Consider the following 121,052-nt stretch of genomic DNA (forward strand, 5'->3'; position numbering starts at 1 on the left):
GTTTGATAGTCAGAGACAGCCACCCTGTTCTCACTCCCAAGTCGTCACATATGGACGCATCGTCAAGTCCCATTGGCTTCAGTTTATAACGGACTGGACGTCAGTTTTGAACGCTAAAGGTAGGTATAGGATATTAAACAGAGAAGTCCGAGTAAGGAGGTGGTTGGACACGGACAGCAGCTTCACTTCAGCTGCTGTCCGTGGTGCTGATGAAAGGCTGCAGGTTTGCAACTGCATGGAGTCATTGTGTGTATGTACGGCAATCACAATTATGTTACGCTGCAGGCATTCTCGGTTGTTTTCGCTACACTACGCCTCCCTCGTGACAACAGTAGGTGTCTAATTTGCAGTATCCAAATCATTTGATTGCATGGGTTCTGCACGACATCAAAAAAGCAAACTATCAAATATGTGTAAATCTAAAATCAGGCAAATTACAGAATGTTACACGGGTGGGTTGACTATTCGTCAAAGATTTATGGTAGGAATACAAGTATATGTATATACTGTATATACTGTATATATATATATATATATATAACTGTGTGTTCAGCTTTAACAAACATGTTCTGTAAAGAGTTTAGCAAGGGCATAGGCCTGTATTTGTCTTAAGATGTTGACTATGACACTCGGGTTGGTTATTTGTCTTCCAAAAGAAGATAAAATAAAGATATTTCTATTGTATACTGAAGCTGTTTCACACTTAAACAGCTGGCTGGATTTATATGTAACAATACAGAATACTGGATTGGACTTTAATTCCAATCCACATTTACACAAATAGAACTTTTATTTTTAATATATAAGGACTTTGTTATTTGTATGATCGTCATCAAGCCACATCTTTAAAAGTATGTAACTGCTTTGTAAACCATTCGAAACACTGAGCAGTGAACTGACCTCTGGCAGAGTAGACTGCTTCTTGTTTTGAGCGGGACACCATGTGCTTTCCACTCCTTCATGATGCCTCTGTTCTGTCTGCAGTGTTTCCTAGTCTCTGAGGACCACCAGTATGCTGACCTCTGCTCTCTCTCTTCTCCAGGTCGCCCCCTCTGTGTTTTGCAATTAGTTTCCAATAAAAACATGACTTCTATTCCATCCTGAATTTGGAAAGCTCCACGTAGGAGAGATTTTAATCAGTCACCCTTTGCTTACTGTTATTGCAGCTGAGGGAGCAACATCAGTCATGCAGAAATAAACTTGAAAAACCACAGGGAGAAAAAATAAAAACCAAACATTATCAGATCACTTTTACCATTTTACCATACTCTGTTGTGCAATTCTACTTCTGTCTCATATTTCTCTCCACAAGAAGGTTAGGACGCTGGATGGACTTATGGTCTCATCACAGAGGATCAAACCCAGAATAGAGACTGCAGGTTGGACGCTGTAAACAATCTGAAGCAGCAACAACAACAGAGTCTGGCAGCCATGTGAGATCAGACGTCTCTGTTTCTGAACGTCCATGTTTGGAGAATTTAAAAAGGTTTACTTCTCCACTTTGGAAACAGCTGAGCTTAGCTTACCGTTCCCATTTCTTCAAACTTGATGTATACACAATATAAAAACATTCTTGGAACCAAACCACTTTATGAAGGAGTCATTTACAGAAGAACATTAAAGGAGACATGAGGTGAAACGAGGAACCCTAAAGGAAATCCAATAAAACTCAATCATCAGTCAGGGTTTTGGTCTGAAAGCTTCTCATACTGCAGTTTCAGCAAAGAGTAGAGAGACTGTGAAGGATGCAAGTTAAATACAAACCTGTCCCTGTTTCTATTCTGCTAAATTCCAACAACAAATACATTCAGAGAGAAATGTTGAAGTGTGAGAAAACACTTTAAATGAACAATCCTGGTGAGTCATCAAAATGTTGATACAGAACATTTCCATGTTTTCAGTTTCCACCAACTCCTAGGGGAAATATCTGGCTCTAACTGATAAATCCTCCATTATGTTCTCCAGCTCGTCTCTTACTGTGGCTCTTTCTCAATACCAAGTTCCGACTTCTGTAAATAGAAGTTCAGACTTGGCAAGTTCAACTCGGGAGTACAAACTTCCAGGGACGCACGCAGTCCATCATTCTGCAATTGGAACAGCAGCAGACTTGATGCTGCCAAGTATACTGGCTGTCCCGTTAGCGGGTGGGACCTCACATCTCTGAAACATAGCAAATTTTCAAATCAGCTCTGTCTTGATATATCGACCACTAGGGATGGGGATCGAGACCTGGTTCCAAAAGGACCCGGTTCCTAAAATCAATAAGGTTTGAGTTATCGATACTGCTATCGAGACTTGCGGGTCCTATGACGAAACGTTATGTCTCAAGCGTCACGTCTGATTTAATTTGAAACGCAATGGATAAGAAAGTCTGCTCTCAGTCGGCTCCTACACACACACACACAGCGGCAGCAGAGCGAGAGGCTGCGCCGTCGCGGTGGAATACGGTGAGCGTTAAGTTCCAAACTACTGTAATGTTAGTTGATGACAGCTACGCTCGTTACTGTAAGTACGTGCAATAAAACCTTTGCAAGTAAAACGACAATACTTTATCAATACACCTATCTGTAAAGGTAACGTTAAACATGTAACGTTAGACATGGTTAATTTAATCATCTCTGTCCTCAGTATCTCATCCTGTATGTTTTATACAAGCACAGCTAACGCTAGCTTGGCATTAGCCAAATGTTAAAAACAAGCTAAATAGCAAAAGAGGAGGAGGGACTGATACAGACCGATGCTATTCTTTCTAAACGTCACTCACTACTTGTGATGTCAGATAAAGTTATTGAGCTACTTTGCTGTTGTAAACATTAATGTTGCATGTTGCTGCTCTAGAAACAACATTTAGCTGTATTTAAAATATTAGATTAAAAAACAACCAGGCCGTTAATATGTACACTTCAATATATGTTTATTTATCGCAAGTGATGTCAATATATATATAACGATATCACACATTTTTTTAAGAATATTTTCCTCATACCGTGCTGGCCTACATCATGCCCGTTTGGCAGTATCGATAGTGGTATCAATATCAATAAAAATGAACGATCCCCATCCCTATCGACCACAAACTTTAAGTTTATTGAACTACTGACTATTAACTATTAACTTGAACTATATTCCCGCATAAAAAACACTTAAAACTCTTTTATGTGACACAATAACAGCAGTATTATAACTTACAGTTGGGGGTCTTCTCCGCCATTGCCGCTTGTTGGTGCAAAATGCATTCTGTGATACGGATACACAAGTACACATCTGGGTATTTCACTGTACTTAGCTCGATGCACACTTTTGAATTGGTACAGTACTTGAGCTACGACTGATGACGTTTTACAAGTACAGACAAGAATGCAGATTGAGAAACACCTTGTGTCTGCTGTCTGGTGCTGAGCAGATCATTTCATCGGTGGCTATTAGAGCTTTTTCGCTGAAAACAGCTGCCTGCTGTGGCTGGAAACTAATTTCATTAACTGAGGCTGAACCTATACAGTAACACTGCAGGCCATAAAACTCAACAAAGAGAAAATAGGTGAGAAATATTGTGTGTATAATGTATGAAGTTGGTCAAAATATTTGTTAGTCTTTGTTGCAAATTATATTTACCAATTCAATATATAACACCCATCCATCCATCCATCAGCTATATGCACTCAGCCTTCAGAGGGTTGAACATATAACATCATAAAATATCTATATTCATATCTAATAAAATAATGAGCAAGTTTCAATAAAAATATCTATACAAATGGAATACTGAAGAAAAGCCACCAGCCACATTATAAATATGCTTCATAGACAGTAACGTATAGAGGCTGTACAATATGAAGCCCACTGAATAGAGGAAGAATTGTTGCAGGGTAACAGTAGTTTTTACTGTGTACATGGTGAAAAGAACTTCAATTTACACAAAACACACTCAGGTACACATCTTTAAATCTTTTTCCTAAGTAGTGATCTGTGGTCACTGACCCTCTGCCCTGCTGCTACATTGCTATTTTAAACTGTTATGAGTCAAATGCACAAGCCCTGTACACTACAGATCCTACACAAAAAGACACACACACAGATAAAAACATGGCGGATTTGTTTATCCAGCATGTCCCACTGTGACCTCCCCTTCTGTGATTTGTCATGGCAAATTTCCATTTCTTTCACTTCAGTCTCTTCTACTGAAAATTGGTGGTTTAAGTGGAAATAAGAAGCCCAAAAAATACAGTCCCATGTGAAATGCACGCGCGCACACACACACACACACACACACACACACACACACACACACACACATGCAGACAGCCATGCAGGAGCCAATTATTGAATCACTGTGGGAAAGAGAGTTCACAGTGAAAAACTCATGAGATACAAGTTTACTTTTATTGTTATTATTATATGTGCAAACACTGACAGAAGTTGTGCAGCAAATCTTTCTTCTGGAAATCTTAATTGTTGATTAAAATTTTATGAAAAGGAGCTCAAGTGGGTCTTGGTCTTATTATTATCGATATCAGTAGGTCAACCAAAATAATACTGATCCACAAGTCTAATTATCCTATGAGACAACTGAACAAATTATGAAAATAACAATAATGTATAAAACGTATACACCAAGTTCTTGTAAGACAGGTATGTATGAGTACAAATATGTGTAATGAGATACTAAATTTGAATCATTTATACTTTAATTTGAAGAGCTCAACCTGAATAATTCCATTAAAAAGCTGAATCTGAATGTAATATTCAACTGACCTGAAACTGGATTTCAACTTTTAGTACACTTTTAGTTCTCGCAATTCAAATCAAGCATTATAGGCATCAAGAAGGGGAAAGAAAGCTTGAAGCTTGAAGAGAACTGTTTTATTCAGAAGTTGGATTTTTAAAAACATGTGGTCTATGGCTTTTCATTTGCAATTAATCTGTACTTTTCCAGATTAATAGATTGTTTGCTCTATAAAATGACTGAAATGTCCATCGCACAGAGCTAGAGATTAGGGATCATTGAGGCACCATTATCTGTATTGGTTTGTTAACAACTAAATTATCCATATCTATACTCTGAATGAGCAGGACTAGCTGGAAGTTGCTCATTTAAGCCTGAAATTTATTCGAATGTATATGAAGTTGCTATATTTATAAGAAACTATCTAAAGAACACCCTAAGAATTTAGCCTTTTATCTAAACATCATTAGATTGTTTATTAGAAAATAGATATTGACACAGTTTACTCTGATGATACTTAAAAGTTCATTATCTACAACGATAAACGCTCAAAACATCTGAACAATATACAGTGGGTACGGAAAGTATTCAGACCCCTTTAAATTTTTCACTCTTTGTTTCATTGCAGCCATTTTCCAAAAATCAAAAAAGTTCATTTTATTTCTCAGTAATGTACACTCAGCAACCCATCTTGACAGAAAAAAACAGAAATGTAGAAATTTTTGCAAATTTATTAAAAAAGAAAAACTGAAATATCACATGGTCATAAGTATTCAGACCCTTTGCCGTGACACTCATATTTAACTCAGGTGCTGTCTATTTCTTCTGATCATCCTTGAGATGGTTCTACACCTTCATTTGAGTCCAGCTGTGTTTGATTATACTGATTGGACTTGATTAGGAAAGCCACACACCTGTCTATATAAGACCTTACAGCTCACAGTGCATGTCTGAGCAAATGAGAATCATGAGGTCAAAGGAACTGCCTGAAGAGCTCAGAGACAGAATTGTGGCAAGGCACAGATCTGGCCAAGGTTACAAAAAAATTTCTGCTGCACTTAAGGTTCCTAAGAGCACAGTGGCCTCCATAATCCTCAAATGGAAGACGTTTGGGACGACCAGAACCCTTCCTAGAGCTGGCCGTCCGGCCAAACTGAGCTATCGGGGGAGAAGAGCCTTGGTGAGAGAGGTAAAGAAGAACCCAAAGGTCACTGTGGCTGAGCTCCAGAGATGCAGTCGGGAGATGGGAGAAAGTTGTAGTAAGTCAACCATCACTGCAGCAATCCACGAGTCGGGGCTTTATGGCAGAGTGGCCCGACGGAAGCCTCTCCTCAGTGCAAGACACATGAAAGCCTGCATGGAGTTTGCTAAAAAACACCTGAAGGACTCCAAGATGGTGATAAATAAGATCCTCTGGTCTGATGAGACCAAGATAGAACTTTTTGGCCTTAATTCTAAGCGGTATGTGTGGAGAAAACCAGGCACTGCTCATCACCTGTCCAATACAGTCTCAACAGTGAAGCATGGTGGTGGCAGCATCATGCTGTGGGGGTGTTTTTCAGCTGCAGGGACAGGACGACTGGTTGCAATCGAGGGAAAGATGAATGCGGCCAAGTACAGGGATATCCTGGACGAAAACCTTTTCCAGAGTGCTCTGGGCCGAAGGTTTACCTTCCAACAAGACAATGACCCTAAGCACACCGCTAAAATAACGAAGGAGTGGCTTCACAACAACTCTGTGGCTGTTCTTGAATGGCCCAGCCAGAGCCCTGACTTAAACCCAATTGAGCATCTCTGGAGAGACCTGAAAATGGCTGTCCACCAACGTTTACCATCCAACCTGACAGAACTGGAGAGGATCTGCAAGGAGGAATGGCAGAGGATACCCAAATCCAGATGTGAAAAACTTGTTGCATCTTTCCCAAAACGACTCATGGCTGTATTAGATCAAAAGGTTGTTTCTACTAAATACTGAGCAAAAGGTCTGAATACTTATGACCATGTGATATTTCAGTTTTTCTTTTTTAATCAATTTGCAAAAATTTCTACATTTCTGTTTTTTTTTTCTGTCAAGATGGGGTGCTGAGTGTGCATTACTGAGAAATAAAATGAACTTTTTTGATTTTTGGAAAATGGCTGCAATGAAACAAAGAGTGAAAAATTTAAAGGGGTCTGAATACTTTCCGTACCCACTGTATCTCAAGTCTGACTGTGCTGCACCAATCGGTACAGAAAACCATCAAAAGGGTTAAACCCATTGCAAATTAAAATATTGTCTTACTCATTTTGGAGATGTTATGTCTTTTACTTGCTGGTCCCAGTTGGACCGCCCATGTTTTGTTTGAAATATTACGAGAAGAAAAATGCATCAAATCCAGGAAAAGTGAGAAGGGATTTGTCCAGAGCTTTGTTACTATATTCTCTCCTTCTCACCACACACTGATACAAAAACACCAGATTTCCTGACATGGCAGCGTATTGTGTTTCTCTTCCCAGAATTGTGTAACAAGACCAATAAAAGCCTCTTAGACTCTTGTAGATGGCCCTCTCTCTCTCACACACACACAGATTATCAACCTGTGCAAACAAGCTGCTAAAATGACTACAAACACATTCATTTTGTAATTCTGTACATCAATACATTTACACAGATGCACAAAATATCAGTATTTCACAAGCTGAGAGTAGAGCATAGTTTTAGCTCAAAGTAAAAGGCATGTAAAAAAAATGCACAATATATTCATAAGATCATCTGCATTCTTTGCAGCCTTTGATAATTCGTCACATCCACATAATGAGTCACAGGTGCTTTTCTGTGGCAGTGTGCTGGTGCTTCTCTCACACACCGGGAAAGACTCCCACAACGAACCTGCTGCTAGAACCTACTTGTTAGAAAACATAGTGACTATATAAGTAATAGCCAGTGCCAAGCGGCACTAGCTATTGGATCTCACTCTTTAGAAAAAAGGTCAACATTATGTTGTCAGACACTTATAATAACAAGCTGCGCCTGGCAGGGTCAAAAACAAGCACTTTAGTGGACGTACTTTGACGTTGAGCAACTGCATGCAAGGATTAAGTTGCAGCCCTGTTTAGCTGCTGCCGTCTGCTGCGTGCTCGCTCAATACTGTACCGATTTCAAATAATGATGATTAGTCAGATAGATACAAAAACATGGGAAAATAGGGTCCATGCAAAAGTTACCCTTTAAAGCGCCCTCCAGCCAGTTTTAACTGCCGTTTTTGGTTAACGTTCCTTCTCAAACAGAGAGTGGGGGTGTGGTTAATAGTCGGACGTAATACCAACCAAAAACTGACCGACTGGAGTGTTCACTAACGATATGCTGTGTTAACATCACTACACTTTAAAGTTTAGTACACTTTACTGTCTGGCAGGAGTAGCTATTACTGACCCGTGATAGAAACTAATGTGCGTGTATCAGCTGTTATCAGTCATACAGTGGATGGTCCTGTCACGCACTGCACACGATAACTCCCACTACGTTTTATGGTGCGCTTACTTTACCGCGGGGGTGTTGAACTGTATGTAAAGACTCTGATACCATTGCCTCCGCCGTGCATTGGTGAAACGGCCGTCAGTAAAATGAATGTTGCAGACATAAAGACAGGCAGGTGAAAGTGCAACGTGTTTTCTGTCATCTGTCCTCCAACCCAAGATGTCCAACCACTGATTACCGCACGCACAGATGCCATAATGAAAATGAACAGCACACTAAACCAAGGAAACCGAGGAAACTAAAAAATAAAATGAAGACCCTCTGTTGCTTTCTGCAATAACTATACTAGCTAACTACACCTGGCTAACTACAACTTAGTTAACTTAGCTAACGTTAACTAAACTAGAAAGACCAACCGACTATCAGACACAGGGAGACATACCTACTGTAAGTTCTAAGTAAATTACATAATAAAGTGGTTAGCTAGCTCACAGGCGTGACGGCGTGAGTTTTTTTTTTAAACGAGCGCAAGCTTGGAGAATGACGTATGACTTATGACTGGAATTACTATAGTCATACGTCACCACCCTGTTTTGACGACTAAATTATTTTTGCAACTTTGAGCACAAAATTAAGCTATTTGTCAAAAAATATTTGGCAAACTGTGGGTAAACAACATTGTAAGGAAATGAATATGAAATATAATAGAAATGTCAAAATACACTTCTCGCCCACATCCTGTTTAAGTCCCACCCACTCAGAGTACAGATATGGATACAGATCATTTGGTTGGTTGAACAGATACAGATAAATGGGTTGTCTTGCTCCTCCTTAATCTCTAGTGCTTGGTTTGATGACGTCAACAACGACTTCTGGAAAATGTGACTTTTTTCCCAATTTCACTATCATTTTATAGACTAAACAATAGATCGATTAATCTGGAAAATGGGCTACAGATTAATTGCTAATGAAAAGCCATAGACCAATTGTTTAAAGATCAATACACATTGGTTGATCCACAGCTATTAAGTACATATATTGATTATTGTATTGATAATATGGATGCTACTTACAAACACAGGTTTTCATGAAATGGTGAAGAGTAAAAGCGCATCTATTGTATGTTGGTCTCTTATTGACCACAATACAAAGAAATTCTCTCCTACCTCCAGCTTCTGAGAGCTTCACAATACAAAACCTTTTGGCTCCTACTGGAATGGTAAACAATAGCTCTGTCTGTTTGTGTGTGTGTGTGTGTGTGTGTGTGTGTGTGTGTGTTTGTGCCAACCTTGGACAGGTGACTGGCAATGTGTATCGGTGACAGAGAGGAAGATAAATGCATGTTTATCAGAGTACATCTCAAGTCTCTTAATTGCATCCGCATTACCTCACTCGCGTCTTTTCTTTTGCGTCTCAGTCCCTCCCACAAATCTATGCGTTGCACGCAGCTCTACCATCATGTAAAATTTTACCAATTGTAAATATAAAAAAAAATTGAAAATCTATATGTGGCAGTCAGCTTTGACATTGTGGCTGGCCACCACTAATAAATCAATGTATGGTAAACATTGGTATTTGTGGTCATGTTCTCAGCCTCAAACTGAACTTGCTGTGACATGCTTCAGTAATTAAATTAATAATTAGTCATTCAGCTGACGCTTTAATCCAAAGTGACTTACAATTGCTATGTATATCAGAGGTTGCACGCCTCTGGAGCGACTAGAGGTTAAGTGTCTTACTCAGGGACACATTGGTGGATGTGCTGCAATAGGAATTGAACCTTGGTCTCCATCACCACCATCCACTGCCCCATCACCACCCCGTACATAAGTAAGTACCACAGTAAGAACAAATATTACTGGGACCACCACAACAGAAAGTTGCAGATGAACATTTAATATCAGCTACACTGATGATTTGAGCCAGGAAAAACCCAGAATGATGCGGAGTCCCTCTACACCATGTGTGTCACTATGTTCTTTAGCAGACATGACGAGGGCGCGGGTCGTAACAAACTCAATTCTCCAAAGACAAGATATTCAAAGTAAGTCTGACTGTGAAGGCTCGTCTCATTGTGACTCATCAGTGTCTGTACATCCTTCACGGTTTAACTCATATCTCTCTTTGTCCCCTATGGCACACAGGAAATGGCGCCAAGTGGTTCCCATGGTAATGGAGTGTGTCACCAGAAACTGCTGTTCTAATATTAGCAGTGACCTCTGGAGCTGAAAAATTTTACATATTAATAAAAAAAAAATTGCCTAGCTATGTTCCCACATCCACACACTCATACATTTGTCATAATTGCTCATTGACTTCCTGATGACCACTATGACAATACGGATTTTCCCACAATGAAAGAAAAAGAAATAGTTTTTCCCTCCACTGAATTTACTGAAGGGGAAAGTTGTTGTTAACTGAAAGTCATTTTATTAGACATTCAGTTAATATTATCTTCAAATCTCCTTAACTTTTTCCACTGCAGCTGGCACATGCTTTTGTTTTTACAGACTGCATTCCTGTCTTTATGGTTCACTGCACCAGTGTTTATTGAAAAGTGTAGATGGGAGATATTTTGGTGCAATCTCACAAGAAAGGACAGGTTAAAATAGAAGTCGGCACAGTAGAAGACTTTGTTTGATTTTGTTGATGCAGGGTCAACACTGGACAATTTGGGCCTCAGATAACAGTCATGATACAAAAATATATCTGCAATCCCTGGCTTTCTCCATGGCCCGCGAGGGACTTGAATCTGGCATTGCGGTATTCAGACGTTTTATTCATTGCAAACAAATGTGAAACAGAACAGAGGAGAAGAAAAGTGTTTCCAGAGAAAAGTTGTTCCCTGACAGAAAATGTTACCTGGGGGTCACAAGGTAAATGTGGCATAGGAACAGTGTCCCCCTACACATTTGTATTCTCTTTTTAGCAACTTTTCTGTAATCCTTGCTTTTTTTTCTGGTGAAATATTAAGTAGACACAGTTTTATTTTAAAGGGTCACGAGTGCTTAAAAAAATTAACTACAAAAATATCTGTACTGATTCTTTTTTAGGTTTGATATACGGCAGGTCTGCACTAGCGCGCATTGCTTCATCAAATAGCCACAGCCACAGCCACATACTCGGAGTCCAACAATGACAGCTTTAACCGTCATCATTCATGTAAAGTTTAGCAGCTTTATGCGGGGCAGGTGGTGACTGTTACTGTATACTAGAATGACTGGACTCGGCTGCTGTGGACAGAAGCTTACGTACGGTAAAAACTCGCTGCTCTGGAGACTTTCCGTACAAGCTGAACTGCAGCCTGTTATCCAAAGAGAATTGAACTCACATTAAATTTACCTCGGGGCACCACCCTTAAAGAAAGGAAAGTGACCGGCAAGTATTTAATTCAGTCTCATAAAATATACTAAATTATTTTACTTTTTTTTCTTTTTTTTTTTTAACTAGGAAGTCACATTGAGGTTAAAACCTCTTTTACAAGTGTGACCTAGTCAAGACAGGGTCAGATAGCAGGATCTAACAGATAACCAGGCAACAATAAGAACCAATCACAGCAACATCATTAGGTGAACAGAAAAACACAGCACAACAAGTCTCAACAACAACATATTCTACAACACAAGACAGCGGCACAACACAACATTTAGGTATAACATAATACCCTAGATTGTACTGTTCACAAAACCCAACAATATTAGGTCATAGATTTTTTAAGGAGTTAAGTGGTAATAGAATTGGCAAAACAGCTGCAGTTAGCAGTGACCACCTCTTTAATCTATGTTTAAAATAATTTAGAGAGTTAGGGATTTAAGTTTGAGCTTGGTTTGCACATCATTCCAAGACCAAGGGCCATAACAGAACAGGCTTAGCTTTCCAGCCTCTGTTCTTTCTTTTAGCAAGCCAGTTATGTGACCTGGGATTGTGACTGCTTTGTAAAGTTAAAAATGTCCTGTGACATATCTGAGAGCTGAGTGATAAAGGGGGTCAAGTTTGGACAAGGTGGACGGAGAGGCAAACCTGTAGATAGTATCCCCATAATCAATCTGTGACAGAAAAAGGTCAGCAACTAAGCGTTTTCGTGACACTAGAATGAATGTGTTATTTGTTTTGCCTGTATGTTCTGCGTGCACAAGCGTGAGCACGCCTGTAGACACAGAGCTAATTAGCCTGTTAGCCTCAGGATACTATTCCTGCTGCCTGCAGAGTCTTGAAAGATTCACTGCTGCAGTGCATGTGGATGTTAATTTGCACACTGATTTAAATACCTTTATGGTGTCCAGAGCAATTCTTATTTCTCCTACTGACAAGATACAACATACATACTCGTTTAGTTTTTTTACTGTGCAAACATTACACAGGTCCAAGCGGGAAGCTTCCGGTCTACAATATGAAGCGAATGCGGAAGTCCCTGAAACCTGCATTCTATTGAAAATCCAGCAGGGGGCGACTCTTCTGGTTGCAAAAAAAAGTCCGGCTCCATTAGAAATAATGGGAAAATGACCCTACTTCTCAGCTGAATAATTACCCCAGTAAACACTTTCCTGATGAGTTTATGGTCTCAGTCGCTAGTTTCAAGTCTTCTTCAATAAAAAAATCATGTTGATTTAGTAAATTATGGTCCCATTTATTTTAAAATAGACCCCAAAGCAGAGTATGTTTCAGGGCGGGATTACATAGCGTAGCATAGCGACCTGTCAATCAGGCTAGAGCCGCCTCGTACCCTCTGCACTGTGTAAATTTAACCAGCGCCGCTGAAAAAGCTTATTAGGAGTTGGCTGTTCACTTTCTCTGGTGAGTACATTTAGTTTTAAGACTGTAGTTCGCTAGACAAAGTTATCAGCCCTGTTAAAATGACAGTTAACGTGAGTTACAGTTGCACCTAGCTAAGCAAGCTAGCTAGGTCCGCACACGGCCGTTAGCTCCGCCGTTTCGTCTTTTCCGGGCACTTCCTAGTTGCAAAAACTCGACATGGCGGCAACATATCGGCCAAACTCGAGGCTTCAAAACGGCAGTCCACAAACCAACGGGTGACGTCACGAAGACTACGTCCATTTCTTATATACATTCTACGCACAGGTCGCATCAACACATTTATCACAGTACGTAAATTAAAACATGATTTCACAATTAAATCAGCTTTGTGTGGCCTACAGCTTGATATTTTGGAAGGATAAGCATACAGAAAAGTTGCTTTACTTCTTCACGGTATACTTAAAAAAGTATTATTAAATTAATATTTACAGATCTAAACTCAGGTACACCATTTTAACAAGTCACATTCTAAAAAGACACTAACCAGTAAGCAAGAGGGTGTGCATTATTTAGAGATAACCTCACAGCTCTGAAACAGCATTGGTACCCCACGTAACCTCTTTAAATCCTTGTAGCTGATGGTGGAGGCTTCTCCCAGCTGTTCACAAGACTGTCCTGGCCCGAAATATGAATTAAAATTACTATGTTTGCTAGCAAGTAATCCATACTGACCTTATCGAAAAATGGCTCATTGTTAATTATACCTTAAGTAGATTTAAGAGGGCACATTTTGCCAACCACAAACCGCACTCACTGTTACTTGAGTTGTAAGTATTTTCTTTTGTGATGTCCTGCAGAATGCAGCCCGGCTTTAGCGGTGAGATCCTGAGTGTGTGTGTGTGTGTGTGTGTGTGTGTCTCTGAAAACACAAATTACGGGGCATCCCGCAGGAGTTTTAGTATAATTATGGTTGACCATCTGATCATCACAATCTAGGAGTATATATTCCCACACACACTCAGATCAAAATCACACACACACACACACACACACACACACACACACACACACACACACACACACATCAGTGATGTAAACTGGGCTATGAGGGACACCTACTGCCTGCCTGCTCACAGTGTAGGTGTAGGTCATGTGGATGCAAACCTTGGCTTGATTACGTGAACATACACATGCAAACACAAGTAAGGCCACCCCTTTACCGACAAACACAAACAAGCTTATAATCATTCCTGGACACGGAAAAACTTTATATTCCGAAACTTCCAAACAAAATGATGGTCTCGTGGCTCTCCCATGTTCCTGCCTGCTGTGTTTTGCTTTTGCATACATACACGTGAGGATCTGTGTGTTATTACGTTATTAATTCTTTGTGATTGGGTACACTGACCTTGGCATTGAGCCAGATCCCTCCTCCACATGCCTGCATGTGTGCTGACTTGCTCTTGCTTTTGATACACTCTCTCCTGTGTAGCTGCTGCACGGATAGTTAAAGCCAGTCATTGCGATTATCGAAACAATTCTAAAGGAATAGTTGATAGTGAATTTGGCCTTAACTACCATAGTCTGCTTTCATTCTGTATAAAGTGAAACAGTCTACATTGCCTGCTCTGTGTTTGTGTGAGAAATTGCATAATGTACACTGGCTGCTTACACTAATGTTATAACTCACTCCTGAAACAGGAGGCGGGTCTACAATCTAGTTACATACTTGATCGCTGCAGGATCATTTCCCTCCTGATTGATTATGCTGACTCAGTCTTTTCCAGGCTGCAGCAAATACAATTATTTTGTATGTTAGTCTGTTTGTGTGTGTGTGTATCTGTGACCTTTGGATCAACAGGCATACTGCAGTCATAGATACACGACATCTACCTCAGCATGTTTAGAGTGTGATTCAGACAAACTATTTACCCATAGTGCAACAGATTTAAGCTTATGTGAAACAGATTGAATAAAATCATGAAACACATTCAAATGCATTTTTCATAAAATCCTTACTGAAAAGACTGCATGGCTACTATACCTAGGATTCATGCTACAAATCAAGTTCAGATTCTGTCTATACATTTTCTCTACAGTTGGTGAAAAGCTTGTTAGCGTTGAAAATCGGGCCTTGGAGCAGGATCCTTTTCATGAAATGCTCAGAATCAGAACCAAGCATGTCATTTCCACTGAGGAAACAAAATCCCCACTTCAGTTTGATTTACTCACTAAAATCTCCTCCAACAGTGTCCTTTGACAGACTGGCTGCCAAAGCCCAGATGAGAGAAGAGAAGATTTGTTAAAAATGTTGATGCGCAAATCTGGATAGCCTTCTGTTTTTTTTTCTGAGGGCTCACATTATGGTTTTGGTGCAGCAGCAAGAGTTATGTCTTTTAAGTGCTCTATGTAGTAAAGATGCAAATACAACATTTATTGTATTATTTATAAATACAGATACCACTTTATCTGCTATTATCATGTCGGCCGATAACATTGCATGCTGATTTATCAGTCAGGCTCTTATTTTAAGCTTTAATAATGCTTCAATAGCATTTCCAATTTCTTGTTATACTACCGATATTATGAAAAGCACGAACACTAATTTCATTCAAGTGTTATTTGCAAGACTGACATATATGTATGTAAATGCAGGAAATGCCTCCAAGATTTTTTTTTATTGTTACCTCTGACTGGCCTTTGCAGGTTGAATTTGTCATCATTGCCACAGTTAAGTGGGCAGCCACGCCATTATCTCATGTGTTGGCTTCTCTTCTCAGCTCAGATGACAGGAGTCCCTTTGCCAGGAACAGCTGCCAACAGCAGGAGAGCGAACCATTACAAGTCAGTGACAGCAGTTATTTCACTTTCTAAATTCAACACTGGCACTGTCATACAATTCATAGTTGCCAGGTTGAGCTCAGATAAGCCCTTTACGCCGAGAACTCTGACAAAATGCTATTTTATTTTAAAAAAGAAAGTTTTTTCCCCAGACAGGATTAATGAGGCTGCACCTCAGGATTGCTGCATGCGATTTTTGTTTTGTTTTTCTGCTGAACAACACACAGTAAACTGAACACTGACTTCATGAGGGAGAAATCCACACCAAGACAGGAATAATTTGTTATTTAAGGGCTGCTTTCTGTCAGTTATGTTGGCATTTTGCAATGCACTTCTAATCAAACTGTTTTTTAAAAAATATTTAAAAATATAATCAATACATAATTTTATACCCAAAATTATCAATGTAGCAGGGGTCCTTCAGGGGTGTAGCAGGGGTCCTTCAGGGGTGTTCCAGGTGGTCCTCAGCAAAAAGGGGAATCATCTATTTTCACTATAATTCCATCTAAGTAACACAAGGACAGAAAAGGCCAAATGACTATTTCATGTGAAAAAGTTTGAGAACCACTGCTCTAATGTGCTAAGAAATTCTGATTTGCAGTATCATTCAAAGCACAAAGCACACAACATTACTATAGTATTGTAGCATTAGCATGAATATATGCAGTGCTACAAAGACTACAGTCGGATATACTTAAAAGATTTGTTTATGTTCATATCAAAACGTTTCGATGCATGTATCAGACACATGACTTACACACTCTATATTTTTGGCACACACAAACATTAGCCAACAGATTCACAGACCTTAACCAGTCACACACAGTTGTTTGAACAACCAATAAATACAAACAAAATATCTCTGTCCCCACAACTGTGTCCATGTAGACAGCAACAACACAACAGCTTCAGCACAGTGACAGTATTTCAACTCCATAATATTAACATGAGCTGTCACGCAGCCACAGCCCAGACCCATTTCAGCATCAGGAAAGAAACCTGTTAGCAAAGCTAGAAAACACAGACAGGCAGGCAGAGAGAGTTTGTATCTGACTCACGTTATTTGACGTCCATTCTCATTTCTTTCATTTTAAGAAGTATCCATGTTGACACTCATTTTGTTTGTTCACAATTATCTCCTCCCTCCCTGGCTACTAGTAAACTGTTAGCTTATTCTTACAAAAACGCAGTGACTTAGTTGGTTCACACCTCACTTCAGAGTTTCTTTTCCTGAGACGTGTCCATTCAGTTTCACAGAGGCATGACAGAAACCACGTCTTGTTTAATACTTTATATTTTATTCAACTTTTCTTCTCTAAAGCAAACTTCGGTAAGGATGCAATACCGTCTTTGACCACACAGGCTGGCTAACATGTACCCGCCGTTACAACAAGAGGGGCGCTGTTTCATGCGTTTGACAAAAGTCAATAAAAACTGGGGAAAACATGACATGCTCTGAAAAATAGCTTTGTTAACTCAGGAATTGTTAACTCACAAATAAAAATGAATTGAGAACGTTTTATGCACAATAAAACATGCAACCAGAGGTGTGGACTGGATTCACAAATATGATACTTTAGACTCGACTTCATCAATCAAAAAAGACTTGCAACTTGACTATGACTTTAACACTAATGACTCATCACTTCACTTGGACTTGAGCCTGTTGACTTGATACCCTACCCAAGCCAATATAAATTATGATACAACACTTCATTTAATTCATGAAATTATAAGACATTTGTGTGAAACTGTGCCTCTGCCTTATTTCTGCACAGGTACGCTTTATTCAGTAAAGTTTTTTCATTTTTAACTAATTTTACTTGTTAAAAATATTAAGTGGTATTCAAATTTGGTGAAGAGCACATTATGCTTTGTTTAGGATTTAAAACTCAAAGTTTAGGACTTGAGACTTGATTCGGACTTGCCTGTCTCGATCGGTCTGGACTTGGGACTTGACTTAAGACCTGACACTTACTTGTGACTTGTAAAACAATTACTTGGTCCCACTTCTGTGCAATGCTATTTAAATATAGAAACAAAGAATGCATTGTCCAAAAAAATAAAAATAAAAAATAAGCTACTGATTACTGCATTATGTTTCCCTTTACATAAATAAAAACATTACCACCCTAAATTGATGCAGTCTCCAGTGTGCAGGAATATATCTTCTCAAGTGTTTAAAGGTATCTGTATTGTGCCCTATATGTTAAAACTAATCATCTAATTACAATTGATGTTTCTTTAATTTCTTGGCTGGCTTATGGTACACGGATGTTTCCTGTTAACTGAGAGACTAATTGATTCAAACAACTCAAGGTCCCAGACACCACATCTGAAACCACCAAAGTAATTCAAACAGACTCAGTCCAACTAACCTCTTCCACCTCCTTTGTTTCGCTTCTCAACTGCTGGGAAAAATTACACAATGCCACTGTTATTACGGGACAGCAGGACGAATGATGGGAAAAATAACATCAGAATGCATTTCCCAGACATTTCCAGGACATGGATATCCTTCACCTAAAGTCACAGCAATTTCCATGCATGGTGTGATTTCATAGGAGGGAAGGCAGATGTGGTAACAGTTCAAATATTACAGTTTATAAGATTGTTACCGTGGCAAATTGGCAGAAAAGGCAGCGCATTTTTTTTTTTTTACTTTCCAGGAACAAAAAAAAAAGGAACAGAAAGAAGAAATATCTTGTAGCACCTGTCGCTTTTTGTGCACATCAAAAGAAACAGAAAAACAGCTGCTTTGTGGATGGATCAACCCCAATCCTCTCCCCAATCACCAAACATTTTCAGTAATAGAGGGTTGTTATGTGTTGATGTCACTTCCCCTTCCAGAACACGCTGGACTGAGTGGCAAAACATCTGTTACCATGTTTAGCAAACTGGGAGTAAAACAGTTGATTATTTGCTCACATTAAAGGCAGTCGGACTCGACAGTGATCCTAACTGCTTACCAAAGAACCAGCGGTCCAGCTCTTTCCCATTTTAGAGGTGTTGTTTGTGTTTTAGCTGATTCGAGCTAACACTGCTGCTCGTCTTTCTGCCACTCAGTGAGCGTAACTGCGTTCTGTGACATCATGCGCATATCCTCTATACCTATCGTTTTAAAATCTTTTGATTCCCTGCCTTTTTAAACGTGTTTATCATCATTTTTCTTGTACTATTCCTTTTTTTTAAAAACACTTTTGCAGCACTTCAGTTCATAGTCCAATGTGTTCCACAGTTTAACTCCGTAAATAGACAAACACATCTGTTTTTGTGTAGTACATGCAAAAAGAGAGAGAGAATAATATTGCCTTCTATGACCATCTTCCTCTGATAGAGAGTGAATACATTTTGTCTCTCTGCTTTGTTTTCCACATAAAAATCAAAATCTTCAAATCAACCAAATCTCTGAATTTTAGAAGTCCTGAATAAACTATTGGTGTGTTCTCTGTAGCCTGTCTTGTTGATGATCCTTAATGCTTTTTTCTGTAACAAAAACAGAGGTTTTGTGTTACTAGGGTATGTATTACCCCACACTTCTGTGCAGTATCCAAAATATTGGAGTATTAGGGAATTGTACAACGTATGCAACGAAGAATAGTCTTAAACATCTTTAACTTTATACAAGACCCCAATACTTTTACAAACTTTACTCTTAATATAATCTGTGCGAGCTTTCCAATTCAATTTATCATCCAGAATAACCCCGAAAAATTTTATCTCATTAACTCTTTCAATATCGGTTCCTTCAATTGCTATTCTTACATTTTCATTCTTTTTACGATTACCAAAAATCATATATTTTGTTTTCTCCGAATTTAAACATATTTTGTTTTTGTCAAACCATTTCTTAATTTTTACCATTTTCTATAATTTCTGACAGATTATTTCCAGAGTAAAAGATTTAAGTATTATCGGCAAACATCAAAAACTGTAATATTTTAGACACTTCACAGAGGTCATTAATGAACAAAATAAAAAGTAATGGGCCTAAAACGGACCCTTGAGGAACTCCACATATTATATCTTTTAACTCAGATTTTTGACCATTAATTTGAACAAACTGCTGTCGATTGTTGAGATAACTTTTAAGCCATTGATGAGCTGGACCCCTGATGCCATAGTTGTATGATTTTCACAATAGCAGACTGTGATTTATGGTGTCAAATGCTTTGCTTAAGTCAGTGTGTATTGCTTATTCTCAGTTGGAGATGTAATCTTTTCTATGAGTTCAATTAATGCTAAAGCTGTAGATCTTTTTACTCTAAAGCCATATTTGTTTTTCAGTAATTAATTTATGTTTTTCTAAAAAAGTATTTAGTTTTTGAGCAAACCACTTTTCAAGGGTTTTAGAAAACTGAGAGAAATGACACTGGACTGTAGCTGTTGAAGTGATGTACATCTCCATTTTAAAAAAGTGGAACAACTTTAGCGACCTTCATCTTCTCAGGAAAGAATTTTATTTTAAAGTTTCGGTAAATCCCCCTGAGGAAACACCTGTTAAGTCATATTAAAAGTAGAAAAAAATAAACTGAAATTTAAAAAAAAATATATATATATATATACTTTTTGTCTTTTACACCTTTAACTGTATTTATATGTAGCTTTATGTGTCTTTTTGACAGATCTTTTCTGATCTTGAAATAAATTTCAGAGGGATAGAATCAATCTCAATAATACATTTAATATTGCTATATAAAAATAATAATATTAGTAAAAAGAAAAGAAGCCCAGAATCAATATACAAACATGTTTAATCAGTGGTTTAGTGTCATTTCCCTCCTGTCTTGTTCTGTTACAGTTCAGAATGAGTGTTGGGAGAGCTGGAGGAGGAATCCGTCCCTTCTTCTAACACCACATCTTCTTTTGCATTCACCTCTTCCTCGTCCAGCTCCTCTTCCTCTTGAGGAGTTTGCTCCAGGCTGGCGTCGGATTCCTGCATGTCCATGACTTTCAGGAAGTCGTAGAAATCGACAGCAGGAGGCCAGCTGTCCTCACCCAACATCCCTACGGAGACGACCAAGACAGAGAACTATAATTAAAGTGTGCAACTCGATACAGGATAAAATATGATACTGGCCTTTAATGTAACGCAACAGCAACTGTTTTTAACAGCAGTCCCAGTGTAGGGATAAATCATTTTATTTGGTTGGCATAATTAACATTACTGTTATTGAGACCAATTTAATCTTATCTTGAAGGTGACACATTGATTTCCTGTGGATTAAAATTTGTTTAGAGAAAGTGAAGGAATTTTAATCTACGGAGCACAAAAGTGTTCAGACAGACAGACTCCACGCTACCTACCTAACCGCTAAGACTCAACATCAAAGTGAAGAGCCATTATTAACAACTAGCTGGCTGATTCAGAGTAACCTCTGCAGAATTTTGACTCTACAGATGTTTTCTCAGAAAATGACACACAACTCTGTGATCGATCTAGCCCATAGTAGCTAGCTAACACTGCTACACAGGCTATTCGCTTTGATTAAGGTGACCAGGCGTCTCGAAAAATTTGGGACAATCCACGAATTACAAGTCGTTGTCCCGACCCCTGTCCTGTTTGTCCTGAAAATTAGACTAAAATGAGTTTTGATTATGGGCCTACTAATCATTGTGAAACATTATTTGGTGCCCGGCTCTGCATTGGCTACAGCAGGGACTGCAGGCTATCATGGACATTGTGTCAACAGAGTTATTATAGCTACAAAGTAACACACGTGCATGCTCTATTCCCCTATTTGTGGTCTATCTGTAGATAGTGAAAGTGGAAGTGGCAGTTGCAAACAGAAGGGAAGTGTAGCTGCAGGTGGCCACGGAGAAGGAGAGATCTGACACACCCAGACAGATGTGACAGGCACCGCCCTGATGAAGTGAATTAAATTAAATAAATGTTATATTTTACCTAATGACAGACAGTTGAGAGTTGAGTTTTGACTTTCACAGTGTTATGGTTTCATTATTCGTAATGTACTGGAAGCCACGCCCACCCTCAATTCCCCTGTCCTGAATTTCAGCTATTCTTATCTAGTCATCCAAACTTTGATGCTGAGTAATAATCCAAGCTTGTTGGCTACTACATTACATTTACTGATTTAGCAGTAAGATCCAAAGCGACTTAGAATTGCTATACATGTCAGAGGTTGCACGTCTTTGGAGCAACTACGGGTTAAGTGTCTTGTACAGGGAGACACTGCTGGATGTATCACACTCGGAACCAAACCCGGGTTTCTTACACCAAAGGCATGTGTCTTATCCAATGTGCCATCGCCACCCCACGGTATAGCATGTGTAGCCTTGTTAAGCTACAGAACAGAAGTTAGTTTCTGTGTCTGTGCACTGTGTTAAAGTACAGCAGCATCTACACTAGTTGGTTGATTCAGACTTTAACACTATACTTACTTTGACATTGTTGTTGCTCTAGTTAACAGTAGCTAAGTGGCTAAATGTTGTAGCAGCTGTTGAGCTATATGTAAATGGCAAAAATACTATTGTGAAATAAAAACAAACATACATTCAAAAAATTATATAATAAAGTAAAAATAAACTTAACTGAGTTTGAATGATTTATTAAATTATTTCACAATTTATTGGCTCATTTCTATTTTTACACATTTTATTATTATTTATTTAGTATTGTTTTCTATTTATAGTATTCAAGTGCAATAAACAATTTTGCTCCTAAAGTTGAATTTATAATCATGAAAAAGAACTCTTATTCAACATTTATAAAGTAATGAAGATAATAATTTTAACTATAAAAGTGCAGCATGACAATCTGTAAGAAACCCAGGAGTACTTAATAATGCCAGAAAATAAGAGAAAGTGACAAAAAACTGAGGTTTAAAGTCACTCTACATCTCTAACGGTTGCAGGTCTCTAGTTTATCTGTGGAGAATGAAGGGAATGTGCTGGATGACAGTCCTTCAGTTCAAATAGACAGAAACAAGTCACATCAAGACTGCCGTCTTATCTTGGCCCACACTTATTCTAACTGCAGGCTTCAGAAAGTCAAAGGTTAATGGCTCCAGTCAATTGAGGTTTAAAGCCTGAAGTCACCTTAACAATCATCCCCTTCCTTAAAGGACCCTTTTATGTTCATTACACGTGTAGCTGCTTAACTAAAAGCCTCCTGCGCATACCTTTCACATTCCTCAGACAGGAACAAGTACAATCATGTCACAGTTTTATAGTTTTATCAACAGGCTCGTCTGAGGGCCAGTACATCTGCATTATCATTTAAAATTGGTGATAAATTCTTTCAACCTCTGTACATCTTGGAGCATTTGGCATATGAGATATAGGAGAAGAGGGTAGACATTATCAGCTAATTCTTGACTATAACTTTTTATTGGAGGAAAACTGTCTATTTTATCATTTGATTTTTTTTTCTTTTTCTATTTGATGTCATTCACATCTTTCTATGCTTCGACATTTTTAACAGGTAACACTTCTCTATATTTTCTTAAAATTTTATCTCATTGGACACGTACCTGCCTTCGCACCTTTTTATTTTCTTAGATAAAGGTTAATGTAATCACATTAATCACAAGTATTTGACGGTATTCCCTTAATGTACTCAGCTCCTTTGACATTTATGCATTTACCTTTTGAAGACTGGATTTAACAGATGGTGTTATAAGAGCAGCGTAACTCTGAATCAGGAGGTGCGTAGCGAGTGTTTGATTGTCTCAGCGGTAGAAAGTGACGGTGAACGCGAGCGGAGGAAAATATTCTGGCAGTAAATGTGCTGTGTCTGTTACAGTGTGTTAGCTTCTCAAGACCAAGAAAAGTCTGTTGTTTCACTGAAGTCAAGCCAGCCTCCACTTCAATAACGACAGTCAAGCCAGCCCTCGCGCTGTTTTGCGATGCGTGTTTTTACTAGGCATTACGGTAACATCGTGTCGCAGCACATTTCAAAATAAAAGTGAGCTTCTGCTGAACATAATGCAATTGATGTGGCAGAAACGATTGAATAAATAAATAAATGCTTAAGACACCACAATCTATCTATGTATGTCTATGGATCTAAAGAAATCAGTCTCACAAAAAGCTTACTACATTCTGCCAAGATTTGAACTCATGTAAAAAGAAAACCTTTTCCCAAACCTGTTTCCACTGATTCATTTCACTTCACAGTGACAGCAGACAACCTCAGGGTGACCCTCTGTCAATATCAGAGCAATCTGATGTAGTATTTTAAAGTTACAGCCCTTGAAAATATCTAATATTTTCACTGAATTTGCTTATTTCAGACGGATGTAAAAAGAAAACCTTCTGTTTCCACTGATTCATTTCACTTCACAGTGACAGCAGGCCACCTCAGGGAGACCCTCTGTCAATATCAGAGCAATCTGATGTAGTATTTTAAAGTTACAGCCCTTGAAAATATCTTATATTTTCACTGAATTTGCTGATTTCAGATGGATGTTAAAAGAAAACCTTCTGTTTCCACTGACTCATTTCACTTCACAGTGACAGCAGGCCACCTCAGGGAGACCCTCTGTCAATATCAAAGCAATCTGATGTATTATTTTAAAGTTACAGCCCTTGAAAGTGTGTAATATTTTCGCTATTCGCAAGATTCAAATTGACAAACGTCTCAGGTTACGTATGTAACCCTTGTTCCCCGAGAAGGGGAATGAGACACTGCGTCGATGACGACACTATGAGAACGCTTCTGGGCGTGGCATGGCTGAAACATGAATGAAACTACTCCAATCCTATTGGTGTTGCTAGAACGGTAGCATGTGACGGTGTAACTGGAGGCGTATATAAGCACGCTGGCACACAGGACACATTAGCCCTTTTCTGTGAAGCAAGGCACTCCAGGCGGGGTGAGGTGTGGCCGACCGACGCAGTGTCTCGTTCCTCTTCTTGGGGAACAAGGGTTACATACGTAACCCGAGACGTTCCCCTTCGAGGGAACTCGAACTGCGTCGGTGACGAAACTATGGGAACAAGAATACCCACTTAGGCCGCGCCGAAACCCCGCCTGCCCCCAGCGTGCAGCACCTGATGGCACGACTAGGAGGAGAGCGCACGGGTGCCGGGTGCAGAAGGAAGGTCCAGACTGTAGAACCGTATGAAGGTGTGAGGGGTGGCCCAGCCAGCCGCATCACACAAATCCTGGACCGACGCCCCTGCGAGGAGGGCCCTAGAAGCCGCCATGCCTCGAGTAGAGTGCGCCCTTACGGCCATAGGTGAAGGTAACCCGCGCACCTGATAGGCCAGGGAAATAGTCTGAACAATCCAGTTGCTGACCGTGTGTTTGGAAGCGGGGAGCCCAGCCTGGGGGACCCGAAACACACCAGCAACTGGTCTGCTTTCCTCCACCGGGAAGACCTCAGAGTGTAAATACTCAGTGCTCTGACCGGGCAGAGCAGATGAAGTCTACCGTCCTCCGCCGTCACATGAGGTGGGGGATGAAACGCCTGCAGCAGCATGGACCCTGCCAACCTGGAAGGGACCTTAGGGACATAGCCCAGACAGGGGTGCAGGATGGCTCTGACCCTCCCCGGGGCAAACTCCAGGCATTGCGGAGACACCGAAAGTGCCTGGAGATCCCCCACCCTCCTCAGAGAGGTGATAGCGAGGAGGAAGGCCATCTTAAGGGTCAGGTGCTTAGCCTCAGCCGACTCCAGGGGTTCGAAGGGGGCCTCAGCCAGCGCTTTGAGAACCAGCATCAGGTCCCAGGTGGGAACCCTGGACCGAGTCACGGGTCTCATCCTCCGGGCTCCACGGAGGAAGCGCACGACCAGTGGAAGCCTCCCCAGAGGTAAATGGGTCCACCGCTCGTTCTCCGCACCAGGTGGCAAACACATTCCACTTTAGGCCGTACATCCTTCTCGTGGATGGGGCTCTGGAGCTGAGCAGCGTCTCGACTGTTCCTGCTGTGAGGCCCGCCTCCAGGAACTGGGCCCCCTTAGGGGCCAGACCCACAGTCTCCATAGGGCGGGGCAAGGGTGAAAGACCTGGCCCTGCGCCTGAAACAGCAGATCCATCCTCAGAGGGACCTGCCATTTGCTAGGAGCAAAATTAAGTCCGAGAACCACACTCGGGCCGGCCAAAACAGGGCTACTAACAGTAGGCTGACACCGTCCTGACGGACCTGCTCCAGAACCTCCGGAAGCAGAGCGACTGGAGGAAAGGCATACAGCCGCAGCCTCGGCCACGTCTATACCATGGCATCCAGCCCTAGCGGGGCTGGGGGTGAGAGGGAGAACAAGAGAGGACAGTGCGTCGTCTCTTGAGACGCAAACAAGACCCCGTCTATGGGGCCGACCTCTTCACACAATAACTCCATTCCCCTGGCCTCAGCCCCTGTCTCGACAGCAGGTCTGCTCCTTGATTCTGGGTCCCAGGGATTTACATCGCTCTGAGGGACAGCAGTCTCTGCTGGGACCACAGGAGGATCTGTTGCGCCAGCTTGCATAATGGGCACGAGCGCAGACCCCCCTGGTGATTCAAATAGGCCACCACTGCCGTGTTGTCGGTCCTGACAAGGACGTGGCGACCGCGGAGAGCGGGCAGAAAACTCCTCAGAGCTCTGAAAACCGCCAACATTTCTAGGCAATTTATGTGCCAAGAGAAATGATGCTCCTCCCAGGAGCCTCTCGCAAGCGGCTGTCCGTGACCACGCCCCATCCCGTGAGTGAGGCGTCTGTCGGAATAATTGTCCGGCGACATGACGCTCCCAACACGGGCCCTTGGGAAAGGAACCAAGGTTTCTTCCAACTTCCATACAGGGAACGAAGGCACCTGCTTGTCATCCGTATCAGATGGAACGGATTTCCCCTCGGGAGAATCCCTTGGATTTTAACCACCACGGCAGGGCTCTCATGTGCAGCAGGCCAGACGGGATTATGCTGGACACTGTTGCCACGAGACCCAACACTCTCTGAAAGTTTTTCACAGTGATGGAGCGGCCTAGCTTTATCCTGGTTACTGAGGACACAATGGACCCGACGCATGCAGGCGACAAGTGGGCCCGCATCGTCATCGAGTTCCACACCACCCCTAGGAACGTAGTCTGTTGGGCGGGTGTCAGCACGCTCTTCTTTGTGTTGAGCAACGACGAGGGAGGGAAATGAGTTAGTGGAAACAGGAAGTTTCCTTTTTACATCAATTTGAATCTTGGCGAATAGCGAAAATATTAGACATTTTCAAGGGCTGTAATATTAAAACCAAACATCAGATTGCTCTGAGATTGACAGAGGGTCACCCTGAGGTGGTCTGCTGTCACTGTGAATTGAAATGAACCAGTGGAAACAGGACGTTTTCTTTTTACGTCAATTTGAAATCAGCAAATTCAGTGAAAATATTAGATATTTTCAAGATTTCAAAATACTACATCAGATTGCTCTGATATTGACAGAGGGTCACCCTGAGGTGGCCTGCTGTCACTGTGAAGTGAAATGAGTCAGTGGAAACAGAAGGTTTTCTTTTTACACGAGTTTGAATCTTGGCTGAATGTAGTAAGCTTTCTGTGAGACTAATATTTTCTTTAGATTCTTGTGGTGTCTTAAGCATTTATTTATTTATTCAATCGTTTCTGCCACATCAATTGCATTATGTTCAGCAGAAGCTCACTTTTATTTTGAAATGTGCTGCGACACGATGTTACCGTAATGCCTAGAAAAAACACGCATCGCAAAACAGCGCGAGGGCTGGCTTGACTGTCGTTTTCAAAGTGGAGGCTGGCTTGACTTTAGTGTTGTTTCCCACCTGCTGGAAAAGTGAAGCCTATTAGCGCTAACTTAGCTAACATCTCCCCTCCCCTTCAGACTGCGCAGCTGAGCAGGAAAGCTTCTGCAGCAGCTACATAGCTGCTATGTAACTTAACATTAGCTCAATTTATAGAAAGTAACTGGAAGCTGTATTTTATTACTGCCTACTTGTCCAATGTTGAGAACATCAGGTACAAACTTAGACTAAACTGACGTAGCCTGCAGCCTTTCCAACTATTTGTTCAGAGATATGGTGAAAATAATGGCCCAATATGATGTGAAATTACACATTATTCATTGGAAAACATAAAATTTTCTCCGGGGATTTTCCCCTCAGAATTCACCCTGCTTCTGACGTGATAGGTCTATTAAATCACTGCATTAAGGCATCTATTGTGGCCTTCTTGATATCTCTAGGACAGCAGACTCTGGCTATAGTGAATCACTATTTGGATAACCTGTGGTAATAACAAACATTCATGATTTATTGTTACAGATATAACACAGATAAGGAGCTAAATCAAATAGAGAAAAATGAAGAGTAATAAATGATAAGTAAGTGAAGTAATACATTTTTTTTTGTTCCTGCAGTGCAGAAGTACTAGTTATCAAACCAACCAGCTAGCTTTATTGCCCCGTAAGTAGATCCCTATTGCAGTTCACAGAAAAAGCTAATCCAGAGGGTTCATTACTGTGTTGACTTTAGTTTAGGCTCAGAGACAAGCGTATTTAAGTTCATTTGGAAGGCTTAGGAGGATCAAAATGCTTGCCCTGATTATTTGGTTATATGTTGATTTGCCAGACTCGTGTTTCCCGCCATGGGCCGAGGAACAAGTCAATATATTAGATGCGGATGAATTCAGTAAGTTTTTAAAGGATTTCTAAAAATGCATTTTTCATTTTCACAATTTTCTTATAAACTGCTGCATTTAATTGAGTGAAAATAATCTGGCAAACGTATCCCATGATTTTCACAGAGTATTATGATACAGATCGAAAACAGATGCAGATTCAAATATTTCTAAACATTTTCTAGTATTATAATAACATTTTAGTTTCTTTAGATTAAACATCCTGAGCTCTTCTATCATATTAAATATTTTCCTTTATACTGCTGCCTTTCATTTTCTAACTATTTGCTGTCCTGTACTTCTCCTCCTTACCTGCTGGTGACTCAGTCCCGTCCTCGATCCTCTGCAGCCACTGCAGGACAGAGGGGGCCACTAAGGGGGTGTTGGGGGGGTACTGATAGATTTCACCTCCAGAGGGCAAATGGGTGAGGACCAGAGCAGGGAGGGGGGGCATAGAGCCCAGGTACGACCCCAGGACAGACATACCGGCTGGAGTACGGCCACTGGAACATAGACCAAAAAAATATATCTATTAATGTAAAATATAAAAGTACAAGATTATCAAAGTTAAGGGTTGTTTTTGTCTGCAAATAATAGATGGATGGAGTAACCAATCCATTGCCATCTAGTAGGGTGTGTCCAAATATTTAATGAATGACTGTGGGACTGATTGATATATTGACTGATTTACGAACAGGTGGATCCAACAGGCCAAGTATTGCTCCATCGTCCCCTCTCCCAACTCCACCACTCCTCTCATCTCCTCCACCAGCGCCTGGTTCTGCCTCCGCCCGATCTCGTCCTCCTCCTTCCCCACAAAGAGGAGCAGGAGGGCTTTACCCAGGGAGAGAAAGGATGGCAGGTTATCCACCGTCAGCTCAGGCTGGAGATAAAACAGAGGAGCCAAAATGTGCACGTTATTGCAGAGATTTGAAACGGCAAGCGTCTGATGGGTCAACAATATCCAAAATAAAACTGAAGTTTACAGAAGGTTTGTTGATGGCTTATACAGAATTCGCACTGTTCCTGCTTAATATCTGAGATTTACACATCAGTGATTGTTGCTGTTATGCTCTCAAACCTGCTTGTGAGTGCACATTAGAGGCAGCAATATTTTTACTGAGGGAAGCAAAATAATGTGAGTGTTAGAGGAGTTAAACCTGGAGCTGGAATCATTTAAGGGACTGTGTACTTTTTTAAAGGCATTCTAGTCTTGATAAAACATATGGACAACAGCGCCACCAAAAGGCAGATTTGGTTATTCTTAGGACTTTTGATGGGGTTTTTTTAGACCCCTAACCCTTGCTATTCCACTTCACCTATTTACCTTCACAGCACCTGAAACTAATCTGAGCCAAGTTCATCAGTGTAAAACAGCATAACAAGCACTCAAAGGGCGAGCTGAACTTCTCTTGTTGAGCAACATTTGCATTAAAGAATGTTTACACATCAGTTCATTGTGTGCGTTCACTTGAGTAAATGTAAACTCAAGACATGACACATCGCTCTGGCTTTGTCTGTACTGAAGAAACCACATCTACTCCACATATGGTGCTTGTTATCTGCAACATACTGTGAACAACTCTATGTTGGCTTTCTCAAACTTCCCAGAAATTCCATCCACATTGTTTATTTACGGCTATTTAATTTTATGAAATTCAAATGAAGCACACAATCTGGGCTGAGAGAATTTTGGCTGAATTCACTTAGTTTGAAGTCTTAACCAAACATCTGCGGTTTAAATAATATTTCAGTCAGCTAACTTCATCATCAGATAACTTTATTTTAGTATTTCTCAATGCAAGCATGACTTCTTAATAAGCCAGAAAGACGAATGGACACCTGGGTTGATTTACCAGTGGATGCAGTAGTGCGGTGTTAATGTGGGAGAGCATATCTTCAGCAGAGGTGGACACAGGCAGCTTGGAGGGACGAGTGTTTGTCCTCCAAGATGGAAACACCAACACTGCAGGAAGGTCCACGGTGTGCTCTGCCGCCCTGCACAGCAAACATGCAACTTAAATAAATATTCAAGGCACTGAAGGTCATGCAGCTCATTTTAAGACTATTTAATGATGCAAGAATATCTCACTCTTTACAAAATGTAATCACACATTGATTCAAGTGTCCTTTCAGTACCGGGCTGGATCAGCTGCTTAGGCTTCCTGAGTGCACCTCAAAAACAATCTAATTTCACTGTCAATCTACTCCTACTGCCTTTAAATACTGCTTTTGAAAGTTAAATGAGCATAGAAACCTCAGAAAATGCACATTTTCTCCTCTTCATAATTAGTTTATATTGTGTTTTGTTAAATCCAGACAAAAGCGCTTGAAGAAATCCAGGAAATTTTGGGTGAAATGCAACTTCAAACACAAAAAAGGAGCTTAAGAGAATCACTCAAGTGATTGTCAGGCACAACCTTGAAACAGGAATGACCAGACTGAATTTTCGAGCCTTTACCATTTCTCTGCTAGCCCATCTGTCAGCAGTCCAGTCAGCACCTCTCCTCTCAATGACTTTGCAGTTTCAGTAAACACTCGAACACCTGGCAAGGCAGAGAAACAGAAGTACATCATCATATGGTTGCTACTGACAGTGGACAGTGGTTTGAACAGAGAGTAAAATTTGGAGGGACATTTGAAATATTCTGCAATATTTTTAACTTCACCAAGTGACCTGTCTAGTGTTAGCCATTTCATTAAAAGTTTTCTTATCACATCTTTCAAGTCACGAAGAAAAGTTGGTATTAAGAAAATATAAATGATTGTGTGTGCGTGAATCAAAGCCTGATGTGTCTTCTTCCTCTGCACCATAGAGCTCCATCGTTGTCCAAAATACATAAATGAGCCACATCATTGCAGTAGGTGACACGTTCCTTCATTACCATGAACACACACACTTAATTTGACTCAATCTCACATCTTCATCTCTGTGTGAAAAACACAGTGCTCTGTGACTCATTTGAATACAGCTCGCACAGCAGGGTTGCCAGATCAGAAGGGAAAAGGGCTGAATGTTTTGCCAGACAAAACACGCTGTGATCCAGCAGCGGTGCCAAGGTGGACAATCAAATATGTACAAGCACATATTCATGATCGATTACTTAATGCTGACTATACACTGTTAACCATACTATCGAAAATAGTTGCCCCCTATGTAAGTAAAATATAATTTTAAACCGCTGTGCAGTGTTTTGGTGTCTGAGAAGCCATTTTTCTCACACATGTAACCCAAACTGGACTTCCTGGATCTATTTTCATTCACAGCCTCTTGTGTTGTTGTAACACAGGGAGGTTTTTTGGCCTGAACACTCCAGATGTGGAATTAATCCGCAGCAGAATATAGTCTCTAACAAATACACTGTTTGCTACCGTTTGAGCAACATTTGCTACAGCTACAGTGCTGAGCTTTTCAAGGAAATTACCTGAGTATATTTGGGACTTGGGACTTGTGGGTTGAGTGCCGCAGGCGTATTGAGAGGAAGACTAAAGCGCTTTCCATAGGACTAGTTTGACAGTAAGAAAATAATATAATAACACCAGCCTTGTACTTCAAGTGTAGCTTTATGGACATAATTCAACCCTTTGACTAACTGAGGCACAGTTGCTGTATCCTTTAAAAAGTGATTGAAGTCCTAGCTTTGATTTCAGCTATAGAGTCATCACCATCAATTACAAAATGTCAAAGGTCTTCATTAGCCAATAATGTGCTCTGATTCATGCGTCACGCTAGCGCACACATTTACAGCCTCCTACCTGCATGTGTTTGTGTCTTAAACAGTCCCAGCACTCTGGCAGGCCGATAGCCCGCGAGCTCAAGGTGAGACACTTCCTGAAGGTATGACATCACTTCCTCTTGGGTGGACAGTAGCACAGGCGAAGCTGGTCGGCTCCTGGTTAAAAAAAGCAGATAAGCATGTGTGCCCAGATAGACACACATAAAACAAAACTTGCCATGTATCTTATTCTCCAGACATCTACCTTAATAACTTACATTAACACAACAGAAATGCTTTGTGATCACTATGCTCATTTGGACTGATAATAAGCTTTGTTTATTAACCATTTGTTGAACAATACATAGTCTTTGTTTTAGGCCTCCACTATGTGGAATACTTGGTACAGGTTAAAGGCTCAGAGGTACATCTATTCCAAGATAAAGGCTACAACACTTTGGTCTGATTGGTGTCATCTTGGTCTCAGCAGACACCCATCAGTCAAGACAGGATGAAATAAAAGCATGGATCGAGGTGATTACACGACAAATACGCGCTGCCTGTGGAAAAGCTCCTGAGTTATGACTATACACCAATATAATCAATGACTCAAAGAGTTCTACAGACTGAAAAGGTATTCATAAAAGTTCCCAAAAATGAATGTTTACATGTGGCAATGCTCATATATGAGTCGTTTTCCTGTGTGGGTTAATTTGTAGTAGCAAAGTCAAGTATTTTGTTTATTCTGCTGCTATACTATTTGTAATTGGCTGAATGAGCACTGTAGTGAATTTAAACCCTAAAATGTAAAATAGAAAATTCAAGGGGAACTTCAGCAATTTAGTATCGTACTTCCATAAAGTTGGGGCACTCATAACAATAAAAAAATAAAAGAGTGGCTGTGTTTGAAACGGTTAAAAAAGCTGTAGTAGAAGGTGTCTAACTGTACAGTGAGGCATCGACTGGTCAGCTTTGAAGGCAGCATCGATGCTGACTCAATGCTGCCCATTACCCATAAATCTGCGTGCCTGCGGTAGCTCACAAAAAATGTATGGCAGACAAACAAACCAAAATTTGCCTACAAAATAAGTTTTTAAAGTTTTAAGTAGTTTTTTTGCGTTGATTTTTGAAGTTAGCAAGAGCTAAACACTGAACTATCTTATTAGCCCGTGACTGTAACCAACCAAGTTTGTTTAGTATGATTTCTGAGGGATCTGACTTTCTAACAGCTAGCTAGCTGACCCTAAGCCTGGTGACAGCCAGAAGAGACAAAAGACGGTGTGCCGACGTCACACATTGCCGTAAAATGCTGCCCTAATAGGCTATTCCAAAATAATGTTTTGAGATGCCTTCACTTGTAAGTGATGATTCTGAGGCACCTGTCGATTACAGTACCGAGGCAACTGCCTTCTGTCACACCCTAATCAGCAACTTTCTGTTTCTAGTACAAGGCCAAGCTGATACAACCTCGATAACATCACTATGACATCAAGGTCACAGAATCATTAATCCATAATATGGATTGAAGAGCATTTAACAGAAAGTAATGGCTTTAATGTAATATGACGCCATTTAACTCTTGATTTTAAAATAATGAAAACACATCCGTGTCGGTGGATTCTTAGAAGACTTCTCACAGCATGATGAAGCGATGTAACGCCTCAGTGCCCAGCATGCCTCTGTAGTGCTGGGCTGACTCCTGGGGGCGCAGCAGCAAGACGCTGGGGAACGCCGTGATTGGCTGGAACGGAATCTGCAAAGAGCTGCTTGGCTGAGCAGCACAGAGGTCGGTCCACTCTCCACAATCGACCGTACTCATTTGGACCTCTGAATCTGAAGAGATTTATTAACCAGCAAACATCAAATACATAATTACAGTGAAAATAAAACCTCCTTGTATATCAGAGGTGGGAGAGTTACAAGTTTTCATGAACACACCATACGGCAGAAGTTCCCTGAGGTTAATTTCAATATCCGTAAAGAATACGCATCCACAAATCAACTAAGAAATCATAGGAATGAGGGTCCTCCTTAACTCCAGAACTCGCCTGAGAATCTTCACATTTTTAAGTTTTCTTCAGTATCACAGTAATCCAGTAATAGTTGTCTACATCCATGGGTACACTGCAAACAGGAATTGCTAATAGTTAATTTGGCATACTTTTAATGCCAAAACTGAAACATGTATAGGCTAACAAACGGGTCTCAAGATGTAGCCCACAGCTAACTAAATGACTCTATGGAAATATTGTACATCACACAAAGGAACCAGTAGATCATCCCTCAAACTGACTTAAGACAAAGAATAATAATATGAGTTACAAAATCCATTAGTAGTACCTTTTATGTGTTGCACTACCAACATATTTTTCTACATTACTAAGGCTGAGAATGTCCCATCAACTTATATTCCTGGAACACTGACACCTTCCTATGTCCATTCATATAAAGATATTTGCTCTGTCATTGAAATGCTGTGGACAAAAACTTAATAATTTAATGGAGGTGCGTTTGCTTCAGTTATGTATGAGTGGGGTCAACAGTGTCAGAGTTTGAAAACCCGTGCCATAAGGACTCTGTTCATGCTGTACTCTCCTGTTTACCTGCAAGTCGCTCTGCAACTTCAATGAAGGAGCTGAGAAAAGCCATTGAAACAGCATCCCCTGGTGGTAAAAACAGACATTAAAATTAATTATTAATTCGCTTCCCCTTGCCGACATGTCAGTAGGGAGTGTGTCTTACATTTGAGGTAGAAGAGTGCCACTGTCAGGCTGCTTTCAGCAACAGCAGCGTGGAAGCTGTCTGAGGTTAAGTGGGTAATTGAGTCCATATCTAGTAAGTTGCCTCGGTTTTCGTAGACAGACGAAGCAATTTCATCGTCCAGTGTGCCTGGAGACAGACACAGCAACACACAAATACACACAGACATACAATTTCTTTCTTGGTACAGATATCTCGATCCCTCTCTTTAATTCTCTTTCTGTGACACTTACCAAAAGGCAAATCCTCCACCCCCTCGTCCTCGTCCTCCTCTTCGTCCTCCACCTCTTTCTCTTGATTTATGAAGAGCTCCAACACCTCATCAAGGTTGTGTAAGGTCAAATACTTCACCTCTGAGCTCTTGAAGTGCACACATAAACACAGAAAGGTTAAACACTTATAATCTTACTTTGTATGTATGTGTGTATGTGACCATCATACCTTCTCTGGCAGTCTGTAAGCAACATTATATTCATCGGGGGTTTTCACTGCAGGATTCTGCCTGATAACAAACACACAGAAATCCAAATAGAGATAAAGGTAGATTTAGACTGTTTTGCTGGGAATATAGAGAAAACAATATGGACGAAATACAGATAAAAAACATGCAAAATATAATAAAATTTAAACAGATAACAAGATTAAACTCTATCTGCAATTATAGGACAACTACAGCATGTGTTATATTTTACCTCTAAACCATGTCAGTAAATTAAAAACCCCGTGTCGTGTACCTGTGTACGAGCACCAGCAGGGCAAGGCCACGGAGTCTCCAGGCCAGAGCGGTGGCCGTGTCCAGGTCCAGGTGCTCGGTTGGGGGACGAGAGAACAGGAAGACCTGGGGGGTCTGCTGGAAGGGGAATTGGGGGGCCTGGACTGAGGATGGATCGTCGTAAACTTCAGACTGGCAGTGGAGAGACACATACGATTATGTCCAAATTAATACATTATATTCCTTCTTTTGCCTTTTAGACTTTTTAGATGAAAACACATTCATTTTGTTTTCATAATGTCATCAAACTGCTTACTTTGTCCATCCACAAGTCCAAAACCCAAAGTAATTCTGCAAAGACAAGCAGCTAATTGAAAGCTGTACCTAGAGAATGCTTGGCCTGTTTTCTGAAAAAAATGGTTTTAATTAGTTGTGAATTAATTGAAAAAGAGAATAAATAAAAGGGGGGAATCATTATTTGAACTAGGGCAATGCATTTATTCGAATTTTTAATGGCTTTCAACCATTATCAACAATTATCAAGCAAGATAAAACAATTTTTTCGTTTTGTCTTTTTTACAGCAGCGGCTCTCGTCTCTCCCTAAAAGCCCAAACTCCCTCTCTGCCAGGCTGTGGCATGTTTAGTTCAGCTCGTTCCAAGATAACTGAGAGTTATAACTGCTATAACTTGTTAAAGCCCCATTATTAACTTAAACCTACAGCATTATACACTACATATATTAGCCTAGGCTAATATATGTAGTGTATAATGCTGAAGCGTTGTCTGCCTGTTCTCTTCCTGTGTAATCTGAACTGGTCATAACCAGCAGACATATGCAAGCGGTGACAAAAAGTCAAAAGTAGGCAAGACATTGCTTGGTTTTAAGGGGTCACACGAAAAAAAGAAGCACTCTTTGACTCAGTGTGCTGTGTTCCACAGTGGCTCAATATTTCTATCCTACTCACCACTAGCGGAGCCTCCATGAGCTGCAGGAAGGAGTGGAGGCTGAGGGTGGACAGGGGTTTCCTCATGCGGGTCAAAGGGCAGCGCTCAAAGGTCATCGGGGTCACTAACCCACTGTGAACTCTACAGTGGAGGAACCACACTCCAGACGAGTGAGACAACTCATTCACCCTGAAAGAGAGATGGAGAGAGAGAGACACACGGTAAATAAAGGAGGTTGACGGCCTCATCATCATTTGGCAATGTGGTGTTTGTCTTGGCCACTGGTCTACAACGTGCTGCCGACGGTCTCTTTTGCTTTGTCAAAGAAAAAAATGGTGTCTCTCTCTGAGGTTAGGGCTGAACAATGAATCGAATCTTTGCGAAATCACAATATTGCCTAGTGCAATTTTCAAATCGCAGATTCAATCGCAGAAGGCTAATTGTGTGTCAAAATACCATTTAAAATTTTATATTGTTGTGCTGCAGAGATGTCCTAGTCTTCACATCATATTCTACAGACTTGAGAAAACATCTTTGTTTGGTCCTTGCAAAAATCACACCATAATCATTACGGTTTTCAATAAAGAATTTGAACAATAATAATAATAATAATAATAATTGTTCAGCCTTACAATGAGTTGGCTTTATGAAACAGATTAATACTTGTTTGGCTTGTTAGGCACATTCAGCCATTTCACAATAAGCCCTGCGTTAGCATATGATTAACATCAGAGAAAATAAAATAAAATAAAAAGAACCTACCCTAAATGCTTCAAAACTGGGCCCCCGGTAATGAGGATGAACTGGTATTTGGATCCGTACACATACGCCGTCTCCATCATCGATCTGTGCTCTTAAGTAACACAATCAGCAGAAACAATTCACTTTATTTGATTTAATACATTGTGCAGATAATCTCCATCACTGACATTTTGCCAAACGATGACTTTCTTCAACATTTGTTGCCTCCAGAGTCTGTTTATATAAATCCTCTCCTTCTTTTCCATACCTTGTGTTCCCAGACTGCGGACATATCCCAGCACAATATCCTTCTTCCCTCTGGCTGTCTTCTCCATGGCCATGAGGTCAGCGTCTGTGTGGACATACTTGACCTCTTCACGCAGAATAGCGCTAAAAGAGAAAGAGGCCAAAGCTCTGTTTTCATCTAACTTAAAAGATTTTTTTGTTATTATCAACAAATCCCATGAAAAGACCAAAAAAAAGTGCGTTAGTCCGTCTCTCTTTCTGACTTCCTGTCTGTGGCCTACTGGTTCCTACGGATGACAGAAATCTTTTGCAGCAGCTCACAGATATTTAGTTTCCTTTCTCAAAAAGCTCATGAATCTCCTTAAAGAGTTGGACAGTGTCGCTTTTACAAATGTTACTCAAACATGGGTTTATAGTGCGTAATTTGGGAACTATTTTCAGCTGTGGATTTATTCCATAAATGTGCTTAAGTCACAAATGTATAGAGAGTTAATGTCAATAATAGAACTGAAAGAGTCAATTAAAGGTGGGTATGTGATTCTATCTAGCAAACCTCTCCTCGCAGTCCTAGCTGTCCGTTCTGTGTACACTAAAAAATAATCCAGTGTCTGTACACAGCCCTGGCTCTGTAAAAGGAAAGCAAACAGAGTGGCCCGGACCGAGCCACACAACACTATTCCAGCAGTTACAGCCATGATTTGTGCGTCAGGTAACATTAAATGACTTGCCCACAGACATTCAGCTTCTTTCTACTTCACCAGCTACTGTATATATACTGAATGTTTTTCTCTATATATAGTGTTAAAAAATATTAACACTATATACATACAGGTACCACTTATAAGTGTATTAAAAAAATAGAATTTCAAAATTAATTGTTTGTTTTAGATACAAGCCAGGACTGAAGGTTAACGCTGCACACAACTGAGAGATTGTGTGAGGGAGAATTGCTTACTTACAACAGGACTTCAGAGACAATGGAGTTGACGTCAAACACGGTGTCCAAATCAAAACCCAAGAACTCCTTACCACCCCTGACAGAAAGACATAGACAGTGTGACAGCTAAGGGGTCGTTAGTTGTTATTATACAATCCTTCATGCCTTTGACAGAGTTATATGGTTATGTGCTTGTGAAGCCTTCATGTCCGCACAACCTACCTGAACAGAAAAGCTGTGTGCAGCATCCTTTCCTCTGTGCAGTATGTATGAACCAGCTCTTTATTACAGTTGACCTTAACAGAAAAAAACAAAAAATATGTACTGATCTGCCACTGCTCTGTGCATAAGCTCCCTCATATCTGTGTCCAAGTTAATAAAAACTTGTAAATTTGATGTCTACGACAGGTGGAGCACAAAGCACTGAGAGGACTGTAGTTACCTTGCCAACCAATACCCCATAATCCTGCAGGGCGTCAGCAGACTTCTCCAGCTCCAGCAAGAAGAGAGAGACGGTTGGAGAGACTGGAGACGGAGAGAAATACTTTTATCCTTGATTAAAGGAGTTAAAAGGCTTTGCTACTATCTGCTGTGTTGCACTTTGACAAGTCACTGGTCAATCACCATATGAACGGCTCTGATTTTTGGGGATTTAAGAAACTGAAGTTAATGTAACTCCTGTGCTCAATTTGAGCTACTCTTTATGTAAACTACTTGAAAAAATGCTCATGTGTAATGGTCAGATATGGTAACTGAGATCAGATCAGTCATTAACCACAGGTTTGATTTTTAACTTTAGTGTTTTGTTTTTAGAAAACTTGCCAAGTGGGATGAAAAAGCAGGACAGATAATTACTGCAAATACTATTAGCAGGTAGTAAAAAGGCAATAACCAGGACATGGCTGAAATAGGAGTCTCCAACACTTCTTGAATGGTTAGAAATAGTCCAGGAAATCTAAAAAAAAAAATGGAAATCTTCCTTGAATGTTAATTGATTGTAATGTTGTATATCTATTTGGAGAACTTTTTTCTATTTCTTTTTGTACTAAGACCGATACCCTGGACTCTAGGAAGGACTAAAGGACCATAAAATACAGTTTAAAAAAAGAAAAGATGCTAATTTAAGATACTATATCATCACAAATGTATTGCATTATCTATTGTATTACTGCAAAAATACAGTTCTATATACACATTTGGAAAAGGTTGCGTTGTTTACTTGTACGACAGAGTAAGCAGCCTACCTTGATGCTCGAAATAGATAAACATCATCTTCCCAGAATGCAGTTTCTCGTAGAAGTCTGCAGCTGTGTATTCAATTAGGTCTGATGTGTTGGCCTTCTCTGTGCATCCTCCTGTCCTGACCCACAGCAGGAAAACAGCAATACACATCCACATCATGGAGAACAGGCTCTGTTGTGCTCTCTGTGCTCTCTGTGGGGGTGAGGGAATAAGACATCATGAGAGAGAAAAACTATGTTGTCTGTGCGTTAATGTTTAGAAGACAAACTTGATGAAAATGATACTCATAAGACTGGATGACACAGAAGTAGGGCTGCAACTAACAATTATTTTCACTGTCAATTGATCTGTCGAATTTTTGGTCAATAAAATGTAAATCTGTTTCCCAAAGCCCAAGATGATGTCCTTGTCCATAACCCAAATATATTCAGTTTACTGTCATAGAGCGGTAGGCAAACCAGAAAATATTCACATTTAAGAAGCTGGAATCAGAGGATAATTACTCAGACCGATTAAATGAATGTCAACATAGTTGATTAATTTAATAGTTGACAACTAATAGATTAACCTTTATTTCATTCCTGTATTTGAAAATGTTTGTTTGCAAGCTGCCCAGTCACACGGTTACATTTCTATACATGTAACAGCACTGTCCCATTACTTCAGTGTTACTCATATGGATCCCAAACAAACCAAGGAAAGGTTATAATAGGAACACAATATGATTATTTCAAATGACCCGCACTATGTTATATATAATTACTTCATATTTGTTGGAACTGATAAGGTACACATCGGTTACAACAAGAAGCAAGCAGTGACAACAAAAGATACTAGCAGTGTTACCTGAGAAAGTCGAGGTTAGGGTTCAACTTTTGTCTTCCCAAGTGGCACAAACGTCACAACCCACAGTTAAAACTGTGGTCACTGGAGACGAAGACATTTTGACGCCAATTATAAAAAGTAAAAACACTTTACTTTATTTAGAAATGTGGGTTACTGCTAGCTACTTCATTAGCTAGGCTTGTAAACTGCCTGCTGATGTTTTTTTCATCCATGGCTTTACATGAACAGCCAACGTTAACACTTGTGCATTTAGAAGATACATGTCCGCATATGTATGTGGGAGATGTTACAGCAGGCCACGGACAAAGCAAGTTTACAAGATTATTTTACGCCAAGCTGCAGAGTGAAATTTGAAAAATGTTTCTCAGAAGAATAAGGCTCCATCTTTCGGTGAAGTGTCAAGCTAACAGAGTTAAAAAGTTACTTCCTGTTACGTAAGTTAAAGTAAAACCCTTGACAAATTTGTTGCAAAGTTTTTGAGTAGTCCATACAACTTAAAATGAACAAGAAAATGATCATGAAAGCATCCACAGTTGATAAAAATACAGCTTTTTGCATTTGTTCTTTTCGTTCCCAAACGATTCTGTTCAGTGCGCACCAACGTTTAACGCTTTTATTTTGAAAGCGACGTCACTTTTCTGGCAAATGTCGTTTGTCGCTCAGTAACTTTACGTAATCAAATTACTGTTGATGCCACTTTCTCAGCGAGACGCCCACGTGCTTCTTTGAGCCAATGGGTTTAGGGGACGGTTTGACTTGAACAAATAAACCAATCAAAAGCAAGCAAAGGGCGGGTACTGCCGCAGCTGACATCATCATAAACCAATTAAGTAAGAAGACTGTGGAGGTTGGGCGGCAAGATTAGCCAATGAAGCGGCGCTCTGGGGAAGTGGGCGTGAAGACGTGCTTCACTTGGGAGATTTAGCCCGGAAACTGGCGAGAATCTGTGGCTCCACGGTCAGCTGTTTGCCAGGAAAATCAGCCTAGTGTTGAGCCAAGATGGCGACTGCTGTAGCGCTAGTTTCTCTTTCAATTGAGAGCAAGGGGGCGGGTCAAAAACTGCATCACAGCTGATCTGGAGGTCCCCCCCCCTTAAGTTGTTTTTTGCAGAGAACAGCTTTGCAGAGATTCACAGAGGGACCTCTCTCTTGTTTGTTTTCTCTCTGTCTTGTTATTTTTAACCTAGCGCTTTTAAAAAAAAAAAAAATAGACCCCAATTTTTCTCAACCCAGTATCGGATTTAAACCCCAGCGCATTTTCATTATGCCACTTCTTTTCAGAATAAACTGCTTTTATCGCAATTTGTCACCAGAGTACCTTCGTCTTTTTGTCGCCCACGGCGAATTTAGCCCAGATCTGACCCAGGTTTAGTGTTTTTGCCTTCACAGCATCCCATGTGTTAGTGCGAGCCGTCAGTGGATATGTTTTCGGCAGGAGAGGAGGTTAATTCCCATTTGTTTACCTCACTGAGGGAGTCCCATGGAGCTGCAATCTCCCCAACACTGGAGCTCAGTCTAACTACCATCTACACCGTCCTCTACTCTTTCCTGTTTGTTTTCGTTTACCTGCAGCTCTGGCTCATTTTGCACTACGGACACAAGCGCTTCAGCTACCAGAGTGTGTTTTTGTTCCTGTGTTTGCTGTGGGCAGCGCTGAGGACGACCCTCTTCTCTTTTTACTTTAAAAATGTGGTGCAGGCCAACCAGCTGCAGCCTCTGGCCTACTGGCTGCTCTACTGCTGCCCCGTCTGCCTGCAGTTCTTCACACTTTGCCTACTCAACCTCTACTTCATACAGGTAGGACTGCACTGTGAGTGTGGGAAGGGGGACAGGAGGTGTGAGTGTTTGTGTGACCTGATTTCATAAAACAGCTGACATTGCAATTGTGTGTTTGCACGTCACATTTAACACACAGTTTAACTTTCACACAAGCAAATGGCGCTTTTATTATCTTCTACTGTATTTTTATTGACTCCTTTGGAGGATTCCTATTCTTCTAGGGCCTTCAATTCCTGGTGCCAAGATCACCCAATGGACAAAAAGCTCTGATTACCTAACTCTGGCACCCATGTGGACAACAATTAATCATGGTCATGTTGATTTTGACACAATGAACTTGCAGTAGACAAACATCAGTTGTCATTTTAGCAAAGTATAAGACCAGCTTTTATAAAACTACAGCTCCTGTGAGGCTTTTGACAGTGCTAGAGCTGGGACAATTAGTTGCTTAATATTAAATAATATATTGAAATCACTGTTAATTTATTAAATTTTTGTAGTTCTTAAGCACAAAAATTTCCAACTACACAAATGTGAACTTCCTTTACCGTAAACTGAACACCATTTGTTTTAGGACTGTTCTCGGGCAAAACAAGCAATTTGAAGACGTCATATTAGGCTTTGGGAACATTTTATAGACAGAACAATTCATTGATTCATTAAAAACATATTAGCAGAGCAGATTAATTGTCATTGAAAAGAATTGGTAATCGCAGACATTAAATAGAAAATTTATTATAATTTTTGGGTGGGTGTATTCATTTAAATAAGGATGAGGCCTCTGTCTCTAAGCAATGTGGTTTATCTAGAAATAACACATCACCATAAAGGAATACTTTTTGAGACTCCAGGAAGTTGCACCCAGCTGAGAAATAGCCGCCCCTGTCATAGCCGCCTGTAAAACGTGTTGTTTTTACAGTTTGGATTTGTTCAAAAGAAACAAGATACAGCACGTTAGTTGAAGAGCTTTAGAGGCACTGGTAAGATAGGCTAGCTGTTTCTAGTCTTTATGCTAAGCTAAATTAAGTGTCTCCTGGCTGTAGCTTCATACTTCATGGAGAGACATGTGAGTGGTATCTTCTTGTCTAACTCTTTGTAAGAAGGCAACTAAGCAAATTTCCCAAACTACTGAAGTATTTCTTTAAGCCTGTCAAAATGCAGTATTGGGTGGTGGCCATTGCCTTACTGTCAAGACTTGTCTATTTCCCTAGCAACGTCACTTTTTGGTTAAGTCGGGTTTCTGTAACAGCCAATGCTTCTTCTTCCTCAAATGAGGAAATGTGGTCACTATCAGCCCACATGCTCCATAGCAAGAGCGGGTTGAGTGACCTGAAGCAGTTTTTTTTTTAAGGTTGGTTTGAAAGCTCTGCAAATTGACACAGTTCATGTCCCGGGGTGAGCGATGTTAAGATCTCCCTTTAAAACCCTGTGTTACATTAAGTCCCAGCCTCCAGTGATGTGTTTTTATTCAATAAGTCAAGGCAAGACTCAAGCAAATGGCGTGTATAAAACAGGAAGAGAGGGACACAGTGGGTCAGTCACAGTTGTTTCACACCTGCCCACTCCAAATATCAAAGACCTGTTTGTTTCTCTCTCAGGAAACACCTACACGCCTGGGGACTTTTGGTTGGTGGCACCACCACAGTTCAATCACTGCTCCAAAAGGAAAACACAGAATGTGTCTCGGTCACGGGGTTAGTTGAGTAGAAAGGAAGTTTGTCTGACTGGCTAAGTTGAGATCAGGTAAATGAAGCCAATGGTGTCATATGACTGCTTTATAAACATTGTATCCCATTAGCTGACCTGTGACCAGTTACAGGATCCAAACTACGCTCCCTTGGCAGCAGAGGTTTCCACCATTACCAGACAAATTGTGTTTTTCCATATATGCTAAACCTGTCATTATAGGTTTAAAATATGCATCTATATATGTTGGGAAAATCATGTGACTGGCCAGCTCAGTGAGCAAACTTTTCCTACTTGTGGTTTCACATCTAGCCGGGTCAGAGCTGAGTTACACAGTATGTCAGATTCATATTTTCTCCCAGTAGAAACTTTGACCATCCGGCTGCAGTGCTGTTGTTCCTGACCCATCCGGCAAACAGTGCCGGGTGTAATGCCCTACACATGGTTGGTGTTACTTTCTTAATCACGAGTACTTAAACAAACTGTTTTACAGTCTTAGTAATATTAAAGATATCAATCAAAAAAAGGATGTCCCCTAATTAAAGTTGGAATAACAGTAAAGCAGCTATAATCAATCATTTTATATTAACAATGAGTCAAATGACTACATCTAAGTGATTTGTAGTGACAAACACAGAGAATATCACCCAACTCACCCAAAATGTCCTCTCAATTCTACAGAGCATTTTAGCATCTTTCAGGTCATTGTTTTGGTTTTCGGCCCAGTAAATTCAATGTTCTGCTTCTCTCCCACAGCTCTCATCAGTGTAGTTTACCGATAAAGCCACTAGCTCTACCAGCCCAGCACCAAACAGCAGACAGGCAAAGTTAACATCTAGCAAGTGAACATAATGGAGTATTTAGCAGGTGAAGAACAAGATATTTGACACTAAATACTCAATCCCAGGCTGCAATGGTACTGTTTTGACCACATTTTGAGACCCTGTAAAATTCATTGTGGGACGGCGTGACCTTGACAGGGTCAACTGGTTGGTTGTGTTTAAAGGGGACACAAGCCAAAAAGTTCGGGAACCACTGTCTTATAATTCAGTTATGAGATTGCACTGCATTTTAATTTATTCAGGGGTAACTAGATGTGCCCTCACTGACGGATCAAAGTTGACATTAGGGCTGCAGATAATGATTCAAATTGCTTTGCCTATCTGCAGCCCAAACTACAAATATATTCACTTTACTACCATATATGGCTAGTAATGCATCTGATTCCCACACTTGTGATGCTGGAACCAAACAATATTTGGCATTTTTCTTGAAAAATGACTAAAATGATTATTCAGTTATTAAAATAGCTGCTGATTAATCGTCTGTAGGTCAACCAATTGATTTACAGACTAATCTTGTCAGCTCTAGCTGACATGATATACATGTATTTAAAGTCCATAAAGCAGTAAAAGGCATGAAAACAGGAGAGCTTGCCTAGACTGCTTAAACACAAGCACAGAAAATCAGTTTTTGAGCAACGTTATAACTGAGGATGATTCATAAGTTGTTCAAACAATGTCACAACCCAGTTCCTGTATTATCGCCTTACTGCTGAACAGGGCTTTTTAATGTTGAACTCACTGAAGGTAATAAATGGCGTGATAGAACATCATGCCAGCGTGGCACAGGCTGACGCCTGACACGTGTGGAAATATGTGTGTAGTGTGTTTTTTGATGAGTCAGGCCTGAGTCCTGACCAGTGATTTACTTCCCCCTTATTACACTTTAGCTCTTACTTACTAGAGGAAAATGGATAATGGTAATAATCAGATGAAAAAACATTAATTTCACCACTGGGGAATCTCAGCTCTGTGCTTGAAGAGACAATATTGATTTAGCTACATTTTCTATAGGTTTCTGAAGGTACATAAAGTATGTAATCCAGCAGTGTTCTGTTGACTTGTTGCTTCATTTCTAGGTTACAAATTACCTCCTTCTGGCCTACATTCTCACGCAAAAGGCTGAATGTTTGTGTGTGTGTGTGTGTGTGTGTGTGTGTTTTAGTAAATGTTGACATAAGCAATTTTGGCCATGGCACCTATCATAATATCAGAAATTAATCATTATCATCATTAATCAGAGTCTGACTTATTAAACTACATTTTGGTTTTTAAAAAATGTCAAAAGAATTTCCAGGAAGTAGGTGAACTAGATCATTGAAGGCCAGTGTCCCGGCTTTTGTATACTTAAATTGGACTGTTTGATGTTTTTTAAGGTCACTACTGATAACATGTTGGCAGCAAGGCAACTCGTAGAGAATATGTAGTTTGACTATTTATTTGACCATTTTCGTACCAACCAAGCAATACAAGTACAGGAGAGTTTTGAGGAGATAAAAGGTACAGATCAGATGTGTTTTAGTACTGTGACTTTCTGATATTTCTCTTTGGATTTTCTGTTAATGAAGTTTGATCTCTCTTTAGGTTTTGCTCTTTTCATTGTCTGTTTGGCCGAGTTGGCTTAATACAAAAATTATGTGCTAATTTGATTGTGATTCAAATGAATCAAATCAAACTTTTATTATCATTATTGTTTTATTGCCTAGTGAAGGTGGGTCAACTTCGATGTTGAGCGGTATGGTCCTGTTTCTTTAACATCACTGCTTCCAAATAGCTGACTGTCATTGTCTTGTGAAATTACGCTGTCCGCATTTCCAGTCAATTCAAGTCAAACAGCCCGACCCACCACCTCAGGTGGGGGCAGGTGTGTGTGTGTGTGTGTGTGTGTGTGTGTGTGTATCATGTGTGTGATGATATTTCTTTTTATACTTTTCTTTGTTTAGGTGATGTTTAAGGCTAAAGCCAAATATTCACCAGAGCTCACCAAATACAAGTAAGTCTGTCCTGTAACTTTGTTGGTTCATATGTCACTTGCAGGTTTTCCAACATTTTGCCTTTGCCTTGACTGTTGGACATTATACTAAAATGAACTGTCGATATCTCCATCTAATGACATGCAATAATCTTTTCCTCCATGTTGGTTAAAGACAGAAATTCTCGTTCCTCTCCACAACCACATTCTCTCCCTCTTTCTTTTCCTTTCTTCTCTCACACACACACAGTTGGTTTGCAGCTTCAACACCATGAATGTTAATGAGTTGTTGTTTATGAATGATGTCACCTTTTTTGGCTCTTACTGTCTGCATATTCCTCTGTCTTTCTCTATCCAGGGTTCCTCTGCGTTTGCTCTTCCTGTGTCTCAGTATATTTTTCCTGGTGGTAAATTTAACTTGTGCATTGTTTGTACAAGGAGCTCTGGAGCACTCTGATTCACCGAGGTAAACAAAAAAAATACCATTTAAGACAACATTTTCTCCATTCATAATAATGTCGCATTTAGCTCCATGGAACGTTCGTTTTTACTACTTGATTGTAAAAAGTTAGCAACCTTTATGTCTCCAGTGATGGGGGTATCAGACATGCAGTCCTGGCCCGGGTCTTGATCAACGACAGTCTCTTTGTCCTGTGTGCTGTTTCTCTGGCTGTCTGCATCTTTAAGATTGCCAAGATGTCCTCTGCCAACGTTTACCTTGAATCCAAGGTAGGAATAAATGCATGCAAAATTTGTTAACATCTGTTAAAAACGTGTCAGTATTCCACAAATTAAGGTAAGCTATTGAAAAAATTTACCATTTTGGTAACATTCCCGAAACTCTTGCTGTACATTTACATTACAGAAGCTTATATATGGACATTTTCAGTTTTCAGAAATTACAGACTTCCTCGAATAAAATGACAGTTTAGAGTTAAACTTGTTTGTGGAACATCCGCACATTTCTTCATTTTTTATTACATGCTACACTTTAAAGGGCTGTGCAATTAATCACATTTTGTTTTCAATAACACCTTTTGCTTCTAACGATTATGAAAAAAATGATTTAGACAAAAAAAAATTGGTCTCAATGATGTTCTCGTTTTGTCCTCTGTTATAAACCTCTCTCCTTTACAGCAGTGGCTCTCGCCCCTCCCTAGAAGCCCAAACTTGCTCTCAGCCAGGCTGTGGCATGTTTAGTTCAGCTGGCCGGTGGTTATAACTGCTATAACTTGTTAGTCACCATTATTAGCTTAAGCCTACAGAAATTTATTTATTTATTACATATTTCATGTCACTGTTGGTGGAGACAATGAAAACGTCTCGGTTGGGGAGAGGGATGCACCACAAAAACAATCTCATTACTACAAAGTCTGCTGCTTGTCTACCAGCCTTACGTGCGCACGGTTCGAGAGGAGCTGACTGAAATTACTCAGGGGAATAAATTAGCCTACAAAATCATAGATTTCTGTATTTTTCACTTTCCTCCTTGATGGTCTGAATAACTCACTAGATCGATTGCTAGTGTCCTAGAAATAAAGTCACTGAGGGTCCGAAAATTGTAGGCTGCGGATCAATCCACTGTGAGGCATAATCTTTCAAAACTTAAAGTCACTGCATCTCCTGACCATGGTTAAATTGCAGTGTTATGTAACGAATCAAGTTGTCGTCACCCCTGGGCGGCCCATCTGTGCCCCTACGCAGTCAGCCTAAGCAAGCACTGGGTTGCTATCATTCTCTTGCCCTCTAAGATGCTGTTTAAATTCAATAATGTTGGATTACTACTTCTTATTTCATGGGCTATTTGAGTGATGAGTAATTAAGTTAAGAAAATCTCAATATTGGCTAAAATAAACGAGATCTTGATTTTTGCCATGATTGAGCAGCACTAATACTTTGCAGACATTTGTAATCTCTACCTAGCTAAATGACACATAGAAGTCCAGTCCAGTAATGGCAGCTAGTGCACATCTCACTATGACAAACAAGCAGATTAATTAAACCACATAGGAAGAGTGCCTTTTCAAAAAATAAAAATAGGAATCCCTGATCCACTAGGCCTACTCAAAATAAATTCAAAGGTTCACCCAAAGTAGTGAACAAACATGCCCTCAACAGGCCTCAGTCTTTCAGGCCAATACCCGACTGATACATGAGCGTGAGCCTGTAATAAGCACAGTACCTATTCCTCCAGGGAACATCGGTGTGCCAAGCCACAGCCATAGGAGCCGTGGTGATTTTGCTCTACACATCCCGAGCCTGTTATAACCTGGTGGTGGTGGCCCTCTCACCGCAGGATAGACCCAGTCCCTTCAACTACGGCTGGTACAGCGTTTCTGATCAGGTATGGTAGCAAGTGCGTTCAGTTATAGATAGGAAATAAGCTTTTATTTGGCCAGAAACCAAATGCCAGGTGTGTGAGTTTGTGTGTGTGGGCAATCAATTATAGGAGATGTAGGAAAGCAATGCTTAGTGGGGTAAAGGGCTTTGTTTGGCTATAAATAACCCCATGTGTCTGTGTGTCCTGACCTACATCAGGGCTCAAGCCTTGAGACAGACAGCCCATTTTAAAGGGTTTCATCGTTGGTGTTTGTGTGTATGTATTACACCAATGGACACCAACTGTGTGGATGTGTGGGGGGCATAATCTGGCTTTACAAATTATTCTGTATACCAGCTGTCAACAAGTCAACATTATTCTGTCCTGAGCATGTGTTTCTATGCTTACCAAGCATTTTACCCATATTTATGTATATATATTACATATAGTAACTTGGTATACATCACAGGTGAAGTACACATACACTTTATTTGAATCCTTAAATAGTTGTTTTTTAAAATTGTAATAATTATCTGTCTGTTCTGCATTTGATTTTTAGAATATTTAGTATATAATAATGTAATAATAATTTAGATTAGAATATAACATAATGTTTGAAAGTATTCAGGTGTAGGCCACTGTTAGAAGAGTTACAGGAATAGTTTGACATTTTAGGAAATATGAAATTTGCTTGTCATCATAGTATTTGTCATGACATCCAATTCTTTTTTTGCCTAGCAATTGTTAGTCGCTTTGGATAAAAGCGTCAGCTAAATGAGTAAATGTCTTCAGAATCGCATACCCCACCTTTAAACAAAAATTTATTTACAAGATGAGGTTTTATGGTATTTTGAATGCTTCAAATATTTCATGGTGAGTATGCATCCAGAGGGAAATAGTTTTACCGCATGTAATTACACAAAAACAAAAAACCTTTTTACATTTTGTGTTGGTTTGTGTACAGATGAAACACACAAGATAAAATGTGTTTTTAGTGAGCTAAACAGGTGTTGTTAGACATATTTTTTAAATTTAAAAAAAAAGGCAGATTTTGTCCCCACCACTTTTTTTAAAGCATAATTTGTAACAAAAAACGTTCGGAAATATAACTTGTATCTAAAAAAAAAAAATATTTGCACATTAAGTTTATTTATTATTAAGGTTTATTTGCACATTAAGAAAACATGCAATGCAATTAAAATATAGAAGAAATAAATGTGCATTGTCCAAAAAAGTAAGCTTCTGATTATAAAATGACCCAAAGACGTGCAGCACCGATCAGTAACTTGAACAACTTCTTGATACAGTTTCTTTTTGGCCAAGTTTTCCATTGTCTCCCTGTGAACATGACAAAAAAGGAGGGAATATTAAATCATGCCGACCGTTGTGTTGGGATGATATTACATGAGAAAAGTTGATCTATCGGAGAAACAGATCCGAAAGCGACACAGAATGCCTGAGACCTGCACTACATTATATTCTGTAATACTTTTGAAATGTCATGCGTCACCTGAGTTTTGTGGTTCCTTTTACATAAATAAAAACATTTCCACTATAAACTAGTGCAGAAACTTTCACCAGAATGCTGGAAATGAAGTGTTTAAAGATCAAAATGTCCTGGGGGAGGCACCCTACATCTCAGCATTGAGGATATCTTTGAGGATCTTTTTGTCTTGCTCTCATGAACCTAATATTGCATATCCTGATGTCTCGCGAGCTAAGTGTCTCTTCACACCCCTAATCTGAGCCCCTATGTCCCCACCACGTTTCAATACAAAGTGACGCACCTTGTTTTAGAGAGGCTGTTTCTCCTAGCTTGAAGTCTTTAGACATAGATAAACTAATTGCCACCTGATTCTACCTACATAAAACTGTAGGGTGTTCTCATCTAAGACTCAGCAAGAAAGAAAATAACCTTATTTCCCAAAATGATGAACAACCTTTAAGTCTGTCATTCTGATGATAAGTGGTGTCCGTTATGAAAGAAAAATTATTTGAAAAAGTCCATGTACACTCACAAGATGTAAAAGCACAAATGCAGCACGGGGTCCACTATTTTGTTTAGTTCAGGTAATGAATATGAATATTTTATACAGTGTGATACACTGTTTGTGTTCCAGGCTGATGTGCAGGAGATCAGCGGCGAAGCCTACATCGCGTTTGGTATAATTCTGTTTTTCTGGGAGCTGCTACCTACAAGCTTAGTGGTGGTTTTCTTCAGAGTCCAGAGACCAAACCAAAACCTGGTAAAATGACACGTAGAAAGCACAAATGCCAGCTATAATCTATCAGACAGAACTGTGAACTTTCAGAGCTGTAAACTATAATGAAGCTTTAACATGTCTGTACCTCTCAGGCTCCAGGAGGGATGATCAACAGCCACAGTTTCAGCTCCAGAGCTTATTTCTTTGACAACCCTCGACGGTATGATAGTGATGATGACCTTTCCAGAAGCATTAATAGTAGGACAGATCGGGCCAGGTGGGAACACACAAGCACACGCAGTCTTTCAGTATCCGTCATTCATTCAAGTACATCAAACAAGTTCAACCTAACTTCGATACCCAGACTGATAAAATGACTTTTGACATTATCCTCTCCCTCCTACCTCTTCTTTAAGACCTCTTTTTAATCCTTCTCATCTCCTAGTCTCCTCTCCACCACTCCCCAGCTGGGTGCGTCCACTTGGTATGGCTCCATCCAACCCAGCGCAACTCTGACAGCGGGTGTTGCGTCCACCCAGCAACCGCCGTCTTCCACGGCCCCCCTCCTTTTCGCCTATGGAAACATACAGGGTCACCATCACCACCATCACAACTACTACTCCACACCGCAGAACAACTACCACCATCATCATCACAGTAACTACTATTCCACGCCACAGAATTATTACTGCGGGTCGCAAAATTATTTCTGCACCCCACAGAATTAAGCAGGGTCCATCGTAAAGATTGAAAAAGACTGACTAATAACTAACAATGTCCTGTCACCATTTTGCTTCCCTAGATACATAAAATCAGGTGCTTTTAAGTGAAATTCTGAGGTATTGCTCTGGACCAGGCTGGGCTTCAAAATGGATTCACTTAACTATTCGGGAGGAATGTGGTGGTATCAGCAACTGGAAAGTTGTTGTGCCACGACTAACTGCTTGTTTTGGGGGTTTTTTTTTTAGACATCAACGTCTTTAAATGGCTATATGGACATAGAATGAAAGCAAGTGCAGGCTAGACCACAGGTTTAGCACTAATATGGCTAATACACCTAAAACTGCAAAGACCAAACTTGTTCTGTCAAATGTTTTGGTCAGATTATCATTTCTGAGACTGGAATTATCAGGGACTAGATAATCAACACTCATCATCCTTTCCCCCTTTTCCTTGTAAATTATATCCAAATGTGCTCCTATCAAATGTACCATTCTGCTCAGAAAGGAGCTATGTAGCTGGCTTATCAAGCTAACGTGGCTAACCCTAAGCTGCAGTGGTCTGATAGTCAACAGCTCTGGACGTTATATTCACTCAGCTTGGGCGGTGTGGTTGTGTTTAATGGGCACCTATATGATACAATCTTTTTCATTTGCATTAAAAAAGGGTCATTTAAGCTGGAAAAGAACAGTGACGGATGCTGGTCTGTTAGCCTGATCCTCAAAAAGGCTTTTCTGACAATATAAAACAAATGATATGCATCTACAAAGGGCATGTCATGCCGTTTCTCACTTTTAGGTCTGGTTACATACGACAGGAATTAGCTGTTGCTAATTTGCCATTAGATGATGTAGCAGTGAGAGCTAGTCAATGCTAACAGTTAGCTTAAACTCAACCTGTTTAACCAAGAAGATTCTCAGCGACCTAGCAAAACAATACAATAAGCTAATAAAACTTAACCCATCACAGACTTGGTAATATTATTTTAATGTCAAACAGTGATTGTTAATTTCGGTGCCACAAAAATATAAAGTTGTAAAAACACAGTTAGCGAGCTTGAGACTGTAGGCAGTCACCTTAGTGGATTCTTGTTTAGTTTGACAATGTTCATAACTAACAGAAATTCAAAATACTGGTCAGTTTATCTTCACAAATATCATCCATGTAAAATGCTTACAATTTATATGTAGCTGCCATATGGGTGTTCTCTCTTAATAGCACAAGCTTGTACAAGTGTGTAAAAAATGTAACATCAAACAAATTAATTAGGGGTGGAGGTGACTTTAATAATGACTCCGGCGTTAACAAAATCTGCTCTGTTGCAATTCCACTGCAAATCTAGGTTACCCACAATTATACAATGGAAACTATGTGAAAATGTAAGACAGGAGTGCCATGCACTGTCAAGTTGTTGAATGTTAAAAACATATCACAGATTTAATTGCAGTAGCATTATCAGTATCATTTGAACATGTGGATATACAGTATGACAGATCAAAGGAACAGTATGTATTCTACATTCAACATGGGAGTAGAAATCTGCCCTAGGATTGTTCATTAACAGGGTGGAAGTCTCTAAAACGTACTTTTGACCAAAAACATTTTGTGGAATCTAATCCTATCGGAGCTGTGAGGCAACAATTTGCACTTAGAAGACAGTCACCTTGAGAGGAAAGGCTTTGGGCCTGAATGTAGGATTTCATCTCCTACTTGTTTTATGTATTTTCTTCAGTAATCGTCTGTATTATATATTTTGCTATTTATCCTTTCAGAAAGGAAATATCAATGTGCCATCACATTTTGTCATATCTAACAGTTTCATTCCTTAAGAAAAATATATTTTTGCACAAGAAATGGTTGGATGGTGTATGTTTGATTGTTTGAGTGTCTCCAAGTTAATCAATTTCTAATCCATGTGTGTTAAGTGACATCTTGAGTCGATGTGTGTGTGAGATCTTAGATTTTTGTTTTTGAAGTTTAATATGTTTTTATACATCTTTTTTTATTTTACATTAATTTTTGTTTGATTTTCCTTTCCCCCCCCCCCCACTTTCCCTCTCTCCTATCGTTTTTCATAATCTCCTGATAGACTGCAGCCTGTAAGCAATATTTCACTTTGATGGAACATTTTCATATATGCCAAAATCAGTGTATCTGTGCTAACTAAGTTTGTCAGCTGTCATGAAACTCAATCTGTAAATGACAATGTAAAGTTTGACATCATACATGAAAACAAAACAAAAAAAAAAAACAAGTTTCACAGGACACTTTCAAAAATAGTAATGAAAATGAAGTTATCAGTGTTCAGCTGCTTGCCAATTTCAGAAGAATTAACATCTACTGTGCATGCTTCTGCATCAGAGTGCAAGAACTCAGTGTCATATTTTCTTTCCATTGTGATATTATTTGTGTATTTGCTCTATCTGCTTAAAAAAAAAAAAGGCAGTGGTACTTGTTTTATTAATTGTTTTATCCGTGGCCATACTGAATGTAACCTATCGTACAACAGATCACTAATGATGTATGCAAGAAAAGCACTACCATGTTTAAATAAAGGCCTACTGCACTGTTTTTAAGACGAAGGGGAACCAGAATTTGTCAATCGTTCAACCTAATGGGTATTACATTACATAACAGATAGTTTACTGCCCTTTCTCCCACCAAATAAAACAGCACATCACAACTACATGTGAAAAATCAAATCATCACCACTACAAACAGACATGAACTCCGGTAGCAGGTCATATGTCTGAATTAACCAGTTAACAAGTTCATGAGGAACAGCCGACTTAAGCCAAGGAAGTAGCTGGCCGGCTCAATGCAAAACATGGGCAAGCTTTGAAGCTGTTCTGAGATAAATATTTTAGTGAAATCACTGTGCCAGAAAATATAAATTTGCCAACTTGTAGATATTTAATTTGTTTTCAGACACACATTTGAAACATGACAAATCATTTGATATTACATGGTTTAAGTGTATTAAAATAATTTAGTTTTATGTGTAAAAATGTTGAGCTTGACCTGTGAGCAGATATACGGGGTTTCAAGCACCCAACGTTCTCACTGTGACAAAACAGTAAAAGCAGGTTTCACTGAGGACAGATTTGATTGGTGCTGCCACACTAGTAGCTTTGCATTCCTGAGTGGGGGTTTTCTCTGACAATCATCTGCTAAGCATATTATTATCTACATGCAACATTCGCAATGACTGATCATGTATTTTTCAAAAAGAAAAAAGTATGAGCAACACATTCTCAAAGTCTGATCAATCATTTCACAGCATGAACAAAAATTTCAAGTGGGGCTAAACAATACATACAAATAATTTTAATTATGTTGACTATAGTGAGTGTGACAAGCGTTTTGAATTATCCAGCAATTATTATGTCAAAGTCCAGAATCTTTCATACCTATTTGTAATATATTGGATTTTCTTCACCCAAGGCAAAAAAAGAAACGTTCAGTTCCATTTGTATAAAACCGCAGCTTTTTCTAAAACTGCATGCGCTGAAGGTTTTAGGTTCACCGTTTTTGGTTTTTCATGATATTGCGTAAGGAAAAGCATTATGTTTCTGTCCTGCATTTAAAAAGATGGTGGGTTCTTATTTTTCAAATCAGTCAAAGCTGTTAAAAAAAAATAAATAAAAGCAGCCAGATTTAAAAACACACAAATGTAAATAGCTTCAGTTTTTCCAAATTGCAAACATATTCACATTAAAAACATCTTAAAAGGATGCTGTAAGTTTTATTTGTAAGAAGCTGATTCATATATCACAAACTACTTTGATTCTTGTTGACTATTTTGCTTGGTTTCCCTTAAAGGTGAGGCTCAGCTCAGTCATGTTAAAGGATACATGGGGGTGGATGCTTGCTGTCGAGGTCAGCTCCCTCTCTGGGTGAATGACAGTTTCCCAAATTTCCCAAAGCACCCGCCCCACTGTTCCGTTGATAAACCAAGCACAACTTTTTATAAGGGTGTTTTCAGTTTACATCAAAAACTTGAACACCAACAAAAATGTGTGATATCCATTAGAGCAGAAAAAAAAAAATCCCAATTAAAAATATTTAAGGCACCTCTGTCATTAGACCTCACAGATCTGTGCACGCACAAACTGGCACATGAATTTGCAATAATACACACAGACACAAAACTAATGTGTTCTTGCCAATTAAAAAAAGTAATCCGATTACATGAAGAACCTGCGGAAACAGTTCTAGAAACACTCTGGACGGAGATTCAGTATTAAAACAATTTAGCCACTTAAGTTTTAATCCTGTCAGCATCATAGATGTTTCTAATCAGGTAAAATATAGTATGTGCTATATTTTTTAAAAAGAAAATCAGACCTGCCAGGAGGTCATACATGTTGCAAAACACTAAAACTAGAACTCACCATTTTCCATCACAATACCTACCATTATTTTATTATTTAAAATCTCAACTTTGTGTCGCTGAACTTTTCTGCAGCTATTCAAATCTGATTTTGGTTGACAATTTCAACAAAAACCAGACTGAACAGTGGACAGTGTCTTTCCAAGCAGAAAAATCAGGCTACTATTTGTTGAAATCGTGAACCTATTTGGCTGATTGCAGATCAGACCACATTGGAACACTTTAGATATAATAAAAATGTTTTCCCTGCTGTGTGTTCTTGGTGTAGAAACCAGTCCTGGTCTCTCCAACAATGTCTCAATCATCACTAATAACTAACATCACTAATCATGTTAGTTCAGAGTGATGGTGAAAAAGCTGGGCTTCTCTAAAACCTTAAGTTTAAATCTTTAAAAAGCTTAAATTTTCCTTCTGACCTAAAAGAAACAGGGTCATTCTGACTCTTATGGTTGTGGGTCCCTGAACCTAATGTGTTGAAACTATCACAAATGGTAACTCAGAAGTTTAAAGTTCATCGTCATCGCTGCTGTCCCAAGACGCGAGGTTAGTAGATCTCCGAGAGAGGAGTTTATGCTTCTGTCAGGATTCCTCTCCGACCTCCTGGTTGACCACATGGTGGTATCCCCGGCTGCTGTTTGGCTTCGTCTTCCAACAAATAACACAGAGGAGGAGGGCGATGAGGAGGAGGAGCAGAAAGCTGGACACCGCCAGACTGATGATCACTTCTGAAGACGGCAAGACAAAAGAAAGACAGATGGGTAGAGGACACAGGAGAGGAAGGAAGAATGGTGAAAATGGATGACTGGTGGTCAACTTTTTCATTTTATTTTAGCAGTTATTAGTGTTGGAAAAGTTCACCTTCATTGCTCCCTTCCGAGGGCACTTCACACTCTTTGTCCCGGTCTTCTGAAATAGAGAGCTTTGTAATTCTCACAAACTTGTCTAGGGGGCAGTCAAGGGAGCAGCCTGGTAACTGCAGATGGTAGGGCTCCACTGTGCTGTCGTTTCGGTAAAACATCGACACCGAAAAAGAGCTGCATGGACACAGAGAGAGAGAGAGAGACAAGGGTACAATATTCAGTTTAACAGTCTAATGTCACATTTAAACATGTTTAATGTCCACTTTAAGCTCTTTAAACCCACAAATAGTACTCATGGACATCAGTGTACCAGATTATGAGGAACAAGTATCGTAACAGCTCATTTAAATCTACTGGCTCCTTCACCCTTGTATTTTTGACACAGTTGAATCTGGTTGTGTTTCAAAGTAAAAGTCTCGTCAATTTTTACCACTTATATATATACATATTTTCTTTCTTTCTGGTATCAGCTTCTCAATATCACATGGAGCCTGTGTGTGTCATTATTATGTTTCAGTAAGTGTCAACAGTATACTCTTGTTTGTGTGTAATTTACCCATTGTCATCCCTGTACAGCTCAAGTATTTGACAGGAGGCATATGGTGGCTGTCTTCCATTGAACACATTCAAGCTGGCCTGAAGAGCGGCTACAGTGGTATCATGCTGTGGAAAATGACACAAAGAAATAGTTTCTTGCCAAGAGTTAGATGAGAAGATACAGCCAGGCGACGGTTAGCTTAGCTTAACACAAAGGCTGGAAACAGCTAACCTGACTAGGTGAAAAAAAACAGTAATTTAAAGTAATTCTTATAGCGTTTGTGTAGTTAACTAGCTCACCGCTGACAGCATCATCATTTTCAGTCTCGGTTTTGGGTCTGGGACGGCCATCTTGGAAAGATTCTTCACTATTTCACCCAACAAGATACCTAAAAGACAGCAGCAGCTCTAATTTCCCCACTTAATCCTGTATTTAAATGCCTGGAGACAGTCTGTAGTTTTCCTACTGTCAACAAAGCTCATGAAAAAACTAAAACCAACAATGAATGTATCCTACTATCAAGTATCTTCTTCCTCTGTGCCACAGAGCTCCATTGTTTTCCAAAAAATGCTCACAAGAGGAAATGTGGATTAATCCACTGCTTAAAATGTTCCCTAACAAATGCTTGTTTAAGCTTAAACTACAGTGCCCAGCTTTTTAAATAAATTATTTTGCCCTTTTCCTTAATGAAACTTTATATTCATGACCTGTTTTTGTTGACCATTAGAAAAATATAGTACTATACTGCTCGTCAGGGTCGACTATAATAATCATGATTGTATAGCAGTTGCTTTGACAGTGTAAGTACTATGAAGGGACATTTTATATATTAAAAAAAAAGCAAAGAAACATTATTACACACACACACAAATGTAGTTTGGCAAGTCCCTGCAGTAAAGCAGCACATACCTCCCTGCAGCCGGCTCTTTTCTTGTTGTTTGTAGAACCCGAATATGACCTGTGGACATCATGCATCAAACAGTATCATTACAATACTTTTAGCATGTGAACCATCATGAGACACCAAAAACAAATATTACCTGAAATCCAAAGTCTTTAAGCACTCTGAGCTTCTCCATAACATCAGGAGTAACCCAGTCAGGAGCAGACATGTTGTGCCGGGACTGAACGAACACACACACACACACACACACACACACACACACACACACACAGGGAATTATGGAAACCATGAAAAAGATAGTTTCCAATCTTTTATTAAGCTGTGGCAAGTTGTTCTTGATCGCACTTTGCCAGCAGTCTTCTGCCAGCAAGTCTCTCTCATTGTTGCTAAATTTTTCTGTTGATTGACTCAGTGACCCAATTTTATATTTGCCTCTTACTTAAAATCTCACACTATTTTGTATGTTTTTGACTCATAAAAATATAGATAATAATCCCTAAAAACATTTGAAAAATACTAAATCTTAGCTACTCATGTTAGTGTGGCATATGTGTGCTCATGCTGTCCACTAAAACCCCAGCTGAAACGCACACAGGGGCATTTGTTAACTAGATAAGAGTTGCACAGTCCCGTTACTCTAACAGCTTGTTTGCCAAAATGCCCACGTGATCCTCAAAAACCGATGAGGCCAGTTGAGTCACAAGACTAAGACACATTTGGTCAGTTCCCGTCTGGCCCACCAGAAGTTTCACACATAACTTGGGTGAACTTCTCAGTTGAACTTCAAACAGCTTGTGAATCATGTCTTGAATAACAGGACGCTCTTATTTTGAAATGAAGACAACATGTGTAGTGAACCAGACTTTTTTCCTATAATATGCAAACCTGCCAAAATCTCTCATAACAATGGATTAGACAAATTGTCATTATAATGATGTAGTTATATTACATTTTATTTCTGGCTCCAGTGAACAATTTTTATCATACCTTTAAGAAAAGGAGTCATGTCAGAACATTTTTTGTAGAAGTTAATGAGGAGATTATCTGAACATTTCCTGCCTTAGTCAAAAGAAATATTGATACAAAGCGTAGGTTTCATTTCTGCTCTGACTTCTTGTTTATACTTCTGGTGACTGTCTGTTTCGGTGTGTGTGTGTGTGTTCTCACCTCACAGAAGAGGGTGTCATACACGCTCCAGACTGACTCCACATTGGTCTTATTCAGTCCTGTTTTATTCCTCACCAGCTCTATAATATCCTGAGGAGAAGAACACAGTAAGCTCCACATGCCTAAATTAAAATATTTAAATATGTCATAATAATTTTAAGATTTAACACTAGAAAATACCAGAAAAAGTAATTGTAGAATGTATATTCCTTTTGATGCAACATATCCCACCTTAATTATCAGATATATTGGACATAATATAGTGGGGACATGACCTGAGTGCCTCTTATTAGTAGCTATGGCCCTAATCTTGGTGCCATATTCTGTATATGATGAAATGGGGAAAAGAGAAGCAGACTGTACCTTGTATGTGGTGGTGACATTAATAAATTCAGGTGTGTGTTCAGTTTCATTCATCAGCTGTTTGTAGCGAGGACAGTCTCCAAGAGGAAAAGAGAGAAGCTAAAAAAAAGGAGACCGAAAGTTTAGACAAGCTGCGGCGATATAGCAAGGGGAACTGACAGAACTATTTATATTATCTACATACCCTCTCTTCACTTTGTGGCACAGTGTGTACAGGTATGGGCTGCCACTTCAAGTTTGGGTCAAAGACCTGCTGACCAGTGGGGGGGTAGAGACCTAGATGAAGGACGAATAAGACAGACTGTTAACGTGGGGAAGGAAAGTACTGGAAAGAGAAATATTACTGTGTAGGCGGTAGAGCAGAGACCTGCGAGGTTGGCCTCGGCGCTCATCAGGGTGCGATCGACGTCTGTACTGCGAACTGAGATCTGAGGACAAAGGGGTTGCAAGTGAGGGGTCGAATGTATTCACACACTGTAGCATGGTCATCGCAGACTTTCTTTGCTCGGGTCAGTCCATTCTCAGGAATTGCAGCAGCAGTGGGAACCCTGTATAACACCAACACGGCAAGGGGCCCTCTCTTCTAAACGTTAACATGCATATGAGGCTTCTGGTGAGGTGTCATGTGATCTAAAAGAGGATGAGGTGAGTTCACCTACCTCTTGTCTTTTATAGGTGTCATTAAGGAATCCTTTGTATCGCTTCCGCAGATACTGGCCCAGCTCAAAGTGCTGCCTCATCCCCTCCTAAAAAAACATATACAAGACGTCGAGACGCTGCATAAAACGATGCACCTATTGAAACCGTTTTCCAGCTATATCAGGCAGAAAAGGGCTGGGAAGAATAAAAAGTTTGCGTGACAAGTACTGTGCGTGCTGATGTTTGCAGTCACTCCAGTTAAAACATATTCATTATACCTGTGATAGCTGCCCAAAGCCTTGAGGCCAGTCGCTCTCTTGGTGTGGGTCTGTGGGAAATGCTTTGACCGGTGACCTGTCACCATGCCGAAACAGCTGGAGGGGAAACAGAAGAGATGTCAGGTAACAATGCCCAAATAAGAACACACTACTTCCCTTTTACTGTGCAACTACAGCAAAATACAGGAAAATGTGACATGTATCAGTATTTTCTATTACCCCAAGCTGTTTTGAAAAACCCCAGCGTTGCTACACAGAGACTAGAAGGAAGAAGGATTGTGCTGTAATTAGGTGATAATGAGATTAGTAGGGTTGGACAGCAGCAGAATCGCTGTCTATACAATTTAATGTTGAAGTATTTTGGGAGCTAGATTAACACTCAACTAAATATATGACAGAGAAATTGGCTTAATAGGTCAAAATTGAGTGCTACAAGAAATATACCAACATAAAAAGGCTCTGACTTTATCTCTAAATTCTCTGATAAAAACTGTAATAGAAAGCGACAGATATTTAGATAAAAAAGTCCAAACAACGATTATGAAGGAACAGGGAAAACACTTTACCCTGACAGGACCAATGGCTTGTTTTGTTGAAGAAATCTTCTTAGTAGAAAAACACTGGAATGCAGCTGCACATGAATCTAACAACACGACGTCATAAATGACAGGTAAATGTGAATGTATTTAGCAATAAAATACTTTTGTAGCAAAAAGCCACTTGATAAAGCTGATGTATTGATTGTCAGCAAAAAAACAATGTTTACAGTTTCATTATGTGATGTTTGACTGTGGTCTTTACAAGTCTCTTTAGAAGCTCTACTTCCAACTTCTTGAGAATAGATAGCTTTATTTGATATCTCTTTATTCCGCCTTTAACGTGGAACGTTTGTAAAACTCCATGCAGCTCCTCTAAAAAAAAACAAAAGGAATCAAACCAAAACCTCCATCCTAATTTTATCTGTTATAATATTCAGTCAGCTGATGATAACGATCTTACCAAGTGTTGGTCTGACACCGCAATGTCATCCATAACCAGCTAAAATATGATAACTGAAGACTCCAAAACACAACAGGCCTAAAACCGATTACAAACTGCAGTATAAGCATGTCTGGAAAACAAAACAAAAGGAAGTCTAGGCTGATAATAAAAAGTGTGAATGCCATTTAATAAGTGAATGTTAGGACAGGATTTAAAAGTACAATACTAAAGAAACCTACAATTACTCAACATACTGTACAAGGGGAACTATGTTTATTTTTAACTGGGTGTTTTACTTGAAACTGTTCCTTTGACTATAAAGAACTTATGTTTTGAACTTTAATGTTGGTGTAAGTTGAAAGTAATAACTGTATCCAGTCAATTAGATTTTGTTACTGGATGCCACCACAAGAGCTTGTCTATTCAAGTAGAACAGTTTCAAGTTTCAATCTTCGAGCCACCAAAGAGAAGTGTGGGTTTGTGGTTTTCTGGAGTGGAGAGCATGCATGACTGATCCATCCAAAATAAATAAAGTATAATTTATTTTTGAAGGGCTTTAGACCATCTAATCTTCTAAACTTGATCCCTTAATGGCTATGTAGCAGTCAACTGGGGAACCATTCCTAAGAATGAGTGCAAAAAAAAGGACTGTGCGCCATTAAGCGCCCTCAATAGCAGTTGCAACAACAGTCGACAAAACTTTCATATGAGAAAATCTATGTTGACCCTCTGACCTGGCCTCCCTCTCGCATGCAAGATGCTCAATAAAGAGCCTTTAAACATGGGAAAACAGGAGTGTGTCCAATGCTATCTCAGTCCTCACAGAGTCCTTGTCTGTTACGCTAAAAGAAAAAGGACTTTCATCAGTCACAACGTTTGCATTTACAGCTTGCCACAGTGTGTTATCTCTGGAATGAACAGAGTATGGCAATGCAATGCTAACATTATCAGCCTCCTGCGAGTGTGTCCATACTCTCCCCAATTAAATTCACTGACGCTCACAAGGAGGACATGACAAAATACACTAATGTGAAGTCACCGGTTAGTACTCTATATAGATAATGGTCAAGGACTCGGAGAGGATAAGACAACCTTTATACATCCATCAAGGTCTAAACAAGCATTTAAAATGCTCTCACAAAATATTTGCACAGCCTAAGGAGATATACAGAATTGTGCTTGCGTGTGTTCTATCTGCGTAACTGTATCCTCTTGCAGTGAAGACAATATAATGTTTCTCACCGTTGCTCTGTCAAGACACTAACTTCTGTATCCCTGACTATACTGCATTTATTCCCTGGGGCAGGACGGCATTCCTGATGAGCTGTGAAAAGACAGGTCCAGGGCATCTGCAAATACTTAGGCCAGTGCTTCATTAATGTGTCCCTGAGACGAGTGAGGTTTCTACAATTATCAATCTGACCAAAAATTCTTCAGAGATTAGATATGAATCAAAGAACATCAGCTATTCCCAAGTGTTGTTTGATGTTTGCATTGTTGTTATAATGAAACTATAATGACCAATGCTGTAACTTGTTCCAAACATTTTAACATACATTTTCAGTCTGACAAGTAAGACAGGTTATTAAGGCATGTAATGCATAGCTGGCACTAGCTAACGTTAAACTAACGTTATTTCCTGTTTTGTTCTTTTTGAAGTGCTGTTGTTGTTTCGTGGTGTCTCACGACTTTGAATTTTTGCTACTTGGATTTTTAATACGCCGAATTCACTAAAATACTCACATTATGTGTCTTAGGCTTAATTCGTGATCAGACTAATATACATGTTTACATAAAAGCAAAGTAAAAACTAAATCTCCTAAATTTTGAATACAGTTCCGCAGGCGTCGATCCACACCGAAGAGAAACGACGCGGATCGGTTACACAGTTGCAACACAGCTTCGGAAGAGTTATACCAAATATTAATATTACTCACCACAGTCACATATACAAGTTCCCTTTCTGCTGCAGCTTTCCCACAGACACAGCCGACAGTTAACAGAAAGAGCACAGCAGTGGACACCATATTCCCGTCTGTATGACCGGGCAGCTAGCCTGTATTTGCTAACTGCAGATAGTTGATTGTCGGTTTGGTCTCCTAGCTGCCCTGAGCTACATCAAGTCAGCCATGGTTACCTTAGCCGCAACCATACCGGAAGTTAAATAGTAAAATGTAGCGTATACTTTTCACACAAAACCGTGCAAGACTGCGGGAACACAGTACGTTAATAAAAAAGGAAATATCTTTTCTATTTATTTTTTAAGGCTGTACTTAATTTTCACCGAGGCCTTATATTTTATTCATGAATGAAGGCACATGTTGTTTTGCACACATTTTATTTTGAAATAAAGAGTATGCTTAAATACCTGACTTGACAGAGAAAGAGAAAACGGAAGTGATGGATCCGTGTGCGTGTCATAGACTGTATGGTGCGTGCTTGTCAACAAACAGCATCTATACTTTCTCAGTTTTAACCCACATTTTTCAGTTTTAAGAGAGATTTTAAATGTACTGTCTTTTAACAACAAGCTTTTCAGCTTTTAAAATGAATGTGCAGTTTAACAACAAGTGCTAAGGGAGCTGTCGCACTACTACTAAACTACAAACTAAACCTTGAGGGTAAATGTTATTAATTTCAATAGGTTGTATTAAGACATGGATGTAATGGTGGTTGTTGTCCCTCCCGCAAACATTTAAAGTTTTACTTGTTTTAAGTGTAAGGTGGATATGGTAAAGTATAAATTTTAAAGTAGTAATAAATTTTATTGTAAAGGACTACAACAAGGTGTAGGTATAAATAAGAGTAAATATTAGTGAATTTTACCACTTGCATTAACTTTACACTCTAAATGTTCACTGACTTACTGCTGACTTTAATGTGCACCTAACCTGGTAGTAGGCTATAATAGAGACAACCACCATGACACAGAAAACCCCTTTGAAGATATCATTTAGAAACGCTCCTGCCGACCCCTATGTTAAATTACTGTTTGGTTATGTCGAGATCACGAGATAATTATCGAATTATAACGGGAAAACGGAGTAAGAAAAATATTTGAGTGGATGGCTGCTTAGGGCTTCCTAATCCGTACATAACTATTCACGCAGAACGAGTTCAACATTTCTAATGTTTGGCGTAGTGCAACTTTTTTTCCTCTCCACACTGTGATTGGTATCTGTCTGCTCACCATAAACTGTATACAGAGATTAGCAGGAAAAGCAGAACAGGTGAGCAATCATCATACAGTGTCTCCTGGGTAATGCTGTTTATTTAGGGTCACATGATGAATAGATAGGTTAGAAAACACTGGCAGCTTGTGAGAAGTGCCGGTGTGCTAAAGAGCAAAATATAGATGTATGGTGAGTAACGGCCCACTGCCCAATTAACATACAGGCGCAGGCATAAATAAATGTAGAAATATGGAAATACAGAAATAAATCCATGTAGAAATGCATTAATAAATACAGAATAAATACCGAAATAACCTTTTTCATTACAGAAATATATTTGATTTTAATTTATTTATGTATTTAATTATTTATTTTTGCTTATATTTATTTATTTATTCTTAAATTCATTTTTGGTCCCTTATAAAAAACTGTATACTGTCAGTAACTCTGTACCCATCTTGTCTTTCAGGTACCAGAGGAGCTGATTGCAGAACCCATTCAGATAAAGCACCGTCCAGCTCCACAGCTTTGTTGCTTGTGTATTAAGGATAATTTTTGTTATAAAATGGATCAGACAAAATATTGTAAAAATTTAAATCACATTCTTCATTCATCATCAGTTTCCTTTGTTAATTGGAAATAGTGTGATCTAAAGTTAATATACTATAGTTAACAGCTGCAAATGAAAATATTAAAATGGTGTTTATAGGTTAACATTTTGCATGTTAGTAGAAAGTAAAATAAAGAAAAGCTGATGCTCTATACTGGTTTTATTTGGACATTTATTAGAGAGACAAATGTGACATTCACTGAGAAGTTACACTCTATTTTGAGAAAAAAATAATTATCTGCACACTGAATAATGTTGAAGCCAAGTAGGAGGTGTCATTTACTGCGTCCTCTGAGAAGGTTTAGATGCCCTTATTTACCACAGGTGCAATCAGCTCTTACATTTTACAGTAACGTCACAATAAATTACACCACCTAGATGGATTTATAATTACTCAGTGCGCAGGTCATTCTTTGCTTCATCACTTACACACAGGTTGGTTTGGATGTGCACACATTCTTATGTGTTTAACCTAGACTTACAGAGAGCAGCAAACAAGGCACACTTCAAAAACATCAGGCTCTGGTACTGGGTGTAAGGCTCCTAATGTAGCTTTCCATCTAAGGTAGTAATATATATAATAAGGTATAATAACAATGTAGTGGCAACGATATGCATCTGTTAATGTCTCATTTATTTGTCAAAGCTACCCACGGAACTGTTTACAAACCAATCAATGTCAATAGGGAGACGCAGACCCACAGAGATGATGAAGACAGGACACAAGTCTGCCATGTAAAGTTCTTTAAGTGCACTCGCATAATTGAAACCAAAACTAACCAAATGTATCAAAACATGAAGTTTAGTCAGAGTTCACAATGAGTTTAGAATACAGATTACATTCTTAATGTTTCCAGATGAATATATAAAAGACACAGAATGATATATATAAAACACTATGAATGATATTCTTACATAACATATTCCCGGCTGCTGTTTTGCTTTGCCTGCCAACAAATAATGCCGAGGAGGAGGGCGACGAGGAGGAGGAGCACACAGTCGGACAGCAACAGACTGATGATCACGTCTGAAGACAAAAGAAGATGGACAGAGGAGAGGAAGGAAGAATGGATAAAATGGATCAGTGGTGCTCACCTTATTTCTTTTATTTGAGCAGTTTTTACTGTGAGAGAAGTTCACCTTCATTTCTCCCTCTTGAGGGCCCATTACACTCTTTGTTCCAGTCCTCTGAGATAGAGTGGTTTGTAATTCTCACAAACTCGTGTAGGGGGCAGTCAAGGGAGCAGCCTGGTAACTGCTGAGGGTAGGGCTCCACTGTGGTGTCGTTTCGGTAAAACATTGACACCGAAAAAGAGCTGAATGGACAACATTTAAACATGTTTGATTAAACATTTAAACATGTTTAAGATCCACTTTTAGTACTTTAAACCAACAAAAAGTCCTCATGGAAAATAAGGATAAAAGTACTGGTTAGTGTCTCAAATTATTAGGAGCCTTAAAGAATCATAAAAGCTCATTTAAATCAACTGGCTCCTTCACCCTTGTATTTTTGACACAGTTGAATCTGGTTGTGTTTCAAAGTAAAAGTCTCGTCCATTTATTCCACTTAGTATATTTTCTTTCTTTCTGGTATCAGCTTCTCAATATCACATGGAGCCTATGTGTGTCAGTATTACTGTATGTTTAAGTGTGTTTGTGTGTATTTTACCCATTGTCATGCCTGTACAACTCAAGTATTTGACAGGAGGCATATGGCGGCTGTTTTTCATTGAACACATTCAAGCTGGCCTGAAGAGCGACTACAGCGGTGTCATGCTGTGGAAAGTCAGACAAAGAAATAGTTCTACTATACTTGCCTCCTTGAGAGTTTAGAGGAGAAGCTACAGCCAGGCGACTGTTGGCTTGGCTTTGCACACTAGCTGGAAACAGCTAGCTTGACTAGGTAAAAAAACAGTTATTTAAAGTAATATAGCGTTAGTGTCGTTAACTAACTCACCGCTGACAGCATCATCATTTTCAGACTCGATTTTGGGTCTGGGACGGCCATCTTGGTAAGATTCGTCACTATTTCACCCAACAGAACACCTAAAAGACAGTCAGCAGCTTTTATTTCCCCATTTAATCCTGTGTGTGTGTTTTTGTGTGTGTGTGTGTGTGTGTGTATATATATTTATATATATCTCATTTTCCTACTGTCAACATTAAAACTATGAAACCAACTTACGGGCTTTTTTGGGGTGCCAGTCAGGTTTCTCTCCCGACATAAAAGATATTTTATGATATGTACAAATTTAAGTTTGAAATCACCAAATGTCACTAAGGATACAAATTTATGATAAGGACCCTCACATTGAATGCAAATAACCAGTGTACAGTAAATCCACAAGCCTGATTTAAAATGCAACAAAGGGAGGTTGTAATTAAATGTTTCACATAAGCAAATAATAAACGCAACTCAAATGTCCTCTCCGGGTTCAGTTCAATGCAGTTCAAGAAGCAATTCCATTCAGTTCATTTAATGTAGCAAATTAAATTCAGTCCGTAAATCAATGATCCTCTACTGCCGGTATTTGAAAGGCGGAAGGGATTACATGGCCTTTCTATTAAACTGCTCCTCAGCAGGCTCCGTGTTGGCGCCATCTCTGAGCAAATTGGAGGTCTAACTGCCGAGCAAGTGTGAAATGGCGGTTTTCACGGGTGGTGCAACCTGAGAGGTGCAGGTTGTCACAAAACACATTTATTTTGACTCACACACTGTCCATCCTGTTCTGAAAATGCTCACAAGAAGACCAAATGTGGATTAATACGCTGCTGAAAATAGTCCCTAAACAAACACTTTTATATCTTTCTGTTTAAGAAACCTTTGATAAAACTACAGTGCCCAGAACTAATTTAGCCCTTTTCCTTAATGAAACTATATATTTGTGACCCACTTTTGTTGACAATAAGAAAAATATAGAATATTACTACACTGATCCTCAGGGTGAACAGTAATAATCATGATTATACAGCAGTTGCTTTGACTGTTTGACATTTTATATAAAAAGCAAATAAACATCAACAACAAAACACACGGGTCAATAAAATTATACTGATGTTACACTGAGCTCTACAGACAGATTGATGTGCACGCACAAATCTAGTTTGGCATGTCCCTGCAGTAAAGCAGCACATACCTCCCTGCAGACGGCTCTTTTCTTGTTGTTTGTAGAACCCGAATAGGAACTGTGAAAATTGGCCATCAAACATGATCATTACAATAATTCAAATCCACTACAAAACTCCAAATTAAAATGTGGACCATGAGACACCAAAATCTTTTAATTAATTAATAAATTTTTTGTTTACCTGCAATCCAAAGTCATTCAGCTCTCTGAGCTTCTCCATAACATCAGGAGTCACCCAGGGAGGAGCAGACATGTTGTGCCGCGACTGAATTCACACAAAGTAAACACAATGTCACACTATGTTGTGTGTTTCTGGAAAATGCTAAATTATAGATACTGATCCTTGTGCTGTACACTAAGGGCGTGCTCACACTAGGCCCGAGCACGACTGTCCCCCCTCCCCACTCACCCGCTGGCCTGTGCTCACATTGTGCCTTTTTTGTGAAAGTAAAACAGGAGATTATTTGAACATTTCCTGCCTCAGTCAAAACAAATATTGATACAAAGCATAGGTTTCACTTCTGCTCTGAACGTCTTGCTTATGCTGGTGGTGACTGTGTGTGTGTTTCTGTTCTCACCTCACAGAAGAAGGTGTCGTACACTTCCCAGGCTGATGTCACATTGATGTCATTCCGTCCTGTTTTATTCCTCACCAGCTCTATAATATCCTGGAGGAGAGGAACACAGTAAGCTCCATATACCTAAAGTAAATATGTCATAATAATTTTAAGACATAAGACTAGAATATATCACACTGGGAGCTATTGGCTAGAAGGACCATAAGGAGCTGTGGTTAATAAAATAAATTAAGGAAGCAAGACTAAAGACACGAGTGGCATTTTGCTAGTCCTTTTAAGCTAACGAGGAGACGTTTCTTTTAGATTTTAATGCGCAAATTAAATCCTATATATTATCCAGATATCACATAGTAATAAAGATGCATCTTGATGCATCAATAATCGTTTTATAATCGCATCGCAGACCTCTCAATCGTAATCGAATTGTGAGGTGCCTAGAGATTCCCACCCCTACTATATAATGTATATGATTAAATGGAGAAAAAAGAAAAGCAGACTGTACCTTGTATTTAGTGGTGATATTAATAAATTCCGGTGTGTGTTCAGTTTCAGTCTTCAGCTGTTTGTAGCGAGGACAGTTTCCAAGAGGAAAAGAGAGAAGCTAAAAAAAATGAGGGACCGAAAGTTTAGACAAGCTGCGGCGATATAGCAAGGGGAACTGACAGAACTATTTACATTATCTACATACCCTCTCTTCACTTTGTGACACAGTGTGTACAGGTATGGGCTGCCACTTCAAGTTTGGATGGAAGACCTGCTGATCAGTGGGGGGGTAGAGACCTAGGTGAAGGATGAATAAGGCAGACTGTTAAGAAGAATTAAAATACTGTAAAAAGAAGAATTACTGTGTAGGCGGTAGAGCAGAGACCTGCGAGGTTGGCCTCAGCACTCATCAGGGTGCGATCGACGTCTGTACTGCGAACTAAGATCTGAGGACAAAGGGGTTGCAAGTGAGGGGTCGAATGTATTCACACACTGTAGCATGGTCATCGCAGACTGTCATCGGGTTAGTCTGTTAATGTACAAGTTAAAGTGTTGGATAATAAACAGCAAAAATACAGGAAAACACCTCCTGAAAGACACCTCTCAAACTTTCATCAAGCATCATGATCCAGGAATTGCAGCAGCAGTGGGAACCCTGTATAACACCAACACGGCAAGGGGCCCTCTCTTCTAAACGTTAACATGCATATGAGGCTTCTGGTGAGGTGTCATGTGATCTAAAAGAGGATGAGGTGAGTTCACCTACCTCTTGTCTTTTATAGGTGTCATTAAGGAATCCTTTGTATCGCTTCCGCAGATACTGGCCCAGCTCAAAGTGCTGCCTCATCCCCTCCTAAAAAAACATATACAAGACGTCGAGACGCTGCGTAAAACGATGCACCTATTGCAACCGTTTTCCAGCTATATCAGGCAAAAAAGGGCTGGGAAGAATAAAAAGTTTCCATGACAAGTACTGTGCGTGCTGATGTTTGCAGTCATTCCAGTTAAAACATATTCATTATACCTGTGATAGCTGCCCGAAGCCTTGAGGCCAGTCGCTCTCTTGGTGTGGGTCTGTGGGAACTGGTTTGACCGGTGACCTGTCACCATGCCGAAACAGCTGGAGGGGAAACAGAAGAGCAACTACAGCAAAAAACTTCAACTTTGGCACAAGAAAATGTGACATTTATCATTATTTTCTATTAACCCAAGCTGTTTTAAAAACCCCAGCATTGCTTAAGAAGGATTGTGCTGTAATTTAGTGATAATGAGATTAGTAGGTAGTTGGATATCAGCAGAATCGCTGTCTATACTATTTGATGTTGAAGTATATTTGGAGCTACATTAACACTCAACTAAATATATGAAAGAGAATTCAGACAGCAAAAACATGCTGACGATGCAGCACCCCCACCAATTCTGGGGGGAATTATTCCAGAGAAATCTGGTTCATTTCATCATTAACCCCAAATGTAAAAAGTAAGCAATTACATGGATATCTGAAGACAGTAAGGGGTCCTGACTTTATCATTACATTTTCTGATAAAAACTTTAATAGAAAACAACGGATATTTAGTTAAAATACTATTAAAAGCTTGTACAAAAGCTATTATGAGGAACTTGGGAAACACAATGAATCTTGATTCGCAGCTTTCGATTTGGCAGTTAAGTGAAAAGTTAAGGGGAACTTCAGGGAAAGTTGCCATCATTTCAGACCCCACTCTTCTTCTCGTGCCCACCAGTTAACCTCAAAGTATTCCTACCTTTGCCAGTCCCCTGACTTCACATACCTGCCTGCAAACATGATCCTTATTGGAGCACTTTAGCTACTACTAAAACCTCCATGTCTGTCTCAATTTCATTTCGTCTTACTCTCTGTACCTCTTACATTCTGTATATCTATCTATTGTACTTTCCTTAATTCTTTCATTGACTTTCACTTTCGACTTCCCTTGTCCTTCTTTTCTAGTATTTTTCCCTTCAGTTCTCAGTGACTTCCCAGTTTACTTGTCTTTTGCTACTGTTTCTCCCTTCAGTCTTTATATCCTTCCCTCATCTCCCTTTTTTCTGTGTCCATATGCCATGTAAGTTAACTTTCCTTTGAGGCGAATCAGAGGCCAACTTCAGCGTCGTTTCCGCAGCCGTCGATCCACACCAAAGAGATACGACGACGCGGATCGGAAACACAGTTCAACTCAACACAGCTCACGAACCGTTATCACAAATATTAGTATTACTCACCACAGTCACATATACAAGTTCCCTTTCAGCTGCAGCTTTTCCACAGACACAGCCCGCAGTTAAAAAAAAGAGCACCGCAGTGGACTGCATGTTTCCGCCTGTGTGACCGGACTGCTATTGCTGACCGATAGTCGGGTTCGGTGTCCTCAAGCCAAGCGGCAACCTTTCAGTTCTCATGTGTGAAGACACCTGGCAGTTACAAATCCTGCAATTCATCGAGTGGCCACGTGAGGCTGGCTGCAGAAGGGAGTCAATCTCCATTGATCCCTGTTGTGAGAATGAGATAAATGTGAAGAAAAGGGCGCTGGAAGCAATTGGTTCTGGTTCTTGGGGGGCCGCACATAGACCTATACAAGCCATAAAATTATTCGCCTGTGCTTGTGACTGATCATTGTTGACTGCTTATTTCAGATTGCAAAAGTACAACGTTAAAGTAAGAAAGATGTTTTGCTTGATATACTGTTTTATATTTTAATGTGCCTCTGCAGTCTCTTGTGCCCTGACCTTTGCTTGGCCTCCGGAGACCTATGTGAGTGCCCTTTTTTCTAACGCAAAGTTTCCTTCATTTTATTTATTTTAAAAGTTGTAAAGGCCCTTTTTGTGAAGGCCTGCCTGATCAAACCATCAGTTAAATCAATTTATAACTAGAACTGCAAGCAGTTGCAAGCAGTGTCCAAGCCTCCTGGCACAAGCCGCCTCCCATGGCCCCGCGGAGGGCGCGCGAGTCGGCCTGGGCGCCCCGCTGTCGTGCCGCATTCCAAACCTAGGTTAAATGTGGCATGGTTGGAAATCCTATTCATTTCAATGGGATTTTCCACGGTCTTTCAGCTTCGATTATAGCGCCACCTAGAATCCGAATTGAACCAAATTTTTCAGGTGTCATCAGAGGCCCATGGGGAAGAATTGACCCAAATTAATATATAATATATATATATAAAATGCATGTAAGTCAATGGGATTTTTTTTTTTCAGTAGCGCCAACTAGGGGCTAACTGTACCAAATTTTGCACAGCCCCTCAGGGGGGCATGCCACATAAGGTCCTCAAGTTTTGTGTTGATCGGCATTTCCAAGCCAGAGATATGTTATATTTCATGTTTTTAGCGTTTTTCGCAAAAAAATTGTTAGCTTGTAATGGGGACATTTTTTGTCGGATAAAAATTCCCTCTACAAACGTCCCAAATTTGGTGTCGATCGGCCATTCCTAAGCGAAGATGTGACATCATTTGCTGTTAGTAGTGTTTTCACAAACATTTGCTAGCATATAATTGTGACAGTTTTTGTCGGATCAAAATTTCCTCTACAAACTTTCATCAGCTTGGTCCAGAGATTATTCTTGCCAAGTTTGGGCTCGGGCTTGGACCCCTAATAATTTCGCAGTAAATAAAATGACCCAATTGATGATGTAACACCCCTAAATTAGTTCCCAATTGACCAGTGTATAAAATAAACACGCTGTACAAAATATAACCTCCAAATTTATTTGTATAAAATAGATATGCAAAGGGTTAAAACAAGACTGAGGCTAAGATAGATAAAAAGAGAGTTCAAATGGGGGAAACTGTTAGTTAAACGGAAATGCAGTTCGTCGTGGCTGGGTGTGCTCAACTTCGTCTTCCTGCGTGGGCGAAGCCAAACACAACAGGAACGGGTCTGCTGTTGGTCACAGCCTGGTCGGTCATAGCCTCACTGCTTGGGCCTCTGGTAACTCTACTTAGTAGCGGTGGCTCTACACTGGCAGCTCCCCAGACCACGACCCAGAGGTCACACTCTTGCAAAGAGTCAGCAGCCTCAGCACACCCGCACACAGGAGACAAACAGCAGACCGAACAACATCAATTTATAAACCATCCCATACAGACACTACCACCGGCCCACATAACAAGAGCTACTCCCAGGGAAGAAGACAGTCAAAATCACTCTGTACCTGCACACAGGAGACAAACAGAAGACTCTTGAGCCTAGTGTGTGGCTGGTTAAATAGTTTGCAGATGGATGTCATGCCCAAGCACACCTGTCTGCCATCATTTAATTCAGAACAGTATTGAATATATTTACATTTTGACAGCAACAGTAGTGTTTACAACAGCTCAACTACAATAAAAACTCAATAACTGGAAGTACATGTAAAAATGTCAGTACCAATGTAAAAAAAATAATATTCCTGACATCAAAGTAAAGAGTGAAGAAGAAAGGACCCTATAAGATTTGAGAAAAATGTATGAATTGTTAAAACAAACATAGGTTATATATGCTGATTTAACAATTATGTGACCATGAAAAGATGTAAAGTTTGTTGAGTGCTTGGGACTGGCTCACAGTGACTGACCTGCTCTAATACTGCAGCATCTGCCAAGGCTGACTGCAAGGGAGACGCTCACAGAGCTGCACACTAAGAGTTGCAGGTAGAGGAAATAAGATACCAGATTCAAAAACATTTCATACATTTTTCTGAAATCTAGTAGGGCCGTTTCTTCTTCATTCTTTACTTTGATGTCAGGAATATTATAAAAGATTAAGGCTAGTTTATTTATTTAGATATATGATTAGACATATAGTCAATAAAAATCCAAATATATCTCAGATTCACAATGCAATATATAAAATCATTATCATAATTTTGCGTACTGTAGAAACACAAGCAAGCAACACAGACACACACACCTCTGTCTATAGATTTGTTTGTCTCACTCTTTCCCCTGCCACGGCCACCCTAGTCCCAAACACTCAACAATCTTTTTATGGTACATAATTAACACATAATTGTTTAATCAGCTAAAATATATCCTATAGTTGTTTTAATATCTGTAGTCACAGATCACCTCCAGTAGTATCAGCAACAACACAACAGCAGCAGCCGCATCCATAGCAACCCCTCAACAGCAACTGTTCCCTGTAAGTTATGTCATCCCACAGTGTTTTAAAGCTAGAGTTGGGTATTCCCTGTTTCTTTTTGCATCACAGCATTTGCTGATGTATCGATACAGAAGCATCTGTATATGCGTGTCAACAAGGAATACATAATGATATATTTCTATGTCAATAGTATGAGAAGAGTCCTATTTAAATCCTTGTTCCATGTGCCCTTTTTATACTTTGAGCACCTGCCCTTCCAAAGGTCTCTGCACGGCCCTGCAGTACAGTTGCCAGTTTATTAGGACACCTAACTGCCCTGCAATTAATTCTACTTTCACAAAGGCTACAACATTTCGTTTTTATTGATTTTAGAGTTTTAGAGGAAAGCTGATTCCACTGTATGATCATTTTGCAAGATGTGATATTGATATATTTTATCAACTCTATCAGTGTAAGAGCTTAATTTATAGACCAAAATTTCTTTAGCTACAGGGGAGCCTTCCATCCCTGAACAAGCTGTGAACAACAGACTTCTTGCCAGAAAAGGAGCGGATTGCAGGTCGGTTTAGATAACCAAATGTGCAGTGGTGAAAGCTTGTGGTTCATATTAAGTTACATGATTGGTACAGCCCCGAGAATATTTATTTTTATATATACTTAAAGAGTTAGTCATTTGACATGGATATTTCACTCATATTCAGACAATGTTTAGTATTTTGTACCAAAAAAGCACAGTATCTATTGTTACTGTTATTTCCTATGTTAATGTGGTTAATGATTATTTGTAAAAAAGCCTTCCAGTCTGCAGATTTTCTAATTACTGTGTCTGTCTGGGGGCGGTGTGGTGGTGCAGTGGTTAGCACTGTTGCCTCACAGAAGGTCGTGGGTTCAAACCCCGGTTTCCTGGGCCTTCCTGTGTGGAGTTTGCATGTTCTCCCTGTGTCCGCGTGGGTTCTCTCCAGGTGCTCCGGCTTCCTCCCACCCTTCAAACACATGCAGGCTAGGTGAATTGGTGACCTTAAATTGTCCATGTGGGTGTGAGTGGTTGTCTGTCTATGTGTGGCCCTGTGATGGACTGGTGACCTGCCCAGGGTGTACCCCGCCTTTCGCCCAAAGTCAGGTGGGGCTCCAGCCCCCCCACGACCCTGTACGCAGAATAAGCGGTTGACGCTGGATGTGTCTGTCTGGGTTAAATCATTAGTACTTGTGTAGGTTTAAAAAATAATGCATGAATGAATAAATAAATTATATATTTATATATAATTAATATAAAAAATAATTGGATTACAGTAGTGTAACTGTAGTTTTTAACAGCAACAGTACTGTATTCTGAATTACATAATTACAGTAACATATGTTACTGTAAAAGTGAAAAAACAGTTATAGTACTGTAAATCTGAATTACAGTAACTTACTGGCAACAGTGCTGACCCTGTCTTATTAACTGCGCCTCGTCAAGTAATTCAGAAACATTCTTCCTCTTCTGAAAGATTTGTGCATGTCTCTGTCTCCACAGTGCCATTACAAGCCCTACTGGAAGCTCCTAACCTCTTGAGAGACCTCTTGAGCTGTCTTAAAAAACTGGGAGAGTAAGAGTGATTCTTAGCTTTGAGAAATTTATAATAACTTGCTTTTGTTCTTAAGTTTAAAAGTTAATTAAGGAGTAAATTTCATGAATTCTCAGCACTTAAGACTAAAATGGCACTTTGAGAAAGTTGATAAATACCGGCCCTGACTTGACACAGAAAAGGAAAACCTAATTGTTGGTACGTCCTATCCGTGTGCGTGCTTGTGTAACGGGTGTGCCTGTTCTGCCGTAAATCTGGCTGGATGCACATCCGTTGACGTAATGGCACTCCTCACAGGCACACATCATTTTAAAACAAGACAGTGATGATCTGATTCAATCAAGGTCTAGGTTTATCTCTGGACTAACGCAAGATGGAAAGCAATCAATTCACAATGACTAATGACTAATATAATGTTGATTAGTGGGGCAGACTGGGCAATAGGGATGCACAGCTCAATAAATATGTGTTAAGTCATAGTATAAATAATATTTAACATTTGAAAATATATTAAAGGAAATCTGGGGAGCCAGTTTGAATGGTCCTGATTTAGATAATAACTCTAAGTGGTGGATAAAGTAATCCTATTTAGCTTTAAGTACTACTACCTCACTGTAAAAAGAAAAACCTCTGTTACAAGCAAAAGTCCTGCATTGAAAAATGTTACTTAAGTAAAGGTGTATAAGTATAATCAGGAAAATGTACTTAAGTATTAAAACCAAGCAGAAAGTAAAATGTACCCGTGACTGTTTTACTATTATATATTATATCATTAGATTATTATTACTCATGCACTAATATAAAAGCAGGATTTTACTGTTGTAGTTGGTTGAGGTTGAACTATTTTGTATCAGACTGCAATTAATTTTCATTATGGATTTATCTGCTGATAACTTTCTCCATTTATCAGTTGTAAAAAAAAATCTAAGAAATGGGGGAAAGGTTGTCACAGTTGCCCAGAACCCAAAGTGACACATTCACAATGCTTGTTTTGTCAGTCTAAAAATTACGAAAAATACATTAAAATAATCAAAATGAAAAGCAGCAAATCTTGGAACGCTGGAACCATGAAATATTTTACATGAAAAACAACTTAAGATGAAAGATAGATGAAAGATGATCAAAATAGTTGCCAATTAAATTTCTGTACATCAATGAATGTACTTGTATAAACTGTCGCATATTTTAATTAAATAAATAATAATTTAATTAAAAAACAGAAAATCCTATTTTTTGTATGTAAAAATCTTTATTTTGTAAAGTAACTAGTAACTAAACTGTTAGATAAATAAAAAATTGCAATATTTCTGTCTGAGATGTAGTGGAGTAGAAGTAGAAAGTGGCATGAAAAGAAAATACTCAAGTTAAGTACAAGGACCTCATATGTACTTAAGTACAGTATATGTACTTAGTTACTGTCCACCACTGGAGATAGTAAGACTAGAGAATCAGAAGTGTCAGCTCATTTACTTGGAGACTTGCAGTTTTTCCCCTCAGCCACTAGAGCTCAGTGTTGTCTTGGCTGCAATCACGGATCTTGTGACAGACAAACATTACGTGCAGGCAGATTGCTGTGCAGCCTGTATTATCTGATATTTATTATTATATAGTTATTAGCCTATGTACCTATGGGCGCAATATGTTGCTGGACCTTTAGCCTTAAAAGGTCCAAACATGTGATCTGGAAGTTTTTTTTTTTACAAAGTATAGTGGAGAAAGATGATTGAACAAAATTTATGTCACAAATCTATTCAGCGACCATACCTAAAAGTAAAATACTGCATCTGGGAACTTGTTGACATGTTGTTGACTTAACAATTAATCAGGTAATTGCAAAATAAACATCCTCATCAGATTAATTAATCATTAAAATAAGCAAAACCTTTGACTCGTTATTTGCAGTACTATTTTGTACATATTCCACTAAAGCTGCATTTCTCACGTGGTCTTTACACATGTGGGTCTCGGGTTGAGTCTGTGTGTGTTTGAGCTTTGGTTCTGAGCTGACCCCTCGTATGACCCTGTGGTATGCTGATCTATATGTGTTTACACAGTGCAAAGCAGCTTTGTTGTGTGAGGATCTCGCAACGTGAAGCACTGAGCCTGGATCCCGGTGGGAATCTGATCTTCGTCTCACTTTTTTTATCACCAGTATTCATAAACCAAAGTACTGGTGGCGTAGAGCAATGCAGCTAGCATAGTTGTAGCACCCTTTACGTAGACTATTCAAATGGTTTTATGCTCTCTGTAATGTTTTTTCTCGATTAAAAGTTCATTGCATGTTTCCATGGGTCAATATGTTGAAATCCCCCACCTACAGCTTACTGATGTTATAATCCTTGAAACCTACGCCTTCACATTTACAGGCAAAACTGTTTTCTCAACTTTAGCCATTGATATCTCTACAGTGGCTTAACGGTTTTTAAACTGCATTTGAAATGTCCACCTCCCTCTGTTCTTGCAAGTTGAACTGCAAGATACCCTTAACCAATGTCTTACAATTTTAGTTTATATCAGGAGACAAACATGCTGGGAACATAGGACCATGGGAACATGGGACTAGCCTCAGCTAGCAGTAGTAGTAACTGTCATCTTAGCCTCTGACTTGGGTGGACTTGACATTGTAGTGTACTGCAATCACTGTGCTGCTAGTAGCCTACTACATTTACTGCTGTTATTACCACCAAGGGGTGTTGAAAAGTGGTGGGCACAGAAGAGCTCAGATTAGGGGCATGATTGTGAAGATACACTTGGGTCACGAGACGTGATGATGCATGAGAAGAAAACGAGAAGATTTTTAACACTATTTTGAAGAAATGTGAAATGCTAAAACACATGACCGGGGATCTGGGGGTTCTCCCCCAGAAATTTGGAGCATTAAACACTTAATTTCCTGCGTTCTGGAGACATTTTCTGCTCCAATTTATGGTGAAAATGTCTTTATTTATATAAAGGGAAATAAATTCAGCTGGCAGGTGACAATTCATAAATGTAAAAATATAACAGAATAGAATGCAATAATCAGTTGCTTGTTTTTTTAGCTTAAGTTACTTTTTTGGACAATGCATATTTGTTTCTTTTTTATTTACATTGCATTGAATGTTTTCTTATTGTGCAAATAAATCTCAAAGCATTTTCATTTCTTGGTGCAATTTACTTTTCAGAACATTTTAACAAATGCTTTCAGAGCAAACTGCGAGCACAGTTGGATACAGCTGAAAGCAGAAGGCTTTCCTTCAGCAGGGAACTGATTCTCAAACTGGAGCTGCTCCAGAGAATCATCTGGAAAGATGACACAGCGAGAGATTTTCTAGAAATGAGAGTCATCAGGGCTGTTCACACCGGGGTGGTACATAACGTGGCAGCTTCATGGAATTGAAAATGAACCGCCAGTGGAAAGAATCTCAAAATATCCCGCTGAGGTAGAGCTCCTAGTATGCCAATGATTTGCTTTACTGGTATCAAAATCTGCTTACACAAAAGGAACAGATAGCGTATTCTCTTGTTTGTGTGGATTAAAAAATGGCAACAGTATATGCAAGGCAAGGAAGACACAGCATTTTTAGACACACCTGGATGTTACCACAAAGAAAAGACCCCTGGGTTCAGGCAGAAAACACTCAGATTAGTGTTGAAATAAACCCTGTGGGAACACATCAGCACACCACATCCCACAAACTGCTGCCTGCAAAACAGTAGCAAAACAACAATATTCAGCATTCAGCAGTATTCCCTCAGTATTGCCAAACCTTTGCCAGTTAAATGTCAACAATAATCTCTTTGTTCCTTTGTTTTTGATATGTGTTACTTAATCCCGGTGGAGGTGTTTATATTTTTGCTCATTTCTCAGATTATAGGCTAGGTGACGGCTAATGCTGAAAACACATGCTATGCCTGAGCTTAGCCTCGATAAATTAACACTTGTGCAAAAACAGAAAAATAGGCATCAGCCAAATGTCAACACAATCTCACACACACACACACACACACACACACACACACACACACCGGCATCAACAATAACAATAATGAGAAGAATAGTGATTAGAGAAGGCAGGGATTATCCTTAATCTGCAGTATCTGTGTGTTTGTTGAGGGGGCAGATATTTTCATTAAGGGGGAATTCATACCCTCCTTTATAATCAATGTAATGCGCACTGACACTGAGGGGTGGAATCTACTTTTAGGGGGAGATTATGAAAAGCAATCCAAGTGTGTTTTTGGACAGGGGTCTGATGGCTGTTCTGGCATGACTAATGATCATGAAGATAACACTGGGAATTACTAACATAATTACCGAGATGATCTGATGAACAGATGTCTGTGAGCGTCCTCCTGTCATCTGACAGGCCCTTAACCGATGCAGCCCACCCCCCCCCAGTGCTTGGCTTGTTATTCATCACTACCTTTGGTGCCTTCTGTTTGCCTCTGACTGTGATCCAACACTTGGTAAAAAAAGTTTTTGTGTGTGTGGGAAAAGTTGTGTGCACAGGAGACTGAGCAGCCAGATGATGGCAGCATTTCTGCAGCTTGCCATTACACTGAAGCCTCTGACGCATTTGCTTTTGGTCTCCCCCCCTCTGTGAGATGGCTGTTTTTCATTTAGCATAAACATTTCGTAAATATGCAGCAAAGTGCAGCATAAGCATTAAAGGAATATCAACTCATAGACAAAGCTAGGTTGCATCCTCTTGGGCTGTTTTTCACACAGCAAAAGCTACATTTTCAAGACATAATGACCATAATTATTACCAAATGTAGACAATGCTGGAGTGTTAGATGGGAGAATAAGTGGTGAGGTATTGAAATAGGAAACACAAGGTTCCAGTTGGAGAGGAATACCCACAGGTTTATAAATAGGCCTCCTTATATAACAAGCGGGACATCAGGGACAGGGTTGTTTACAGTGTTACTGCCTGAGAAATGGTTACAATCCGGCATAATGTTGCACATTTCAAATCCTCATTAATCCAAATGGGCTCAATTAGCCTGCCAATCACACTGTAAACACAAGAAGAAGAATGTATTTTGATGGATGTCTCATTCTGCGGCATTAAAACAGATAAAATAAAAGGAGCCTTAGGTGTTTTCACTTTCATTTGACAGTAAACTATAAACACATCGTGTTGTTCATTTGGCTTCTGATCATTTCTGTTTCCACATGAGAGAGCAGTTGGGAGGCAGGGGCGGGGTTTGACTGGCTTGAATTATTTGATCAGCCAATAGGCAGCGCCAGCTCCGGGTGACAGACAGGCACGGCCCCTGCAGGAGTGCAGGACGCACCGCCCCCCTATGACTCTGTGTTTTATTCTGTTTTTAGAGCAGCAGCAGCGTCACATGTTGTTTTTCCCCTGGATCAGATCAGTCCCCGGTCTGGTCGGCCTGCACTGTTGCTTCTACCGTGGCAGACAGCGGACGCAGCTATATCGGTGTCTGCTATGGACTAAATAAAAAAAAAACAGGTTACCTTTTAAGTTTTTTTGCTGCGGGTTTTACTCAAATTAAAAAGGACTGCTTATCTTGAACTTGAGAAAAGAAGTGAAGAGAAATGGCAAGTCCTCCGTCGACGGGGGAACACCTGTTATCCAATGGGACGAACGGAGTGAAGAAGTGCGGATACCTCAGGAAGCAGAAACACGGACACAGGCGCTTTTTCGTGCTCCGGGAGCCGACCGAGCGCTGCGCCGCCCGGCTGGAGTATTTTGAGAGCGAGAAGAAATGGAGAAACAAGTCCGCCGCGAAACGGGTCATAACTTTGGACTCCTGTCTGTGCGTAAACAAACGGGCCGACGCCAAACACAAGCACCTCATCGCCCTCTACACCAAGGACGAGTACTTCGCTGTGGCTGCAGACAACGAGCAGGAGCAGGAGAGCTGGTACACGGTTCTGACGGATCTGATAGCCGAGGGGAAAGTGTATGACAGCCCAGCTTCCACCTCCTCTTTAGTGGGCTTTGAGGAGGCCAGCTATGGACTCATTACTCCAGCAGCAACTGCGTATAAGGAGGTATGGCAGGTCAACTTGAAATCCAAAGGCTTGGGTCAGATCAAGAACCTAACCGGAGTGTACAGGCTGTGTTTGTCCAGTCGGACCATCAGCTTTGTCAAGCTGAACTCCGAAACAGCTGCTGTCAGTTTACAGCTTATGAACATTAGGAGATGCGGCCACTCAGATAGCTTCTTCTTCATAGAGGTGGGCCGGTCAGCGGTCACTGGACCTGGCGAGTTCTGGATGCAGGCGGAGGATTCTGTGGTGGCGCAGAACATCCATGAGACCATCCTTGAGGCCATGAAGGCCATGAAGGAACTGTCTGAGTTCAGGCCGCGGAGCAAAAGCCAGTCCTCCAGCACTAACCCCATCTCTGTGCCCACACGACGCAACCTCAACAACCTCCCCCCGAGTCAGACGGGCCTGGTGAGGAGATCCAGAACAGATAGCATGGCAGCCACATCCCCGGGGAGAAAGTTCACATCCTGTCGGATAAGAACGGCCAGCGAGGGAGACGGAAGCGTGACCCGGCCTGTGTCCATGTCCATATCTGTGAACGGGAGTCCTACAAGTCCAAACTCTGGAAATCACCTCAGCAGGTCCTATACCCTTAGCAGTGGACGCACCTGCAGGATGCTAGAGTCCTCCTCTAACCTGCATCACAGCCGGTCCATGCCCGTGTCCAACTCCCCTCCAGCTGCCTCCAGCCCCATCAGCATGTCTCCCAGAGGGGGGGCTAGTATCTGCACTCCTGACAAAGCTAGGCGACCTTTCAGCTGCAGCGCCTCCATCTCTGGCTCCCTCACCGACAATGGCTTCATGCTGTGTGACGATTACAGCTCCAGCCCGGGTGAACTCAAATACCTCCCCCTGACCCGCAGCGACACCCCTGACTCTCTGTCCAGCACGCCTCCATCCCGTGACATCAGCGACCTCTGCGGCTACATGATAATGGAGGGGGCGAATGGCAGCAGGTCCGGGCCTGGCAGCGAGGGTCTGGCATTTGACAAGGCGTACAGGAAGCGGACGCACTCCCTCACCACACCGCGTCAACAGAGGGTGGTGGCGCCGCTGTCCTCGGCCTCCCTGGACGAGTACACACTCATGAGGATGGCCCACGGACAGAACTCTCACTCCGCCTCGCCCAAAATGTGCTACCCTGAGGATTATGGAGACATTGAAATCGGGTCATCCAGAAGCTCCAGTAGTAACCTTGGCGATGACGGCTACATGCCAATGACGCCAGGTGTGGCGACCCAGTCTGGCAAGGCAGACAACTATGTGCCCATGAGCCCCATGTGCGTCTCAGCACCCAAGCAGATTGTGAACCCTAGGGTGCATCCTCAGGTGGCGTCCAGCGGCGGCTACAAGACAAACTCCCCCTGCAGCAGCTCTCTTGAAGACAGCGGCTACATGAGGATGTGGTGTGGCTCCAAATCCTCCATGGAGAGCCCAGACAGGAATGGTGAATACATGAACATGTCACCTGGAAACCCACCTCCACCCCAGACCCCTCCCGACTACTATTTGGGCGTGCTGGCTGGCGAACCTGCATCAGTGAGGCCAGCTTACCAGGCCGGCTCCCTCACGCTCCCCGCTAAACTTAAAGCCTCCAAGAATGACGAAAGCAGCCAGTATGTGTTGATGAGCCCCCAGAGTGTGAGGCAGAGAGCGGGGGAGTCGGACTATTATTCAGTGATGCAGCCCACTGCAACTCAGACCTCACCCCAGAGCCCCTCAGTGCCCTCCCCAGTCAGACACGGCCGGGCGGAGAGCCTGCCCTACAGAGGGAGGCTGGGCAGGCCTAACAGGCTAGCCCTGGACACCCTGAGGACCCTGCCCAGCATGAACGAGCACCCCCTGCCCGGAGAACCCCGGAGCCCTGGGGAGTACATTAACATCGACTTCAGCGGCACCAGATTCTCCCCACCCTGCGTTGTTGCCACAGAGAGCCAGTCTTCTTTACTGGGTTCCAGCGGCAGGGGCCCGGGGAAATCCTCTCTAGCAGAATACATAAACCTGGAGCTGGGTTCACACTCACCCAAAGAGGCTGACACTCCTGCCGGGCGTTTGGACACACTCCCAGAGTTATCCATGTGCCCCTGCTCCGAGGAGGGGGCCATGTACCCTCTGGATAGTGAGAAAGGGTCTCAGGGCCTCGGTACTGAGGTGAAAAATGACTACGCTGAGATGACATTTGGCATGACCAGCTCGCCTCCACAGCTTGTTCCTCAGAACACAGCAAGGTATGTGTATCTGTGTTGGGAGGGACTCATTTTCATTGTTTGTTTGTCAACAGTAAGATTGATCCCGGGCAAAGGCAAAAACAGTGATTCAAGAACAGTTTGTACTGTGTGAGGAAACACACATTTTAATTACTCTGAATCAACAAATGTACATTTGCACTCAAAAAAGAGATTGAAAGTGTCTGATGATCTGCATATCAGAATCCAGATATGAACCATTATCCTTGGTTGATTTCCTTTTAATACATTTATCCTAATCACAAGAGAGATGGTGATAACAACTAGCAGATTTTTTCTAGCAAGGATTGTTAAGCTTCAGGACAGTTGGGATTTGAATTGTGATTCAAAATCAAGTAAATATCCTGACCATATTAGCAATTAAATTGTATTTTAAACCTTTTGTTAATAGCTGTATGGTCATTGTATATAGAAATATGAGCATAAAAGCTACTTGCTGACTACCCATCTCATATTTTGAACATTGTTCTCAAGCAGCCAGAGGAGGCTCTCTCTGGAGGACCAGGGCGTCCCAGAAGGCATTGGGGTCTTCCTGCTTGGGGCCACCTCTTCCTCTACAGTGGACCCTGACTTCTCTGCCAAGGTGATCCGGGCCAATCCGCAGGGACGTCGGCGCCATAGCTCTGAGACCTTTTCCTCTACTGCCACCGTGACGCCGGTCTTCCCCTCCTTCGCCCGAGGCGACGCGGTGAAGAGGCACAGCTCGGTGGAGAACATCTCGTCCCGGAGCAGTGAGGGCTCCGACGAGGAGTACGGCAGCCCTGTGAACCGGCAGAGCTCGGCCGGCTACCCGAACGGACTCAACTACATTGCCTTGAACCTCCTGGACAACAGGGTGGAGAAATGCGAGGACCTGGCGGGCTTCAAACCCACCAGCAGCTGCAAAGGGGGTATCAATGGATTACACAGCACACCATATGTCTGTTTGGGATTCAAGGAGGCTGCAACCACTGCCAAAGGTGAGTGAGGTGGATGTCAGATGTGTTACTGCTAAATAATTTAATATAAATATGACCTGCAGGTGTTGTTGCTTTTAAAGAGGTGATACAGTGTTTCAGGAAAGTATATCTTTTTAATCAATACAAATTACTAAAGCAGTTTGGTTTTACTGGATGAAAAGTGAGCTGTATCTCGCAGTTAGAAGAGAGGGGGAAAAAAACAAGGATGAAGGCGAAATTGCATTTCCTCTAGATTCAAAATCAAACTGGCTCTGTGGATTTCAAAGGACATAAGTAGGTGGTGCTGATGTGGCCTTCAGGTGCTCCTCTTACCCTCCTACTTCTGAGTACTGTAACATGAGTAGCGTAAGTTTCGCCACTGGGTGAGTGTCAAATTAAAGAGGAGTGGCTTCTGATTTTAGCTGCAATCAATCACGCTTTGACTTTTGCTTTTGCTTTTTCTCTGTGTTTTTGTTGTTTCGGTATTCCAAAACTTTCCCGCAACACGTGAACGCAGCACAAGGCTGCTATGAAACGTGACCAGGCAGAGAGCTCCGAAGTAAACAAGCACCATGACGGAGCAGGATGCTGCCTCGCTGCTACTGTTGTGGGCTGCAGATACTAAAAATACACAAGTAGATTTTGGGATTCCACCAACGCGCATTATGAATGAAAGCTGTTTGTACAAAAAACAAAAAGGAGAGACTAGAGATTCATTATGGACCATCACACACAAGTGCATAGTAAATATGAAGCCAGATGTGTTGAATAGTTCTTTATCAAGTCTATAAAACATGTTTACTGCAGCATGTTTTTGCCAGTAATGCCAGAGGAATGCCTCAGAGCTGATAAGTAAGGCTTCCTGTCAATTGTAATGTCACACCGAGCTGTGGGCATTTCCGGCTGTTGTTTTTCAGTTGGGTAGGCTTTAGGATGTGTTGCAACATCAATGTGACCTCTGTAGACCCCTTATTCCCACCATCCCCATAGATCAATACTGTGTGCAAGAATATCCCATTGAACAAAATAAAGCTGTGGTGTGGGATAGCAGACGGTAGAAACAAAGGCCAAAGCAGAATGTTAACAATAATGTTTGACTTTCTGTCCCCACGCAGTTTGTTGGACACAGTGAGCTCACATGTGTTTGCGAGCACATAAATCGGTTGGGGGTGGGGGGGGCTGTACGCTGTACATGTGAGGCTCAGAACATGTGGATATATGTTTGTGTCCTTGTAGGCAGCGAGGCAAAACAACAAAGTGGGCGAGTTGCTATGCGGCCATCAGGTAACTGGATGTCACGGTCCACATTCCTGGCAGAGTGGGTTTGAAAAGTTGCCGTGAGGCGGGGGGGGCTTGTTTTTGTTCCGGCTCCAGGACATTTGAATAGAAAGTGGCTTTTATTTCACCACAAGGCCACGGAGAGTGAAGCTATATTATGTTTCCTTTTGAACACACAGAGCAGAAACGCAGTATTGTCAGAGGCGTTCTGATAAAAAAGAGAAATGTACCAACACAGAGCAGCCGCCACAGAGTGGAAAATCTGTACTTCATTATGCAGTCTTTAAATTTAATTTGTGTATGGTCTTTGACTGCAGTCAAATGGGTGTTTTTCAGATAAACAGGCGGTAAACTCAGATGTTGACGGTCTTCTGCTTCCAATCAGAAATTTGATTTACAGTGAAACCACTATCAACAACACGTGCTCGCGTGTTTGTTTGTTTGTATCTGAGCTGTGTTGTTTTGCACGTGTTCGGTACGCATGTTTTGACTTTTACGGTGCCAATAAAGCTTGATGAATGTAATTGACAGGGGAGATGGGAGGGAAAAATAGTCAAGCACATACATGTGGACTCTTGCACGTACGCAAGCAGAGCATTCAGGGTTGTTATTTTCTCTTGGGGATCTTTTTTTCCCCTCTTTTTCCAGCCTGCACCCGTGAATACTTGGCAGAGGCGTGCATAAAGAGAGTCGCCTGTTTTGTTTTCCAGTACTGCTTGCCTGACTGTTTGTGGGAGACTGAATGAATGCATGCATAATAGGGTAGGATGGCACGTGCACTCCACTGCCCTTCTGCCTCATTAAGCTGTTCACTTAGCAGAAGTAAGACAAGCAGCAGCGGGGGGGGGGGGTTGTAGAGCACAGCCTTGTATGCTGTAAAGAGAAGGGGAAGGCTTCGGCTTTTTAAAGCAACAAACAAACCAAGTCATTGGTGAGGGCCCCTTCAACCGAGGTGCATTCTGGGAGCATTGGAGCCTAAGATTGGAGACTCGATGGCTTGTTTACTGAACAGTCCCACTGCTGTGTGGCAAAACGGGGTGAAGGAGGTTAAAGTGCGCTATGGGGGTTCTCGGCGCCGGGCCTCACTGGCGGAGGGCTTTGATTTCGTGTTTATCAGGAGGTCCCGCTGCGCTCCCAGACCATGTGCTATCCTGACCCAAAAGTCTACAGGTTTTAATTCCAACACCTCCGCGCCTTGACTCCACTGATTACTTTACTCTCTTAGTGAAATGTAGTTTGGCTGAAATGAATACCTGCTGACTCTCGCGTCAGGGTAACTTCTGGCTTACTGCCACTGCTCTGGAGGAACATGTGGCTGTTTGCCTGGATCAAAGCACCGCTAAACCAATCTGCCCCAACTGCCCCTTGGAATTTAGTGTTTGCCCCGCAAACCCACGTGACAGCCCCCTTGGTGGGAAACGTGACTGCACTGCTTCTAGTCAACAAAACCCTGAAGTCATAAACTTTTGACAGCTGGATATGGTTGTGTTGCTCCACCTAGGGTCAGCTCAGATGCCTTAATGCCTGCCATAAGGGTCCGGTGTTTGTTTTACATCTTGTTTTGTGAGCGGCCCAGCCCCATGTGACCCAGAGGTGGTGTTTACCTCTGCCTTGACCTAAGCCACCCGCCTCCTCTCGCAGGCCCTGGCTAGCCGCAGCTCAGCCTGGTGGATGTACTGTACCAGACCCAGATTAGCCAAGTCAGCCGTCTCTGTTTCCACCTCCTAGTCTGACTAATACCTTTATCTGACGGCGACGACAAGCTCCTGCTTCCCCTGTGGCGATTCAGGAAGCTTGATTTGCACAGTGAGATGACTCTTACAACAGTTAGGCTTATATGTCAGTTTGCTGGTGAATTGATTTGATAGCCTTTTACTAGCTTATAATCATTTCATCCTCAGGTATCACAGTACAAGGTAGGGGATAAAAAGTGGGTGAAAAAATGGGGGTTCAAACATCCAGAGGAGCCCTGCTGTGACACTTAGAGTCCCTCCTGAGTGCTAGTGGCAGATGGCCACTCTCCGGAGGGCAAGTGTGTGTGTGTGCAAACACTCATTACACACACGATCCCTGCCCATGCCCACACTAGCATGTAAACATATACATACCACTATATGTCTCTCTCTTATGCACACACACATCCCTACCATCTCACCATCCCTCCGCTAGCCCACCATCTGCCACAACTACAGGCTGAAGAGAGCATGACCGTCAGCTGTGTGTGTGTGTGTGTGTGTGTGTGTGTGTAATTCACTGGCCAGATTACAAGCATTCGTGTCCATCGACTCAAATCCCGCTTCCTCTTAACGTCATTCAGTAGTATTGCGAGTGATGTCATTGCAGAGAGGAGGCGGTGGGCAGATCTAAATGCACCCAGAGCATGTTATGTATTAACTGTGTTACTTACATTTCCTGTGATTTGTGTGTTTGTTGTGATGTTAAAGGGTGCAGCGAGCGAAAGAGGTCTAGTTGCACAGCCATGCATCCCTAACTCGCTCTGAGCATGAGTCATAACAAGGCGTGCGTTCACACACAGGGTAGAGGGAACTGGAGAAGAGATGTGTTTTCAAACCCCAACCCATCGACACACTTTTACTTACTTTCACATTAGAGTTGAAGTAATAACTGATAACTTATCGATGATGCCCCTCTTTGCTTTTTTGTAAAAAACAAAAAATAAAACAACAGATAATTTCCTCAAAAATTTATTCAAATGAGACCTGTGATGAGGTGTTGCGAGTAAACACAGCTTTATTTTAAGAGCTAACACGTCTAAAGGTTTAGAAAACACTGTCTTATGTGATAGTAAACTGAAAATCTTAAGGAATGCTTAAGGATTTTATAGACCAAATCTGCAGATTAATCAGTAATGAAAATAGCTGTTATTTGTTTTTTCTTTTGGCTCTCTGCTGCTCTCACACACGGAGACGTCTACATTTGCATAAGGGCTGCATTGATAACAATTTTTCCACTCCTGGAATTTTGGTGGACGTCACTACTTTGTGCAGCCCATGTGGCTCTAATTTGATTGCCTACATGGCACATTCTGTTCTGGCATTTGTGGAATTACTCGTAAAGGTGACACCTGATTTTAGCCATCAGCCTGATTGTTCAATCCATTGTTGCTGCCTCCCTGCGCACTGGCTCACACACACACGTACGCACAAGCTGTTAAATGTGTGTATTGACATCTGTATCAGACCTCCATTGAAGCCGATATCTTGCAAACATTACAAAGCAGTGCAAACAGCCTAGACAGGAAATCAAGATATGCCATGTTACTTGATATATAGAAAACAAACGCGCACACGTAACACTGCAGGCTCTTGTGTCAGAGTTTCCAGGCAGCGCGTGTGTGTGTGTGTGTGTCATGGCACGGGGAGGAGGGGGGCTAAAGTAGGCCGGGATGTTCCAGACAGAAGCGCTAGCTGCTAGATAACTGCGTGGACAGCGTTCCCCACATTTAGCCAGCCATGGCTCCAGATGAGATTACAGCCACTGCAGGCGAGATTAGACAGCCAGGGGTAGATCAGTGAGAGCCAGCGGCTACTCCACGGACAGCAGCTGGGTAATACGTAATGTAAGGTGTGGGCATTTGTTCGCTTTAGCCTGACAAAATTGGAGTTTGTTGTCATAATTAAGCACAAATCAACAGAAATCTATTTGAAAATTGACTACAAAATCATATGACAAATGGTCCCTCACATCACCCAAACAATAGTATCATCACCCTAATAATTTGTTGCTCCACCCAGAATTTGTGTGTGTGTGTGTGTGTGTGTGTATGTGTGTATGTATGTATGTATATATACACAAAGCTCCAAAAATGGCAACTTTTTCAGGACCTAAGAAAAACAGCCTGACTGCTGTGCATTTTTTAAAGACTTTCATCAGCCTTACACTGATAGAAGTTTCCCTGTCCGAAGACAACGACGTAATCCTTCTGTGGTTTCAAGAGACATGACTGTAGTGAGGATATTGTCCTCCTGGAAGTCCAATTTACCTAGTGTCCCTCCCTCCCCCTGACCACCACTCGGACTTTAAGTAAATCCTTCCGTCTTTCTGCTTGCAATGCCCCCAACCTCTTCTTCAGACAAACACACACACACACGCACTTCACACAGTGGCCTTTAAAACATGACAGAACACCAGAGAATCTTAAATCATTATAATTATTAGTTGCAATATAAATGCAACCGCAGTTTCTCTCTGCATGTATTCCAGAGATGCATCAGCTTCTGTACTGCTTGCTCACCCTCCTCTGCTCAGCTTGTGTCCATAGCAACAAGGAGACCCCAACCCCCATCACTCCATCACTCTACGTCCCAGATTATGCAACTACTCCCAGCCCCCCCGCGGAGGACGGCTGTCACGCCGTAGTGAGAGTGCATGTACAATCACACAACATGCACATTTATAAACCCTTACCATACACATAAAAGCACCATGGCTATAAAGAACCAATATTCATACTAAGTGTTGAAATAAAACTCAAATAATACACATAAAACAATCGAGGTTACACATCCCAAATCCCTCCCATTTAACTTGTGTGTGTGCAGCACTTCTAGCTGTTTTAGCCATTGTTGAACACAACCTAAATCTGTGAATGAGTTCCCAGCGTAAGACTCTGTCCTCTCAAACCTATCGGCTTTCTGAAAGGTCCGCATTGTTGAAACTGGTGTTGTTTTTGGGGAAATAATCAGACTACAAACTGCTGGTTTACTCACTTTAAGTGTACTATCAGACAGATGAAACTAGCTCTTAAAACATCCCTACTCACACACATGCAAGAATTGTTGCTACATTAGCTGCATTATATGTGATGATTATGTATTCACTTTGAACTTTTCAATGATTGTTTGATTAAATTACCTGTTGAATTTATTTGATACTTCCACTAACTCCCGCTTTTGCTCTTATCGTCTCTTTCAGACTGAAGGACTCCTACATCCTCTGACTTGGCATCTTTACCGACCTGCTGCTCGAAAAAAAAAATAAATAAAAAAATCAACTTTGCCCTTCCACTGAGCTGTGTGGCCCTAAAAGACTGTTTGGACCTTCAGCAACATTCGCACGCAAACACATTCACACACACAGGAAACAAGCGGGTCACCATCGTGAATTTGCTGACGACAGGTGTGTTTGTGTATGTGTGTGGGTGGATATTGGTGCGTCTCATGTTACCTGCAGAGACCATTTCTCCTCTGACCCAAATTTTGGCGCAAGCACAGAAGCAAAGATAGTCAGACAATGACAAAACTGTAATGGTACCCAGATACTATTTATCTACTTGAGGGTAGTTATATGACTGCCTGTATGTGTGCGAGTGTGTGTTTCTAAGACAAAGTATGACCAACTGGTATGTCTGTTAACAATGAAACCTACTATAGAAATGGCCCAGGGAGCGAGGATACTAAGGTACACAGAGTATCCAGAATAACTATATTTAGATTAGATATTTTATTTATTTTTGGAAGATGAATGTCTGATAAGACCCACCCAATGCCTTAATGTCTATATTGTCCTTAAGTTTTCTATAAAATAAGAGAAATATTCTATTACGGTATGTCTGTTTGGACCTACTACTCTATATTGTTATTCTGTTGTGAAAAGTAAAAAGCCTGGCTTACAATATAAAATATTATTTCTGAAATGTATAGTACAGTGAGGCTGCTTGAGATCTGATTTATCGTATTGATATTAAAGTATTTTCTTAATTACTAATTTCTTATTTATTCTAACCAAGTTTATTTTCTGTCCAATCAAAGCGCTGGACTTAAAGAAATATATTTCTAAATGTCTTTAAGAGTTATGCATGTCTTTATAACTCAGCTCAGATCCCACAACACCAGGCATCAGAATGCACTGTACCTCCCACAGTTCCTCAGTCACTTGAGCCTGAAAACCTCACACACTCCTACCTTCAAACCTACGGCCTGCTGTTAAGCTCCATGCAGGTCGCCCTGCTGTGATATCACTTGATGGTACAACTGTCTAGTTGAGGTGATGATAAAAGGGGGAAGCCAGTGAAAAATGTCAATGTTGGGGCACAGTCCAGACAGTTTCTGGTCAGGGCTGGAGGGGAGGGGGAAGGGCCACCGGCGTCAACAGTGCTGGGTAGAAAAATTAGAAGAAGAGAGGCCAACAGCCACATCTGGCACCATCATGGAGGTTCACTAGAGAAGCAGCTGTCTGGAAAATATAACCAGTGTTGGGAAGTAGCATCTATTGTACAGCAGTATGGAAACTAAAGGGTGCTCACATTAGCCACCATTAGCTACTGTTAGCTCCTGGCTGACATTAGCTGCCATTAGCTACTGGTCATACCAGACCAAGTAAGGTTGCAGCAAAACACCTGAGTGTAATGAAGAGAACAACAGTGAAGTGATGAATGAATGAATTATGAATTTGCAAAGTGATTTAACTTTCGCTGAACAGCAGCCACTGTGGCCACAAGTAGCAATTTCAGGAGGATAATAAAAGCTAACATGTATTGTAACACTAGTGTGTCAAGTTTGCTTACATTAGCTACCATGCCAAGGTTGTAGCAAGGATTTCATTGCTAGAGGAAGAATGTGTTATTTCTTTAAAACGTTGCGCTGTCTGTTTTAATTTAAAGAAATTTAAGATGAATAGAGAAATTTACATCTCTATAAACAAATACAAAAAACAAATTGGATTCTACTGCTTTCCAAGAGCTTTGAACCTCCAAAATGGCGGCCAGGTGGATGTTTATCTGTAAGCCCTCAATGGACATCCTGACTGTGTGGTCCCTCTGCATTGCCCACTGTGCCAACTCCAACTGGCTCACAACCCCTTAAGTGTACAGTAGATTGTAAAACTTTTAACCATGTCTGAATGTATCTCTGAGCTGGTGGGAACACCATAGAAACGTAATGTGGGAAACTGTTTTGACCGAGATGAATAATATTGGAGCTGTACCACGCTACGTCGGGGTATCTATTTATCTTCAGAGTCTTGATTGTGTATATTGTGTACATAGAAAGAGTTTAACAGGAAACAAATCTATTGAGACATATACTTAGATTCTACCTATGTTGTAATGATATTCCTGTGTAAAGACTTTGGCTACCAATTTTTAAAAAGAGAACTGGGTTTTTGCTTTTGGGTTGTACAGTGTATTGTATGAATTTTTTCCCCCTCACAGTCTTTGTGACTATATGAAAAAAGACACTGTCTATTTTATTATAGAGATATCTTTGCCTTGTCGACACACTTTACCTAATGGCATATGCAATAGTGACATGAAAACAATCTAGTTTACAACCGTGGAACCAAATGTAACATTACATTGATTATTCTTTTTGTGATGAGCAGAAGCTGTTTTGCTCCTTGTACATTTCTCTTTCTGCCAAGTGTTTTGTTTTTGTCGCTGGGAACTTTGTTCTTGACATCTCTCAAAGCGCTTTCCCCATTTGTCCATGGACAGACTCTTCTTTTACAGATTGATCTTGGATTGAGTCAGTCTGAATGTGTCATTGTCTTCCATTGTACATAATTCAATATACTGTTCATTGTGATGCTCACAAGAGATGATTATAATGATTTATAAATTCTGGTAGTCAAGTATTGCTTTTGTCTGTATTGATTATGGATAGCAACTTACGGAAATAAATGAATCTATTTAAAGAGGTACAACTTTGTTGTCATTTCTTAATTCCACAAATAATATCTCATGCAGCTTAAATGACTGTGTGGTGTAATATAAAGACCATCTCAATACAATAATGGTATTAAGTAATAATAATAAATGAACAAAAATACTGTATTTTCCTTTCTAGCAGTAAAAAGATAAATATTAAACTAAAAATAAAAAGATTTTCATACAACTATTGCTATAACTTGCTTGAAAGCTAGACTATACTGTAACTTTTATTAATATTTATGGGATAATAGCAAATTCTATTATTATCCAAAGTATGCAAGAGTCACAAAGTGAGCAAACTGAATCAGGACAGTCCATTATAAAGCAATCTAAACTTTTGCCAAAATTAGCAACATAAGTGGTTAGTTTTCCACTTAAACACAAAAAACTCTGAGTGTAATAAATTTAGCTAGGCTTTGTTTTATTGCATATGAATCCAACTTTTAAATTTGTAAGAAGAAAAAGGAGTTATTTTGTCTTTCAAATGTTACATAGTGTCTCTAATTGGTTGCTTTAATTAGATTTTCTCCTGAGTGATTCTGTACGACCTTTAATGTTAAACTCTTTCGTTAGCCTAAAGTGTGAGCAAACTGATTTTAAATGAGCTTTAAAATGAGCTTAAATGAGTTTACCCATCCTCCCTTCTTCTCCCTCATCCACTGGAATATACATTTGGCACAAAGTCTAATAGCTTCCCGACTGTGTGTCACATAAGAGGAGGATATCCTTCCTCCATCCTGTGGCGAGTGAAGAGCTGAGCTCTCTGGTCAACACTTTCTCTAAGTGTTTTTATTTCAGACGGAGGATGAGGCAGGAAGCTCATACTGAGCCAATGACTTCCTACCAAGCCACATGTCTCCAGAAAAGACTGCAGCCAGAGTCGGGAGGTCAGCAGGTTCAAAACATGAAGCAAAACAACACATTTCATCTGTTTCCATGTCCCCCGCACTTATATGTTGATACGGGGAGCTGTCTTTTTGATAGTTTGCTATCAATGCTTACTGGTATTTAAATTAATGGTTAATTTTAACAAATACTGTCTTGTTGCTTTATGTATAGAGCTGGAGCTAGGGATGATTAGCCTATATAGCTTAAAGTGGCTGGAACTAGGGGGGGAAACACCTTGCTGTGCAAAAACTGAAATGTAAAAACAAGTATATGTTCTGTTGTTCGTCAAAAATTATTTACAGCACGCTAAAGCCACAAACTCTCATGTTGTAGTGTTAGCTAGGTGTTTCCCCTTGCTCTCAGTTTCTGGTAAGGCTAACTGCCTCCTGGCTCCTGCTCATGCTTGACACACAGACCTGAAGGTGGTATCAATGTTCTTATCTAAGCTAATATTTTCCCAAAATGTTTAATTATTCTTCTTGTAACAACTGTTTTTTGTCCTAAATAAAGTTGTTTTTATTATATTTTGACACATTTCCCCCCTCAGAAAAGTGGGTAAACCAGCAACTTTTTGTCAGTATAGTATACATGTTCATTTGGCATGTTAGGTACTGTTCAGCATGTTAGCACTGTCAATGTGAGCATGCTGACAATAAAAACACCACTGTGCTTAAGTACAGCCTCACAGAGCTGCTGTTCAGTAAACAGGTTTGAACCCAAACGCATGACCAGGCAGGACAAATCTTGAGGTCGAAAGCAGGCAGGCAGGGGAGATGGTGCAAACATGTCCAATAGGGGACAAGGCTAGAGAGCAAGAGTCTAAAAGGCAGGCAGGGGGTCATGACAGGTAGAGAAAATGGCTGGAACGCTAATGCTGCATTCACATGGAATCAGGCAGATGGTAAACGGCAAAAATGTAAACTATTTTAACTTGGGATGGGAGAGGCGTCTACCGTTGCTGGTATTCTCTGACGGGCTTACCTAATTTTATGATATGCGGTTTTCCATCCACCTACAGGCGCTGGTCATATAATTAGAATATCATCAAAAAGTTGATTTATTTCAGTAATTCCTATCAAAAAGTGAAACTTGTATAATGTATAAATTCATTCCACACAGACTGATATATTTCAAGAGTTCATTCCTTTTAATTTTGATGATTATAACTGACAACTAATGAAAACCCAAAAATCAGGATCTCAGAAAATTTGAATATTGTGAAAAGGTTCAATATTGAAGACACCTGGTGCCACACTCTAATCAGCTAATTAACTCAAAACACCTGCAAAGGCCTTTAAATGGTCTCTCAGTCTAGTTCTGTAGGCTACACAATCATGGGGAAGACTGCTGACTTGACAGCTGTCCAAAGACGACCATTGACACCTTGCACAGGAGGGCAAGACACAAAAGGTCATTGCTAAAGAGGCTGGCTGTTCACAGAGCTCTGTGTCCAAGCACATTAATAGAGAGGCGAAGGGAAGGAAAAGATGTGGTAGAAAAAAGTGTACAAGCAATAGGGATAACCGCACCCTGGAGAGGATTGTGAAACAAAACCCATTCAAAAATGTGGGGGAGATTCACAAAGAGTGGACAGCAGCTGGAGTCAGTGCTTCAAGAACCACCACGCACAGACGTATGCAAGACGTGGGTTTCAGCTGTTGCATTCCTTGTGTCAAGCCACTCTTGAACAAGACACAGCGTCAGAAGCGTCTCGCCTGGGCAAGAGATACTGAATTTGGGATTTTCATTAGTTGTCAGTTTTAATCATCACGATTAAATGAAATAAACATTTGAAATATCAGCCTGTGTGGAATGAATGAATGAATGAATGAATATAATATCCAAGTTTCACTTTTTGAATGGAATTACTGAAGTAAATAAACTTTTTGATGATATTCTAATTATGTGACCAGCACCTGTAAATCCATGTGAATGCAGCATTAGACTGGCACAATAGACTGGCGGGGAATGAATGGAAGTGGGCCTATGCTGGGTTGCAGGGGCTACTGCAGGGAGGGTGGGATCTGAAAACATGGAATTGGCTGACATTTTGACAGTTGTGTTTGAAGATGAAGCAGAAAGTGAGCAGCATTCAGGCTACTACTCTCATTCTACATATACCAAATTAATTAGTCGCCCTGGGTCTCACCCAGTGCGACCCCCCCACCACCTCCGCCCCCTTTGAATACCGATCCCTATGATTTTGAAAAACATCTCACACACATTGTGATTATAATGCAGCTGTGACACTTTAATATTCTTTCTTGGCGTCACTTCATCGAGTTTCCAACTCTCCAGTACAGACACAGAATGAACACACACATACACACAAGCTGCAGTAAGGGCACACCTCTAGCTGGTGTGTATTAATTAGCAGTACGACACTGTCAATGGGGCACTGCTCTGCTGCCAGGCAGAAACCAGTCTTACATAAGAATCCACCACCAAGCCACCAGGAGGGACACTGTGTTCCTCACCCCTCTCTGCACTGACTGTCTGTCTGAATTTCTTTTTCCTTTAACAAAATTTGTATGGGCAGATTTCTGCTCCGAAGGCAAACCACAGGAGCAGGACACGAAAACAGAAGTCTTTGTTGCACAATGCTTTTGTTGTCGCTGGTTGTCTTTCTCAGCATAAAGGACAGTTTGCTAAATAAAGTGTGTCAGCGAAGTGAATTTCTCAGTTAACAGCAGTTAAGGGGTTCCTAAAATACAGTTTACTAGATGGTCCTTTGAAGTAATTGTGTGTGTGTGTGTGTGTGTGTGTGTGTGTGTGTGTGTGTGTGTGTGTCTATTCCTGGATGGCCTCAATTATTCCCAAAGTTAGAATCACATTCACAATCACATGCTTTTCAACAAACATGCAGACAAGGAAGAAAGAATTCATCATGGCTGAGATGGAGCCGTGTCATCATCAAACGATTTGGACGCTTGATTTCCTCAAACTTGTGACATTCCATGTGCTTAGAAGTCTTTGAAGATCAGGAAATTTCCAATTTTGAGTGACATCAAGTAGCATGCATTACTTTCCAAAGGGGGTCATGTAAAGACTATTAAAACATGCTAACTAATTAAGCAGCCATAAGTGGATTTGTTCATTTGATTACATACATGCAAGCACTCTACAAACATAATTTAATTACATATTTCAGTTGTTATTATTTTCTGCTAATTATGTGAGCAAAAGTCAAATTATTGTTTATAGGATAACGCATACATATATCAACTTTAAAATCTGTTTTTAATAGCAAATTGGTTAAACAGGTCATCTGCACTGATGAAACTGGAGAAAGAATAGCTGCACTGGGAGTTAAACCCAGGTCTGATTTGTTGGTGCCTTAATCTGTGGAGAACTAACGTGGAAATAATCACATCAAATTGAAACAACATTTCGTCCAATGTACTGCATGGACTTGATGCACCCTCTGTACAGTACATTAGAACAGCATGTGTGGTGTGCACTGTAGATTAGGGTCTTACAGAGTGAATAGCTACTCCTTTGGCAACCTCGTCCACCCTGCGCTCCACTGGGCCTCCCTGCCAGCTTGCTGCCGTGCTGTGCTGCGGCTCTTGAGGGGATTGGAAGTTGTTGGCCCCATTATTTCTCCCTGAATCAGCCTAAGGAGGGCTTCAGCCGGGCTCATTGAACTTCGCCGCGCAGCAATGGGGCGGAGCTGTGACCCACTTACAGTAGCCAGCTCTGGCTCTCTACAGAAGAGATGACAGAGGCACACACAGCACTCGTGATCCCACATGAAAACATAACATACTGACATAAATTTTTAGAAATAACATACTAAATCAAAAAGTAATATATCGCTTTTGTCACACAAACAAAGACATTTTAATCTACATCTAAGCATCACGCTGTCTTCCACTGATTGAGAAAATGCTGCCATGTTGTTTTTTTTAAAGTTAAAATATGCTATAGGCTAGTCTATGTTTTCTAATGTTGTATGTATTTTCTCTGTAGAAAACACAGACAGCTCATCATCAGAGGAGCCAATGAGCCAAGATTTGTAGAGTATTATATTCATATTTTATGACAATCCAATAGTTTATGAGGTTTTTTTAGTCTGGATCTAAGTGGTGAACCATCAGACCGACACTGCCATCCCTAGAGGAAAAATGACATAGTTGGTTCCGCTGTGTGAGAGGCCATGTGGTCAGCGACTATCTTTATCAGTGTCCAGTTACAGCCCGCACTCTCTTTAAGTCTTTCTCCTGGAGCATAAACAGCACTGAAGTAACAAAAAGGTCAACAGGTCAATCAGCCCTGACAAGCCATCACTTTATACTTAGAAAAAAAGTGCCACAAGGTAAAAATCTAGATACATGGCTTAGTATCTGAAGGTTGGAAATTTTTCATTTTGAGTCATTTTCATTCACAGAATTCTTGCTGGGATGCCAGTGAAAGTTTCTGGGTTGAGTTTCTACTATTTTAAAATGTCTTGAGAGCCTTACTGACCATGTGTGGTAATGCTGACATTGTCGTGGACTTGTGCCTACTCAGTTTGACACATGCCATGTGATTTAGGTCACTACAGAGTGCATTTTATGATCACTGATGCTGTGTTTGCATTTTTTGGTACTAATTTTTCTGCAGCTTTCAATGAAGAGTTTTGGCACATAAATCAAAAGAGAATTTGTACATGCACGTGTGTGTGTGTCTCAATGGACAGCTCAAGTGTCTGTAGCTCTCGGCCCATGGCATTCAGACTCCACGTGTTTGGACAGCATGTGGAGCCCAGGTTCCACCCACTGCTCACAAACACTCCTGCTGCTGTTTACCACGCTGGCAGCCGAGTGGAAGATTCCAGCCTGCCGGTCCACATGCCGTCTTATCAGCCGACACTCACTCACAGCTCGTAAACATGTTTTGCAAAGGAAATTATCTGGGAAAACACTGTTGTAAAAGAGCCAAACATATTTTTGTGTCTCTGATGAGTTGGTATGATATCTAGCCGGCTGAAAATAAGTCATGTATGCAGCATTACTTGTCACTTTACTATTTTGGAGTTAGCTAAGTAGATCACGGTCTGTGTGACCTGACCTGACCTAGCCTGTAGGATGGTTTTCTCTCATGCTCTCCTGTTTCTGTTCATTGCAAAACATGACCTGTACCTGATTACATCATGCTGGAAACCTTTTTTAGGCTGGAATTTTAGTTTCTCAGAGGCAAAGCAGATCTGGAGGAAGAATCAGTCTCATAGGTTGAGATAAACCTCAGAGCAGAGCCAAAGATTTGAAAGTAAAAGGGAAGTTAGCAACAAAAGAAGTGACAAAATAGGTCTAGGAAGCTAAAAGTTAGGATGGCTACACTGATGTAGCCTTGGTCAGCTAGGTTAACACACTGACTTGTAATTTATTGATCCAGAAATCAGTGAAATTATTATATTTCTTTCCATTCAGATGTGTACATTTTGGTCATACTTTGCTTTAATGTACTTTCTTGCTGAGAGTTAGATGAGAAGATTGTTACCTCTAACATCTGTCTGTTTAGTGCGAAGCTATAGCCTAGATTACAAAGCCTAAAAAACAGCTAGCCTTGCTCTGTCTAAAGTTCCTCCCCATAAAACCACAACTTGTTGTTTTCTATCTCTGACAAATTAAACAAGATATAACATGTTAATTAGTAAAAAATTTAGAGGTGCCGGTAGGCATGATACTTGTTTCCCCTGCTTCCAGTCTTAATACTTTACCAAGCTAACCACCATAAACCACCATTGACAGAGAGATCTGAGAGCTAAAGATAGCCCATGAATATGTCTTTGTCTATGTTTTCGTTTCTAGTTTATTGTAACGTTCAGCTTTATGACTGTACCAGCATTTAACACAAAGCAGTAAAAGTAGTTCTTTATAACATATATTACAAAAAACAGGAAACATAATAAGTTCTACAACCACAGCATTACTTTCCCACATGTATTAAACTGAATGGCTTGACTTGACTGGTCAGCCACACCCCACCTCCTTCTGTTTGATTGCATACCATACCTACATGCTCTGATTCATATATTTCACACTTAACTAAGTTTAAAACATTCCTCATGGGCGTCAACCAAAGGGTATCAGCTCATTTGGAATTTACCCTCAGGCTATTTAATGTTTGTGTGTGTAAGTTATCTAGATGAGGAAGAACAGACCCGAAAAGGCTTGAGACACTCTGGTTGACACACGCCGGCTTACATGAGTTACTGCAGGCCCGAGGCTGAGCATGTGAGCTGAACATGTGAACATACATTGGTCTCGCAGATCAAGGAAATTCTTGCTAATACCCAATATGCAAATCCACACTCTGACAACAACAAGTGTCAACTTAACTCTGTTTTAATGCGTTTTAGTTTGCACAGCCTTCAAATATTGAGAATGTGATGTGTTTCAACCCATTTCCTTGACACCCTCAGGTTGTTTGAAAGAAATTCTGATCTATTTGATGGCTTGCAGTTGCAGGCTTTCTCCAGGGAATCCAACATTACCTTAAAGGTACAAAATGTAAGAATTGAGACTACTGTCATATTGATATACTCCAAAAAAATAGGTGGCAGTATCACATCAGGTCTCAACTCAGTTAGACCATCAGGCAAAAAGAAAGAAATATATACATACAGTATGTAGCTATTATGTTGTAATTTACACCCTGCATGCTGTTCAGATGTCGCTCTGAAACTTTGCAACAACATAGGGGAAGAACAGGGAGCTATCTGTTTGTGTCTAAACAATATCCGTGCTACGCCTTTGTGAGGCTGTATTTGAGCTAAATGCTCACATCACCATCCTAACATTCTCATTTTATATTTGACGTGCTCGCCTTGTTAGTTTAACATGTTAGCATGCTGCTTCTACCATGTTCCTGCTCGACAGCCTTTTTGCTACAATTATTATTACTAGTCCTATTGTTATTATTTTCATTAACATTACTATAATTATCAGTACCATTATTCATTTTCAGTCTGTAGTCTGTATTGCTGTTTGGATATTGTGTTGGCTGCTCCTCCTCCCAGCCCTCTCTCTCCTTCACCCCCAACCGTTCAAGGCAGATGGCTGCCCACCCTGAGCCATGGTTCTGCTCGAGGTTTCTACATCTTAAAAGGAAGTTTTTCCTTGCCTCTGTCACCAAATGCTTGCTCATGGTGGGAATGTTGGGTAATCACAAAGAGTACAGTCTAGACCTGCTCCATATGAAAAGTGCAATGAGATAACTGTAAAGTTGAATTGATTCAACATTTTTTAATTAGCATTAAACAGAAAGTACAGCTGAGACTGACTGGAATGTCATAAGTTCAAATGTTTAGCCACAAACCAAAGTACAGAACAAAATCTTTACCACGATGGCGTTAAATGAAAAGTCATGGGTTAAAAGGTATTCAAAATCGTCCTCTGGGAAGCAGTGTCCCATATTTCACAGCAATCTATTCAAAATTTGTCGTGACATGTCCTATACTGTAAGACAAAAATGTCAACCTGCTGGTGGCGCTAGAGGAAAAGTAAGGCACTCACCAAAGTCAGTAGGATTCATCATCCTGAGATAATGAATATCTGTACAAAATGTCATGGCAATCCATGTAACAGTTGATTAGATATTTCAGTCTAGAACGTCAGACCAAATGACATTGCCTTCAATGAAGCTGTGCTGCGCTTGTGTGGCTAAAAGGGTTGAGGAGCGCATCAGATTTTATTTATAATCCATTATTTATCATGAAAAGCAGCCTTAGTGCTATAATTCCTGTAATTATATAAATCTCTTTAAATTCATGGAAAAGCCACATAAACATGGAAGATTCATCACACACCGTTTTCCCTCTAACACGTAATCCACACATCAGGAAACACAGCGTCTGCATGAGTCAGTCACCCATACACGCAAGGCGAGATTAGGAGATATGGTGACTTTGATGCACACATACAGGCATGCACATAAACCAGCTTATCCATGTTTCCATCTGTGTGTGATTAACCTTTGCTGCCTGAGAGTGAACAAAAAGACACACAGACATCCTTAAAGAGCATTTTCTCAGGTAATAACTAAAGACACCTTACTGTGTGTGATCACAGTTAGTTATTGCTACAAGCCGTGTATTTTGAGTTATTTCTTATCATTGGTTTGTATGATATGCTCACTCCTAATGTGTTCAAGTGTGAGGTCATTTGTTCTCATATGGATAAAAGGCTTTGGATTTGAACAAACCACACTAAGCATGACTGATGTGAACACCAGTCATCTAGAAAATGCAAAAACAAAACATGACTAGTTTAGATTTTTCTGTGAAGAAGCTAAACACACATTCACTGCTTTTCATTGGAACAAATAACATTTCTAAACTTTTTATGTTTCTTATACAGTTGTGTTGTTATACTATTGATACATCCAAAATTTCTGAATATCTGGGTGATGCTTCAGTTTCCTCCAGCTCTGCGTGGTTGGCAGTGATGCTAACAGGTCCCCTGTAGTGGAGGAGGGTGCTGTTTCAGAGTGGAGTCAGTGAGACACTGATGCTAATGAGGCATTAGTTTAAGCCTATAATGCAGAGCATGGCAGTTTAACATTGAGGGCGGCCCTCAGCACACGACCAATCTGACTCACTGGATTTGGGATGATACTGCTGGTGACCTAAAAGCTACAAAACACACATTCAAACACAGACATTACATTGTTTGCCTTATGCATTATTTTAATACAGAATTATTTTTATACAGAATAATACATAAATATGAACCCATCTGTCCATGAAAATATTGGCAGCCTAGAATTATGACAGAGTACCTTTTGTGTGTTGGACATGGTAGCAAGCTAGCGTCAGAAATTCCTTGATTGACTCAAGTTTCCAAGTTTAAATTGGTGATATATAAGTTAGTAACTAATACATGTAACTAGTAAAAATCAAAACAAGATTGAAAAAGCATAATAGGCTACTTTCAGCTGTCGGTATTATGAGGTCCTTGGGAGGTTTATGCTGATCGACAGAATTTTTGGTTGGATGCCGCTAAATCCACTAGCTAGCTAAAGCTTGGTTCATTCTAGAAGGTATTTAAATCTTAAGGGGTTTTGAAAACGTTGGATACCACCGACAAAATGACAGATTTAACAGCTTTTTAAAATATTTTAATCATAAAACCACCACCATCACCAGACGAATCAAGGTAAGACGCAGGACTACACACTTGGCGTTTATACTAAACAATTTCAGAGTGGTGGTTCTGGGGTACTGGGATCTCACAGAAATATGCGTGATGAAACGTGACTTCAGACATAAACAACAAGAAAAGAGAATAAAGCTGTGGATGAACCAATATGTATGGCTGAGAGGAGGGAATCAGCATGGTTTTCTAGCGCGAGCAAACACGAAACGTATTAGTGATGCTTCCCGGTCAATTCGTTCTGATTGACTGTTACGTGTTTCTGATTGAAGGCTCCCTGATTTGGAATCATAGTTAGCAACCTTAAAATTACACCTTCATCCCTTCGCTTTCGACACCTTCATCCCTCCTTTCTCGACACCTTCATCCCTTCACTTTCGACACCTTCATCCCTCCTTTCTCGACACCTTCATCCCTCCTTTCTCAACACCTTCATCCCTCCTTTCTCAACACCTTCATCCCTCCTTTCTCGACACCTTCATCCCTCCCCTCTCAACACCTTCATCCCTCCTTTCTCAACACCTTCATCCCTCCTTTCTCGACACCTTCATCCCTCCTTTCTCGACACCTTCATCCCTCCTTTCTCGACACCTTCATCCCTCCTTTCTCGACACCTTCATCCCTCCTTTCTCAACACCTTCATCCCTCCCCTCTCAACACCTTCATCCCTCCCCTCTCAACACCTTCATCCCTCCTTTCTCGACACCTTCATCCCTCCCCTCTCAACACCTTCATCCCTCCCCTCTCAACACCTTCATCCCTCCTTTCTCGACACCTTCATCCCTCCTTTCTCAACACCTTCATCCCTCCTTTCTCGACACCTTCATCCCTCCTTTCTCGACCCCTTCATCCCTCCTTTCTCGACCCCTTCATCCCTCCCCTCTCGAAACACTTTCATCCCTCCTTTCTCGACCCCTTCATCCCTCCCCTCTCGAAACACTTTCATCCCTCCTTTCTCGACCCCTTCATCCCTCCCCTCTCGAAACACTTTCATCCCTCCTTTCTCAAAACCCTTTCATCCCTCCTTTCTCGACACTTTCATCCCTCCTTTCTCGACCCCTTCATCCCTCCCCTTTCGAAACACTTTCATCCCTCCTTTCTCGAAACCCTTTCATCCCTCCTTTCTCGAAACCCTTTCATCCCTCCTTTCTCGAAACCCTCATCCCTCCTTTCTCGACACCTTCATCCCTCCCATCTCGACACCTTCATCCCTCCCCTCTCAAAACACCTTCATCCCTCCTTTCTCGACACCTTCATCCCTCCCCTCTCAACACCTTCATCCCTCCCCTCTCAAAACACCTTCATCCCTCCTTTCTCGACACCTTCATCCCTCCTTTCTCGACACCTTCATCCCTCCCATCTCGACCCCTTCATCCCTCCCATCTCGACCCCTTCATCCCTCCCTTCTCGACCCCTTCATCCCTCCCCTCTCGAAACACTTTCATCCCTCCTTTCTCTACACCTTCATCCCTCCTTTCTCGACCCCTTCATCCCTCCCCTCTCGACCCCTTCATCCCTCCCCTCTCGAAACACTTTCATCCCTCCTTTCTCTACACCTTCATCCCTCCTTTCTCGACCCCTTCATCCCTCCCCTCTCGACCCCTTCATCCCTCCCCTCTCGAAACACTTTCATCCCTCCTTTCTCTACACCTTCATCCCTCCTTTCTCGACCCCTTCATCCCTCCCCTCTCGACCCCTTCATCCCTCCTTTCTCGACCCCTTCATCCCTCCTTTCTCGAAACACTTTCATCGCTCCTTTCTCAACACCTTCATCACTCCCCTCTCAAAACACCTTCATCCCTCCCCTCTCGACCCCTTCATCCCTCCCATCTCGACACCTTCATCCCTCCCCTCTCAAAACACCTTCATCCCTCCTTTCTCGACACCTTCATCCCTCCCATCTCGACCCCTTCATCCCTCCTTTCTCGACCCCTTCATCCCTCCCCTCTCGAAACACTTTCATCCCTCCTTTCTCGACACCTTCATCCCTCCCATCTCGACCCCTTCATCCCTCCTTTCTCGACCCCTTCATCCCTCCCCTCTCGAAACACTTTCATCCCTCCTTTCTCTACACCTTCATCCCTCCTTTCTCGACCCCTTCATCCCTCCCCTCTCGACCCCTTCATCCCTCCCCTCTCGAAACACTTTCATCCCTCCTTTCTCTACACCTTCATCCCTCCTTTCTCGACCCTTCATCCCTCCCCTCTCGACCCCTTCATCCCTCCCCTCTCGAAACACTTTCATCCCTCCTTTCTCTACACCTTCATCCCTCCTTTCTCGACCCCTTCATCCCTCCCCTCTCGACCCCTTCATCCCTCCTTTCTCGAAACACTTTCATCGCTCCTTTCTCAACACCTTCATCACTCCCCTCTCAAAACACCTTCATTCCTCCTTTCTCGACACCTTCATCCCTCCCCTCTCGACCCCTTCATCCCTCCCATCTCGACACCTTCATCCCTCCCCTCTCAACACCTTCATCCCTCCCATCTCGACACCTTCATCCCTCCCCTCTCAAAACACCTTCATCCCTCCTTTCTCGACACCTTCATCCCTCCCCTCTCAAAACACCTTCATCCCTTCCCTCTCAACACCTTCATCCCTCCTTTCGACACCTTCATCCCTCCCCTCTCAAAACACCTTCATCCCTCCCCTCTCAACACCTTCATCACTCCCCTCTCAAAACACCTTCATCCCTTCCCTCTCAACACCTTCATCCCTCCTTTCGACACCTTCATCCCTCCTTTCTCGACACCTTCATCCCTCCCCTCTCAAAACACCTTCATCCCTCCTTTCGACACCTTCATCCCTCCTTTCTCGACCCCTTCATCCCTCCCATCTCGACACCTTCATCCCTTCCCTCTCGACCCCTTCATCCCTCCTTTCTCGACCCCTTCATCCCTCCCCTCTCAAAACACCTTCATCCCTCCTTTCTCGACACCTTCATCCCTTCCCTCTCGACCCCTTCATCCCTCCTTTCTCGACCCCTTCATCCCTCCCCTCTCGGAACACTTTCATCCCTCCTTTCTCGACACCTTCATCCCTCCCCTCTCGGAACACTTTCATCCCTCCTTTCTCGACACCTTCATCCCTCCCCTCTCGACCCCTTCATCCCTTCTCTCTCAACACCTTCATCCCTCCCGTCTCGAAACACCTTCATCCCTTCCCTCTAGACACCTTCATCCCTTCCCTCTAGACACCTTCATCCCTTCTCTCTCGACACCTTCATCCCTCCTCTCTCGACACCTTCATCCCTCCCCTCTCGACAACAAATGAAATGCATTTATTTTGCCTGACTCAGAGCATGCTATACAGTGCCAAATCTTGTTTTCCCCTAACCCCACATCTGTAATCCTCAGTCCTGCCACTGAGCCTATTCTCAGCCTTAAGGTTAAACAACTACAAAACAGTAATTTGCGTCAGTATGTGTTAAATCCTTAACACTCTGGGTAGTGCATGAGCACTATCTGTGTATTTAACATTAATGTAATCTTGTTGTCTTAACCTTAATGTAATGTAACCTGTGTGTTAAGCCTGTTCTGGTGTGTCGTTAAGTAACAGCAGCAGCGCCGAGTCTGAGCCAAGTTTCCCTAAGGGTATAAAAAAGTTTGTCTTATCTTTCCATTAGCCTGTGAATGAATGAAGAATTATTTCATGCTCACTCCTGTTAGACTGCAGTCTCTATGGACATCTTTCAAAATCCTTTTTTAAACCCAGACTTTTTTTGGACTTTTCTCTAAAATTGTGTTTGTCACTGTATTGCCAATTGAGGAATCTAAACCACCTACTTAAAGTCCAACATGAATTTCTGGCATTAAACCTTTTACCAGCCACAGTTTATAACTATATATTAATATTAAAGCAGTAGTTTTCCATTTTATTTAGCTTATTTGCTTTAGAGGAAAAGATTGATACCACTCTCATGCCTGTGTGTTGCTGCAACTAATGAATATTTTAATAGTCAAATAATCTAGTCATTATTAACAAATCATCGACTGTTCGGATTATGAATCGCAAAACGACTCAGTGCCTCCTATTTAGCTATCAGCTTTTAAATTTAGCTTGAGGTTGTTTTAGGCCTGTGCTGATTAACAATAGAGACAATAAAATGAATGTATCTCATCTTAGCTCTTGCAAGTCGTAACTACATAAATCTTCTATCATAAATCCCATATGTGAATACAACATTAGCATATAATGATACCATAACAATTAAAACAGACCTGTTATTGTCAGTATATTTATTATTTTCTTGCTTATCTCAATCATGGACTAAACAGGTTCTTGTAGCAAATGAATGTTGAGCTGAAACCATGTCCTGTCATGTCGTATAGCATTTAAGTCATATTTGTAACATGCACTATTTTGTCAGACTTACATGTAGAAGTACATCTAAACTTCATTTTTCACCATTTAGATGTTTTGGTCCTCCTGGGGTTCCTCTTCCTCACTGAGGAGGTTATCCAATGTTGTTGTTTCTCCTCTGCCTGAACATTGACCCTCCCAGAGTGCTTCCACACTTTGGAGGTTTTAGATCATGAAGGAGTTGCCATCACAGATTTTTACTACATTTCCCGTCACTGCAATAATCAGACAGCGTTGCTACTGCTCAGTGACGTCACAAAGTAATTGATAATTAAATTCATTAGCAACTTTGTCGACTACATCGATTATTCGTTAGTGGTTAGCTTAGCTTAGCATAAAAATTAGAAACAGCTAGCCTACCTGTCTGAAGTTAAAAATTACTTTTGGCACATAACCCCCCATCCAGCTTTAGAATTGCTGGAGTTGCATGTCTTTATGATAAACTAAGCTGACACTCTCCTGGATTACATACATATTTAACACACAGAAATGAGAGTGGTATTGATATTCTCATCTATCCCTCAGCAAGAAAGCAAATAAGCGTATTTCTGAAAAACTATTTCTTTAGTCTGACGAGTCTGACAAGTGGCGGAAAAAGTGTATGTAGAAGTAAAAGTAGAAATACCACAAATGTATAAAAATACTCCATTATAAGTAATTTAATAAAACATATTTATGTAAAAGTAAGGTAAGTATTATCAGTTTACTGTACTTAAAGAAAGTAAAAGTACTCTGCAGATTGCAGTTCATGTGAAAGTTGATGCAAATTTTATATACCTTATATACTGTTGGGCAGTTTGATCTGAACATGAGAAGCAATAACTGCAGATAAATCAGATCAAATAAATGTAGTGGAGTAAAAAGTACTATATTTTTTTCTGAAATGTAGTGAAATAGAAGTATAAAGTAGCACAAAATGGAAGTACTGAAACTGAAAGTACTTATAAGTACTCAGTTACTGAGCTATTGAATCTGACAGTCCAGTGTAATAAGTCTTTGAAAACTTTGTGTCCAAGTTCATTGCATGTGTCTAAGAATCAAAAATAGTCCATTTGTTTGAGGGGACTAACCCCTAAAGCAGAGTGGGTGTTAAAGGGTCAAACCTACCCTTTTAATCAGGCTGCAAAATAATGATGAAAAAGATTTTATTCTCGAATATTGTTTACATGATATTAACTGTCAAACATATGAACTCACCTTTACTACATACAGATTTTTCCTTCACTATATCAAGAAAACAAGATGCTAAAGCTAGGGTTTTCTGACTGAATATAAAGAAGGTTGATTTGCAAGTCAAGGATTCTACACAACCCAGGAGTGAACACATGAGAAACACCCCTCTTTCTCTAACGATGTGCAGCAGTTCTCCTAGCTCCAAAATCTCCTTATATGACTAAAGATATTCCAACTACAATAAAACCGTTATGGCAATGTTTGCAGCGTATTTCAGTCTTCCAGACATTCTTCAAGCATTCCTCAACCTCCAACGGCGACTGTCACTGTACTACAGTGGCAATTAACAGACTACGCAAATGGATGCTTACAGTTCTTGTTGATTACTGAGCTTTCTAAGCCATACATATTTTAATGATAGCTTGAGCTTGTATGCATGTGGGTCACTGAGGCTCAGATCCTCCAGCGTTTGGTCCCGTAGTTGAGCCAGTACCTCGCTGTTTTTGACCTTAGTCCCGGTGCTTGTTTACCTGCTCAGTGGAATGTGGGGTTATGTAAGGCTTAATCTATCAGAAAGGACATGTCCCTCTGTTACCTGAGCCAGGGCAACACACACACACACACACACACACACACACACATACACACACACACACACACACAGACAAACAGCTTAATGATATGGCCTTTCCAGTGTTGCACACTGTATATCCAAACGGTGCTCAAATGAAGAAACACACAGCTAAGCTTTACAACACACACACACACACACACACACACGAGTGTTGAGGTCTTACAGTCCGTCTGAGCTCACTGTGTCCTGACGCGTGCACTTTTATGACCAATAACTGGGCTTTTACGGTCACACAAGAAAGATAAAAGCCCACTCAGCTTACGCTGAAAACACACACACACACACACACAAACACAGAGGAAACACTCACACCTCAGGCGTTGTGAACCAGTCTGAGTTAGTCAGCTCCATCTATGGAAAGTTCCCCTTATGTTTGCTGAAAACGCACCGCTGACGTGTTTCCTGTGATATGTTTGTGTGTTATTGACGTGCAGACAAGGTCAATATTTCTTTCCGAAGGTTTCCAGTCATGGAACCCATCCGGTTCCAGTTTTGTGCCGCTGCCATGCATCTCCTCTGCGGCTTCATACTGGTGGGTGACTGGGTCATACTACTCACAAATGCCCTCAGAAAGTCTGTAACTCACCACATTGGGTAGCCTATCAATGGGCCGTGGCTTATAAGGTTTCCACATGGAACATACTGTATCAGTTTATTGAAAGTACACACAGAAAGCACACGTGTGACAAATATAACCGCTGTTAAACAATTAAAGAGGTGTTGCAACCGGTTTGCTTTGTATGCAAAGTTCCACTTTAACATACTGTACAATAGATTACATAATCTTATATTTGAGTATAACCTGAAATTCATTCTGATGTTGGTGTCACATGGAGCTACATGAGGCCACAGCTAAAGCTGTTCTTACTGGAACATTTACATTCACACATATCTTTATGTGACAGCAACACTGTAGAGGTTCTGTTGATTTAGTCAAACAAGGACTTGAGTCATCTACTGCCTGTGAATCGAGGTGTGTTAAACTTTTTGCAGCATGTACGCACAGGAGTGTTATTCTACGGTGCAACTGCTTCCCATATGCCCCATATAAACTTTTCACCAGCAGCTGTCTGCAGGAGTTTGAAACTGGGCCCAATCCTATTAGCGGGACTGGGTTAGTGCCTATAGGAATCTTAGTCAGCAGCACGACAACATCCACCAAACCGAGGTCAGACTGGTGACATGTTTGCGTGCCCAGCAGCCAAATAAATCATCTGTCAAACATGCCAGCTACAAGGCTAAAGCTTACAAAACAGGACACAGTCAAGAGAGACACACATTCAGAGGGGCTTAATGGAGAGCGATGGCACGCAAAGATGCTGTACCCAAAACCTTACGACCACATCCAGCAAACAGACTTGTGCAAGACACCCACATATACTCTGTGCTGTCCGCAAACACGCAAATGAAGCGAAGAACGAAGCTCCAAACACATATAAAATCAGCAGGTGCAGAATACAACCAGCTGTGGAGCCAAGGAACAGCTCCTTTGGGTAGCTGTGATAGGCTGCACCAAGGTGTCCCTCAAACAAAATAAACATGATACTATCGTAGTATGCCTCATGCTTGCACAACTATATTAAGACACACATGCATATCTTATGAGTAGCGCTGTTAGATGGCTGTTTGTTAGTCAACTTCCAAAATTCTCTTTTGACTAAATACTTGTTTTTGTCCTATAAATCCAGAGCTGGGAGGTGAACAGGGTTTCAGACAGCTTATTGTTATTGAAACAGCTAGCTGAAGCCCTGGTCCAATGAGCAACCTGCTTTCTGATACAGAGAAATTCATTGTGTTCATATTTGACATCAGAATTACAATTTCACTGTGGAAAACGTGCTCAAGAGAAATCATAGTCACCTCAAAAGTCATCAATTTTAGTTGTTACCAATGATGAAAAAGTGCTCCAGAGTCTCTGAACCAATAGAAATGTATTAATAACTTAATGACTTACTGGCATTAATAACTGTAACTGCTGGCTGAAATGAGAACCCAGGCAGATTTTTATTACTTCGTTAGCTAGCTAATTAAGCCAAGTTAGCTTTTTAATGCGAGAGTCCACTAAAAGGATCTTGAATATGCACGTGGTGGCTAATTCGCGCTAAAAGGCTGCATATCTCAGGCAGTCTAACTTGGATAAAGAAATAAAGAAAACACATTATTCCTGTACTTCAGTACAGAGCTTGTTATTCCCAGTATTATTAGTAAGATACGGAAAAATTTAAGAAAATTCCTTCTAACATAACCCTGTTTGTCTGCTTAGTTTACATACTTTCAAACCATATATTTTCCATGTTGGAAGAGAAAGGACTTTTGGGACGAGGACTATCCGATCTGTTAGATGTAACACTATCTTGGAGAGCGTTGGCTGGGGATGCGGGAGAGTAAACTTCCCCAAATCCAAAATAGAGCAGGACAGGGCTGCTAACGTCAGCCTAAACTCTGATAGCATCTGGGACTGGATACATAAGCCTACAAACGTATGTATTTTATTAACGATACGCTTGTAATACTACTGTAGGTATTAAGCTAGTTAGCCGGACAACAGTTACATTAGAGCAGATAAACACACTTGCAATTGACATGACTAAGCTATGACTGGACAATCGCTGATCAATTGATGACTAATAAAAAAGGTAGCACATATTAACATTCATTGATGGGGATGAGAAACAACAGCAAAATAACTTTTCACAACCTGGCAACCCAAAAGTTGCTTATTAATGGGTTATACCTGATCTACACAGCATTAGTAATTGATTTATTAACCATTAATAAAGTATTACAACTTATAAGCCCTTTATTAAGCGAGAGATATATGTAAGTGGTACCTTTATTTTAATATCACTTAAAAGCAGATTAGGGTCCATGTAGTTTTGAGTGGCAGGCAGTGATCAGATGTTTACATGCTGATCGAAAAATCATTCATGACTTTACATGCAGTATCACAGACCTGGACATGCATGGTCTTGCATTTCCAAAGAGGAGATAAGTGCAAACATTCAGACGGCATTGCTCCAGGCCACACAGACAGACCAACCAGAGACAGGCTGCGAGTACATGTTTGTTTACAAATGACCAGTTGCTCATTGGATTATAGAGAGTGCCAAGTGTCCCAGATTGGCACGAAGGGCCAAAGTACTGGCCTGAGGAAAACAAAAACATGCAGATAACACAGAGAAATAAACAATATAACAGGGAACACATCCATGATTTACCAATGGTCCCTGTATAGACACGTTAAACGCTTTGTTAAAGAAATCAATACTGCCCTGTCGTTGAAATTTGAGTGTAAATGATCTGAATTGATGCCTTTGTGATGAAATAGCAGGGTTTGGTCCCTGGACCATCAGGTAAAATTCCATAGTGACAATAAGATTTGGCAGTAATGTAACTACGCTGAACAGGACGGTTTAACGCTCAGTATTTGAGACCAAACTTCACAGCTTACTGTCTTGGCACTATTCCCTGGTTTAAATCAAAGTTTGACTCCTGTGTCCAACAGGATGTCTCAGTCCCTCAGAACACTGCCCTGTCATTAATTTGAATGTTATGTAAAGAGTTGTTTTTGAGCAGAGCTCTTAAAGCAGGGCCAATGATAGCATAATGTTGCATAAGATGCATTAGAGGGGGCTGTCTTGTTGTGTTCTCCATGGTTGCTGATAATGTTTGCGTTTAGCCTCTGATGTGACATGATAACAGTAAGTGAAAGTGACTCGTCCTGTTTAGGCTGAAGGTCAGGATTTATCACTCAGGACGCTATCAGTCAACAAGTTCACTTGGATAATAAGACTGCAACGGATGACAATTACAGCCGTCACAATGTTCAGAAAACAATATGATCGATCATATGACCTTACTGTAAGAGAAGCCTGGCAATACAATGACAACACCGCAAGCGCATGTTGCAGGGAGCCTGAACACAAAGGCGGCATTTTAATTGAACTACTGTGAGGCTTTGGAATGGCATTTAAGATACACTCAAGTTTATGCAACTTAAAAAAAGGCATCCATGGTATGATTGTGAACGTGTTGATGCACAATATTTCATTGGATGCATATGTTATATCCCCACCCCAGCTGTACCTGCATGTTTGTACAGCAGACATACTGCATGGTTCATATTGAGAGTAAACTCAAAGGGTCAACAGCAGGGCTGGATTAATCCAATCTGGGCTCCCAGAGCAACAATTTGCTGTGGGTCCCTATCATGGGCGCCAAAAGAAGGTGGTCACTGACCACCCCACTTTACGCTATTCCACTATACATATTGAATGTACATTGCTGTCTGACGATGTTAATTCCTTGCTAACGCCGCCTCAGGTAACCCGAAGATGTGCAGCCAGCTAAACACTGCACTTTGTCTGTTGCTGCAAGAACCAACACAAAAATCTTCATCTACTACCACCATCAGAGGAAGTGAAGACTCAGTGGATAACTTTATTTTTGATGGAAATGTCCCCACAACATCTTGAAATGTTTGCGCTAACCATTTTACTTTGGACTGCTTCTGCTTCAAGACTGAGGGCCAGTATCATAGGTCCATACCAATTTCAAACATAGAATCTGTAAAGTAACTAGCTGTTTTAAGCTTTACTTGACTTACATAATGTTCAGCAATGTTTAGCATGGTAATCAAGGTAATAAAAAACGTGAGGCTTTACTGAAATATAAATGTGTATCATCCACATAATAATGAACATGCAGCCAAGGCTCTGAATAAAGAGGCCCAACCGAAGCATATAGAACAAAACTATGAGAGGCCTGAGAAAGGAGCCCTGAGGCACACCACGTACCAGAACACAGAAGAGACAACAAATTTCCTCTATGACAAGTAAAAAGAAAATCAATAAAATGCAGATTCTTAAGTGCTTAAATGAATAAATCATGATGGTGTGATCAGCGCTGGTGTCAAAAGCAACAAGTAAATTTAACACCAGCAACATGGGCAACTGCCAACTTAGAGAGGCTTAGGTGTCAGTGGAAAGAAGCGTGGGTGAGAGTGTATGGCATTAGGCCGACACCTCCCTTTCCACTATGCTGATAATGGACCTAAGAGCAGTGTTTATGACTTCCCATGGCTTAATTAGCCCAAATAACACCTGAGCCATTCTAGATTGGAGCTACTTAAACCTTGCGTAGTGATATCTGAACACGTGGACATAACAGCAGAAACAAAGAGCAGAGGGGAATGAGCTTTTGACTTGACTTTGACAATCAATTCTACCAAGAACAAATAAGCTCATAATTAACATGTCATTACAATTTCACAGTAAATGTGGTCAGCAAAGAACAACACTAACTTCAGTTATATCAGTAAACTCATTGGTTTAATCCACATACAGTGCACCTTTGATCGCTCATGATATAACCCTGACCTTTTTTGTGAGGCCATCTGCTTCACTGAATTGCTGCAGGAGCTATTATCTCACGCTTTAACCCAAACCAAGGCCGAGCTGGGATCACTGAAGGGCTGCTGTGGCGAGCCCGCCACCCCTCTGCTATTATGCCACATGATGTAACCGAGCAAGACCTCTGCAAGACCAGCTGGCTGCCCAGTCACACTGATGAAAACAGAGAACAGTCAGGGATTTTATTGGAAATTCAATTTCATAACAACAGAGAGGGAGACCTGTTATGACACAGCGTGGTTATGACACAGTGAAGAGGAGAGACAGACGGCTATTAAACAGGTAAAAAAAGAGGGCAGGTCGCAGTGTTGAATGGCAGTCATGTGTGAAGCTGTTCTAATTTTAGTCGAAGGTCACAGAGAACTGTCTGGCTCGCCCCTGCCAGCTGAAAAAAAGTCCGACAATTTAGGTGAACGGGATCTCTCTGTCCTCATCTCTCCTGACATTTGTGTAAAATTGTGTGGTGAGTTCAGTCTTGCCTTGCGGTGGCGGTGCATCAAATGAGGCTTTGGCAAGTGCGCAGTTTTCTTTTTACTCTGTTTATAAAACAACTGCAGGGAACACATTAGGCACCATACCACCACCTTCTGCAACTAGTACGCTACATACAAATATGCATGTCATACTTCATTTTCATTCCACACTGAATTCAACAAATAAGACTAGATAAGGTAAGCCTTTATCGATCCCTGGAGGGAAAATTCTGGTGTTGCAGCAACACAAAATCAGTAAGTAATACGGTAAGTACAGATAAATAGAGAACAGGTAAGAAACATGTAAATAAGTAGAATAAAATTATACTTAATTAAAATGAAGTATAAAAAAGATTTAAAAAAATAAAACTATAAAAAGGCAATTCAAGTCAAAATGACAAGATAAGCAATATGTATAGTACCCACGACCAGTGTTTTTTTTAAGTGCAACAGTGCAGTGATAAGTAGCAGTAAAGACAGCAAAGTATAGTGGACACCATTATGTAATGTAGTGTGATAGGGGATTACAGATGAGACAATATATTACATCTATTACATTATGTATAATGTAATGAAATATTACACTGCATGTAAGCGCAAGACTACTACAAGAGCGTACATTATAGTATAATATAATAACCACAAGAAACTGATTTTAAAAAAGAATTTTGTTTGTCTCTAGTATGGGTAAAGCGCTAAAAAAACCATGATACAACATTTTCCATAGTGCAACCTAATAGTGTTGCTTCATTACAATATTACATGTCTAGCTAAGCATTTTTCTGTTACAGATTTGAAATCTTAAGCCCTAACCCTGATGGCATCACCAGGGATTTCTATGACTTGTTTTTTATCCACCCATCTAGTGTATCATTTTTGTATATAACATTTGTTTATGTAAGTAGCATAAAGGGATCTACAACTTCATCTTGTTATACATCCCTGTGTCATAAAAAATAGTCCTCATTGCATCTAGCAAAGTGATCTTCAGGTGTAAAATTAGTGAGTGCCCCTTTAAGAGCCCTTCTCAACTCATCTACTTAGTTATTTCCATCTCCATCTGGTGTGTTGCCTAATAAGGGATATTATCAATATTGTCTTTAACCTGGATTCACCACATTAGGAAAAGTTGTCAGTGTAAACAATCAATGGGGAGCCTTTTGGCAAACACATTTATCAATGTGTCATCAAACCAGCAAGGGGCAGGAAGTGTTTACGACTGTCTCTGCAGCCACACAACCACCAACAACAAGGCTGACACACCGCTTAATCATCGGCCATGTCGAGTGGGGGATTTTAGCTCCATTACTTTGCCCAATCCTCTCTCTTTCTGTCTGTGCCTCCATGCCAAAATCTCTCTCAGTGCTACAATAACGCACCATAAACAACCACCCCCCGCCCCTCCAATCCTCCTCCTCTCCTCTCCTCTCAGTCCCGATGCGAGCTGATGCATGCCACGGAAGCAGTGACGTGAGTTGTTTACTTGTAGGTCGCCGCAGCAGCACATCCAGCAAGGCTTATGTAACTCCACTGCCAGCTGCATGACAGCATGACAGGCCGTTTACTGCAGAGTGCGTGCCCTTGGTATGGGGGTGGGGGGTCTTATGCTGCAGCCTGCATCACCCACTCCCACGTAAGCACAGGTGCATGCAGTATACAGTAGGCTATAAACAGACAGTCAACCAGCTTTCCTCTCCACTGCACTACACCGTGTGTGATGTGAAAACACAGCGGGTTCACTGCCGGAGCACATAGTGGCTCCAAAAGGATCTTCTCCCTCCCCTCACATATCCCAGGATCCTCCACTGCAGCAGCAGCAGACAGGTAAACAACTCTGGCTGGCGTAGTAGCGCCGTCCAGCTCATCATGCACGGACACATGCCGCCCCCTGTTGGCAGCAGGAAACGAGAGACAGTACCATATTTGGGCTGGCGATGAATTCAGGAGTCAGAGTGTATTTTATTTTTCAAAATGAGGTCTCCTATTCTTAAGAAAGCATCACAATACCTGAGGAATCTTATATCTGTGTTTAAATAAGAAAAAAAATCATTAAGGGAAACAAACAAATTCCAGGTGAAATTTTTATTGTTTGTTTTTTTGGTACATTGCAGCAGAAAAACCTTCATATAATTTCAGGGTTACAGGAGTAGGCGCTATTACATGACATGTTGTAGGAAATAAAATATATGTTAACTAAATAAAGATAGTTAATACCTATAGAAGTGAGAGTCGACAATAAGATGAAAAGAAAACCTGTCACAGATGATTTTAAAAAATGTAAACAGGCAGTGAATCTTCCCACCATTTCATTCAGCCAATCTTTCAGATCTGGAGCTGTCCAAAGTCTGATCAGTTACTCACTGGTTGGATAATTCTGCTGTCAGTGACTCATTCTCATTGAGTCTCATAGTAAAACTTAACATCTCCCTATTCAGCATTTATAATCAACCATGTAATCAGTTGTTTGTCACACACTTGCAAACTTGCACGTCCAGTATTAGTCAACAAGCATAACTTCTTCAATGAAGACATTTTTTATTATCCCAAATGCGTTAATTAATATTTTTTGTATGGTTGTCAAAATGAGGCGTTATAGTTGTTGACAAATATATATTGTCAACAACTATAAATTATATATGTTCACAACTGCATTATAGTGAGTTATAAACTATTTATTATATGTTTCATATAAATGCTAACTAGGATGACTTAACGTTACCTTTTCAGATGTATAAATTAGAATACATTCATTTCCATAGTGTTAACTGTACTGATCATTACCTGTGATGAATCATTTTCATGATCTTATTTATTAATTTATCTGTGAACTTCATAAAGGTCCCCCCTCTACATTTCTACACACACACACACACACACACACACACACACACACACACACACACACAAACATTGATACATAAGCTAGTATAAAAGTCCTCACTGGTAGCACACATTATGCAATGACTGATGATAATGGTGACGTGAGTTTTTGTTATGTAACTGTAAAATGTACGCTCATCTTTAAAGATGCTTTCCTGTTGGTCATTCATGTCCCTTTTTATGATCTAGTTTTCAAATGTACCTCTTTTTGTTTTTTATGATTTTTCCCCAAGGTAAACAATTAAAGAAGGAAGAAAACATGTGACAAATATATAGTTGTGACCTGATTTCTGCACTAATGAAAATACATTCATGTTCTTGATATTTTCCTGTTTCCTAAGGTCTTTTGATTTTAAAAACATCTTATGTACAAGCTGCTATTTTTTTGTATCCTTTTGTGTGCCATGTCCATTATACAATTCAAATAAATAACCAGTATGATGCTTTATTAATCCATAGGGAAATCTCTCGTCCCACACTCACAAGTCAATGGTTAGAGTCGATGACTTAGCAGCGCCTCTGATCTGCAAGTGATTCACAGTCTTGCTCCAGTACACAGAAGCTGCCATCCAAAACAAAATGATAAAACCACACAAAAATCACTCAACAAGTCAAAAGAAAGTGATGATTGACAGATCACGAGTCCCTCCCTCACTCGTTATGAAAAACAAGAATTAGTGTTCGCGGAATGGACGTCGGTACAAGCCTCAGATACTAAGAACACGACATCACTGGAATGATTTCGCATTACTTTTCAAGTAATGCCGTGTACTTAGAATTACAGCAGCCACCTCCTCATGGTGCGAGCGTCAAAACAACTTTGTATTGGAAACAAAGCACAAGGTTAACAGTCGTGAAGCTGTTATCCAAACATGAGCAGGCAACAAATATGTTTGTGCAGTCTTTAATGACAGTAACTACTATGTTCAGGGTCAAATATGTCAGTGTTGTAAATCATAATCAGTAATTCACATGCATATAACAGGGTTATTTTGTCCAAACAAGATGACTGATTAGTGCCCAGCAATGAGAATAAGTCACTACCTGAAACCAATTTGCAAGTGTTATCAGGTATATTAAGGTGTCTCCTGCAGCTCTTATCATTTGCCAGATAAAATGTCCAAACCTGTTTTTTATGGGCAGCTGAGATTAATGGTGAAAGACAGACAATATG

The 121,052-nt window shown here is 40.7% G+C and overlaps 5 protein-coding genes and 1 long non-coding RNA gene across 9 annotated transcripts; 2 read left to right on the forward strand and 4 right to left on the reverse strand.

Moving 5' to 3' along the window:
- Positions 1 to 1,132: 1,132 nt before the first annotated feature.
- On the reverse strand, positions 1,133 to 16,276 carry LOC119899497. The gene is made up of 4 exons (XR_005443866.1): positions 16,169 to 16,276; positions 15,623 to 15,748; positions 3,190 to 3,237; positions 1,133 to 2,160 (listed from the first exon to the last, which is right to left on the reverse strand). It is a non-coding gene; the product is annotated as an uncharacterized LOC119899497 (long non-coding RNA).
- Positions 16,277 to 20,511: 4,235 nt separating this feature from the next.
- Positions 20,512 to 40,901, reverse strand: txndc16 (thioredoxin domain containing 16). Of its 2 annotated transcripts, none has more exons than XM_038717340.1 (20): positions 40,503 to 40,901; positions 39,659 to 39,827; positions 38,857 to 38,939; positions 38,637 to 38,710; positions 38,437 to 38,511; positions 37,500 to 37,621; positions 37,253 to 37,343; positions 36,511 to 36,679; positions 35,567 to 35,736; positions 35,274 to 35,334; positions 35,066 to 35,192; positions 34,815 to 34,961; positions 34,676 to 34,735; positions 33,710 to 33,905; positions 32,113 to 32,249; positions 30,818 to 30,902; positions 30,213 to 30,354; positions 29,052 to 29,239; positions 28,669 to 28,859; positions 20,512 to 20,783 (listed from the first exon to the last, which is right to left on the reverse strand). In XM_038717340.1, the coding sequence occupies exons 2-20, from the start codon at positions 39,813 to 39,815 to the stop codon at positions 20,572 to 20,574; spliced, it is 2,487 nt and encodes an 828-aa protein (XP_038573268.1). In that variant the 5' UTR covers positions 39,816 to 39,827; positions 40,503 to 40,901; the 3' UTR covers positions 20,512 to 20,571. The 2 variants fall into 2 exon arrangements, with proteins under 2 accessions (XP_038573268.1, XP_038573258.1); XM_038717330.1 differs by having other exon boundaries at positions 39,659 to 39,839.
- Positions 40,902 to 41,598: 697 nt separating this feature from the next.
- Positions 41,599 to 54,595, forward strand: gpr137c (G protein-coupled receptor 137c). The gene is made up of 8 exons (XM_038717352.1): positions 41,599 to 42,298; positions 46,752 to 46,801; positions 47,139 to 47,246; positions 47,371 to 47,509; positions 48,975 to 49,124; positions 51,221 to 51,346; positions 51,457 to 51,581; positions 51,750 to 54,595. Exons 1-8 carry the CDS (start codon positions 41,924 to 41,926, stop codon positions 52,030 to 52,032), a joined length of 1,356 nt encoding a protein of 451 aa, XP_038573280.1. The 5' UTR covers positions 41,599 to 41,923; the 3' UTR covers positions 52,033 to 54,595.
- A 319-nt stretch (positions 54,596 to 54,914) lies between these two features.
- On the reverse strand, positions 54,915 to 64,240 carry LOC119901733 (lysosomal acid phosphatase-like). Its single transcript, XM_038717362.1, has 13 exons — positions 64,085 to 64,240; positions 61,167 to 61,262; positions 60,909 to 60,995; positions 60,617 to 60,677; positions 60,434 to 60,525; positions 60,250 to 60,348; positions 59,887 to 59,976; positions 58,856 to 58,939; positions 58,725 to 58,773; positions 58,115 to 58,203; positions 57,834 to 57,940; positions 57,276 to 57,451; positions 54,915 to 57,142 (listed from the first exon to the last, which is right to left on the reverse strand). Exons 1-13 carry the CDS (start codon positions 64,172 to 64,174, stop codon positions 56,997 to 56,999), a joined length of 1,266 nt encoding a protein of 421 aa, XP_038573290.1. The 5' UTR covers positions 64,175 to 64,240; the 3' UTR covers positions 54,915 to 56,996.
- A 1,832-nt stretch (positions 64,241 to 66,072) lies between these two features.
- LOC119901749 (lysosomal acid phosphatase-like) lies at positions 66,073 to 72,552 on the reverse strand. 2 transcript variants are annotated; one of them, XM_038717399.1, is made up of 13 exons: positions 72,361 to 72,551; positions 71,144 to 71,239; positions 70,886 to 70,972; positions 70,505 to 70,565; positions 70,325 to 70,416; positions 70,139 to 70,237; positions 69,637 to 69,726; positions 69,240 to 69,323; positions 69,068 to 69,116; positions 67,888 to 67,976; positions 67,600 to 67,706; positions 67,071 to 67,246; positions 66,073 to 66,957 (listed from the first exon to the last, which is right to left on the reverse strand). In XM_038717399.1, exons 1-13 carry the CDS (start codon positions 72,448 to 72,450, stop codon positions 66,842 to 66,844), a joined length of 1,236 nt encoding a protein of 411 aa, XP_038573327.1. In that variant the 5' UTR covers positions 72,451 to 72,551; the 3' UTR covers positions 66,073 to 66,841. The 2 variants fall into 2 exon arrangements, 1 of the variants encoding a protein (XP_038573327.1); XR_005444244.1 differs by lacking the exon at positions 67,600 to 67,706 and having other exon boundaries at positions 72,361 to 72,552.
- Positions 72,553 to 82,107: 9,555 nt separating this feature from the next.
- LOC119901737 (insulin receptor substrate 2-like) lies at positions 82,108 to 94,910 on the forward strand. Of its 2 annotated transcripts, none has more exons than XM_038717377.1 (3): positions 82,108 to 85,017; positions 85,510 to 85,994; positions 92,187 to 94,910. In XM_038717377.1, the coding sequence occupies exons 1-3, from the start codon at positions 82,331 to 82,333 to the stop codon at positions 92,189 to 92,191; spliced, it is 3,177 nt and encodes a 1,058-aa protein (XP_038573305.1). In that variant the 5' UTR covers positions 82,108 to 82,330; the 3' UTR covers positions 92,192 to 94,910. The 2 variants fall into 2 exon arrangements, with proteins under 2 accessions (XP_038573305.1, XP_038573313.1); XM_038717385.1 differs by having other exon boundaries at positions 85,513 to 85,994.
- Positions 94,911 to 121,052: the final 26,142 nt, after the last annotated feature.

This window comes from Micropterus salmoides, unplaced genomic scaffold (genome assembly GCF_014851395.1).
Source record: "Micropterus salmoides isolate LMB-PRFRI ecotype aquatic unplaced genomic scaffold, ASM1485139v1 Ms_hic_scaffold_1, whole genome shotgun sequence".
In the NCBI taxonomy this organism is placed as follows: Eukaryota; Metazoa; Chordata; class Actinopteri; order Centrarchiformes; family Centrarchidae; genus Micropterus; species Micropterus salmoides.

Bases quoted from the DNA above. Each gene is read 5' to 3' on its own strand.
- LOC119901737 (XM_038717377.1), top strand. From the start codon at position 82,331: ATGGCAAGTCCTCCGTCGACGGGGGAACACCTGTTATCCAATGGGACG. The intron at 85,018-85,509 runs GTATGTGTATCT...ATTGTTCTCAAG, and splicing joins GTTCCTCAGAACACAGCAAG to CAGCCAGAGGAGGCTCTCTC.
- LOC119901749 (XM_038717399.1), bottom strand. From the start codon at position 72,450: ATGCAGTCCACTGCGGTGCTCTTTTTTTTAACTGCGGGCTGTGTCTGT. The intron at 70,566-70,885 runs GTAGGTGAACTC...CTTTGTCCTCAG, and splicing joins ACACCTATAAAAGACAAGAG to ATCTTAGTTCGCAGTACAGA. The intron at 67,707-67,887 runs GTGAGTTAGTTA...GACTTTCCACAG, and splicing joins AAATGATGATGCTGTCAGCG to CATGACACCGCTGTAGTCGC.
- LOC119901733 (XM_038717362.1), bottom strand. From the start codon at position 64,174: ATGGTGTCCACTGCTGTGCTCTTTCTGTTAACTGTCGGCTGTGTCTGT. The intron at 60,526-60,616 runs GTCTCTGCTCTA...TCCTTCATCTAG, and splicing joins CGCCGAGGCCAACCTCGCAG to GTCTCTACCCCCCCACTGGT. The intron at 58,204-58,724 runs GTATGTGCTGCT...GCTGTCTTTTAG, and splicing joins AAAGAGCCGGCTGCAGGGAG to GTATCTTGTTGGGTGAAATA.
- txndc16 (XM_038717340.1), bottom strand. From the start codon at position 39,815: ATGATGTGGATGTGTATTGCTGTTTTCCTGCTGTGGGTCAGGACAGGA. The intron at 38,711-38,856 runs GTAACTACAGTC...TTTTCTGTTAAG, and splicing joins ATGGGGTATTGGTTGGCAAG to GTCAACTGTAATAAAGAGCT. The intron at 35,335-35,566 runs GTACACGACACG...GTTTGTTATCAG, and splicing joins CTGCTGGTGCTCGTACACAG to GCAGAATCCTGCAGTGAAAA.
- gpr137c (XM_038717352.1), top strand. From the start codon at position 41,924: ATGTTTTCGGCAGGAGAGGAGGTTAATTCCCATTTGTTTACCTCACTG. The intron at 47,247-47,370 runs GTAAACAAAAAA...TTATGTCTCCAG, and splicing joins GAGCACTCTGATTCACCGAG to TGATGGGGGTATCAGACATG. The intron at 51,347-51,456 runs GTAAAATGACAC...TGTACCTCTCAG, and splicing joins AGAGACCAAACCAAAACCTG to GCTCCAGGAGGGATGATCAA.